The 105,156-nt window shown below is 34.8% G+C and overlaps 17 protein-coding genes and 1 long non-coding RNA gene across 19 annotated transcripts; 12 read left to right on the top strand and 6 right to left on the bottom strand.

Moving 5' to 3' along the window:
- Window positions 1–14,137: 14,137 nt before the first annotated feature.
- On the top strand, window positions 14,138–17,487 carry LOC141706711 (uncharacterized). Its single transcript, XM_074509512.1, has 2 exons — window positions 14,138–14,370; window positions 17,263–17,487. The coding sequence occupies exons 1-2, from the start codon at window positions 14,203–14,205 to the stop codon at window positions 17,308–17,310; spliced, it is 216 nt and encodes a 71-aa protein (XP_074365613.1). The 5' UTR covers window positions 14,138–14,202; the 3' UTR covers window positions 17,311–17,487.
- On the top strand, window positions 14,381–16,899 carry LOC141706712 (uncharacterized). Its single transcript, XR_012568879.1, has 2 exons — window positions 14,381–15,744; window positions 16,466–16,899. It is a non-coding gene; the product is annotated as an uncharacterized LOC141706712 (long non-coding RNA).
- Window positions 17,488–18,471: 984 nt separating the features above from the next.
- Window positions 18,472–20,138, bottom strand: LOC141706710 (phospholipase A2-alpha-like). Its single transcript, XM_074509511.1, has 4 exons — window positions 19,757–20,138; window positions 19,369–19,411; window positions 18,946–19,071; window positions 18,472–18,848 (listed from the first exon to the last, which is right to left on the bottom strand). Exons 1-4 carry the CDS (start codon window positions 19,880–19,882, stop codon window positions 18,673–18,675), a joined length of 471 nt encoding a protein of 156 aa, XP_074365612.1. The 5' UTR covers window positions 19,883–20,138; the 3' UTR covers window positions 18,472–18,672.
- Window positions 20,139–30,676: 10,538 nt separating this feature from the next.
- On the top strand, window positions 30,677–33,914 carry LOC141684242 (F-box/kelch-repeat protein At1g57790-like). The gene is made up of 4 exons (XM_074489115.1): window positions 30,677–31,025; window positions 31,518–31,984; window positions 32,090–32,192; window positions 33,844–33,914. Exons 1-4 carry the CDS (start codon window positions 30,677–30,679, stop codon window positions 33,912–33,914), a joined length of 990 nt encoding a protein of 329 aa, XP_074345216.1.
- A 3,147-nt stretch (window positions 33,915–37,061) lies between these two features.
- Window positions 37,062–38,297, top strand: LOC141684232 (F-box/kelch-repeat protein At1g57790-like). Its single transcript, XM_074489105.1, has one exon. The coding sequence runs from the start codon at window positions 37,062–37,064 to the stop codon at window positions 38,295–38,297; it is 1,236 nt and encodes a 411-aa protein (XP_074345206.1).
- A 1,676-nt stretch (window positions 38,298–39,973) lies between these two features.
- Window positions 39,974–43,692, top strand: LOC141684222 (uncharacterized). Its single transcript, XM_074489094.1, has 7 exons — window positions 39,974–39,987; window positions 40,913–41,063; window positions 41,814–42,714; window positions 42,799–42,947; window positions 43,031–43,255; window positions 43,310–43,470; window positions 43,563–43,692. Exons 1-7 carry the CDS (start codon window positions 39,974–39,976, stop codon window positions 43,690–43,692), a joined length of 1,731 nt encoding a protein of 576 aa, XP_074345195.1.
- Window positions 43,693–46,682: 2,990 nt separating this feature from the next.
- Window positions 46,683–51,469, top strand: LOC141706708 (zinc finger CCCH domain-containing protein 31-like). The gene is made up of 3 exons (XM_074509508.1): window positions 46,683–46,956; window positions 47,983–48,043; window positions 50,425–51,469. Exons 1-3 carry the CDS (start codon window positions 46,872–46,874, stop codon window positions 51,275–51,277), a joined length of 999 nt encoding a protein of 332 aa, XP_074365609.1. The 5' UTR covers window positions 46,683–46,871; the 3' UTR covers window positions 51,278–51,469.
- A 134-nt stretch (window positions 51,470–51,603) lies between these two features.
- On the bottom strand, window positions 51,604–52,977 carry LOC141706709 (uncharacterized). Its single transcript, XM_074509510.1, has 2 exons — window positions 52,620–52,977; window positions 51,604–52,153 (listed from the first exon to the last, which is right to left on the bottom strand). Exons 1-2 carry the CDS (start codon window positions 52,725–52,727, stop codon window positions 51,716–51,718), a joined length of 546 nt encoding a protein of 181 aa, XP_074365611.1. The 5' UTR covers window positions 52,728–52,977; the 3' UTR covers window positions 51,604–51,715.
- Window positions 52,978–54,381: 1,404 nt separating this feature from the next.
- On the top strand, window positions 54,382–55,395 carry LOC141684215 (xanthotoxol synthase-like). Its single transcript, XM_074489084.1, has 2 exons — window positions 54,382–55,269; window positions 55,390–55,395. The coding sequence occupies exons 1-2, from the start codon at window positions 54,382–54,384 to the stop codon at window positions 55,393–55,395; spliced, it is 894 nt and encodes a 297-aa protein (XP_074345185.1).
- A 332-nt stretch (window positions 55,396–55,727) lies between these two features.
- Window positions 55,728–56,451, top strand: LOC141705571 (strychnine-11-hydroxylase-like). The gene has a single exon (XM_074508476.1). The coding sequence runs from the start codon at window positions 55,772–55,774 to the stop codon at window positions 56,372–56,374; it is 603 nt and encodes a 200-aa protein (XP_074364577.1). The 5' UTR covers window positions 55,728–55,771; the 3' UTR covers window positions 56,375–56,451.
- A 5,067-nt stretch (window positions 56,452–61,518) lies between these two features.
- Window positions 61,519–65,014, top strand: LOC141706707 (omega-6 fatty acid desaturase, endoplasmic reticulum isozyme 2-like). Its single transcript, XM_074509507.1, has 2 exons — window positions 61,519–61,615; window positions 63,708–65,014. Exons 1-2 carry the CDS (start codon window positions 61,544–61,546, stop codon window positions 64,869–64,871), a joined length of 1,236 nt encoding a protein of 411 aa, XP_074365608.1. The 5' UTR covers window positions 61,519–61,543; the 3' UTR covers window positions 64,872–65,014.
- Window positions 65,015–69,466: 4,452 nt separating this feature from the next.
- Window positions 69,467–74,210, bottom strand: LOC141684206 (uncharacterized). The gene is made up of 7 exons (XM_074489070.1): window positions 73,074–74,210; window positions 72,397–72,942; window positions 71,985–72,153; window positions 70,680–71,180; window positions 70,356–70,502; window positions 69,981–70,061; window positions 69,467–69,486 (listed from the first exon to the last, which is right to left on the bottom strand). Exons 1-7 carry the CDS (start codon window positions 74,208–74,210, stop codon window positions 69,467–69,469), a joined length of 2,601 nt encoding a protein of 866 aa, XP_074345171.1.
- A 4,248-nt stretch (window positions 74,211–78,458) lies between these two features.
- On the top strand, window positions 78,459–83,061 carry LOC141706706 (putative protein phosphatase 2C 43). The gene is made up of 4 exons (XM_074509506.1): window positions 78,459–79,124; window positions 81,598–81,962; window positions 82,208–82,444; window positions 82,534–83,061. The coding sequence occupies exons 1-4, from the start codon at window positions 78,809–78,811 to the stop codon at window positions 82,804–82,806; spliced, it is 1,191 nt and encodes a 396-aa protein (XP_074365607.1). The 5' UTR covers window positions 78,459–78,808; the 3' UTR covers window positions 82,807–83,061.
- A 175-nt stretch (window positions 83,062–83,236) lies between these two features.
- LOC141706704 (actin-like) lies at window positions 83,237–86,328 on the bottom strand. Of its 2 annotated transcripts, none has more exons than XM_074509504.1 (5): window positions 86,081–86,328; window positions 85,174–85,246; window positions 84,580–84,973; window positions 83,734–84,347; window positions 83,237–83,557 (listed from the first exon to the last, which is right to left on the bottom strand). In XM_074509504.1, the coding sequence occupies exons 2-5, from the start codon at window positions 85,231–85,233 to the stop codon at window positions 83,492–83,494; spliced, it is 1,134 nt and encodes a 377-aa protein (XP_074365605.1). In that variant the 5' UTR covers window positions 85,234–85,246; window positions 86,081–86,328; the 3' UTR covers window positions 83,237–83,491. The 2 variants fall into 2 exon arrangements, with proteins under 2 accessions (XP_074365605.1, XP_074365606.1); XM_074509505.1 differs by having other exon boundaries at window positions 85,174–85,241; window positions 86,081–86,142.
- Window positions 86,329–87,203: 875 nt separating this feature from the next.
- LOC141706702 (protein NCA1) lies at window positions 87,204–91,665 on the bottom strand. Its single transcript, XM_074509502.1, has 8 exons — window positions 91,494–91,665; window positions 90,339–90,608; window positions 89,996–90,224; window positions 89,708–89,853; window positions 89,418–89,505; window positions 89,086–89,232; window positions 87,624–87,773; window positions 87,204–87,547 (listed from the first exon to the last, which is right to left on the bottom strand). The coding sequence occupies exons 2-8, from the start codon at window positions 90,593–90,595 to the stop codon at window positions 87,482–87,484; spliced, it is 1,083 nt and encodes a 360-aa protein (XP_074365603.1). The 5' UTR covers window positions 90,596–90,608; window positions 91,494–91,665; the 3' UTR covers window positions 87,204–87,481.
- A 3,047-nt stretch (window positions 91,666–94,712) lies between these two features.
- On the top strand, window positions 94,713–96,585 carry LOC141706703 (peroxidase 15-like). Its single transcript, XM_074509503.1, has 4 exons — window positions 94,713–95,034; window positions 95,217–95,408; window positions 95,510–95,675; window positions 96,077–96,585. The coding sequence occupies exons 1-4, from the start codon at window positions 94,822–94,824 to the stop codon at window positions 96,493–96,495; spliced, it is 990 nt and encodes a 329-aa protein (XP_074365604.1). The 5' UTR covers window positions 94,713–94,821; the 3' UTR covers window positions 96,496–96,585.
- A 1,525-nt stretch (window positions 96,586–98,110) lies between these two features.
- LOC141684203 (peroxidase 15-like) lies at window positions 98,111–99,547 on the top strand. Its single transcript, XM_074489060.1, has 3 exons — window positions 98,111–98,524; window positions 98,649–98,814; window positions 99,041–99,547. Exons 1-3 carry the CDS (start codon window positions 98,111–98,113, stop codon window positions 99,445–99,447), a joined length of 987 nt encoding a protein of 328 aa, XP_074345161.1. The 3' UTR covers window positions 99,448–99,547.
- A 1,453-nt stretch (window positions 99,548–101,000) lies between these two features.
- On the bottom strand, window positions 101,001–104,136 carry LOC141706701 (protein trichome birefringence-like). Its single transcript, XM_074509501.1, has 5 exons — window positions 103,108–104,136; window positions 102,503–102,695; window positions 102,159–102,352; window positions 101,879–102,037; window positions 101,001–101,661 (listed from the first exon to the last, which is right to left on the bottom strand). Exons 1-5 carry the CDS (start codon window positions 103,914–103,916, stop codon window positions 101,310–101,312), a joined length of 1,707 nt encoding a protein of 568 aa, XP_074365602.1. The 5' UTR covers window positions 103,917–104,136; the 3' UTR covers window positions 101,001–101,309.
- Between the last annotated feature and the right edge of the window lie 1,020 nt (window positions 104,137–105,156).

Genomic DNA, 105,156 nt, shown 5'->3' with positions numbered 1-105,156 from the left:
CTAATAATACTCTTCATATTACAAGCTTCCACCTGTTATACACGGAAAAAGAAATAGCAAACGTCTACCAAGAGTAAATGAGATTTTTTTGGGCTCTTCTAGCAATGCTGCACCCATAAATGAAGCAAGCTTCTTCGTTTCGTCTAATAATGTCGCTCAACCCTAATGCACACATAATATATATATATATATATATGTTAGGAATATATGTGCATTAGTTTGATGATATGTTTAACAAAACACTTAAGTAGAAATTCAGTGTCTGTAGCCTCAACGGATAAGACCACTTTGGCTATCCGTTGATGGTGTAGCTTTACTTAGAAATAAGTCTAGTGTTGTAGCATATTTCAGTCTCTGTATTTAAGATGTAATTCTTAGAAGTTGAGAGAAACTATGAGTCATGTTGACTACTAGAAGATATGCAGATAGGAAGGCCAATTGTAAATATTTCATGCCTTGTAATTTTGTATAAATGATGTGGTATCAACGGATGACTTAAAGACCTTCAACGGATGAGAAGCTAAGCTTCAACGGATGTCTCTAAAGCTTCAACGGATAACATCCTTCAACGGATGAGTGCATCAACGGATGAAAGCTTCAACGGATGTTCTGTTGATTAACCGTTGATAAGTGGTAGTTGTACCTACAAACAGAGGCACGTGGGTGAACAGAGATAACTGAAATGTGGCAGCCTAATTTCAGGAACATCAGAAAAAGCAGCCGTTCTACTCTAGTATAAAGAGACATTAAGTCAACAAAGTACTGGAGTGAACTGGAGAAGAAACAAGTGGAGATCTTACTTTATTATTTTATTATATCCTTGTCTTCACTTGTAAACTTGGTAATATATAAACCAAGTAGTAGCTAGTAATTAGATAAGAATTTTTCCAGAGCTGTTTAGAAAAATCTTGAGAGAAAAATTATCTAGTTTGTACTAGGATGCAGCTGTGATCAAATTCTTAGATCACAGAATTTCTGAAATACCATCTCTGGTGGAACAACAAATCCACCAGAAAAGTTTTTAAAGGTTTATTGTGTTCTTTACATTTGTATTTGAATATATATCTGTCTGTATCAGCTTAAAGCAATTCACACACTTGTTCATCTTGAACACACAGTCTTTATAAACTGCTCAAAACTTGAAAAAGTTTTGAGATTTACATTCAACCCCCCTTCTGTAAATCTCATTGTTAGTTCTCTAGAAATAACAATTGGTATCAGAGCAGGCTCTTGACAAACAAAGAGTTTAAAGATCTTGGAATCTAACAAAGATGAGTAAGAAGGATATTGGAGTAAAAATCCCAGTTCTTGACAGAGACAGTTATCACCACTGGAAGGTGAAAATGCACCTTCATCTACTCTCCCAAGATGAAGGTTATGTAAACTGTATTGAGAATGGTCCTCACATTCCCCACAAAGTAGCCACAGTTGCTACGGCCACAATTGCTGTTGGTCAATCCATTCCAAAACCTAGAGCAGAATGGACAATGGAAGACACAGAAGAAGTCCACAAGGATAAGAAGGCTATGAACATTTTGTTTAATGGTCTTGACAAGGATATGTTTGATAATGTGATAAATTGCTCAACTGCCAAAGAGGTTTGGGACACAGTTCAGCTGCTGTGTGAAGGTACAGAACAAGTAAAGAGAACAAGATGCAGCTTCTCATTCAACAGTATGAGTATTTTCATTTTGAAGAAAATGAATCTTTAAATGACACATTTAACAGATTCCAAAAGCTGTTGAATGGATTGAAGCTGTATGGTAGAGTGTACCAGGTGAAGGATTCAAATCTTAAATTCTTAAGATCCTTGCCAAAGGAATGGAAACCCATGACTGTCTCCTTAAGAAACTTTCAGGATTATAAGGACTTCACTCTTGAAAGATTATATGGAATCTTGAAGACTTATGAACTAGAGTTGGAACAGGATGAGGTATTGGAGAAGGGGAGAAAGAAAGGAAGTTCAGTTGCATTGGTAGCTGAAAATGAGAGGGAATGCAGACAAGAAACTGTGAGATCTACATCAAACTCCAAAGATGGTACAAGATATCAGGAATCAAGCAAAGGAAAAGAGCAAGTTGCTGAGAATGAAGACAACTCCAGTCAAGATGACTCTGATAGTGTTGATGAGCATCTTGCATTTCTGTCCAGGAGATTTGCAAAGATGAAGTTTAAGAAAAACACTAGAGCCACTAAACCTCATAAGAACATGGTGGACAAATCAAAGTTCAAGTGTTTCAATTGTGGTATAAGTGGACACTTTGCAAGTGAGTGCAGAAAGCCAACCTCTGAAAAGAAGAAATTTGACCAAGTAGATTACAAGAAGAAATATTTTGATCTGCTCAAGCAAAAGGAAAGGGCTTTCATTACTCAAGAAAAAGATTGGGCAGCTGATGGAGAGGAAGAGAATGAAGATGTGGAGTATATCAACTTAGCTCTCATGGCTGATTCTGAGGAAAATGAAGTTAGTTCATCAAGCAATCAGGTAACAACTCAGGTAATCACTACTGATGTAACACAACTTACTAAAGAAGAGTGCAATGATGCTTTTAATGACATGTCTACTGAATTGTATCATTTGCGTGTGTCTCTTAAATCTCTTGCTAAAGAAAATAGTAGGATTAAAGAGAACAATCTGTTTTTAAGTAATAGAAATGCTATGTTAGAAGATAAGTTGATTGACCTAGAGAAAACCAAGCTGCATTGTATATCTGTTGAGAATGAACTAGCTGAATCTATTAAGAAAGTAGAAATACTTTCTAATCAATTAAAGAGAGAGCAAGAGGTGATTAAAGCCTGGAAAACATCTAGGGATGTTAGTGCTCAAATTGCCAAGGTCCAAGGAATTGAATCATTCTGTGAAACTGCCTGGGATAAAAACAAAAAGAAACTGGAATTAATTGATGGGCTGTCAACGGATGTGGAATCAACGGATGATGAAGGTTATCCGTTGAAGGAAGAAAATGAGCATCCGTTGAAGGTTCCTCAATTAAAACAGGCAGATGTTTCTATTAGTGAAAATCTAAAGAAACTCAACAAAAAGTTTGGTTCAACTTCCAAGAACTTTGTTAAAGAAGAAGCAAGCACATCCAAAGATGTCAGTAAGGTGAATATAGGGCACATGACCTTAGAACAGTTAAATAATAGGCTCAAGATGGTTGAGGATAAAAAGGAAACTAAAAGAAAATCTAACAGAAATGGGAAGGTAGGTGTTAACAAACATAACAATTACACACCTGATAGGTATGCTCCTAGAAAAAGCTGTGTGCATTGTAGTAGTGTTAATCATCTATCTGCTAATTGCAAATCTATTAAGAAAACCCCCATAACTGTACCCTCTTCCATGCCTAACATGTCTGCATCATCTCTACATGCTATGCCTACTATGTCTCAACAGAATCCTTATGCACATTTTGCAAACATGCCATATTTTAACAATCCTTATCTTGCTGCATTTAGTATGCCTCAAATGCCATACAATATGCCTATGTGGAATAACATGTATGCACAATCCATGCCTTATCATATTCCAAATGTGCTAAATGATTATGTGACTAACCCTACACCTCAACCAACTACATCTAAGACCAAGGTTGACTCAAAGTTACCTAAGTCTAGAGATGCAGGAGGAATGAAGTCTAGGAGAAAGGCTAACAAGAATGGACCCAAGGAAACTTGGGTACCAAAATCAAATTGATTGATTTTATGGTGTGCAGGGAAATAGAAGAAATCTATGGTACTTGGACAGTGGCTGTTCAAGACACATGACAGGAGATTTCTCCCTGCTCACAGAGTTTAAGGAAAGAGCTGGCCCTAGCATAACCTTTGGAGATGACAGCAAAGGGTTTACTATGGGATATGGCTTGATTTCAACAAGGAATGTCATCATTGATGAAGTTGCATTAGTTGATGGTCTCAAACATAACTTACTGAGCATCAGTCAACTATGTGATAAAGGGAATACAGTTTCCTTCAATTCTGAAGCCTGTGTTGTCACTAGTAAGAAAGACAACAAAGTGGTTCTAACTGGAGTTAGAAAAGGAAATGTGTACTTAGCTGACTTCAACTCTGCAAATGCAGAATCTATTACTTGTCTCTTCAGCAAAGCAAGTTCAGTTGAGAGTTGGCTATGGCACAAGAAGCTATCCCATTTGAATTTCAAGAAAATGAATGATCTAGTCAAAAAGGACCTAGTAAGAGGAATTCCTCTTGTTGAATTCTCAAGGGATGGTTTGTGTGATGCTTGTCAGAAAGGCAAACAAAGGAAAGCATCATTCAAAAAGAAACTTGAAACAACAATTGATGAACCATTACAGCTGCTACATATGGATTTCTTTGGACCAGTCAATGTATTGTCAATTGCAAGAAAAAGATATTGCTTAGTGATTGTAGATGATTTCTCAAAGTTTTCATGGGTCTATTTTCTTGGATCAAAGAATGAAGCAAGTGAAATCATTATCAATCACATCAGGCAAGTCAATAATCATCCTGACCTGAAGGTTAGGAATATCAGGAGTGACAATGGAACTGAGTTCAAGAATTTATCAATGAGGCTGTTCTGTGAAGAAAATGGAATCATGCATGAGTTCTCAGCTCCAAGAACACCTCAGCAAAATGGGGTAGTTGAAAGAAAGAACAGATCTTTAATTGAGGCTGCCAGAACAATGCTTGAAGAATCAAAGTTACCAACATATTTCTGGGCTGAAGCTGTTAATTGTGCCTGTTTCACTCAAAATATCTCTTTGATCAATCAAGCTAAAGGCATGACTCCTTATCAGTTGTTCAAGAGAAGAAAACCAACTCTAAACTTTCTTCATGTCTTTTGATGTAAATGCTTTATACTAAGGAATCAATCTGACCATAAAGGGAAGTTTGATGCAAAGGCTGATGAAGGGATATTTGTTGGTTATTCAGCTGGAAAATCTTATAGGGTCTACAATCTAAGAACCAACATTGTTATGGAATCTGTGCATGTTGTGTTTGATGATAAAAAGATTGATGGACTAACAGATGAGGGACAATATGAGAGACTCAGATTTGACAACATTGAGATATATTGTGATGATAGTGAAGAGGAGACTGATGGAGATAACACTTCAAAAGGAATTCAAAACATGCCCTTAGATAATGCACAAAATACTGCATCCGTTGAAAGTCAGAATTCTGCATCCGTTGATAGAGGCAATGCAGTATCCGTTGAAAGACATGGTGTATCATCCGTTGAAGTACTAAATGAAGCATCCGTTGATCATAGTTTATCAACGGATAATCGATTTACATCATCAGTTGATAGAACTCCAAGTTCCCTGCAAAGGACCAACAACTCAGGGGGAGTTTCAACTAGTCAACACTCTATCTCACATCATGACAATACTGAGGCCACCTCATCTAGAGCACATCTTCCACTTCAAAGGAAATGGACCAAGAATCATCCCTTTGAACTGATCATTGGTGATGCATCATCTAAAGTGCAAACAAGAAGAGCTACTCAAGATGAATGTCTGTATAGTAGTTTTCTATCTCAGGAGGAACCTAAGAAAGTGGAAGAAGCCTTATTGGATCCAGATTGGATATTAGCTATGCAGGAAGAGCTAAACCAATTTGAGAGAAACCAAGTTTGGAAGCTGGTACCCAAACCAAAGAACAAGAGTCCTATTGACACAAAATGGGTATTCAGAAACAAGATGGATAAAAATGGCATTATCATAAGGAATAAAGCCAGATTGGTTGCTAAAGGCTATTCTCAGCAAGAGGGAATAGATTTTGATGAGACATATGCTCCTGTTGCAAGACTTGAAGCCATCAGAATTTTTCTAGCCTATGCAGCTCATGCCAATTTCAAAGTCTATCAAATGGATGTCAAGAGTGCATTTCTAAATGGGAAATTAGAGGAAGAAGTCTATGTAAGTCAACCTCCAGGATTTGAAGATCCAAATTTTCCAGACTATGTATATTATCTGTTGAAAGCACTCTATGGACTGAAGCAAGCACCTAGAGCCTGGTATGAAACCTTATCAAAATTTCTTTTGGAGAATCACTTCACTAGAGGTACTGTTGATAAAACTCTCTTCTTTAGGAATGTTAATGGCTCTAGTATACTTGTTCAAATTTATGTAGACGACATAATATTTGGTTCTAAAGATGATAAACTTTGTAAAAAGTTTGCTAAGCTAATGCAAAGTAATTATGAAATGAGCCTTATGGGAGAACTAACCTATTTTCTTGGTTTACAAATTAAACAAGTTAGTAATGGAATTTTCATTAGTCAAACTAAATATATTCATGATCTTTTAAAGAAGTTTGACTTAATGGAATGTTCATCTGCAAAAACTCCCATGGCCACTGCCACCAAACTTGAATTAAATAAGACTGAAAGGTCTGTGGACATTACAAGTTATAGAGGCATGGTTGGTTCACTTTTATATTTAACTGCTAGCAGACCAGATATAATGTTTGCTACATGTCTGTGTGCTAGATTTCAAGCTGATCCTAGGGAGTCTCACTTAATAGCTATCAAAAGGATTTTCAGATATCTCAAGGGTACACCAAATTTAGGTATTTGGTATCCTAGAGAATCTGGCTTTGATCTAATTGGTTATTCAGATGCAGACTATGCAGGTTGCAAAATAGACAGGAAAAGTACAACAGGCTCCTGCCAATTCCTGGGAAACAAGCTTGTATCATGGTTTAGCAAAAAGCAAAATTCAGTCTCTACTTCTACAGCTGAGGCTGAATACATTGCTGCTGGAAGTTGCTGCTCTCAAGTGTTATGGATGAGAAATCAACTCCTTGACTATGGACTTCATGTTGATAGAATTCCTATCTTTTGTGACAACACAAGTGCCATAGCCATAACAGAGAATCATGTACAGCACTCAAGAACCAAGCACATTGATATCAAGTACCACTTCATTAGGGAGCATGTCATGAATGGTACAGTGGAACTACATTTTGTTCCAAGTGAACAACAAATTGCAGACATATTTACCAAGCCACTTGATGAATCAACATTCACAAGATTAGTAAGTGAGCTAGGTATGCTTAATTACTCTTAAAATTCATGTCCTTATTGCAATTTGAATTGAAGCCTGAAATATATTAGTTGCTAGAACAAATTTGACTTTTAACAAAGTTTATACCATCAACGGATGTTTCCTATCCGTTGAAAGTCAAAATTGCTCTATCAACGGATATTCATTATCCGTTGAAAGACAAATACATTTCTGGAATTTTTATCCGTCAACGGATAAAACTGAAGTACCTTTCAACGGATGACAATTTGCCTTATCCGTTGAAATGTCACATCAGTCGATTCAGGTGTTTCACAGCCGTTGATTCTATTTTCTTAACCGTTGATACTCATACATACATCTGTATGTATTGGTTTTAAAGGTAGTTGTTAGAATACTTACAGTTTATTCTTAAACGGCTGAAATTCACTAACATATACTTATTGATTAATCTTTTACTAATTTTTTTTTTTTTTTGAAAGCATATAAGCCCTTCTGATTTTTCATTTTTACTTTACGCTTTCTTAAAATTTCAAGCATTTACCATTTTCTCTCTGCAAAACCTTCAAGTTATTCTCTGCAATTTCTACTCACAACAATGGCACCAGTCGTGAAAATTATGTCTCAATCTGGGTTCATCTATGAGAAGAACAATTTCATAGCTTTGGTAGAAAAGAATGAAGCCCATTCAGACTATCACAAAATGATGGACTTCATCAAAAACTGTAAACTTAGCTATGCAATGCTGGAAGCCCCAACGATTTACTGTGAAGTAGTTGAGGAGATTTGGACAACTGCTGAGTTCAACTCCATAGATATGACTATCTCCTTCACTCTCAAAGGTAAAAATCACTGTATTAACTGTGATGATTTACAAGCATGTTTTAAATTACCTGAGAACAATGCCATGACACCACACACTGATAATGATGTATCCAGCATGTTAGATTCCATAGGTTATTCTCTTAACTCTGCTAGTTTAGGGAGTATTAGAAGAAAAGGCCTTAGGAAAGAATGGAGTTTTCTTGGGGATGCCTTTATAAAGGTTTTCTCTGGGAAAATTAGTAATTTTGATGCCATAACTTCATCTCTTGTTAATATGCTCTATATGCTTGTTTCTGATAGGTATTTTAACCTTAACAACTATGTGATGCTAGAATTGGGTACTAGATTAGGTAACAAAGCTAATAGACCTAATAACATCTATTATGCTAGATTCTTTATGTTATTGGCTAACCATGTTGCTGAAGGTTTGGTCATAATCAATGAGAATAATAAACTCAAGTGCTGGGCACAAGAGAAAAGAGTTCTTGCAGATTTATTGAGAATGGATCTCAACAGCAGTGTGCCATTGGTATATTTACCAATCATGAATGCACCTCAGGTAGGTGAGGTAATTGCTTCTATAACTCCTACTTCTTCCAACCCCTCTATTTCTTTATCTTCTAGTGTGGCCATGAAATCTGTGACAATGCCCCAACAGATTTCTACCAAGGTCACCAAAACTAAACTTTCAAAATCAAAGACAAAGAAAACCACCTCTGTTGTTTCTCAAAAGACAACAGTTGTAACACCAACCATTAACCCTGAGGGGAGTGAACAGGGTGTGAGTGGTGAGGGGAGGGGTGAACATCAAAGAAACCCCCAGGATAAGGAAGGAGAGTTAAGTGCTTCCCAAGCTAGCCAAGCCACAGTTTCTCAAAAAGATGTGGTGGTTGAAAAGGTATCTAGCACATCCCTAGTTGCATCCTCCCAAAAGGATGTTACTATTGAAAATAGTTCCCAACCAGGAACACAGAACAAACGAGGGAGGGACACTGAAGCCAAACACTCACCAACAAAAGCTTTTATTATAAGAAAGAAGGCTAGAACCCAATCTTCTACACAGGGTGCTGCACACACTGCACAGATACATCCATCTGTATCTATGCCTTCTCAAACTCAGTTTGATGTGGCTCCAATAAATGTGGAATCACAGCCCCATTCTCTCACAATAATCACACATCAATCACCAAACACTTCATCACCATCTCTGGATGTGGATATGTTATTCCCATCAATTCCTGATTCTCCCTCTTTACAACTCAGGGAGGAGCCCCACTCAAATACAGGTGATCATCATCTCTTAGATGATTTGTTGGATCACCCGCAAATTCTTTCAGATATAATTGAAGGATCTGTGTCACCACATCTCAAATCAATCTACACAGATTCAACAGTTATATCACTTTCAATTTCAACTTCTTTTCCTTCTTCAACGGATATCACTCATCCGTTGACAAGTGGTTGCTCTTCAACGGATAAGCTTAACAGCAGTTATCCGTTGATAACATCAGTTTCACCTTCAACGGATATTCCACATCCGTTGATAGTCTCTCCACACATAACTGAATCAATTCCAAGTGTAGAAGACATGAATACTGTGCAATCACTCTTAGGATTGAGGGAAGGGAGTGAAAATTTGAGTGAGAGGCTGGGTTGCTCCCAGGCAAAAGGAGAGATTGAGAGCTCAAAAATGCATGCTATTTCTTCCAGCATGGCAAAAGTAAGTGAGAGGAGTACCACCTTAGTAGGTGAAGGTGAGGGAGTGAGTTGTGTGAGCCAGGGGGAGCCCCTGATGCAAGAAAATAGAGAAAAAGAGAGAAAGGCAGGTACAGTAGATATAAGGGTGGAACCAGCCATTGCTAGTGAGTCAATGATTGTGGATGATGCTGAAAAGGAAAGACAATTTCAGCAACATTACAAAGCTGTAATTGATAACATTTCCTTGGATGCTGACACTTTTACTCATCCTGTGTCAGCCTATCAAATGTTGGCTGCTCAGGGCAATGAGGAGGCAAAAAAGACACTACATCTAGTACACACAACAGAATCTCTTCAAAGGGATAAAGCTGCTATTAACAAGATGCCTTCTACAGCTGGTGAGCCATCTGAGGAATTTGGAGTAAATTCTGATGATGATGACTCTGTTTCTTTTGATGGAAGCATGAACTTAGGGGGAGATGAAGGCCCTAGTTCAATTCCAAATCTACCTGAATGGGCTTTGACAAAGGAGTATAGATCAGGGGAATTCAATGTCTCCTTAGTCAAACAAATCAACACTATTCAACAGGCCATTTAGAACACTTCACATGCAAGTATCAAGGCTATCCTTCAAGCTCACCTGGACTCACTGCATCTCATGAAGTTACAGCAAGTAAAGCAGAATCTGAGTATGGATGATCTCAGGAAGGATATTGCTGACTTGAAATCCTACAGTTCTGAAAAATTGGATTCAGTCATGCCCTATGGTACATTGCAGGACTTGGTTTTGAGATTGAAAAAGGAATCAGTTACTGAGAAAAGGCTGGCCAAGTTGGAAGACAGAGTTCAAGTTATTGAAGATTCTGTGGCCACCATTCTTCACAACCAACAATCTCAAACCAGTCTCCTAATGCAGCTGGCAAAAGCACAAGGCTTGACCCCTCTCCTTGATGATAACAAAAAGGGGGAGAGTAAAAGGGAAGGGGAAGGAGAGCCATCTACAAAAATCAAAATATCTAAAGTGCTAGTTCCTGCCATCACTACTTCTCCAATCATTCAAATCAAAGAAAAGCCTGATGGAATTGATTTGATTCAGCTAGCAGCAGCTGAAATTCGAGTGAAAGAGCAAAGGAGGAGAATTGATGAAAGGTTGCAACTGTTGTTTGGCTCTACACAAGATAAATCAACATCTGTGAAATATAGCACAAATATTGAACCAATCAACATGGAGCTCAAGCCAGTAGGGAGACATAAGGATGGAGAAGCTTCTTCCAAAGAACTACAAGCTATAATTCTCAAGCCCAATAAAAGATCCAATAAGGACTCTACAAAGAATCCTTTAAAAGAAGTGGACTTTCCTCCTCCAAAAGCTGATGAGAACAAGCTTTTAGGTAGGAGTATTGCTTATCTCAAAGAGACCATGGATGAGGCTGTAAGGAGAAATAGGGCTATTATCTCTAGAGAGGGAAAGAGCATATGTGTGATGCAAGGACATCCCAAATTCTCAATAGCCAAGAAGGAAGAAGTCAAGCAACTAAAGGCTGACAAAAGAGCACAAGCAAAGCTTGAACAACAGCTAAAGTCAAGTCAAGTTGAAGAAGAGAAAGGAATTGAAGTCAGGGGTGAAGACAAGATTGTAAACCTAGATGAGGTTTTTGGGAGTATATTTGGTGAGAGTATGGAAGAAAGAGAGGAATGGCAGAAGGGAAACAGAAGAAAGGCCAAGGCACATAGAAGGAGTGAAGATAATACTGAAGTAACCAAATCTATATCTAAACCACTACCTTCCATACCTGAACCTCTTGTTGCTAATCCCACTATAAACATCCATGGTGAACCAATCATTCCAAAAGAGGAACCTATTGATTGGGACACCATCAAATTGCCTACCTTTCTAACCACTCTTCCACTACCAAAGAAACAGAAAAGAAAACCCAAATCTACACCTCCCATAACCTCTAAGAAATTCACTCAAAAACAAAAGCCTAAGCCTAAGCCATCCATTTCTAAAGATGATTATGTTCACATCTGTGACATAAAAGAAATTTCAGACATTGAACTCTATCTGGATGAGCTGGAGGATGTAAGAGGAATAGCTGCTTACAGACAGCTACCAGAGAGATTAGTGTTCAGATACAAAGGAGCTGGGGAAAGAACATGGCCTCTGCACAGGATTCTGAATGAAGGCTACTCTACCTTGATTAGAGTCTTTTCAGCTATACAAAAGGATTCTGGCTTTACCAGAACTGCCAAGACTGAAATTCTCAACAAGATTGCCAATATAAGGAAAACTTGGAGGGAGCCCAATGCTTTACCCAGGACTTTACTCATTCAAGAAAGGGGAATTACAATTCACAAATCACCTCATTGGTTGATGGAATTTAGAGATGATAAAGGAGTCAGAAGATTTTTCAGACTTGAAGACCAACTCAAGATTGCCAGCAATGAAACTCTCAAGGAAATGCAATCTAAGTTGGATATCAGTGTTGAAGATGAAGCTGAATTCTTCAGACAACTCCAACTCCAAATTGAGGAAAATGACAAAGGGCTAGGAAAGAAAACCAGGGAACAAAGAAGAAAAAGATGATTTGCTCAGGCTAAAGGAGTATCCTTGGAAATACTGTAAATCTTCAATTTCCTCCTAGTACATACATTTTTGCAGCATTTTCAAATTTCTACTTAGTTTCAATTCATATATCTGTTAAGTGTTTTGTTATCATCAAGTTAACCCTGAATTTATGCCTACAATTCTTATAGACATAAATAGGGGGAGATTGTTAGGAATATATGTGCATTAGTTTGATGATATGTTTAATAAAACACTTAAGTAGAAATTCAGTGTCTGTAGCCTCAACGGATAAGACCACTTTGGCTATCCGTTGATGGTGTAGCTTTACTTAGAAATAAGTCTAGTGTTGTAGCATATTTCAGTCTCTGTATTTAAGATGTAATTCTTAGAAGTTGAGAGAAACTATGAGTCATGTTGACTACTAGAAGATATGCAGATAGGAAGGCCAATTGTAAATATTTCATGCCTTGTAATTTTGTATAAATGAAGTGGTATCAACGGATGACTTAAAGACCTTCAACGGATGAGAAGCTAAGCTTCAACGGATAACATCCTTCAACGGATGAGTGCATCAACGGATGAAAGCTTCAACGGATGTTCTGTTGATTAACCGTTGATAAGTGGTAGTTGTACCTACAAACAGAGGCACGTGGGTGAACAGAGATAACTGAAATGTGGCAGCCTAATTTCAGGAACATCAGAAAAAGCAGCCGTTCTACTCTAGTATAAAGAGACATTAAGTCAACAAAGTACTGGAGTGAACTGGAGAAGAAACAAGTGGAGATCTTACTTTATTATTTTATTATATCCTTGTCTTCACTTGTAAACTTGGTAATATATAAACCAAGTAGTAGCTAGTAATTAGATAAGAATTTTTCTAGAGCTGTTTAGAAAAATCTTGAGAGAAAAATTATCTAGTTTGTACTAGGGATGCAGCTGTGATCAAATTCTTAGATCACAGAATTTCTGAAATACCATCTCTGGTGGAACAACAAATCCACCAGAAAAGTTTTTAAAGGTTTATTGTGTTCTTTACATTTGTGTTTGAATATATATCTGTCTGTATCAGCTTAAAGCAATTCACACACTTGTTCATCTTGAACACACAGTCTTTATAAACTGCTCAAAACTTGAAAAAGTTTTGAGATTTACATTCAACCCCCCTTCTGTAAATCTCATTGTTAGTTCTCTAGAAATAACAATATATATATAAAGATATTAGATATCATTGACGGATCCCTCACTGTGGCATGACATTCCAAACACCTCTCCATTTTGTACAAAACTATACGACACAGTTTGGACACATGCTATTACTCTCAAAACCTACTATTGATGAAAACCAAATTTCAGAAGCATATTTTCAATTAAAACTCCATTAAAGTCTCTCATAGATCTTAGAGACATCGATTTTCGGTTTAACAATACTCTGTTTTTCTTGAATTTTTCATAGTATGTAGTGATTTATTTCATATGCAATAAGTGCGTTATGTGTTACTAATCGACCGTAAAAAAGACGCTTTGCTTGTCCGAAATAATTGCGTTCAAACATGATTTCAACATATTAGTCGTTACTGTAGACATCACATGCATAACAATATTACAAAGGAGAGTTCGTCTCAACTCACTTTGTCATATGTTACAGATTTTTGGCCTTTGAATGTTAATAAATTAACGTACGATTAACAACTAATGGAAATGGTCCACTAAAAAAGAAATTTTTACAAAATTGCACTAAATCAGTCCCCACAATTGACTAATATGTTTGACAAAATGCTATAAAATCTAAAAATATAATTAAGTGTAATGGTTTGTCAGTTATAATTTTAATTAATTTTTTAAATAATTCAAATACTATATTATTAATAAATAACATATTCGTAGAATAAATAAATTTGCGAGACGAGTCAAATAAAACATATTAATTTAGTGTCAAAATTTTATGAGTTAATATTTTTCCGGATCGAATTTGTGTCAAACTTACGACCCGACCCGACTGTGACCCTGTTTAGAGTAGTAGACAAGCTATTTAGAACTGAGAGGAGCCCAGGCAAGCAAAAATCTTCGTCACAAGTGAGTTTGAATCGGGGAGTAGTGAAAATGGGAGGAGGAATGGAAGCAAACAAGAACAAATGGATTGAAGAATGGGGTTCTGCTCGTGAGAATTTGGAGCATAATTTCCGCTGGACTCGCCGTAACTTTGCTCTCGTTGGTATCTTCGGCATCGCCCTCCCTGTCCTTGTCTACAAGGGCATCGTCAAAGAATTTGTAATCTCTCTCTCTCTCTCTCTCTCTCTCTCTCTCTCTCTCTCTCTCTCTCTCTCTCTCTCTCTCTCTCTCTCTCTCTCTCTTTCTCTCTCTCTCTCCCTCTCCCTCTCCCTCTCTCTCTCCCCCCTCTCTCCCTCCCTCTCTCTCTCTCTCTCTCTCCCCCTCTCCCCCCCGCTCTCTCTCCCTCTCTCTCCCTCTCCCTCTCTCTCTTATTTGGCTATAATTAGATCAACATTTCTTATGTTGACCTACTTTAATTGGGGTCTCCTCCATGAATCTGATGCATTTCTACCTTGTATACTTGTTTACTTTCAATACCCTTACTATTTCACCCTTTTACAAATTCGATTAAGCTTTTCTGCCTCTTTCACCCTCCTAATTTTTTATTATTCTAGAGATTTCCAATTTCTTAATTTTTTATTTAATTATGATTTTCAGTTTCATTGTTTGGTCTAATTGTTCCAATGGTTTGCCAATTGGTAGTAGGAGTTAAGGATACAGATTACTAAGTGTCGCATTTATCCCTTTCTACCTCAATTTTTTGCCTACAGACTAGTTTACATCAATATAGATACCACCCCCCTTCCAAGTTATAAACATTTTAAATGCTTGAGCTTCACCTACGGTAGTTTAATCTAAATAATATACTAGGGCTCAACAGCTCTTTAGTAAATTTGATACTAAACACTGCTGCCTAGCACAGTAGCACTACTAATTCCACATAGAATTCTTTTCTAGTCTTTCTTACTGTTATTCTTTAATATGAATTTGAATAGAGAAAAAGAAAATAAACCAGCCTCAGTTTTAAAGGAATGTTCTTGTACCTAATAGCAAGTCCTTGTGCCTACTTTTGTGAAACTATAATTTCGTATGCCTCACCCCCATTTAGAAACCACTTTTCAGTTCATATTTGCTGTGGTCTTTGACGATTGAATCATTACGGATGCCCTCGTTATGGTCAATTACTGGTAGTAAGAGTTGGCACTCAGAATTCCTTTAATGAGAGTGTTCTGTGCATTACATTTCCAATAATAATGTCTTTTACCAGTCTCTTTCTTAGAGCATCTTTGTTGTTGTACCTATGTTGAAATTTCACATTGACATTCGGGACTAAATACTTGCTCATTTACCTTATGTGGAATGTCCACTTAAAGAACTATGAGCATTATATTTGAGACATTTGCTGTTCTTTTTCTTTGTTGACACGGGTAATCTTAAAAAGATTAAACTACCTTAGGTGAAGCTCTAAACTTCACCAAGGGGATGTGAGTGGACAAGGGGATGCATCTGTATTTCGATATAGTTTGTAGTACATAATGCTTAGTATAGCTGTCGGGTGGTTGCCTTATACGTTATACAGAGATTACACGTAGAGTTCTTTGCTAGGAAGCATGAGTTCGGGTGCGGGGATGCGCGGTGCGGGGATACAGGAATTCGGCAAATTTAAAAATATGGGGATTCGAGTGCGGGGGGATACGACAAATATTAAAATATTAAAATATATTTTTATCTAATATTATATTTTATAATTATATATCATATAATTGAAATTGCATTTTAAATAAAAATAAATATAAATTTGTAAACTTTTCATAAAACTAACCAATACTCAGCACATATAACAATTGATAAATAAGAATAAGTAGCAGTCAATTACACTACCAATTACACTACCAGACCAAGTGGGTTTAAGTTTCAAACACTCAAAACAACAAAAAGCCCAGCCCATCTATACATACACGATACACACAGACTACCCCAAACCAATTGACTCGGAATTCAAGTAGGAGATGAAGAGAACAGACTCAACGGTGAAGGGACGGCGACGTTAGAGCTCAATCATCTCTCCTCTCAAACTTCTCTCTCATCTCAAACCTCAGATTAGGCTCCGGTAAGTGAAAGTCAACAAAAAAAATTACGGTCTCTGCCCTTCCCGCACCCCCTTCCCGCACCCCCAACGAATCGAGTCAGTTAAATATGGGGACACGCCGGGTGGCGCACCCCGTACGTATGCAGCCGCACCCCCGCGCACCCCCGCACCGGAACGTATCTAGTGCGCAGTACGCGGGGGTAGTGCCGCACCCCTGCTTTCCAGGTTCTTTGCATGAGCCATATTCTAGTCTTTCTTACTGATATTCTTTAATATGGACTTGAATAGAGAAATTAAAGATAATGAACCGGCCTCAGCTTTAAAGGGATTTTTTGGTACATAATAGCATGTAATGTGCCTACTTTTGTGAAACTGTAATTTCCTATGCTGCACCCCAATTTAGAAATCACTCTTCAGTTCATATTTGCTGAGGTCTTTGACGATTGAATCATTACGGATGCCCACTTCGTGGTCAATTGCTGGTTTTATAGTTGGCACTCAAAATCACTTTAATGAGAGTGTTCTATGCATTACATTTCCAATAACAATGTCTTTTACCAGTTTGTGTGTTAGTGCATCTTTTTAGTTGTACCTATGTTGAATTTCCAAATTGACATTCTGGAATAATACTTGTTCATTTACCTTACTGGGAGTGTCCACGTAAGTACTATGAGCATTATATGTGAGACATTTGTTTTTTTTTTTCTGTTGACACAGTTAGTTTTTGCCCACTTTGATGTAACTAAGTGTCTGAAACTAACCAGTACATTTTCTGCTATTATTTCAACCTGAGAACAATTCACATGATGTTTTATAATTTCTGCTCAGACATCTAAACCCTACAGTAGGAATATCAATGTTACAGGGCACCTTATTGCTTAATCAATATTTGTAAACATATCGGTAGAGCACTTTTATCTTCTCGAGATTAACTTGATGAAGTTTTTAATTTGGTTAAAGTGTGACATTAAAATCCTTTTTATGCAACTTGGTATTGACATTCTAGCATTTCATTGTTACAGCATATGCAAGACGAGGATGCAGGGAGGCCCTACAGGAAGTTCATTTGAGTGTAATGTACTTTTATTCAATAATTGTTGGCACATTTAAACAGGCTTTCTCCCTGACCAACAAACATGTTTATCTCTTACTTGAGGCTTGTCCACCTTCGCACTTATGTTGGATGTCATTTATAATTTGATTGTTGATTGTGAATTTATGATCTAGTTTTTACTTTTTGACATCAATTTTGTTTTGGTGGAAGATAGTATGAACTTTCCTTCCATAAGTACTCGCCAGAGCCCTGTGGTGCTTGTTATATATTGTTTAACCTTGTAATGCTTTTATAGGATTGATACTTCAAGCACTGTTTCAGCTTGAATTGATGCTGCAACTGTTTGACGGGCAATGTGAAAAGTAGTAATTTTCATTTTACTCGTTAAACATTTTGCAATTAATCAAAAGAAAATAAACCGCTCGAATCATGTTGTCTAGGCAGTAGGTGAGATGGCAAGAGATAACAAAGTCATGTTCTCTATGGAGTTTGTTTTAATAGTGCGAGTGCCTGAGATCTCTTCGAGCCAGATGGCCTTTGTACCCCTACAATACTTGTATTCGATTCTTTCTCCTTGGTACAGTAGTATGTTAGAATTATGATATACCTTGCTTCTGATATGCAAAAAAATGTGTTAAGGTTCAGTAGCTATTAGCAGGTTCAATTGAGAATAATGTGTTGCCTATACATTACATTACACTTTTAGAGATGCCGATAAAGATATTTATTAACAATCAAGTTTCTTTTTCATATGATAAATATTAGTAGCAATCCAGTTGTGATACTCAGGAATCAAGAAAGTGATTAGGTTTTTTTCCCTTCTGGCAAAGGATTCCATGTTAACTTTCATTTGTCTTTTTCATTCGGGTTACCAAGTACAAAAATATCTTTCCTTCTTCAAGACTTCAAAGACACTGCACCTCAAGGTCAGGTCCCCAACAATGTTATCTCCTCTACAAAATTATATTAAACCACTTGAGTTGTCGCAGCTTGAGCCTTTGCTCATCATATTTCTGGAGAAATTGAGCAATTGTGCTCCTTATCCCTGTTACTTTGGTTAAATTTACGAGTTCTCGTATGATCTGACACAGATAGATCCTCCACTTGAGGTAAATGAACAAGAACAAACTAAGATAACACAGGAACTACATATGCAGATTATATAAGAGCAACAAACTGAAAGAACTCTTTTTCCTTCAATTTGTTTTGCAATTATGGATTTGCCTGTAGAAAAGAAACCATACATGCAATACCAGATGATATCATCCCTTTTCCTGTGTCACAAAGACTGATCATTGAGCTTTGTATTGATCTCTGTAACAACATTATACTAACACAGATCGAGCTAAACGAATACGTTTCCATTTATACAGAATGATTAAGGTTTAGGAAGGCGTCCTGCAGCAAGCAGTGCAGCATCCATACTAACAGTAATGACTTTGATTACTTCTTCTGTTTTGCAGGTATTCCCCGGAAATGATTTGCCTTTAGCTTTCTTGAAGTTCCCTACGCAGTTGAGTAAGTTCTGATTGCACTCCTCGTTTAGATAATCATCTGCACATCAAGCATTACCATTTCATAGTCGTAGTTAGTTTATGATTATGATTATTCACGAGACCAAAATTAGATTTTTTTATCGAAGAACACATACTCTGTTTAGATAGAATGCAGGCATCATGGTTCATACAACAGGCATCAAGTCCATCACATGGCTTCTCTCCAGGACATCCCCCATATAGAAGCCCACAGTACTTGCCATATCTTAGTAATGGGGCCACTACAATAATACTAGTGCAATTTTATCAGACTTCACAAACTACAATATTATCAGACTCCACACACACTCACACGTTTTGATAAAAATAATGTGTGTTAGGAGATAAGATTAATATATCTAAGTAAGTTGATCAGTGTTTGTCAGTACTTGTTGACCTTGTGTATGACAACCTTTCTTTGTGCTAATCTCAGTTTTAGCACTTCTATAATCTTTACCAATTATTGATTTCAGACACACACATTTGCACTTCATATTCACACACAATCACACAACTGGAAATGAAAACAAAGTACATACCACTGCAGAAGGTTGATTCACAAGTTTTACTGCATTGTTTACCCTGCAAAAGTACATACATCAGACATATAAAGTGGCGGAATCAAGATTCTGTACATATCAGACATATAAAGTAGCGGAATCAAGATTCTGAAAGAAAGTCGGGGTTAGTAATATAGTATGCAGCTAAATTATGGAATAGGCTACCCACAACCGATGTTCAAGAAAGATAACGATTTGGTACACATTAGTTTGACTTGACTTGTATTTATAAAAGTCTCAAATACTCTTATTCTTATCGATGTGGGATATTACAGTAGCCCCTTGGTTCCGCCAATGCACACATGAACATACTTGCAGGGAGGAATAGAGAAGGGGTATGAAAGGAGGAGCAAGGAGAGTTAATTACCAGAGAGAGACCGACGTTAGCATGAAGGCCGAGGTTAAGGGTGTGAACTTGAGCAACATTGAAACTGAGCAAAAACATTAGCAGGGCGCGGAGAAAGTAAAAGCATGGTGATTTACAAGGTGCCATGAAATGGAATGAAATAACAATGATGCTGCAAAACAGAAGCTATGTTTTGCTTAAAAACTAGTAAGTCGGGTTGACAGAAAACGATTGTTGCAGCATATCATACTACACCGCGTCTAAGTGTTTATATAGAGAGGTGTCTAGCTGTAGAAAACATAACTTGGTGGGTTAGGAAAACGAGTAGGCAATGTATAGAAAAACGCATGTAACAATCAGCTGAGGCGGCACTGGGAAAGAAGAAAAAGGGGGGGGGGGGATTATAATGTGCTACTGCTGCATTAATTTGCAAGTTGTAGAGTGGGTTTTGTCATGTAACGTTCCCGTGACAAATTTGTATTTTTCTTTTTTCTGCTTTCAGTTCTCACACTCCTTAGTTCTTACCCTCCCTAGGCCCAAGGCTAGGCTGGATATTTATTTGGGTCCATCCGGGGCGGATCTTATAAGAGACATCGAGAGACACGTGTATCCCTTAAAATCAAATTTTATAGTTTTTCATCATTAAATTTTTTGAAAATATATGAAATTACTCCCATAAAATTCAAAATTATAAGAGTGTCATTCCAAAATATATTTGGTGTCCCCATAAAATATAATTCTAGATCCGCCCCTGGTCCATCCGTTATATCGAGTGGCGTATTCAGAGCCCGATCTTTGGGGTATAAATGTTACGCATGCAAATTCAATTTTTTTGTCATTTTTACTAAATTTTTCGATTTTTTTATATTTAAATGTTGAAAATTAGTATTTCAATTATTAAATCTGTAATTTATGATAAATGAAAGATTTACTAATATTATAATAGCACTTTAACTTAAACTTTTTTGGTGAAGGTATTTATAATATATATATATATATATATTTATACCTTAAATTTTTAATAAAAATTATTAATTTTTAGTTTGATGGGACACGTGTCCTCGTTGGTGTCGGTCATATCACACCCATTTTATTAGGTATATATATATGTACATTACATATATTGGGTCTTGTTTTGATGTCTTAATCAGTTTTATATCAGGAATTGTTTGTTTGGTTCATAAATATCTTCGTTTTTTACACTATGTTAGATTAGATGAGGGGCCCCACTGGTTGACATATAACAGTTTCTTGTTTAGCCTCATCTAGTGTACTGTTCCAAATCAGAGATGGAATTTATTCCAATTGTTTATATTTTAAAATAAGTGTCCGACACGCATTGTAAGTTGTATAAAAAGTATAGTTATATAACTTATTTTTATAATTTTTTTTTTTGAATAAAAATTGAATGTTTTAATTTTTATTCAAAAAAACAAAATTGTAAAAAAAATTTACAGAACTATATTTTATATGCACCTTAAAATGCGTGTCAGACACTCTCTAAAAAATGTAAACAATTAAAAGGGACGGAGGGAATACTATTTAGCGAATTGAATTAGCTATTTTTACTAACAAGTTAAGTTTATTATTTCGACTTATGGGTTGAGTTTAGCTTATTGAATGAAACTGTTAAGTAAATACATTATCAATATTCTCATTTTAAAAAATTTTGAGAAAATTATTGTAACTAACTTTTTCAATTCTCTATCTGCCGAATATTAATATTAATGTATTTATAACAACAGATCTTTCTGAACTTTTAAAGACGGCCTTAGTTCATTTTGATTATATTATTTTCAAGATCAGTAAAAATGTTCAAATTAATTAACCAGCTCAATGCTTGGCTTATTTGGTTAAAGAGAGGATAACTATTGTCTTGATCGCAAGTTTGAATCCGCACGGGAGGAGATGATTATGCCTCCCGAATTAGAGTTTGTCGTTTAAATACGGTTTATCTTGATTCACGTAATTTGCAGGCTAAAGCGTGAGACCGTAGGATTTATCCAGCACGCACCCAAAGGGGTAGCTGGTAACGGCTACGGGTTACCTGCGAAAAAAATCTCGGGTTCGAGTAAACTACATCTGTAAGCGTTGTAAATTACTAAACCCAATTGTTGGGCCGAATGCCTACAAGGAAGAAGAAGCCCAAAGATTGGGCTTTGTGGCGCAGTATTTTTCAATCGCAAACAATTGTGAGACAAGGGAGTAGGCGAAGAATTGGGAACGGAGAGGATACAGACGTTTGGGAAGTTCCTTGGTTGCCATGTGTACATAATGGATACGTTCACATCAGTTTTACATTATTAATACAGCTTGCTTTCGACTCCATCCACTCCTTTCACACTTCTTCCCTTAAATCTGGTCTGCAAGTGAACAACTTCTGAAGCTCTTTAGCTACTATTCTGCAGTTTTCTTCAAAATTTTCATTGGTCACTTGATTTGTTAAGTTTAAGCCCCTCTTTAACGGACGTGCTGCACCTTTGATCATTTTTTCTTTGTCGTCATCTGTATTGTTTAAACACATAGTTACTAATAAAATTACTGAATAGTCGAAAGTTGTTCCTGCGGGTGCTCCTTCCTCTCTCGACGAGGACAGTTGTTCTTGTATGAACGGGAAAGAATGACAACATTCTCTCGTGATCCAACTTTCACGTTATTTTATTTAAAATCTTGAATATCACTGCATGTAAAACATTACAAAATGTTTTATTATACGAAATATATTTAGTTTGCGGAACATTATTTCAAATCGCAGAATATACACATTATACTTATTAAACTTAAATGATTTTCAACAATTTTAATAAATGAATGATATTCGTAAAACATAATTCACAAAATAATATATTTCGTAGTGTTTTGATTGCGGAACATAAGTGGTCTCCGAGATCTCCGATAAAAATGTGATATCCATAAAATTTTTCTCATAAATATAATTCTAATAATTTTGATTTTAACAATTTCAATTTTAAAATTGGTATCACAAAACCGGACCATGCAAGCCCATGAGTGAAAGACAAATTTAGCCTATTTTTACACAAAATTAACAAAAATGACCAATTTCTGAAAAGTTTGTCAACTTTAGGATACCCAAATGTGACTGGAGTAAGTTTATACAAATTGGATACCCAAATGTAGGCAGTTGTGGCGCGTCTTCATGCGCACAAATAAGTGCAATGATTCTAATGCATCGAAGTTGTTCATAATTCACTCTAAAGAAAAGTACTTCGAGGAAAATGGATTTCAGGTCCTGATGGAGACTAGATTCACAAATTATCCTTTTATTGGGGTGGAGGTTGTACCGAGTGAAATTGCAATAAGAGGGAAGAAATTGTCCTCTATTTTAGAAGCAAATATTGAGCTACTTCATGCTAGGGATTTGGATGATGCTAAAGGAGGACTGGTTAGTTCGTTACATAGATATAACGATTTTCTTTATGCATATCTATATATTGTATTCTTGTTGACAGTGTTTTTCCCCGTTCAGGAGAAATTTAAAGTCTGCAAACTCTTGTTGTCCTAAATCTTTTCCATTGAACAGTGAAAGTGAGAAAGAAGACAAATGAATAGTTTACGCCCCGTTTTGGTAATTCCCTGTTTTTATTTTTTTATGCAATTTCAAATATGCTTGTCATAGTATATATTGAAATTTTAATATAAATTATGAAACAAAACTATTGTTTTTACAAATGTTTTAGACTAAACTAGTTGGCTCATAAAGTCTCATGTGCACATATAGATGCTAGTATCTTCCATGTAACACCTAATTAGTCTCCACACCTTGCCTGCTGGTTCAAAAGTTTAAAAGGATCATAAATTAAACCTTATGCAATAATCCATAGTCGGGCAGGGCCTATAACAGTTAATTTTCCATTTGCGTCATGGTGTTAATCTGCTAAATTTCGGGGGTTATGTTATTAACAAGAATGGGTTTAAGTGATAATAAAATTATAGTGATTTCTTATCTGTTTATAGATAAACTATAGAAATATTGTCTGATAGAGAAAAAAGGTTCACGGGTTTTCTGATTTTGATTGAACTTGACTATTATACAAAATTAATCGAGTCATAAAAACAAGTTATACTTTTTTGATTACGTAATTTCTCTAATTGATTATGGGCAAAAAAACGTGATTATGAAAGGGAAAATGCTAGATTCCTCAAAACATTCTTCAAATGTTGATGTGGCAGTGTATAGATGAATCGGTTCATGTATAAAACATTCTTCGAATGTTGTGAGTATATTTGACAGTGAGTTTATCAAGTGGCGTGAAGATGAAGCTATTCGCAGTTGCAAACATGATGACTTGGGAACCCTTTTGTGCAGGCCATGTCGTGATTTTCTGATCTCAAATGATTGCACGAAGGTACTTTCATAGGCTATGATATGTACACAATCTGTAATTTCGATTTAGGTCAAGTTTAAAATAATATGCTTATTTTTTTGTTTCGTAGCCCGAACATTATAAGAATTACAAAAGATACTAATAAGAATTTAGGACCCTTCTCTCCATTGATTTACAAGTTACATTCATCCAATGTACCTTACACAAATTGTAAGAAAGCTAAAGTATATTTGTTCTGCTAATAAATAAATTAAAAATACGTGTGAAATTCATAAATGGGCTTTCAAGCGAGGGGGTGTTGGAATAATAATATAAGACTGTAAGACCATGTAAAGAGTTTCATCTAACACGTTGAGGTTTAAGAGCGATTGATTTCTTAACAAGAAACCGATGACTGAATTGAGCTGAAATCAATATAACGGGGAAATGTTACTATTCCTACCACAAGTAAAGATACAACTAACTCGTTGGAATCTGGTTTCCCAGATAGTGTCGTGGTTTGAACTATAAACAGTACCATGTGTGTTTTTTCATCAAGTAGATCAAGAATCATCAGTAATCTGACCTGATACCGAGGAGTGAAGACTTGATATCGATCAATTGTACAAAGTTATTTTCTCTTGACAGAACTTTTTTGAGGGATCTGTACAAAATGTAGATGATTTGCAAAGGAAATAGTAGCGCCGCATGACTTATCAATGCTTCCAAATTTGAACAATAGGGTATTATATTACATACATTGAAAATCCAGAACCTGGTATAAAACTAGAGTACTACATGAAAACAGCCATTCAGACTATACAAATATTGGAGTACAATAACAGTGCTATCCAAATCTACACAAGTTGACAAAAAAGTACTACATGAGTAATGTTGTTGTTCCTTCAAGGGCCGGCCTTTAGATATCGGCAAACATCTCTCCAACATGCTGGCCCTTCTCAAAGTATTTCTCTTGCAATTGACCAGCTCTGTAATTTCAATGTAGTGACTTGCTTCTTCAGATTAGTCTTGTTTATGCTGCTACTACTTTTTTTATTGTGTGTACATTTGTTTTTGGTCTACGGTACTGAAGGGGAGGTAGTTCTTTTTGATCTACCTATTGATGTTAGACCTGATAATTTTTAACACGACACGAACACAACACGAAAATTTAGTGTTTGTGTTTGTATTTTGAGTACACGACACGAGATACACGACTGAGATATTGTGTCGGTTTTGTGTTTACCCTTTGGGTACACGACACGAAGTACACGAAGTAAATATATTTTTAGTTAATTTTTAATATTTATTAGAAATATTAATATCTAAATTAAATAAATGTAAATATAAATATGTATAATTATAATGAAAACTTTAAAAATAATGCATAACTTTATAATGTTGTAAGTATAAATGATTTAAATGTATATATTTCATATAATTTTGTATATATTTTAACTAAAAAATCAATATTTCCATTTATTTATTTAATTATTTATATTAATATTAATATTCAATTTTACACGAAACACGACACGAGAACAACACGAAACGGAGATACACGAACACGAAAGTACAAGACCCCTAAATGGGTCGGTTTTGTGTTTGACCTTTGAGTACACGACACGAAAAGGTACACGACACGGAGGAATTGTCAGGTCTAATAGATGTTCATCTTGGTTATTATTGCTGTCTTTTTTGTCGGAACCGCTCCCTTGTAAAGCTAAAGAGTCTGGAAGTAGCCTCCAAAGAAAGAACTTGGTGCCATAGCTCGAGATAGGAAGCAAGAAGGTTTATGATGTTAAATAATCTGTCTTCTGAAACCGATTCTTCAAGCTCATGATTATGAGTTCGTAGACAGGTCTATTTATTCAATAAAAGCCCAACTGAACTCGAAACATATACATTAACATGGCCTTAAACCTCGAAAGGGACTATTTTTCACTTCTTAGTATTTTAGTTCTTTTATATTATTTCTACTAGGCACAATATGACAAATAAAATGCAGAATAATTTGAGAAGTTAATAATTTGACATATAAATATTTTGACGGATGAAGAAAGAAATATATATAAAGAAAACCAACCTTTTGTGTATTCATAGCATTTTTTAGTGTATAGTTAGATTATATACTAACTTATTTCTTTTACATTGCCTCTTAGGTTGAGCACATCTGAGGTATGAAGCGCAAAGCTGAGTCTGGTAAATCGAGCTGACTGATTACCAGCAAATGGAGAGGCAGCTTCTTCTCAGCAGTAATAATTTTTCCATTGTCCCGGAAACTAGTCTTGTTCTTGCACTTGGAAGCAGTCGAATTTCTAAAACTGAGATCAACTTTCGCTTGTCTTTAGCTTAACAACATTCCGTTCTGCACATATCATGTATCAGTTCCAGCAATCATGGCGCAAAGAAACAGAGAATTGGATACAATAGTTAGTATTTTAAACAATGTTTATTTCATAGCAGCTTTAATATACATCTGTTTGCAAGGATTAACGCTTACTTATCCTACGCTTCTGTGCTGAGTCAAGTACCACAGATTCTAATACTCTGTACTTTTCCGATCTCAACTTGAACTTAGACTCAGTAATCTAAATTCAATTCCAGGAATAAGATTTTTATTTGTTCTGCCATTCCAATTCCAATTCTGAATCCTAATTCTATTAGCGGTTATTATAATTTGCACTATGTTTCTCCTAATTTAATTCTAACTTGAACCTGACTCATATATATAAACTCAGGTGAACAATAGAATACAAATTAAATAACCAAAATTATTGCCTGCTGCTTAGATGGAGAAGAGTTGCAGAAAAGGTGAAGAAGATGAGAGAAACGATGATAATAATAATAATGACACGAAGAACAAAACAACGTTGTCAAGTAATAGTCCAGCAGAAGCGGCAGTAACATGGTCAGAACTTGCATTGGATACACTTGGAGAAATCAAGAAGAGACTTTTTTGGGTGGATCATGTTCGTTTCAGTAGTGTTTGCAAGAGCTGGATGGCGGCTCAGCATAATAGAAGAGCCGGTGATATATTTCCTTGGTTGTTGCTTCTTGGTCACGACGATGAATGCAGGCTCTCATACTACATGTTAGAACCATCAGGCTCCGGTGTAAAACTGGTTTTCTCCCATAATTTAGTTATTAGTCAGACTTCTGCAGCATCTCTTTTTCAAATTCCTTACCATATTACTTATCAGAATAGATGGCTACTTATATCTACTGATGACAAACAATGTTCGTACTCATAATTCTCATTATTCTCTCTTGCAACTCATAAAGTTATTCAACTCCCTCGGTTAAACTGGCTTGTAGCCCGGACAAGTTTAAAATTTCTGACAGCTGTTTCCACCAACCCGACTGCTACAGACTGTGTCTTTTTAGCGTTGCATATAACTAATAAGCTAATATCAACACAAATATGTACATTAGCTCCAATATCAATCAACTACTCATGTGACAAATAAGTGGAAAGTAGTACAGGGTTGTAGGTAACGTACCCGTCATCGGTACCAAAGGCAACAACCTCACCAACGACCATGTTAGCTACAGGCCCACTTGTGGTTCCAAGTCCAAGCACAGTATTTGCTTGAGCTATCACAACAGCTTTCTTACTTGGACAGTCCTTGCTCCAATGACCAGCCTGTCCACAAGACCAACATGGTTTGTTCGCCTTTGGTTTCTTAGCCTTGTTCTTGTCAGGTTTAGTGTTAGCCTTCTTAGTGACTACCTTTCTTTTATGTCCTACAATCACTACATTCACCTTCGAGCTCCCATGTTCCACAGACATCATATGTCCCTGTTTGGACCTGTGTTGCTCCTGCACAAAGATGTCCAACATCAAGTTAGTCCATGTGATCTCTCCTTTCTGTCTTTTCAGGGAGAGAGCAAACTCTTCCCAAGATTTAGGGAGCTTTTCAATCACATACATCACTCCAAACTTCTCAGGAAAGACCATATCGGACTCACCCAAAGCATGAACCAACATCTCAAACTCATGAACCTGTTCAGTCATGGATTTCCCATCCACCAACTTGAAATCAAGAAACCTAGTCACATAATACTTCTCAAGACCTTAAGAATCAGTATTATGGGTTTGGTCCAGCTTATCCCATAAGACTTTAGCAGTATAGGCATATGATGAATAAACATCGAACAAGGTGTTCTCCAAGGCTGCCAAAATGGTTGCCCTGGCCACCCATCCTTCTCAGCCCATAAAGCATAAACCTTAACAGATTCAGCTTTCTCTTGATCCAACCCAGGAGGATCATACTGTACCACTAACCATAGACCCTTAACCGTTAACCAGAGCTTCATTTTTTTTTCTGCCAACGAGAAAAAGAAGCTCCACCACTGAATTTATTAGGCATACCCGATAAATCAATTGGCTGGGGAAACGATACGTGGTCCGGTCAATGGTAATAGTACCACCAGAACCAGTCTCAACAGTTTTAGGAACATCACCAGTTTCGTTAACCATCTTGGTAATTACCTATATATAACAATAATCTCTTCAAGATTGTTGGATATAATTCTAAATAGAACTAACACTAAGCGCAATAATGGGACAGTTATATATAACAAATTAACAAGAACAAGCAAATTCAACCAAGTAACGAAACAAACACGAAGGCACAAACAATATATAATTAGAGACCGAATTGACAAGAAATTAGAGAAAATCGCTTAGCTCTATGAAGCTTTATCAGAATTAGAGAATCAACTGAGTCGCCAAGCCCTTTAGAAGACTTGACTGTTCTTGAAGAGATTATTGCCCCACTTACGCTGTGATGGGTTGCCGTAATATCACTTCCAGGATAAAACAGCTCAGAGCGATCTGTTCACAGATACGAGAAGGCTCAACAACGATCAACACCTCAATTCACCAAGAAAATCAATGAATATATGTATGTATATGTGGGAGAGAGCCAGAGAGATGATGTTCTAGGGTTTCTTTCGATTTTCCCCAATCTATCTCACTCTCAGATTTTCACACACTTCAACTTTTGCTCTTCTCTACAAAAGTAACGTATGTAATCTGATCTATTATATATTGTATACAAGTCTAATTATTATTATTATTATTAAAATAATAATGATCCTCACTCAAATATTAATATATAATATACTAATTTATACAAACCATGTTTATATAGTTTTAGCAATTGGCTTCCAGTTCAGGCCTTGAGCATAAGCCTCAGGCCCTAAACAAACCAAAACTTTTCAGCACCTCAGGACCTGAACATCTAGCTTCAGGCCCTGAACATTGCAGAAACGTTTTGAGCATGCCATCAGGTCCTGAGCTTCCAACCTCAGGTCCTGAACATTGCAGAAACTTATTTCAGCACATCATCAGGCCCTGAACCTCTAGCCTCAGGTCCTGAACATTACATAAATTTCACACTATGCTTCTCAGCTAAAACCGAAACAACTCTTATACAAATAAGTTTTCTTGCTCTTATTTCTACATGGATTTCACTAAGAAATGTCTTAGATCCAAATATGAAAGTTTATGTCCTTATAGCAAGGAACAACCTCCACTTGTTATTAACCGGAAATTACATCAAGAAGACATATTACATGTGTCCTCAAATTTCCATTTTCTAACAAATAAATCCTGCAATAAACCAAAATTTGTTCGGGCCACGATGAAGAAGAGGTGCAGAAAAGCAGAAGAAGACGAGAGGAACGATAATAACAACAACAACAACAAAAACAATACGAAGAAGAAAACTACAGTGTCAACTAGTCCAGCAGAAGCTGCAACAACAGTCAGAGCTTCCATTAGATGCACTTGGAGAAATTAAAAAGAAACTTTTTTGGGGGGATCATGCTCGATTTACTGACATGTATGCAAAACTTCTTCGACTAACAAACAAGGCTAAACTGTTGAAGTTCTGAACTTCTTTGATTGATCAGTAGAGAAGTACACCACAACATGACATAAGGTGTCCGGAGAGTTGGTTTCTTTGAATTTATTTGCAATCACTAAAGTATGCGATCCAATTAATGTCTCATTTTAACGCCATAAGGTTTCCGGAGAGTTGGTTTCTTAACATGACACCGATTCAGGAGGGTCAAAGTTCTTTCAACCTTTTTTTTCGAATTGCCTGTCTTCATTGTCGACTCCTACTAGCTGGGTACCAGTTATCAATTCGGTCCAAAATCAGACCGAATCGAATTGATCGAAAAATCGAATTATCATCTTTCTTGGACCGAACCGGACCGAAATTATATTATGGACTGGACCGAACCAAACCGAAATAATTTGGTTTTGCTCAGCCTTGTAAGAGATTGCCATTCTCCGAGAAACAAACAGAGCAGGTCCTGTCTTTCTGGATTATATCTGCTTGCTGAAATTCTACTAAAATCATAAAAATCATAAAATCATAATGTACATTTGTTTAGATAAAAGGATAAAAGTTTAACAGTTAATTACCAGTTTTAGAAACAATCGAATACAATTAATATATATTATACAATCCAATTAGAGTTTAGATAAAAACAATTAAGACATCAGACCCGTGAGCAAAACCTATAAAGATACGCATAATTGAGACGCTGAGAACAAGATTCTAATAAATCCTGCAATAAACCAAAATTTGTTCGTGTTATGAAGAAGAGGTGCAGAGAAGCAGAAGAACACGAGAGAAACGATAATAACAACAACAACAACAACAACACGAAGAAGAAAACTACATTGTCAATTAGTCCAGCAGAAGCTGCAGCAACATGGTCAGAGCTTCCATTGGATGCACTTGGAGAAATTAAAAAGAAACTTTTTTGGGGGGATCATGTTCGATTTAGCAGCGTTTGCAAGACCTGGCTGTCGGCTCAGCTTGCAAAAAGAGCTAGTGATGTATTACCTTGGTTGTTACTTCTCGATCGCGAAAATCTCAGCAGGGTCTCATACTACATGTATGAACCATCAGCCTCTCATCCGGATCCAGTTATCTCCCAAGGTCTTTACATTAGTCAGATTTTCGATGGATCTTTTTTCCGATTTCCTTACAGAATTACTCCCTCCGTCCCTCCCAAATGTTTACATTTGGGTGGGGCGCGGAGTTTAAGAAAAATGATAAAGTAGTGGAAAAAAGTTGAAAAAGTGGGTAAAATAGTGGGACCGATTAATATTATATGTATAAAGTGGGTATAGTGGAGGAAAGTAGTGGATGTAGTTAATTTAAAAATTATAAAAACTTTACTATTTTTGGAAAATTTTGAAATGTAAACAATTGGAAGGGACATCCCAAAAAGGAAAGTGTAAACAAATGGGAGGGACAGAGGGAGTACTTATCTCCATGGCTGCATATTTATATCTTCGTATAACCAAGAATGTACTTGCTCATCCTTTGCATTATTAGTTGTTGCAACCCAAAAATTTGTGAAACTTCCTCGGATAAATCATCCCGTAGTATCTCCTACCTGCAGAATTTCAAAATTGTTCACTGCAGTTTCCACCAATCCGACTTCTCCTGATTGTGTCTTTTTAGCTTTGCACATAACTAATGCTCCGTACGTTTGGTCCATCAGTACTTTCCGACATGGTGATACACGGTGGACTACTACATTACCTTTTGGTGGTTGGTATAATATTCCTGATGTTCCGTGTGTTGAGGACGTTGTGTTCATTCGCGGAGTTTTCTATTTTCTCTTTTTAGGTGGACGACTTGGATCCTATGACATTGCTACTATGCAACTGAAACTTGAGTTTCCTAATTTGCAGGATATTAATAAATTTGATAAATTCTTTCTGTTAGACGAGGAGCTCATTGTTACATATTTTGATGAAGAAGCTTCTTATTGCATCAGAAGGTTGGATTGGTCGGACAAAGTTTGGGTTCCCGTAGAAAGTTTAAAAGATCGATCTTTGTTTCTTAGCAAGCACTCCGTCTTTGTGGATATAATAAATTGTTATGGGGTAACGCCTAACAAGATATATATGCACAGAGGTAGGAACTGCTATGTTTACTCCTTAGAGAACGGCAAACTGTGGAACTTTACATCGTCGGGGCTTATGAACTAGGATGGTATAAATTATGATCCAGAATCTTTTAAAGGGGAAACAGCAGCAGGAAACAAGAAAATTTCTATATGGGTTGAACCTCCTGATCATCTGCAACAACAGGGTACAACCCTGGATTTCGTTTAAAGAATTTGCATTTGGATTTCATTTGAAATCCAATACGTTCAAGTATTGGTACAAATTGGAGAATTTGAAATGACAGCTCTATTCATGTCATTTGAAAGAAGTTTGCATGTTCCCAAACACAATGTAATATCCCATATTTTTAAATATTATTATTATAATTATTTGGAATTATTTATGTGAATTTTATGTGAATTTTGGTGAATTATCTGGTAATTGGAATTGATGTTTGGGTGTTTATATGTGATATTATTTGAGTGTTTGAATTATTATATGTCCAGAATAAAATATAGATAATTGTGATATTTTTCTGGTAATTTTGGACTTTTAGATGATTTTATAATAATTTATGAATTATTAATTATTTTCTGAATAATTACCAAAATTATTTTATAAAGCCGGGAATCGTCCGACTTCAACTGTTTTTGCGTTTTTATAACTCGAAACTCTTCCGAAAACTCCTTCCTAACCTAATCTGGTAATTCCGGACATTTTCCGTGTTTTGACTTTTTCAATCCGGATTACGGTTTGACCCGTGCGCGGCCCGGCGCAATATTTTCGATACGATAGTTATTTCGGTAATCAATAAAACCCGTATTCTCGAGAGACGGGATATTTTTACGTTATTTTCGTATAAGGTGTTTTATAAAAAGCCCGATTTTGATAATTATCCAATTCCGGTATTTAATTGTATCGTTTTAAAGTTACTTAGCGGCTAAGTAATCTATTTTTGGATCATTTTGTAGTTACTTAGTGGTTAAGCAACTAATTTAACGATCCAAAACGATCCAGAACGATCCAATATTCCATAAATATAAATAGCCTATTTATTATTTCGTTTATTCCGTTTATTCATTTGCAACCAGTTAAAACACCGTAAATACAGAGAAAAACCCGAGAAACCGAAACGTTCCCGAGAATCAAACACACGAACGAAGGCGTTATCGAACTCCGATCCGGGCGTGCAGCATATCAAAACGAAGCTCTCGAAATCTTCTTTCTGAATGAATCATCAGTTTCTTTCCAGAAATCATGGTAATTTTCTTATTTAATTATTTATATTCGAATTATTTGATAATTAAATTATGAAAATTTGTTCTTGATGTTGTTGATGTGATTTGATGCTTCCATGTTGTAGAGCATGTTTTTCTGGTCGATTTGGTATATTATACTTCAAAAATAGAGTTCAATATTATATAGAAATTAAGGTCTGATTTTCTGAAAATTTCTTGAATATGTGTTCTTGGTGTTCTTGGAGAATTCTGAAAATCAAAGTTAATTTTGAAGGTGTTATTGAACACCAAATCACAAGTATGAATATCCGTTGTGAAGCTCTCAATCTGTTCTATCTGATTTGAGCATCAAAATCAATTGAAGTTTGGTAATTTTCAAATTCGTAATTTTAGGGTTTATACCCGAATTTGGGGTTTTATTTCTGCTAAACCTGGGTTGGATTGAATTGTGTAAAATCGGTGTTTGGCCGGAAAACCGGGCTTCAACGGCGGCGAGTTTTCCGTTGGCTTTTCCAGTCGATTCGTCAATGGATTGAATGATTAGTTGTAGCAGATGAATTCCTGCAGGGTTGTAGAAGATTTTCCCGTGTTTTTGACTGGGTTTTGGTTCACTGTTAGGCTTGCCAGAAAGCTTGGTGGCCGCCGTTAATGGCGGCCGGCCACCGGAGCAGAACTGGGGAAGACGATGACAAACTTCAGTTTAGCCATCGTTCTTTCATCCTTTTTACAAACCAGCCCCTGGCTTTTTCAGAAGATTTAAAAATTGGATTTCTGTTTTTATTATTTACAAAAATTGTATTATCTTTTTATAATTACTTTCAGAAAATGTTTATATTTATTTTAAATTCCAAAAATCAATATTTTTAATTCTGAAAATCATTTTTTTTAAAATAAATCTTAATTATTTAGTTAATTAATTTTAGTTAATAATTAATTATTTAATTAGTCAATTAATTTAAATATTAATTGATTAATTAATTTAATTAGTTATTAATTAATTTAATTGATTATTTAATTAGATTTAATTATTTAAAATTGATTTAAAAATTCCGAAAAATAGTTCGAGCTTTAAAATATTATTTTGAATTATTTTCCAGGCTCAATAATTCTTATAAAATTATTTTCGGGTGTTCGAGCCCTATTATTTAATTATTAAATGATTCGGAGATTGTTTTTATTCCGAAAAATGTTCAAAAATTCATAATAAATCAACCGTTCGTCCGTTTAATACGAAACGAACGCGTATAGACTCAGAAAAATATTTTGCTTTCAATAAAAATACTTTCGAGACCCAAATCATTTTGTTTCGAAAGGTTACTTATTTTACAAGTCATTCTAAGTCGATTATTGATCAATAAATCATATTTTTGGACCCGATTTCAGTTTTAAACGTACCGAGTCGACCCTTTTGACGAACTGAGTCATATGTGATATGAATTATGTGATACGTGGATTATGTGCTTACGTGCTATGTGAATTATGTGCATATGTGGGTCAAGATTCCTGTGTTTGGCTGATATATTTATATGTGGGCTATCGTATGGGTAGTCGATAGGCTTTTGACGCGCAGTTCGTCAAGTGATTATCGATTAGACAATTAAAGTTCTATATTTTAATTATAGATGCGGAACTCTCGAGTTAATCGGGACAAGATGTTGGATAAAGAGTGAAATGGAATGGTATTGGGTGTCTGGCTTCTAGCAATCGCAGAAGCAGCATATCAGTCAAGTGTTGAAAAGAAGGACGGTGATGCTTTGAGACAGAATGTCAGAATAGATGCGTGTTTGCGAGTGTGACTAACTGCTAAAAACCCAAAGGCAAGTACCCCTGACTTCACTTATCATTCAAGTGACGTTTATTTCGAATTTCATTATGCAATTATTTCTATCATCACTTAATGTTCAAGTGATATTTATTTTGAATCGTATCATGCAAGTATTGCTTTTCCTATTCTCAGTTTAGAATTGATAAATGTTTTACCTATCGCTAAATTAAATGATTCTGTTTACACAAGTACCCTCTGCTATTCTATGTTCAGAAGAGTCAAGTGATTTTACTTATCCAATTATCGGATTTACAAATGTTTTGGATTTTGAGAAAAGTGATTTGGTTGTGAATATTCCTACCAAAGAATTGGGGGAATAAAATTATTTCGGGTGTCGGTTATTATGACCCCATTTCAATAAAAGGTTTTAAGATTGGATCATAATTGCGTAAGTGACCGGGACGGACGGTCCAGCGGAGGGCTATTTTTAAGTGCCATATGAAATATTATGACACCATTTTGCCACAGGCTAGTTATGCCTTTTTGTTTGAGTACTCGTGTTTTTGGGGTCACGTTTCTATGAATCATGACCTTGTGCTATCACACGGGCTGATCAGCATGTGATAGTACGTCCGTCGGAGAATGATCCCAATCTAAATTATCATATCATTTTTGATATTCATAGAATAAATGATTTATCAACTGATTCTGTTTTGGATTAAAAGTACTGATTCTGTTTGGATTAAAGTTATTCTTTCTTAGCACTCAGTTTCGGGAAAATTACAGTGTTTATAAATGAATTCGAGGTTCAGAGTGTTGCTGCAGCATTTGTTGCTCAGTGATATTTAGAATCTTGAATGAATTGGGATTTTCTTAATTATTCAACCCGTCCTTATCAGGCTGGTTTAGCAGGCTAAGTCTATTGGAACTTAGTCGATAATGATGGATACTGAATAGTTAGGAATTTCTTGAACGTTAATAAGTCTTAATTTCAAGAGTTCGGTTTTGAGTAAAGTTTATGATTCATTCCATGATCATTGTTTCATGTTATTGTGGTTTACGATATTTCCGTAAACACTGTTTTTACGAGTTTTATTCTCGTCAAGATTCAAAGTATTGCTGAAGCATGTCGCTCAAGAATATCAAAATGGTTTTGAATACAATCAAGGAATCAATTCTGGGGTTCCTCAACTAAAATTTTATGATTCAACAACTATGATTTTAAAAATGTTTTGCTCTAATGCAGATGTCGGTTTTATATCAAACGACCCTATATTTACTGTAATGAACTTGCTGAGCATTTCTTTCGCTCATACTTGCCTGTTTTTAAATTTAACCTCCAGTGAGGATTAGCTTGCGCTGTTTAGCTGCGTAATTTGAGGAAGCAAAGAAGAAGCTCTTAGAAGGTGGTTGGTCCAGGGTTTGCGGACTAGTGTAAGTTTTATTGTATAAAGTTGTTTATATTATATTGTATTATAGTTGTATATTTTATTTGGGCCTAGTATACTTCATTTCGAAGTTATACTAGTGGGTTTAGTTTTGAGTTGGAATTTATTGAAAAGAAATGTAAAAGAAAGTGAGAAAAATTCATTTGTGGAATTTGGATATATTGTTTCTAGAACTGTAACCTTAAAAGATCTTGGAGTAGTTAGGGGTTATTTATGATAATTATCTTCTGCTGTCATTTATTAATTGATTAAACAGGTTATTTTGGATTGAGGTTTCATCGTGACGACCAAATTCCCCGACCCCGGATTTGGGGGCGTTACACACAATATTATAACAGAAATTTATCGGTTTTCATAAAATTAAAATCCAAATTTAGATACATTCAAAATTGGATCGAATTTTGAATTTCAGATTGTTATTGATTCGATACACCTAAAATCCATAATATAAATCAAAACTGTTTCGGATTTGAAAAGTAACCAAATCCAACATTGAAATCCAATCGGATTATTATTTCATCCATAATCTAAGCCTATAAAAGTATCGCATTGTTCCATATAAACTCACTCTGAGAATAGGGTTTTAATAAATCCTGCAATCAAATAAGTTGCTGCCTGCGAAGATGAACAAGAGGTGCAGAAAAGGAGAAGAAGATGAAAGAAACGAAATTATTAATAACAATAACACGAAGAAAACTAAATTGTTAAGTAATACTGCAACAGAAGCGCGCGCAGCAGCATGGTCAGAGCTTTCATTGGATATACTTGGAGAAATTAAAAAGAGACTTTATCTGTTGGATCATGTTCGTTTCAGTAGTGTTTGCAAGAGCTGGCTTGCGGCTCAGCACGCGAAAAGAGCCTGTGATGTATTGCCCTGGTTGTTGCTTCTTGACACCAATCGTCGCAAGGTCTCATACTACATGTATCAACCATTAGCTTTCCATTCCAACCCTGTGTTCTCCCACGATTTTTATATTAGTCGGATTTTAGATGTATCTTTTCTCCGATTTCCTTACTATATCACTTATCACCATGGATGGCTTCTTATATTTGCCCAAAACAATACCTACTCATACTTTCTGGTATTCTCTCTGGCGACCAATAAGGTTATTCAACTTCCTCCTTTAAACTGCGGAGATCATAAGCTGTTCGCAGCTGTTTCCACCAACCCGAGTTCTCCTGATTGTGTGTTTTTAGCTTTTCGTATACTTGATCATAACAAGTGGCACATTAGTACTTTTCGACATGGTGATGAACACTGGACTAGTACAGTATTCATGGGCTGGTTTGATATTCCTGATCTTCCGAGGGTTAAGGATGCTGTGTTTATTCGCGGAGTTTTCTATTTTCTCTTCTCGAATGGAAGAATTGGATCTTATGAAGATGCTGCTGTGGATTTAAAAGTTCGCTATTATTCACACAACATGAGTAACCTGCAGGATATAAATCGTAAATTCCATAAATTGTTTGTGCTGGATCAGGAACTCGTTGTTACATATTACGATGAAAATCCTCATAAGCTATGCATTAGAAGGTTTGATTGGTCCGAGAAGAATTGGTTTCCGCTAAAAAGCTTGGGAGATCGATCCGTGTTTCTTAGCAAGCATTCCGTTGTTGTGGATGCGATAAATAGCTATGGAGTATCGGCCAACAAGATCTATATCCTGAGTGATAAGAATTGCTCAGTTTACTCCTTGGAAAATGGCGAATTGCTCAACTGTACTTCATCATCAGGACTTAGAAACTGGCTTGGTGTAAAATATTATCCAGAATTATCCATACGGGAATCAGTAGTAGTCGATAAAATTTGCGTATGGGTTGAACCTCCTAAACTTCTTGTGGACTCGCAGGCCAACTGAGAGATGGCACAGCAAGGGACATATATAAGTTCTTGAAGTATAAGATAGACGATGTTGCGGTGACGTTTTACCAAAATATTCATAGTCCCTTCAGGTATGCATTGGATAAACCTACGGGCTCACGCAATAGCCTGCAAACTACGTTCTGTGCTCGTACTTTTTGTTGTTGACTCTGCGAACTAAAAAAGTCGTACGATTCCTCCATTTCACCATCCTCAAGTTTACAGGGCAAGTAATTGTGAGATGTTTACAGTTGTTGCTACTAAGTAATCTGCTTTATCAGAATAGCCGAGTCTGGTCTTCAACTCAGAGCATATTTCATGGTTTTCGATGGTCCTATGTAATTACAAAATTGCTGCAGTTATAATATTCATGTGTTAGTTTGATCTTGACAAATTTGCTGGCTCGTAGGAGCCTGTTTTTGGTATGCTTTTATAATGTTCATAGAATTTCTTTGCTTAGTTTAATGAATTTGGTTAATTTTGATTTTTTTTGGTTAAGCTGCATTTTGTTATTTTTTAGCTGAGTAGGTTGAATTGCACTGTTACACTGTGCAATCAGTCTTATTTGTTATAAACAGGCTAAAAGGTAAAAAAAATGGCAAATGAATAATGATATGTAAATGCATTTCAGAAACCAACGACCATGGAATGTCCCAGTTACGAGTGCATATGGGTTGACGAAACCAATAAAATCGATCCAACCCGATCCTATTTTCGGCCGTTTAAATCGAACCGTTACAACCCGATATGAAGTTAGGTTATAAATACGTCAACCCGACTTTAATTGTGTCAAGTGCTAAAATTATCCTAACCCGGCCAACCCGACCCATGTGCACCTCTATACCTTATCTTAAGAGCATATGCACCCATGAAATATATTGATCCATCAATTCAATGAGTTGATTACTATTCATGACGAATCAACTATTTTTGTTGATTTTTATGGACCTATAAAATTCCATCAATTCATCGGTTATCAAGTAAAAAATTATATTTTACATCATAAATTTAAATTCATCAACCATTTTTGAATAATTTTTTTTATTGAATTTAAAAGCATTGAACATAATTAAATTAAAAAACATAATACATAGTTGGATGAAAGAGCAAAGTACATAGTTGAATGAAAAAAACAGTAAACATAGCTAAATCTAATCATAATAATCATTATCAAAGTGAGGAACGTAAGCACCATCACTAGTAGTTTCATTCACTTCTTCTTCGTATTAGGAGTCATTTGGCTAGTATCCATTGTCATATGATCTTCGTTTGCTCCCTTCATTCTTCAATAACAATTCATTTTGCCAATCTTGCTTCTTTTCGTTATTCTAGAACATCAAGTCTTACTTGTCTTACTTCCTTACGTTTTTCAAGTTCTAATATCTCCCTCGATATTTGAAGGGTTTTCTCGTCTCTTTTGATGTTGGCCTCCGAAAGCTGTTTTTGGTTACATTGCATATTATTAAAAATAGCTATAGGCATCTCATTTTATCATACCTTGTTTTCCTTTCTTTTTGTCTTGCTTTGATGCCTTCACGCCCATGGATCTAATTAGACTAGAAGGACCTTCTGTTTCTCGATTAGACTCTGGAGTAGTGAAACCTTCTTCATCAACAAAATCATCACTATTCAAATTAACTAGTGATTTCATTTGTGTTGGAAAGTTTCGCTGAAATGGCGGAGACGTGGTGAGAACGTCTACAAATTGAGGATGTGCTGAAACTGCTTCATAACATTCTCATTTGTCGAATGTCTTATTCATGTCCGTGAAATATAATCCTTGAGTTTGAGTTATCTATTTTTTTTACAAATTACGCTTATTAATTTAAATATCAAAATAAAGATAATATATTAAAAAAAATTATAAGAAAAATCACCTCATCTATCAAATTGGCACCGCTTGTACTATGCCTTTTAGCTTGATTTTTTGCACAAATCCATTTCTTTAGCGATCTTTTCAGTGGTGTCCAATGTGAGTCGAGAGCAGCTTTGGAACGAGGTTCGGCATGAGAATTTTCGGGAGTGTCACACCAATTTCGACCATAATCTTCATGAATTCGCCCCCACAAATTATTTTTATTTGAGTATCGACCCGTAATTGAATCAATAGATTGTCGAGTCCAAAAAATACATAATTGTAACTCTTCGGATGGAAGCCAATTAATACCCATTTCTTGAAATATATATGATCACAAAAAATACGAAAAATATGGAAGCAAATACGAGTATGAAAAAAATTGTGTTACAAATAAAATTTGAGGGCTGATATTCATTAGCAAAAAAATATGACCGTTATTACCTAAAATTATAGTTGTTGGAGAAAAAATATAGTTGTTATGCATGATACGAAGTAAAGAACAAAGTAAACAAAATTGGTTAATTTTTGTGGGGTTCATTGATTGATGTACATGGGCAACTCCATTGTAAATTCATGGAATAATTGATGAATTGAGGGATGAGGAGTAATTGATGGAGTTAAAAAATAAGGGGTGCATACTACTTTATCAAAAAAATGGAAAGAGCCCATGAATCAACTATTTTTTTCATGGGTGCATATGCTCTAACAAATCAAAATATCATATTTTAAATCTGTTCATTGGTTATGCTTAATAGTATTACAGTAGGAAGCAGGGGTGCGCCACCCCCTGGAGCACTGCGCACTAAAAGCTTCGGGGGTGCGGGTGCGTTCGTGGGTGCGCGCATGGGTGCACACTGGGTGCGCCACGCGGCGTATCCTCGTATTTGGGAGCCGGGATTCGCAGGGGTGCGGGAAGGGTATGTTACGTAATTTTTTTTAATATTAGGTCCATAAAATCACGTAAACTTACGTGTAGTTCATGAGGAGCAGCCCTAATTAGGTGAGGCCAGAGAGGAGAGGCAACCGCGACTATCTTCACTGTCACAACTCCGGCATAAGCAGGCGGCATAGGCAGGCGGCAAAGGAAGGTATATAATTATATGTATAGGTTGTTTGTTGTATGTATAGGCTGTAGTCGTGTAGTGGGTAGCCTGTGTTGTATGTATGTGTATGTACTGTCTATGTATATTATATAAGTATATAAATTATAAAGTATAAACTGTGTTTGACTGTTTTCTGTTTTGTTTTATTTGTGTGTAAGTGTGACACATTGCTGTTGTGTAAACTAGAAGTCTAGATAGAAAGCAAACAAGTTAAATTAATATAATACCATTATAGTGCTGTGTATCCAGGCGAGGTGGTTGATTTGTGAGTGTCCACGTGACTACTAGCTGCTACCAACACAAGACCCCTATTACTTTCTCAATTAGATTTGTTAATTCAGTTTTTCTTTATTTCTTTATTAATTAATAATATTATACTATTTTTTTTGTATATATAATATATTGTTTTGTTTTGTTTGTACGATTGTGTAAACAGTAAATAAGATTGACTGTGTGTAACGTGTATTGTTTGGCAATTTGTTTTTTTTTTGTTTTTTTAATTATAGCTCTAGGCTGGTGAATCAGTGATCATTTTTTACTTCAATTTTTTCAGGTCATGGAGTTTAATTCATCCACAAATTCGGCTACAAGTACTGGAGTTTCTCTAAGCCAACAATCTGGAGATGTTGATACATTATGGAAACATGTTACAAAAGTTGCAAAAATAAAAGAAAGAGGTGGAAATACAAAAATCAGATGCAATTTTTGTAACAATGAATTTACGGGTTCTTATTCAAGGGTAAAAGTACATTTGCTAAAAATTAAAGAGCAAGGAGTTGCAGTTTGTGCAAAAGTCACTTCCGAACATTTAAAAGAATTTCAAAGGGAGTTGACGGAGGTCGAAGAAAGAAGGAGACCAATATATATTCCGCTACCTCCTTCAACTCAAACTCAATCTTGTAATGCTTGGGGACCAATTGAGAAAAGGGAACCTATAGAAACAAAAAAAGGGTTGCATCCAAACAATCCAATCAAAAAAGCATATAAAATGGAGATGCGAGCACTATTGAATAGTGAGATTGCAAGGGGCTTTTATTCCGGGGGTTTGCCTTTTCATTATGCTAGAAATCCACATCACATCAAATCATACAATATGGCTTCCGAGTTCAATCTTGTTGGGTATGTTCCTCCAACTTACAATGCTTTACGCACTACCTTGTTACAAAAGGAGAGAGCACATGTTGAAAGATTGTTAGATCCCATCAAGATAACATGGAAGGAAAGAGGTGTAACTATAGTTTCCAATGGATGGAGTGACACTCAAAGAAGGCCTTTGATAAATTTTATGGCGGTCACTGAACTTGGTCCTATGTTCATAAAAGCAGTCAACTGTGAAGGAAATGTGAAAGATAAATTTTTCATGGCGGACTTAATCAAGGAGGTCATCATGCAAGTGGGAGCTCAACATGTGGTTCAAGTCATAACTGATAATACTCCTGTTTGCAAGGCGGCAGGTACTATAACAAATAGTCAAATAATTTGTTCATTTTTTGATATGTTGTTTTGTATGTTTATTTATGTTGCTTATGTTTTTTTAGGCATGCTTGTTGAGGCTCAGTTTTCTCACATCTTCTGGACTCCGTGTGTAGTACACACTCTCAACTTGGCATTGAAGAATATTTGTGATCCTAGTAATATTCAGTCTAATAAAGATGCTTTCATTGAATGTCATTGGATTAAAGAAGTGGTCGATAGAGCACTAATGATTAAGAATTTCATTCTAATCACAATATGGTGGCAACAATGTTCAACAATATTGAACCTTTAAAGCTTCTAGGAGTTGCTGAAACAAGATTTACATCAATGATCATTATGCTCAAAAGACTTAAACTTCTGAAACATGCTTTAGAGAGGTTGGTGCTTAGTGAGGAGTGGAGCACTTATCGTGAGTATGATCAAGCCAAAGCCTCCCTCATAAGGACGACAATTCTTGATGAACTATGGTGGGATCAAGTTGATTACATTCTTGAGTTTACAGATCCTATATATGTTATGGTTCGTTTTGCAGACACGGGCAGGCCTTCACTTCACTTGATATATGATATGTAGGATGAAATGATTGAAAAAGTGAAGAGCATCATATATAGGCACGAGAAGAAAGAACATTTTGAGAAGCCCCCATTTTATGATGTAGTTTATATCATTCTCATTGATAGATGGACTAAGAGTTCTTCACCACTTCACTGCTTAGCTCATTCGCTCAATCCAAGGTAAACTCACAACTTTTAAATATTATGCAAATGCAACACTCACAACTTTAACACTTTGATTTTACTAATTTTATTTCTCACCTTATTTGTAGGTATTATAGTGACGCATGGCTAAATCGAGCTCAAGGCCACCAACCTCCTCATCTAGATGTTGAGTTATCCGTGGAACGAAACAAATGCATAAGAAGATATTTTTTGGATGGGAGACAAGAAAAGCTATGAATGCGGAACTTGCTAGATTTTCAGGACAGATGGATATCTTTGGTAGTGCTGATTCTATAGAGGATAGAGGCACCGAGGATCCCAAGATGTGGTGGCTTATTCATGGAGTTTCGGCTCCAAATCTTCAAAAAATAGCTTTGAAGTTATTAGGACAACCGTGTTCTTCTTCTTGTTGTGAAAGAAATTGGAGCACTTACTCTTTTATTCACTCGGTTAAAAGGAATAAGATTCTACCATCACAGGCAGAAGACTTGGTTTATGTCCATACCAATCTTATACTCCTTTCAAGAAAGAGTGAACTACATACGAAAGGAGAGACAAAGTTGTGGGATATTGGAGGTGATCGATTTGATCCACTTGATGGTGCTGAAGAGCATGAGATAGCTACTCTTTCACTTGATGAGCCGGAGATGGAGGCTATGATCATTGAAGATGACCGAATTTCTTTAGTTATTTGTCTTTTAATTATTAATGACTGCTATTCGAGATGTTGAACTTGTTTATTTGACAACTTTATTTAATCAAAATGCAACTTTTGAATCATAGATATCTCTGTAATATTATATATAATATATATTATTTTATTTTTTTTGCCGTATCCCCCCGCACCTGAATCCCCATTTTTTTATTTTTGCTGAATTCATGTATCCCCGCACCGCGCACCCGCACCCTTACTTCCTAGGTATTACAATATGGTTGTTTCTAAAAGTATTCTAACATCAGATGTATACATCAAATTATAACATCAAACCCAAATGTATACCAAACCCAAAAAGCAATTACAGGCCAGCCCGAAAAATTTAGCGATTTAATATACATTAGTTGTTGACTTTTATTTATAAAAAGTCTCAAATACTTTTTTTCTTGTCGATGTGGATAATCATAAACAACTCCGCTTATACGATCAACGTTCTCGTCGCTATTACACACATACGGAACCCGAGCAATGCCTTTATACTTTTGGCCAGGTAAAATCTTTGATACCATTTATAACATCCATGCTCACAATGAAATGCGTGTCGGACTCCACAACTCACCACAAGTATACTCGAAAAAGCTAGCAATTTTTCATATATTGGTTGTTGACTTGTATCTATAAATGTCTCAAATATTCTTATTTTTATCGATATTGGATGTTACAAAATTGTCAAATATCTAGAGATTATAAGGCTGCTAGTGTAGTTTATTTTCAATGAATATTAATATACCAAAAATCTAAAGACGACGGAACTATTAGAGCAAAAAACTAATATTCCCAGATTTTCTTATCGGGTTTGATAACCCGAACAATCTCTGCACAACAAGCATTTAGTTTATGAAACACCAATTTGGGGATTTTAAAGTCCTTTTCAAGACGTAGCTATAACACAGAACCTCGAGATGATTCCTGATTTAGGAAGGTCACGACTTTCTTTGCTACCAACATGTGCGCCTTTCGTAATCAGGATAGTCAGCTGAAAGGTCATAATTGACCTGCAACAAATCAAATTTGAAAAAAAGTTCTCTTAACTATTTTAGAGTAATCGGTAACACACTGACCTTTGTTTCCTTGAACTTCTTCAGTGCTTCTTCTTTATGTTCCCAGCCTCTATGAACTTTACTTGTGAGAACAAATTTGCTTGTAAGATACAACCTTGCTCCACTTTCATCCTGCGAGGGGCCTGTGCGAAAAATCTATTTAGCAATTCTTGCGACGTAGTTGTTCGTCAATAAGATATCGGCAACTTAAGTTTCGAAAAGATCATTTGTCCAAATGCAACGGTAATGAAAAAAGTTACTAATATTATATATATATATATATATATATATATATATATATACTAGCCTAAAAATCGTGGAATGCACATATTATTTTTAATATTATATTATTTTTGAATTTAATTTTAAGTAAAAAATTTAAGTTCTGAAATTTAATTATTAAAAATTTAATAATATGATTTGATAATAATTTTAAATATATACGTGTATAATTTGGTGATATTTTAGGTTTAAAAAATAAGACTTATTGAAAGATATAATTTTTATTGATATTTATTGGTGTGTTTATAAAATATAATTAAAAGATAAATTTTAACTCACATTAATAATATATGATTTTTTTTATACTGACCACATCCAACTAATTACATTAATTTGTTTAATATTAGCGTAAAACAATACTATACATTATTTTTTTTAGCCTCAAACCCGTTATAGATTATATTTTTTGGGCCGAGTCTATATATTATAAATTGTTGAATAACTCTTTCTTAAGCTTCGGTATTCATATTTTAGTATGAATATGATTTTTAATATATAAATTTGACCCAATAGATTATCAATTTTAGGTTTGGTATTCATATTAAGTTTGTAAAATATCCATATACTTATTATAACCAATTTTAATTATAGAAACTTTGCAATACAACTTTAAATATGAATTGTGTTACTTACGGTAAGTTTTTAATACAAATTGGAAATAACTTTAAATATTGGAAAATTCATTTATAAAAATGATCTCATAAAATATATAACATATAAAATACCATATATAACGAAGGTAGTTTTCAAATAAATTTATCATAATATATAAATAAAACACGCTTATTATATAGATAACTTAATTTTTCGAAATCATATTATTCAATTTTATTTATAAAATTTATTAATTAATTTATTTTTATTAAATAATTTCTAAGATACCCGTGCGCAAAGCACAGACTATAATCTAATTTATATAAATTTGAGTTGGATTGATGGATTGAGTTATTTATAACAACCGAATTAAACCCGCCTCGTTCAAATCCGACTCACTAAACGATAAGTTACCCGAATCTGATTCGTGAAGATAACAAGTCGGATATGGACTTTTATCTGGTTTAAAGCCGACTCGACTCGTTTAATTCAAATCCGCACTCGAACTCGTTTAAGTCAAACCGGACATGGCTCGAACCCAACATCCCGACCCGCTAACTTATCTCTAGTCGGATCCCCAGCTTCTTTAATCCCTCTCTCCGTCTCCGTGTATACGTGTGCATATAAATACACACACGCCCGTAGTCTATATCTGATTCTCTACATAAAACCCAAACAATACTAATCGAATAATCGATACCTACAGATCTCCCCCAAAAAACGTTAGGGTTTACTTCAGATTTTCAATTACTACACAATTACACAACTAAAAGAGTAAAGAACTGATGGATTTTCGCAAGAGAGGTGGACCTGATACCATTGGCAATGGTGCTTTCAAGAAATCAAAGCTAGGTTTCTTTGGCTCTCCTGGTAATTTTACACCCCCTTCCTCAATTACAAATTTCTCCCTCTCTCTCTCTCTCTCTCTCTCTCTCTCTCTCTCTCCCTCTCTCTCTCTCTTATCTCTCTCTCATGTGCATAGATTTATACCCACTACTGGGCTAGCACCAGGGGCAAACACAAATCTTGAAATTCATATCTAATTGATTCATATTTTATTTGATTGCTTAGTTCGCCACGAAAGTTCGAATCTTGCTACATACATTCATATCTTGTGTAGTGTAGTACTAATTGATTTCTAACTAATCTATTCGTATGTTGTGCTAATTAATTTGTAACTAATCTATTTGTATGTTATGCTAATGATTTTGTAAATTGTAACTACTCTATTTGTATGTTACTTAATTGCTCAGTTGTTTGCCAAAGTTCGAATCTTGCCAACTACATTCATATCTTGTGTACGTTAGTGCTAATGAATAGTATGTAATCCATTTGTATGTTATGTGATAGCTCAGTTGGTAAGGAAAGTTTGAATCTTGTTACTACATTCATATGTTAACTCCTAGCTCAGCCCTTCAGCTACAAGGGAAAACTTGTATATTAAGGTTTAAAAAAGTTTCAAATCTGCTGAAGCTGTAATCTTTCCCATGAGTTAAACTTTTTTTTCCCCTCGTACTATCCCCATTAGATGCATATAGCGGGTCTTCCCTTAAGTATGCTATGAATTATGATTACGATATATGATAATCTATTACTAATCTCTGTATGCTATTATAACAATATAATAACTACTCCCTCGGCCATACTAATTTGAAGTCAAATAGTGGAATTATTAAACATCTTATGTTTTCTTAAGATTATTTTAAGAATTCAAGTTACTAAGCAAATTTTCGGAATCGAAGATGTCGTACATTGATTAATGTATAAATTTAAAAGTTAAATTATAGTAAAGTGTTCTTTGTTTTTTGGAACTAACACGCTGAGTAATTGTCAAACATGATAAAACAAATGTCGAAACTCTTTAACTAATAAAAGCTTATTGATGTTTTGTAACAGAACTGGACTCCTTATCAAGTGGTATAGGAAGCAAAATGAAGCCCTGTACGAAATTTTTCAGGTTCAAATCTTTAACTATATAATATTATGATGCAACATTCTGTTTATTATATTAGTAATTACAAACTTCTCCATATTCTTTGTAGTGAGAAACATATCATTAGAATTTTAGAACTAGAGTCAACCTGTCAACTTGGTGATGTTGTTTCATTAATATACTGCATTAGTAACAACATAGAATACGGTGGCTCCTTTTCTATATAGTACTATAGTAGTAGAGAAATCCATAACGTTGACAAATTAACTCCGCAAAGTTTAATAAATATTTACCAATTTCGGACAGAAGTCTACACATTAGGTAGAAGTACTTCATGTTGTAAAAATTCAGTCTTTTAGAACTGTACTTTGGTCATCGCGCAAATTTTAAAACATTAAGTTTTCAGCTTTAAAAAAGGAATGACTCTAACCTAGCGGGAGTAGTTCACTGATGGATGGAGAGGTTTGTATTGTTTACAACTTCCAGATAGTTTGAGGATGTAGGAAACACATTGAAAGATGTCAACAAAAGCAAAGAACAGTAAAAGCCAAGAATTTATTAAGGGCTGTTAAATTAGTAGAGAAATAATATAACATTCAAAGCACTATTTCTAATAGGTACATATCTAAACTCAACTGTAATAAACAAATGTAGTAGACTGACTCAAAGAGTCAGGTAATGTGATTTCTTGTTTGCTGCAGCCTCCCGTTGCAATATTATAATTGGTTTCTGTTATTTGGTGGCACAATTGGATAAATGCTCTACAGGGGCGAAATAGGGATTAACTGTAGTACTGAGTGCTTGCTATTACTTCTGTTCCTAAAGCAGTATGTAAGCGTATATTACCGTCTTTTCTTTCCCTGATATTGGAAATTGCTTTGCACTTTAAAAGCTAAAACCTGTGTTGGCTTGAAGGAGGTAGAAGGGATGAATAACATCATTAACAGTTGTCACTTATTTCCTTAAAAGCAGGGATTCTTCGGTCATCCAATGAATCCCTGTGTCCCCACGCCCCCCGTATCGATACTTGGATTCTTAGGGATACCCGGGTGCTCCAGAATCATAACTAATATTCATTTTTTTTTCACAATTTGTTCTATAACATTAATGACTTTGATTTAAAATTTTAAATTCTTGTGTTCCAGATGCTTATATCATGTATTTGATTCAATTTGCATAAAATTAATAATTTTGTTGGTGGATTTTGCATTTATAACATTAAGCATATTAGCATGGACTCGGATACGGCGACACGGGATTCGGGTACGGGGACACGGGGATTCGCCAAACCTCGAAGAGTCTTGGACACGGGACTCGGCAAATAAAATAATAAATAAATATTCTTGATAAGAGGAGTACATGTAAAATATATAGGATTTTCATTCATCAATCATAATTCATAAATTCTAAACAAGTGGAAAACTAACATAAATTCAGTCAGCATTCTCAACATTTGGGTGTGTGTGTGTATGGGTGTGTGTATAACTATATATATGGGTGGGTATGGCTGTGATGGTAATGAATTTGGTTCTTAACAGTGTTAAAGAGATGGGTTTGGATGTTTCAGTCTGTAAGTATCTTTTGTGTATATATAGATGCTGCTTTTAAAACTAGGTTAGAAAAAGAATGGGCTGAGCTTTTTGTAATTGGGTTGGGGCTTTTTCTAGTTGGGACGAGTCACAGAAGTGTCCACCCGAGTCCACGGCGAGTCCGACAATATTTTTGTACCGACTCTCTAGCTGGCGAGTCCAATACGTACTCAGCCGAGTCGGGAAAGTCGGACTCGCATACGGCAGCCAAAACAAAGAGTCCGTGCTTCCTAGAGTATATATTTATGATATATCATGGACTTGATTCAATTTGCATAAAATTATTAGTTTTGTCAGTGGATTTTGCATTCATTACATTAAATATATATTTATGATACTATTGTATGTACCGTACCCCGCACAGCCGCATCCCCATTATTTTATTTGCTGAATCCATGTATCCCCGCTGCAGGGGCCCCGCACTACGCATCCGCATCCCCACACCCATATCCTTGCTTTTTAGCTTATTACTTATTAGACATCATAGATTAACCTTTTTTAAGTATCAATGTTCAAGTGCACTTATTGAAGGACTTTTTTTTAAAAGTTTTGGATGTCAGAGAAGAATATGTTTCACTTTTCTAGTGCTACTGTAAATTTAAAAGAAGCTAGTTATTTTTGTGCTGGGCATGGATTGTTTGGGAGGGCATGTGATTGACTTGTCTCTTGGTCTTGGTACATGTTAACCCTCCTGTGGGCTCTATCCTGCCCGCATATGTTTTTGAAAAATGTGTTAGTGGATACAGTAAGATTATACGTGATTGCAATCCGTTGTTACTCATTAGTTGTCATCTTACTGAGGTTCATTTTGTACAGCAAGGCTGGTTGTCCATTTGGTGAAGGTTGCCACTTCCTCCACCATTATCCAGGTGGCTATAATGCTGTTGCTAAGCTGATGAAACTTGAACCAATTCCCGCGCCGCAGACAGATGTGAATGGCTCCTCTTCAGCTGTTAAGTCGCGTTTGTGCAACAAATTCAACACTGCTGAAGGTTGTAAGTTTGGTGACAAATGTCATTTCGCACATGGTGAGTGGGAGCTTGGAAAGCCCATTCCTCACTCTAGTGAAGATTCTCTTGACATTGGAGCAATTCCAAGCAGATTTGGTGGCAGAATCGAACAACTCCCAACTGTCCCTGCATCTGGAGCAATTCCAGGCAGATTTGGAGGCAGATTTGAACAATCTTTAATTACCCCTGCATTTGGAGCTATTTCAGGCAGATTTGGTGGCAGAATTGAACCGGCCCCAGTTTCCCCTGCATCTACTTTTGGTGCCTCGGCTACTGCAAAAATCAGTGTTGATGCTTCCCACGCTGGAGCTATTATTGGAAAAGGAGGGATGAATTCGAAGCAGATCTGTAGGGAAACAGGGGTTAAACTTGCTATCCGAGATCACGCAACTGATTCAAATCTCAAGAACATCGAACTTGAGGGTACATTTGAACAAATCAATCAAGCAAGTCTTATGGTCAAGAAACTAATTCAAAGCATTAGCTTAACAGCAGACCCAGCAAAATCATCATCTGGCATTCATGCCTCACCAGCACCTCGAGCAGCTAGCAACTTCAAGACAAAGCTGTGCGAAAATCTTGCAAAAGGCTCCTGCACCTTTGGGGAAAGGTGTCACTTTGCACATGGGGAGGCTGATCTCAGGAAACCAGGGGTATAATGGTAAATCTTTTGGATGCGTTTGTGCCTAGTATAGATTTTCTCTGTTTTGGCATATTGAATGAAAATCTGTTGAGAGGTTCCTTGATCATATGTACTAGCAGGAACAGAAAAACTGGTTTTAGTACTTGAATTTCATCCTTAGATTCTTGGAATTTGTTTAGATCTTTTCTATACTATTTTTTCCTCCCAAGTGCCATTTTGTGCTCTTTCTTTGTTATATGTGTATGTGTTCGACAATGCAATTGCATTTGAAGAGCCAATATGGCTCAGTAGTTGAGCTCTTGTCAGAGGTCAATAATTCGACGTCTGGTGAGTGCGTGTTAATTAATTAACAGAAAAACTACATTTGAAGAACAGAAAGAAATACATTATTAGTTCACACAACCAGATATCACACTAACAAGTTAAATTCACAATGTAAACCCTACCATTACTTCTATTTCATGCCAAAATGTGTGCCAGACCCGGTGTTGGTGTCAGTCCTGAACCCGCTTCCAACGCCATCAGGCTCGACTACTGGCGCAGGCATCCCGGTGTGGGTCGGGTTAGTATCAACCACCTCACTTCCACCTACATTTGCATTTCCAGTACTGTTAATATCAGAAGCATTCCCAGCAGATCCAACCTTTCCGGTCACAAAACTATCAGGAGCAGGAGCTGCAACAGCCGCAGGCTGCTGCGTGAAGGATCCGATTGTGTCGAACTCTCCACCGTCTGTAAACCCCGGATTGGCTGAACCTGTGGGAGTAGCAGCGGCGACCGCGTTCTGAGCATAGGCTTTACATTTTCGCAGCTCCGCTAAATCAATCTTCTCTTCCTTTCGAAGAGAAGCCATGTCTTTCTCGACTGCATCACTTGTTGACATTCTCTCCTTCTGTAATAATCCCAATCACACCCATTAATCAACATTAGACGACATTTGGAAACTTGAATTTCATTTCAAACGAGGGATTTCAAATGGGTTGTCATTTCAAATTCTCATATTTAAACTAATATTTGAATATCTTGAATTTCAAATAAAATTCAAATTCGCAAACAGCTTATTTGACCAAATCCAGAATTTCAAAAGAAATCTAGTTTCCCAAACGGCCATTACCAAATTCATATAATAACCAACACAAAAAATCGACTCAAAGATACATAAAAAATCATATTAATTTTTTTTTCTCCAGATAAACATACTCTCACATCCGTCCCGTTTTTGACAAAAATTTCGAACCCTCAACATACAGAGAGATAGAAAAATATCTCTACGCCAAAAGATTAAATTTTATTCGATAAATTTGATATCGAATAATTTGTACATACATATATAAAAAAAAGGGTAGAAAGTACGCAACCTTTTCTTCGACAACGGCCTTAGTTTTGTCCAATCCAGATTTGGCCGATGCGGCGATGTTCGCCGCCGCTTCCATAACCGAAGACATTGCACCCCGTCCACCCTGCATATGTAACGTGATTCTCGTGATCCTGGTAAGCCCGATTCCTAAAATATCCGAATAACATTCGATCCGTATGTCTTGTCCGTAAATAAGACGTTAAATTTGCATGATATATAAAAATTTGAAGGATATATGTAATAATGTTAGATTCAAGAACTCAATCATTTGGAGAATTTGATTAAGTTGTGTTGTGTAGGGGGAAGCGGTGCCACGTGTAAGTGTCAGTGCTACGTGCAAGGATCTGATAGATTTTTATTTGCTTCTGACACGTTGCTAATATTGAGAAAAAAAAAAGTAAAGAAAGGTGCAGTTTTTTCAAGAATCCCTGCAACTTGAAACATGGTTACTTAGTTTACAAAAACAAAAACAGGTACTTGTGTCTCGTAGGTGGGGTAACTGTCACGAAACTTCCGAAAATATGCTCAAATAACATATCATTTATCGATTAAATATAATAAAATTTAAAATATAATAATTATACTAACATAGAGTGAATTTAAAAATAAAATTAAACTTTATTGATATTAACAACCAAATATTAACAGAATACTCATTGATATTGATAAATTTTTGGATATTCAAATATATGTAAATACTTTATAATGATATTTTTGGTAATATAAAAAATAGTAAAAAAACATGACAAATATTGAAGAGGCATACCTCACTAATTAACGTTATTGCATGCCTGTGCCGCTATTACATGCATCCCACGTTACTAGCAACGGTGGACAGAGATTACGGAATTCTGAACAAAGTGTTTCACCACATATCGGATACGCATGTTCTCCACCATTTGATCTCTAGCATCCCACATTACCATGAGGCCACCGAAGCAATCAAGCCGGTGTTGGGAGATTATTATCATTATGACGGGACTCCATTTTACAAGGCAATGTGGAGAGAAGCAAAGGAATGTTTATATGTTGAAGCTGGCATAAAAATGAGCTTTGAGATAATGATACTAGTTTGAATCAAATTTGTACGTTTTAGTATCAATTCCCTGGACCAGCAGAATTAATCATGTGGTTAAACTCATGAAGAGAATTCAAATAATGTCTTAATAGTAAATTTTGCATTCCACTCCAATTTATTTGACACCCCGATAAGGTTTTTCAATTTTTATAAAATATTAACAAGGATGTCAAACCCCGTCATGACACATGACATTGACACCAAGTACACCAACTACTTTATCAATTGGGCTACGAAGTACATTATTATGGATTTTTTTTGCTAAATCTTATTATGGTTTCTTTAATTAATAAAGAGTAAGAAGTTATAATCTTTAAGATCTTAAAAAGCATTTTTGAAATTTTTAAAAGAATATATATTCTATCTGATTTTGTTAAAATATCATATAAAATCTACCATTTTTGAAGGATATGGCGAGTTTTTAATTGCAAAGATTTAATACTGCAAATTCATTATAATAATTTATAATCTCGACCGAATATCAGATATCTATTGGTATCTAAAATTCGAATTTAATATATCTATATTTTTAAAATCCATTTTTGTGTGAAAATCTTGATAGAATATACCCCAAATAACTTTAAAATATCATACAAAGCTCACAATTTCAAGTTATTTAGAACTATAAATATGGGATTACAAGACTATTACCACAAGCCCAAACACATTCTCGAATATCAAAAAAATGGAAGTACTTGTTCTTCTTGCAATCTCTCTTCCTCTGATCATTCTTCTCATAAGCAGAAACTACTATGTCCGAAAGCCGAATCGCCGGCCACCAGGTCCCGGTGGCCTCCCATTGATCGGCAACATGCACCAGTTTGACACGTTAAACACTCACATTTACTTCCACAAACTTGCACAAAGTTTCGGCCCTCTCATGTCCTTGCAGCTAGGCTCTGTTGAAGCCCTAGTCATCTCGTCTCGAGACGCAGCCAAAGAAGTTTTCAAGTACCATGATCTTTGTTTTTCTGGTAGGCCAGACTTAGCTAGCACAAAGAAGCTAACTTACAACAATCAAGACATTGTTTTTTCGCCGTACAACGAGTACTGGAGGAACATGAAAAAAATATTCACTCTGAATTTATCTAGTTCGAAAAGGTCTCAGTCTTTTCGACCTATTCGTGAACAAGAAGTTGCAGAAATGGTTAAAACGATACGCGATGAAGCTACTGCTGGTTCCAATGTCGTAAATTTAAGCGAAACTCTTATGAATCTGACAAGCTCGATAATACTTAGAATTACTTTCGGTGGAAGATATGATGGTGATAGTAACAGTCATATAAGTAAAAAGCTTCATTGGCTACTTGATGAGCTTAAGGCCAATGTTTCGACTTTCTTCCTTGCAGATTATTTTCCTGTAATAGGCCGATTTGTCGATAGGCTTAGCGGTGCAATGTCACAGTCGGAGAAGAGATTTAATGTAATTGATGCCTTCAGTCAACAGCTCATTGATGAGTATCTTCATACATCTGCTGCATCAACCGATGACTGCAAGATTCTGGACATCTTGCTTGAGATGAAAAGGGATTTATCGAACTTTACTCTCGATCACGTTAAAGCAATATTGATGGTAAACAAAATCCTCTCAATAAAAGGGATTTATCGAATTTTAATGATTCTTTGCATCCTTCATTGTATAAAAATTATATGTTTGTTTGTTTGGTGTATTGACATATGTATTGACGGAAAGTGTTGAATAGTATAAGATTATAGGCTTAATGACATTTTCGGCCTCAAAGTTTGCACGAGTCTACTCATAAAATCCTGAAGTTTAAAAGCGTACTTTTTCAGCCCTTGGGTATCCAAAATGTGTTTTTTTATAACTTTGGACCACGAAAAAAACCGGGTGAAAACCGGCCGGTCTAAGGGTAAAAAGTTACGTTTTCAGTACCTAAGGAGCAAATAGGTACGGTAATGAACTATATGGGCTGATGGGTATATTGGCGCAAAGTTTGAGGTTTAAAAGGTCATTAAGTCAAAGATTCTGTTGGAATTTTACTCTTATACCTTAAGGTTTTAGATGCACCGATTACTTAACAAATATATTGGTTTCCCTATATTATGTGCAGGATATGTTGATTGCAGGATCCGATACAAGTGCAGCAGCTGTAATTTGGGCAATGACATTAATGATGAAGAATCCAACAACGATGAAGAAAGCACAACAAGAGGTTAGAGATTTATTCGGAAACAAAGGATTTGTCGACGAACACGACGTCCAAAAGCTTGTTTATGTGAAAGCAGTAGTGAAGGAGTCCATGAGATTGCACCCTCCTGTTCCACTTCTGCTTCGAGAAACCATCGACAAATGTGTGATAAGTGGCTACAAAATTGAAGCTAAAACACGCGTCTACGTGAACACATATGCTATAGGAAGGGATCCCGAGGCTTGGGAAGATCCCGACGAGTTTTCACCTGAACGATTCATGAACTGTAACATCGACATTCGAGGGCAGGATCATGAGCTGATGCCATTTGGAACGGGGCGGAGAATATGTCCAGGGATTTCTATGGGATTGGCTACTACAGAGCTAGTGCTGGCAAATCTTCTGTACTCATTTAACTGGGAATTTCCTGCTGGTATAACAAGTGAAGACATTGACATGGATACCTTGCCTGGTACAACTATACACAAGAAGACTCCCCTTTGTTTGGTCCCGAAATTTATTAATTAAGCGAAACCTCTTTTAAGTGATATTTTATGGTTTGGTTTCGGCGGTTTGATTTCACCCATTTCGTACTTTTAGTACTATAGAACTACAAAATGATGTAATATTTCATTTTCTTCATTAAATCTTGTTACTTCAGTTTCTCTTTACAAAATCTTCTTTAAATAAGCCTTTGAAATTAGAATTTCTTATCATTTCATTCACGATAAACAACGTATTTAACCAATTTTTATAACATACTAGAACATAGATACGACTTAATCCACTTCAAATTTCAAAACTCGTTTTTTCTTCATTTTCAAGTCGTTCTCTACTGTTATCATTTCAAAAAAATTGCCCCTCCACGAGGATATCCCCTGCGATGGCTTGTATTATTTGCCCTGCCCGAGTGGCCCTGAACTGTGGGTTGGAGAAACATTGAAACTTGAGAACGCGAATAAATGCACCATCTTCTTTGCTTGTAACAATAAAACTACCAGTCATGTTTCAATGCTCCTGGTCCTCAGCATTTCTCAACAGCTTCCCGAGGGACAAGATTTACCAGCAATGTTTCAATGCTCCTGGTCTGCATCAATATTTCAATGCACCTGATCTTCAGCATTGTCTCATTGTGGTAGGTCATCTGCAATGAAATAATACGGGGCACTCGATGATTACTACAATCAATCGGGGTTGTGTACCAAAACCTATATATATATATAAGTACAATTCAAATTTGTATTGACGCTAAGTGTTGTATCACTAATCAATCACATTTTTAATACATCAAATACATAAAACATTTTTAATCACATTTTTAACATACAAACAAATTGAATAATTATGAACAAATCAATCATTTATACATATTTAGAGAATGTCCATGCATCACACTGGCTAAAGTTTGTGTTATGTATAAGTAATCGACCTCCAAAATATCTTGTTATTATTTTTTTAATCGTACAAAGTGAGTTATATACCATTCTATTTTTCATGTGTTATTTTTTTTGAAATGTATGGTAGAAAATGAATACAGACACATAAATTTTTTTTGGCTTATAGCATTTTTTTCACACATCACAATCCCATGTCATTATACGAAATCTTGAAATAACACCCTTAATTTATACTTAATAAAAATTTAGAGCAAGTCCAACAATATCCTACTAAATGCCTTATAAATATAATAAAATATAATGTTTTGATGATTTAAAACATGATTTTTGCATATTATCTCCAACAATATGTCTTATAATGGTGCCCTGTTATTAATATAATATTATATTTGAATTATAATCGGAGGGAAAGAAAATATGAGAGGAAAGAGATATGTAAAAAAAGAGAAAAAAAATATTTTTTATTGATATAAATTAAATAAAGCATGCCTCTTAATTATAATTTGTCTTTTTCGGTATGCCTGAGTTTAATTTAGGTACAAATATTAAATATCCATGAACCCATGAAGTCAATATAACTTCAGTTTCTTTCTAGTACAAAATTTTGATATTCACGAAAGTTATTTATCCTTTTACTGTAGATAGAGGCCTGATAAGGTTGGGCCAAATGTGCATAATTTAATTCCACAATTGAAAAGCTAAATAACTCGTAATGGGCCATTACTATATTTTATCAATCCAGCCCAGTAGTTTAATTACCGCCGCCTTAAATAAAAGACGAAGGCCTCGTTTGTTTTGTCAACTTTTACGATAAGTTTTAAGGTAATTAAAATATAAGTGTTTGGTTTATTGATATGTAACTAGAGATTACGTAGTTAATTTTGGTTAAGTAATTAATATTTTTATATTAAATAGCTATGTAATTTGTGATAACCGTGATGAAACTCGGTAACTATCTTCCCGTGTTTTGTGGTAACTACAAAAACCCCGTAACTTGTAGTTCCGTTGCCCAGTTTAAAATACAACGAACCAAACAGTGTAACTGATTTTGAATCCAATGAACTTTAAGTTACGTATTTGAGTTACATCGAAACAAACGAGACCCAGATAGCTATATTTTTTTAATTTTCTGAAATTGATCACTTTTAGCATTTACTCCCTCTGTTTCATCTTATTGGTCTCTTAACTTTTCTGCATATATCTCAAGATAAATTGTCCGCTTAATAAAAATTAAGTTGTATATTTTTATTAAAAAATTAAAAATTATTTTTTAACTATTCAATCTAAACAATTTCAAACGAGTCAAGCGACTATTAAAAATAAATAAACGGAGTATCCGAAAAGAGGTTATGAGCAATCATTTTGTTTGACATAAATTTAGGTGGGCAAAGTAGATTTGGAGCTCCCTGCAAACTACCACCTACCATTTGGTTTTATTAAATTAAAATGCAGTTGTAAGCTAATCTTAAATTCTTAATGCTGCTTTCGGCTCATATCTGTTTTTCTCCCTTCTTAATTGTGTTATAATTGCATACACATTTATCCGTAAAAAAAACGTTGAGCAACACAACCGTTTGTTCTCGAATATCTAGATTCTTTTCAATAGCTTCGATTATTTTTTTATTAACCCGAAATATATTTTTATATTCAACTATTTTGCAAAAATATTTAAAAAATAATAATTCCATGTATAAATTGATATATTAAATATTATAAAAAAATATTTAATTATTATTTCAATTAATCACCGATTTCCGAATTCTCCTGCGAGCTCCAAACCTACTACCTAAAGTATACTCTCTCAGTCGCACTGAATTTTTTACGTTACTTTTCGACACGCTTTACAATACTGGTTTAAAATATACTTTCATAATATTTTTTTTTTAAAAAAATTCTGAAAAAAAGTTTCATGTTTAAACTTTAATTCATAAAAAAAAAATATTATGAAACTATACTTTATTGAAGCCTCGAAATACGTGCAAACAGTGTACGGAAAGAACTCACTGGACGAAGGGAGTACAACGTTAATTCCAAAGAGGTTTTTTTATGTCCAGAGCAATAAAGTAAAAAATGACCAAATTATTCTTGCATTAATTTTTATCAAAAATTTTTTTATTATGAATGTAAGGGCAGTTTTGTCTTTTTACCATTTTTAATCTTGAAATAAGAAAAATTCTTTGAAAATAACATTTGATATTTGACATTTCAATTTTCTACACATTCTTAATGAGTGTTGAAAAGACTTGAAACAAATATAACATATTTCCATGGAGCCGCCCACCACCTTTTTCGTATTATGCTAACTATGAAGTATGAAGTTTCAATTCCGAGCAGCCCACGGCCCACAAACTGACTGTCAAGTAGCCGTCGAAATAATGTATATAGTAAATATCTAGGCGGAGCATTCGATCGGACCGAATCGAATAGACCGAAAAATTAAATTATTATTTTTTTTGGACCTAATCAGATCAAAGTTGTATTATAGATCGGACCGAACTGAAACCAAAATTATTCGGTTCAGTCCGATTTTAAACCGGACGGACCGAAATTATTTCTTTCTATAATCTATAATATGGCTGCCTCCGTCTCAAAAAATAATTGTATTAAACATTAAACCAAAATTATAAAATCTAAAATATAATTTAAATAATGTGATATGTAGAGTTTCAAAAATGTCTAAATACAATTACAAATTAAAAATAGTATTATAAATTTTAAGATTTATGTAAAATGTAGATAATATAAAATTATAGTATTTATCATTTGGTTTATTCGGTCTATCCGGTCCGGACTGAATTATTTTTAAAGAAAGCGGCCCGAACAGAATTTTATTACGGAATAGACAGAATTTTTGAAAAAATTAGAACAGAACTGAACCGAATTAACACGGTTCGGTTTTTCAGTTTTGATTCAATTTAATTCAGCCCTATAAATATCTCCGAAGATGAGTGTTCAAACTTCAAAATGTTTTTTCTTATAAATTTTTCTATATTAAATACGTATCATTTATTCAAAATAGTGATCCTAAATATATTTTCAAATAACATGGCCTGCTTTTACTCGTAACTTATTTGTACGTATGATAGGTACACATCGTTAATGAGAGAACAATCATTCTCAACATTTTAAAATGATTTTGGGTATACTTTTGCAAACTATAACAATTCTTTTTTTTATCGTAGAAAATCTGCAGTCATTATATTTTTGGAGTGTAATGAATAAATTTCACGGATTCACGCAATAGCCTTAAAATCATGTAAATCAAATTATTCACACTTAAACGACATATTCTGGCTCACAGGATAATCATAAATTTTCTTTCATGAGATTCGAACCCGTGACCAAGAGAATAGTTATCTCCTCTATAACAATTCTCTTATTTTTATGTTAGGGGTTTTAAAATTTATCTCAAAATTATTGTTGAATTACTTCTAATATGTTTTAATTGATATAACTCGTACTTATATTCCCGACTTATCTACGAAAAACTAAGTAATTAGTTCACGTATCAAATAACTGTTTCGGTAACGGACTTGATTCTAACATTTATATATTTTTGTTGATTTTATAGTTTCGTTCAAATATTATTTTGGCGATCTTGTAAATTCGTGGCGTATTTTTATGTGTTTACACGTTACTCGCTAAATAAAAAATATTAAGTATTAATATATTCTTGTGAAATTTATAGATGAGGATGCTTTTTTAATTATTAAAGGAGACAATAATAGTATTCTTAGGATATTATATATATATCTCATAAAAAGTATCTTTCAAATATGTATTTTAAATTCGTATATTTATTTTTTAAATGACATTGTATTGTTCATCCCGAAATTTATCGGGATTTTTTTTTATTTACAAAGCATATATACTCCCTCCGTCTCATTCATTATAATCACATTTCATATTCTATCGGTCCAAAATTAATATCCATTTTTAGTTGATATGGTAATTTAAATATTAATTATATTAATATTTCTAGTTAAATAATATGATTGAATAAAAGATGAAAATTTGATTGATAATAAAATAAATGAGACAGATGGAGTAAATCTATTTACTAAAAATATTAAATAATAATACTACTCCCTCCGTCCCAAAATGAACTTCCTATATTGACTTTCGGTACTGTTCACGATAAGCGATTGACTACTAATTTACGTCTAATCTATAATATCAAACATAGTCATGAGTAATCTCGTTGGATTCGTATTTATCAATACTTTAATACAGTGAAATTTTTATATTTAATACTAATACAAATTTAATTGATTTGCGAAGCTTCCAGCACTATATATACATGCAACTGATGTACATAGACGACACACGTCCATCAACACCAAGAGCCAAGTGCTTCTCCTCTCCTCCTCAGGTACTCATAATCCCCAGTATACATACATAAACACACAATTACACACACATTCTTTAATTTCTGATTTCTGTTGTTTCTTTAATTCGCTTTTGTGGTAACTATAATTCGATCTAATTCATGCAAATGTATGTTATTTTAACTAATTAACCTTGTACATGTTTGTAGATTTGTTTTCATTGATATGTACTAATCATGGGTTTTGCACATTTCCCTCTTTTTTTATCTTGTTTTTTTGTCCTTTCATGTTGTATTTGATATTGTTTTTTGTACTGTTTTGATTTTGAATGAAAAGCGGGGTTGCAAAATGCAATAACCTCGCTTACTTTTTTAATTGTGTTCATCAATGGATTATATCAGTCATGGGGGGGGGGGGGGTGTAAGGTGCTTTTTTATTCGTAAATCTGAAATCTTTTGATGTTGTTGGAGCAAGTCCATTGCAATGCTAAAGTTAGTTTCATTTCTATAATTCGGGATCAAATGTTTAAAAACTCAACTCCAAAGGGTTGTTTTTATTTGAAATCAATGATGCATATATGCATATAGTCACATCATCAACTATAAATGAAATGCGAATTAGTGTGTTTGAAATTAAATTTAGGGGGGAGATGAAATTCTTTGATTGCAAAATGTGACTACTATTGAAGTTGAAGTTTTATTTTGGCATAAAAATTAGTACCAAATTTTAACAATGACTACAACCATTTTGCATCGAGCCTATAAATTGTAGATTGTATAGTATTATTCATAATCTTTGCAGTTTATTTGCATTGTTTTCCTCTCTTTTTTCGATAATTTAACAATGATTTCACCAATCTTATCCCTAACAAGGTTCGGAGTCTCGACTGCTCTGCTTTGTACTTAAGTTGCTTATTGCCATATTCTACTGTAGTACGAAAGTATGCATGTGTGTCCATATCTCACTCAGTCCCTCTGTATGTGTTCAGACTAGAGAGATAAGCTAAGAATATTTATTTCTTAGTATGAGATCAAAAGAACTGCTTTTCATATTTATTTCTTAGTATGGACTTTCGGTATGACCTGTACCAAAGTTTGTGGTTCTAAGAATGGTGTTAGGTGTTGATATCAATACCAACTATACTACCCCAATGATTTAGAAATATTTGACCCTAATTATGTGATTGTATCATTGTAGACTTTGTAGTAATGTACAGGATCAGATGCCCTACTTATTTAACAAGTCACATGGTGACATGGGTATCCCAGTCTGGTCATTGTACAAACCTGGGTAGTTTGAGAATGGAGTCATCACTTGTTTCTAATCTAAATGAATTGAATTTGTACTATTTTTTATAGATTTTTGAGGAAAATTTATTTATAAAATTATTACCCTCGCCGTTTTTCTATTCATGCAAATTTAAGATAAATGCTTGGTTCTACTTGATACTAATTTTCTTCCTGATCCTCGTCTAACAAATTTGCATCTCTCAGTTTCTTGATGAATACTTGTATTTCATATTACTGTTAGGTTGTTTATCTTCTATATATTAAAGTTTTTTCATTGATGAATTTAGTAACAAGCTTTGGCCAACTTTGAAAGCTTTGGCCAAATTTGATATCTATAAATTAAATATCTTCCTGTATTGTCCATTCAGTAAATGTTCCCCCCTGAATGATACATGTGCCTAATACTATTAGGCAAAATGTTTATATCTCTTCTATATATTGTTGAAGATCGAACTTGCAGCAGGATAACTTGTTGGTTGATTGCTGAGGCTTGAAAATTAGGTGGTTGGTTAAATAGGTAGTATCTAAAGTTTGATGTTCGTGCGTTATCTATATTCCCACTAAAAGAGGAAGAACTCTATCTTTTTTAATGGATCATTTAGTGATAAAGTTAACCAAAGAAACAAGATCATAAGCAGAGCAAATATCATGTCACACTAATTTTAATTAACTAATCAGCTAATTAGTGTTTTTTTCCTTTTAATTTAAAAATGTTGAATAAAACTTGTTGCACAACAGTTGCCTTATATACAAGTTTCCATAATATAGCTCAGGTTTTTACTTCATTGAGTTCTCGCTGACAATTTGAGCAAAGTGATTTTGCTCACCATTATGATCTCTTCTGCAGGACATCTGGAAAATGGGTGCAGGTGGTCAAATGCCTGTTGACGCAAAGAATAAGAAATCAGAAGAGGAAATTCTCCAACGTGTTCCTGTCTCAAAACCTCCATTTACTGTTGGGGACATCAAGAAAGCAGTACCACCACATTGTTTCAAACGCTCCGTTCTTCGCTCTTTCTCTTATGTTGTTTATGACCTGACCATTGCTTCTATCCTTTACTATCTTGCAACAAATTACATCCAACTCTTACCTTACCCTTTATCATATGTGGCTTGGGCAATTTATGGTTTTGTTCAAGGATGTTTTTTAACTGGAATCTGGGTCATAGCCCATGAATGTGGCCATCATGCCTTCAGCGATTATCAATGGCTTGACGACACTGTTGGCCTTGTCCTCCACTCTTCTCTCCTTGTCCCTTACTTTTCCTGGAAGTACAGTCATCGTCGTCATCATTCCAACACTGGTTCCCTTGAGCGCGATGAGGTTTTTGTGCCCAAACACAGATATGAACTCAAATCTTTTGCCAAATACCTTAACAACCCACCTGGGCGAGTCCTTACACTTCTAGTAACACTAACTTTGGGGTGGCCGATGTACCTCTTGTTTAATGTTTCAGGACGACATTATGAAAGGTTTGCATGTCACTATGATCCTCAGAGTCCTATTTACTCAGATCGCGAGCGAGCTCAAATCCTTGTTTCTGATGCTGGTGTTCTTGCTGTAACTTATGGTTTATACCGCCTGGCTGCAGCAAAAGGTCTCGCTTGGGTGCTGTGTGTTTATGGAGGTCCGTTATTAGTAGTAAACGGCTTCCTGGTGCTTATCACCTTCTTGCAGCACACTCACCCTGCATTGCCACATTACAGTTCATCCGAGTGGGACTGGTTAAGGGGTGCTTTGGCCACGGTCGATAGAGATTATGGAATACTAAACAAGATTATGCACAACATCACCGACACTCATGTGGCCCATCATTTGTTCTCAACAATGCCACATTATCATGCCATGGAGGCCACGAAGGTGATCAAACCTATACTGGGAGATTATTATAGGCTTGACGAGACTCCAGTTTTCAGAGCTATGTGGAGAGAAGCAAAGGAATGTATCTACGTGGAACCGGATGAGAGTGGCAAGTACAAAGGTGTATTTTGGTACAACAATAAGCTCTAGATTAATTTCAAGTAACCAAAAAGACCTTGATCAAGATCTATATATGTATGTGATTGCTTTGTACTGTGAACCTAGCTCCTTGCAAAAGGCTAAACTAATATAAATAAGTTTTTCAAATGAGTATAACAAGATGTGTTGGTGAATATTATTATTACCGTCCCTTATTCTTTAGTATAGCTTATTAGGTAAAAAGTAGTATATACTCTTAAATAGGGGCGGACGAAAATCGGACCCATGGCCTTTTATCATCCCTCATCTTAATTTGTAGAATTAAGATTAAATACGGCATTTCTTGGATTCTGTTTTGGGTTCTAAAAGTAAGATCACATGCACATATATATTCATACATATACATGTACATGAACACAATTCAATAGGAGATTAAACAGAAGCATACGTGCTTCTCCTCTCACTCAGGTACTCTCAATCCCTCCTCTATACTGTACTATTGGTTCTGTTATTTCTTCTCCAGTCACCTTTTGTGATAACAATATCTCAATCTTTTTCATAATCACTCTTGTGTTTGCCTGTTAATTTGTTTTTTATGTTAGGGCCATATGTTAAATTTAATTTTCAATTTTGTGAGTCAATGTAATGTATAATGCTTTTGAGATGGACAAACTGGAAGGTGCTTCTTGAATGGTCAATTTGAAGTCTTTTCTTTAGTTAAAATTTTCAAGTTAAGGTATAAATTGCATAATGTGGATACGTTTTGTATGTTCTATGTCTAGTTTTATGCACTTTAGTTTCATTCTATTTAATCTTACTTTCTCATTCTGTACTCTTGTATATGTTAATTTCCACATTCACTTCATCCATGCTAATTGCCTGTACAGAGTACACTGGTGCTTAATTTCTACTTAAATAGCTTGTTCTGCTCTGGTTTAAGTGTATATGTGTGAGTTGTATGTGTTTACATGCATGTATTTTTATCGTGAGTTTCCGAGATTAAATGAGTTATTTGTTCTATATTCCGAGATCATATTCTGAGCTTGCCAGCTATTGATGTAATATACTTGTAATTATTATATATTTTAGCATGTCGAAATTGCTCTTGTTTGGTGAATTGACATAGTTTCAGCCACCTTTAATTATCTGAAACTTGTATTTTACTATTTTATCACGTTAATTTGTTAATTAGCATCCTATATAAATGGTCAAAACTTCTAAGAGAAATAAATCATTTCTCTTCCAAGGCATGCTATCGTACTGGTAAACGTGCATCTGGTTGATAGTTCAGGTTTAGAAGTAACTTCTGGACTCCTATTGGTCATTGTTAGAATCTAAAGACTTAAGTCTATAAGTGTTCAGTATCCCGCAAACACATTTAGATCATAATTATATGAAATCATTTACTAGATAGAATAATATTAACTTGAGGTCCTTCAGAAGCTAAAGATTCTATTAAAAAAGTTCAGGTCTCTACTTTATTGACTTCTGGATTGGTTATGAAATTCGTAGGCTCAACAGAATTAGTTAAAGGCAACTGTTCACAAATGAGACAGTCTCTTTTGTCTTAGCAAATGAGACAGACTATATCTAAATGAGACAGATACTATATATTCAGCAGAATGTAAATTGCAGAAATATAAACATGCAATGCTGGAAATATGTTAATGCAAGAACACCAAATCTTTTCACTTGGTTCGGTCCCTATACCTAGTCTATGGCCTACATCCAAGTCCCCATGCCAACTAGCACAGAGAATGTATTATATCCACTTAAATAAAGTACTTACAAACTTTCCTTAATTACAATCTTGGCCGTGAATGAAAGAACCCTTTCCCTAGCACACAACTACCTAGCACACAGCTACTTGGCCTTGATCTTGTAATCAATATTCCCACAACCCGGGACAAGTGATACAATACACCTTTCTTTCAAATACAAAGATAATAATGTGAAAGATTACAACTCGACTATAAACTCTTAATTAACTGGATAATCAATGAATGTAATTAAGAGGATGTTTTTCTCAGAAAGATATAAGATGGAAAGTGCAGAGAGTTGTATGTCTCTGAAAAACATCAAGTCGGTTTATATAGAAAACATGTAACGGATATAATGTATTTCAAACTCTTTTAAAGATAATAAAAGATAAGATTAGGTTTGAAATATTTGAATGTATAAAACAAGTAATCTGTTAGTATTGTTTCTTGAAAGAGATAAACCTGAGAGAGATAAGGAATTTGAAATATGTTAGGTTTATCTAAGATAGAGTTTGTTTTGAAAAGATAAGTCAAAGGTTATCCAGTTAACTAAGTTAACATTAAACAAAACTCTAATACTTATCTAACTAACTAACAATCTGATTTGCTGTAGACTTTTTCAATGCATCATCAGAAATCACGGATTAACATTCTCCCCCTTTTATGATGATGCCAAGGGTAAAGAAGTGTTATGCTCCCCCTATCAAAAACACTTTAATCTCATGTTGCAATATGTTAGATAGAAACAGTGTATATATGCAACAATCAGTTGATAATCATGAGAATATGCAAATGAAACATATGACTAATCAAATGAGACAGGTAAACAAATGGGACAGCAAATAAGATTAAAAACCACGCACTCAACAGTACTTAAAGTTATAAAACCTTAAATATTTAATCCAGCACATAAACCAGTGTTATCCAACCAAAATCATCCAATCATCCAGATAAATAAACCAAGAAGCAATCGTCTTAAATTAAACAAACAAACACATTAAAAATTCTCCCCCTCAACATCATAAAAGGCGGGTAAAGAAACTAGTCAGAATCATCAACATCGACAGGAGCAGATTCTCGAGTCTTTCGCTTTCCCTTGTTGTGGTAAACTGGAGAAGCACCATACTCAGAGAACAGTTTGTCTAACTTGCCTTCATCTGGAGCTTTCCCATCCCTCTTGCGAAGCCATTCCAGAATATACGAATGATATTCAGCACGAGTCATCCCAAAAGCTTCAAGTGGAGGAACTGCAGGCAGGGGCAAAGGGGAAGTAATCTCGGCCAGAGTCATATCACCAAGCCAGTCCTTTTTCTGGTGCCATGGCATGCTACGGGTAGAGACCTGCTGAGATATGTACTTGGTTTATGTACCAAGTTTATAGAAGAGCTTGACAAATTCTTCCTCCCACGCCTTGGCAGTGGTAACCATCCCCTCATGAAGCACACCAAATTCAAAATCTATAGCCCTACTCACCTTCTTATCATGGACATGTAAAATCTCCAACTTAGCATTTATTGATTCAAGAGAAGCAGTAACAAATTTATTAAACATCTCATAGGAGGCACGCATCATACTGACTTGTGAAGTCAGGGATGCCAAGGACTCGATAGAAGCAAATTGAGTTTTAAGAGACTCCAAGAGATGGTTGTTTTCAGAAACTTTTGACAACAACGATTTCAATAAAACAGAGTCCTCTTGATCAGGATCAGACATATAGTGAGGAGACTCAGGAAACGAACCAAACGACTTATGACCCTCACCAAAAATAAGAACACCAGACTCAATAATCTCAATATTATTAGCAGACAGGACAGACAGATCAAACATAGTAGACACTGGCTCAGTGCTATCATCATCAGAAATAATAGAAAAATGTCTAAAGATCTTTGTCAACAAAGCAGGAAAGGACAAGTTCATAGACTCATGAGACGCACAATGACTCATGTATTTGATAATCAACGAAGCAATATCACAAGGAGTTTTAGTCATGAAAACCGAAATTAAAACAACATCTTGATAAGTTACACGGTCACGACCGCTCTTTCGAGGCAAAAGATTTGTATGAAACAATTTAAAAAGCAATAAAGCAAGTGGAGTAAGATCATGTACCATAGGCTTAAGAGAGGTACCGATAAAGTTCTCACCAAGAATCACTTTCAGTTGTTCTTCATACTGTAATCCTAGAAACTCCATGAATGCTGCATGCGTGGTATACGGACAGACACCGGAGCACGAGATACCACAAACTCGAGACAACATATTAGCATTGAACACAATCGGAACACCTTGAACCTCAGAATAAACCATATCCTCCTTCATCATTGAGAAATTAGAGTAAAATTCCCGAACCAAAGAAGGGTAAATAACATCTGGTGGGGATAAAAGAGGTTCACAACCGAGAGCGGAGAATAAATCAACAACACCCACTCGCTGAAGCAGAGCAAGATCACAAATTCGTTCTTTAAGAATGGGTTTTGACACGATTTTAGGCTGAGAAGATTTTTCGGGTGACATTGGAGTAGAGGTATCAGGATTAGTTCTTTGGCGTTTAAGAGAAGAAGATGATGGGTTAGGGGTTTTAGCGGGTTTAGATTTAGATCGAGTATGAGGGGTCGACATTGTTGAAGAAGAAGAAAAACGTTTGGAAAGAGGAAAAGAAAATGAAGTTGAGATTAAATAAGACAAGAGAAGAATATGAAGAGTTAGAAGTGAGATAGAAGTAGCAAGGTGGAGTGTATCTCGAAAAACGAGGAGACACACAGAGATTGAGAAGAAACAGATGGAGTAGTCAAATCAAAGTTAAAGACTTGAAGGAAAAATGCATGTAACTCGGTTTAGTTCCAAAGTTCAAGAGTCCCATCAAATAATTACATATAAAATATAGAATTAAGACTGAAACACGCAAACTAATTAAACCAAACACGACAATTAATTCACAAAAATTCATCAATAAATTCCATAGATAAATCAACATTAAATTAATCAATTAATTATACACTCGATTATACAATTTCAGTCATAAAGATGAATTATGCAAATAATTGACACAAATAAGCTAAATAGAATGCATGCAGGGATGTAAAAATGAATTAATGAGAAATAGTGCACATACCAAGTTCACGTCTCATAAGACAAAAACGGTCTTCACCTAAAGGTTTGGTAAAAATATCTGCTCTTTGCTTATCAGTTAAGATATAAATTAACTCAATATTACCTTTTGAGACATTATCTCGCAGAAAATGGTGACGAACATCAATATGTTTAGTACGAGAATGCATAACAGGATTTTTAGAAATATTAATAGCAGAGGTATTATCACAATAAATTGGAATATTTGTATAAGAAATACCAAAATCCTGCAATGTTTGTTGCATCCACAAAATTTGAGCACAGCAACTACCAGCTGCAATGTATTCTCCTTCAGCAGTAGAAAGAGCTACAGATGTTTGCTTTTTACTGTGCCATGCAACCAAACAATCACCTAAATATTCACACGCACCACTTGTACTTTTTCTATTAACCTGTGACCCTGCATAGTCAGCATCTGAAAAACCAATTAAGTTAAAAGAAGTAGAACTAGGATAAAATATTCCAAGATCTCTAGTTCCCTTAAGATACTTAAAAATCCGTTTAACTGCATTCAGATGAGATTCTTTCGGTTGAGATTGAAAACGAGCACAAAGACAAACACAATACATAATATCAGGACGAGAAGCAGTTAAATATAATAACGAGCCGATCATACCTCGATATTTAGTAATGTCTACAGGTATACCTTGTTCATCTTTAGTGAGCTTGACAGATGTACTCATCGGAGTAGCTTTAGCAGAAATATTTTCTAATGCAAATCTCTTAAGCAAATCATTCACATACTTACTTTGATGTATGAAAATACCTGCAGCAGATTGGTTAATTTGCAAGCCTAGAAAATATTGCAATTCACCCATTAAACTCATATCAAATTCTTTATACATGCAGTTAGAAAACCACTTACACAAAGATTCATCAGTTGATCCAAACACAATATCATCTACATAAACCTGTACTAATAGAAAATGATGGCGTTTATGAAAAATAAAAAGAGTTGGATCGAGTGTACCACGAGTGAAGCCATTCTTTAGCAAAAACTGACTGAGACGCTCATACCAACATCGAGGGGACTGTCTCAATCCATAAACAGACTTTTTGAGCTTGTAGACATAGTGTGGATATTTTTCATGAATGAAACCTGGAGGCTGCTTCAAATAAACTTCTTCCTTAAGATGACCATTTAAAAATGCGCTTTTAACATCCATTTGGTAAAGCTTGAATCCTTTGTGAGCTGCAAATGCCATTAGAATTCGAATAGCTTTGAGACGTGCTACAGGGGCATATGTCTCGTCGAAATCAATTCCTTCCTGTTGGTTGTATCCCTGAGCCACCAAGCGAGCTTTATTCCGAATAATGTTACCATCTTCATCCTTCTTGTTCTTGAAAACCCAACGAGTACCGATGACTTTTGCATTAGAAGGAGGAGAGACAAGTTCCCAGACTTGACAACGTTCAAACTGGTTCAATTCTTCTTGCATGGCAACCGACCAACATTCATTTGCAACAGCTTCTTGAGCATTTTTCGGTTCAAATTCAGCAACAAAAGCACAGAATGCACATAAGTTATGAAGTCTGCTTCGCGTAGAAATCCCTTGATCTAAATCAGTAAGAAGATTATCTGGTGGATGATTCTTCACAGTCCTAGAAGATTTAGGAAGTTGAATATTACTCATCTCTTCCTCATTAGAATTGTCTGCCTGGAAATGAATCGGAGTTGTCTCATTCAAAAGAGACTGCCTCATTTCCGCTTGTGAAGATTTATCCAGAGGAGTAACAGAATTCACATTTGAAACACTATCGGGAGTCTTTGGAGAGCCAGAAGATTCATCTGAAGCTTGAGTAGATCCTAAAGAATTATCAGAAGACTGAGATGGACCTGGAGAGTCTTGACTGCTTGATTTGTCAAAATGAGACTGACTCTTTTCAGAATGAGACTGTCTCATTTGGGAATGAGACGATAGATCCGCAACATCTTCTTCAATTTGAGATATCTTCAAGGCAGATTCATTAAATATAATGTTGATAGATTCTTCAACTTTGAGCTTGATAGAATTATAAACTCTATAGGCCTTGCTTGTAGTAGAATATCCCAAGAAAATTCCTTCCGTAGACTTAGCATCAAATTTTCCTCTAGTGTTCTGTGTATCTAAGATAAAACATTTTGAACCAAATACTCGAAAATAACTGATGTTAGGCGTTTTATTCTTAAGCAATTCATAAGGAATTTTAAGCAAAATAGGACGAATAAGTACTCTATTTAATACATAACAGGAAGTGTTTACCGCTTCTGCCCAGAATTTACGTGGCAGATTACTTTCATGAAGAAGAGTACGAGCAGTTTCCTGTAGAGTTCTGTTCTTGCGTTCAACAACTCCGTTTTGTTGAGGTGTACGTGGGGCAGAGAATTCATGAGTAATGCCTCTAGATTTGCAGAAAGACACGAAATCTTTCTCGAATTCTCCTCCATGATCACTACGAATAGTCTTGAGCTTTAAGGAATACTTAGTCTCAAGGTTAGTAATAAGATCTTTGAATTCACTAAAAGCTTCATCTTTAGTACGCAAGAATAACACCCAAGTAAAACGAGAGTAATCATCTACTATAACAAAAGCATAATTCTTACCTCCCAAACTTACATATCTTTCTGGACCAAAAAGATCTAGATGTAACAACTGCAGAGGAACAAAAGTTGATACTTTATTCTTCGCAGTAAAGGAAGTTTTCACCTGTTTTCCAAGCTGGCAAGCTGAACATGGTTCTGACTTCTTGTATTTCAGCTTTGGTAAACCTCGAACTAACTCATGTGAAGATATCTTTCGAAGTAGATCCATATGAACATGACCAAGACGCCTATGCCACAGATTATGTTGTTCTTGAACGGTAGCTAGACAGGTTTCTTCTTGCTGCTCCTCAAAATCTAACACAAAGATGTTTCCCTTTCTTTTGGCCACTAAAGCAAACTCGTTAGCTTTATTACCGATATAGCAAACATCTTTATCAAACTTAACACTATGACCAGCATCAGTTAACCGACTTACGCTAATAAGATTATATTTAAGACCATCAACTAAACGAACATTGTTAATAGCAAACTTGTCGTTACCTATGGTACCTTTACCTACAATACGTACGGTAGTGGAATCTCCAAGAGTAACTAAGCCTCCCTCTTTAGCGATTAATGAGAGAAACTTTGATTTATCTCCAGTCATGTGACGAGAGCAACCGCTATCAACAATCCACTTGTTTCGAGGAACATGGACTTTAAAACAAACCTGCAAAAGATCATTTATCTCTTAGGTACCCATGTGACTTTGGGTCCTTGAATGTTAGTATCATAAATCTTATACAAATGCCTGTCAGATTTCTTAATCCACATTTGAACAATATTAACAGATTTATGTACAGATTTAGATCTAGTTGCTGAGTTAGTATCGTTGCCCTTAATACCACATAACCGAGATGCAGAATTGGTGTGACCAGATTTGCCACAGTCTTGACATTTTTCATAAGGCATCTTGAATTTCATAGGAGTTCTTTTGTAGCCACTTTGAAAAACCTTCTTCTTGTTGGCTGATCCATACCCCAAACCTTCTTTGTCAAGAGAAGATTTCTGTTGGGCAAGTAAAGCATTCAAGGTTCCTTCTCCATGAAAACATTTGGCTAGATCAGTTTCCAGCTGGGCAACCTTTTGCTTGAGTTCAGGAACTATAGAATCAGAAGATGCATTTGCTTCAGCAGAAAAAGTTTCCTTCTTTAATGCATCAAGACACACATCTTTCATCTCGATCTCATTTTTGAGGTAGTTGACTTCTTCTTTCAGCTTAGAGACCTTCTCAGATAGTAGCTTATTTTCTTCTACTAAGGATTCATCTTTGATGGAATCATCAACCTCATTAAGAACCTCACTCAATGCTTGTTTAAGATAAGCATTATTTTCTTTTAACTTTTTATTTTGAGCCTGCAAGGTTAGTACATCCTGAGATATATATGAATTTCTATTAACTTGAACAGTATGTACCTCATCATTGTCACTAGAGTCAGATTCAAGTCCAGCAAAGCATAGTTGAGCTAATTCATCGTCTGAGTCAATTTCCACTTCAGAATCATCATCACTCCATGTGAGTAAAGCTTTCTTTTTGGCTTTGAGCTTGTAGCAGTCCTTCTTGAAGTGACCTTTCTTTCCACACTCAAAGCATGCATCCTTGTTTTGATTATTTTTGCCTTCCTTGTTTGAACTAGGTCTGAATTCTTTCTTTGGAAATGAAGACTTCATGGGTCGTTTAGATGTATTCTTTTTGGCCAGAAATTTGTGGAACTTCTTAGTGAGAAGTGCAATCTCCTCATCAGAATCTTCAGAAGAATCACCTGCATCTGCATTAAGAGCCAGAGTTTTCTTGCGAGGAGCTTCATCTTCTTCATCATATCTGCGTAGTTGGTTCTCGAATTCTTCCAATTCACTGAACAGTGTTAGAGTATCCATAGTCGAAAGTAGTGTCGAATCCTGCAGAATTGTAACCTTTGGAGCAAATTTCTTTGGCATTGCTCTGAGGATTTTCCTATTAATCTCAGATTGAGGAATGATCCTTTCCAGAAGTGAGATGGAGTTCATTAATGTCAGAAACCTCCCTTGAGCATCTCGAACGCTTTCATCTCTTTCCAACCTGAAACCTTCATAGTCACTCATTAGCATACTTAATTTTACTTCACGTACCTTAGACGTGCCTTCGTGGCTGACTTTGATCGTATCCCAAATCTGCTTGGCAGTAGTACATGCTGAAACTTTTCTTAATTCTGTAGCTACCATGCCATTGAGAAGTGAGTTCATCGCTTTAGCATTGGAGTTCATTGCATTCACTTCTTCAGGAGAAAGATCCTTGAGAGATTTTGGCTTCCCTTCTTTCATGGGAATTGTAAAACCATTTTCTACAGCATCCCATTCGAATGCATCACGCTAGAGAAAGATCTTCATCCGAAACTTCCAATCATTGTAGTTTTCAGCACCATGAAGCAGTGGTGGATAATTGTTTGAATACCTATCTGGTTGAGCCATGGATCGCTAACAAAATAAACACTAAAAAGAGAATTAAATGCACCTGCTCTGATACCAAATGAAATTCGTAGGCTCAACAGAATTAGTTAAAGGCAACTGTTCACAAATGAGACAGTCTCTTTTGTCTTAGCAAATGAGACAGGCTGTATCTAAATGAGACAGATACTATATATTCAGCAGAATGTAAATTGCAGAAATATAAACATGCAATGCTGAAAATATGTTAATGCAAGAACACCAAATCTTTTCACTTGGTTCGGCCCATATACCTAGTCTATGGCCTACATCCAAGTCCCCATGCCAACTAGCATAGAGAATGTATTATATCTACTTAAATAAAGTACTTACAAACTTTCCTTGATTACAATCTTGGCCCTGAATGAAAGAACCCTTTTCCTAGCACACAGCTACCTAGCACACAGCTACTTGGCCTTGATCTTGTAATCAATATTCCCACAACCCGGGACAAGTGATACAATACACCTTTTTTTCAAATACAAAGATAATAATGTGAAAGATTACAACTCGACTATAAACTCTTAATTAACTGGATAATCAATGAATGTAATTAAGAGGATGTTTTTCTCAGAAAGATATAAGATGGAAAGTGCAGAGAGTTGTATGTCTCTGGAAAACATCAAGTCGGTTTATATAGAAAACATGTAACGGATATAATGTATTTCAAACTCTTTTAAAGATAATAAAAGATAAGATTAGGTTTGAAATATTTGAATGTATAAAACAAGTAATCCGTTAGTATTGTTTCTTGAAAGAGATAAACCTGAGAGAGATAAGGAATTTGAAATATGTTAGGTTTATCTAAGATAGATAGAGTTTGTTTTGAAAAGATAAGTCAAAGGTTATCCAGTTAACTAAGTTAACATTAAACAAAACTCTAATACTTAAACAAAACTCTAATACTTATCTAACTAACTAACAATCTGATTTGCTGTAGACTTCTTCAATGCATCATCAGAAATCACGGATTAACAGGTTAGCCTTTTGAGCAAATGTTATAATGCTCACATCGATGTTTCTGCAGGAAGTCTAGAGAATGTGTGCAGATTTTAGGATTTCCGTTGACCTCACCCCATGGATAAGAAGTCACAAGAGGAAGCCCTCCAACAAGTTCCAGTCTCAAAACCTACGTTTACTGTTGGGGACATCAAGAAGGCCATACGATACCACCACATTGTTTTAACGATCCCTTCTTCACTCTTTCTCTTGTGTTGTTTATGACCTGACCATTGCATATATCCTTCACTTTATTGCAACAAATTACATTCAAGATTCAACTCTTACCTCACACTTTTAACTTATTTGGCTTGGGCAATTTCTGGTTTTATTAAACGTTGTCTTTTAACTGGTCATAGCCCATGAATGCGGCCATCATGCCTTTGGCGATTATCAATGCCTTGATGACACTGACGGCCCTGTCCTCCACTCTTCTCTCTTTATCCCTTACTGTTCCTGGAAGTACAGTCATCATCGCCATCATGAGCGTGCTCAAATCCTTGTATCTGATGTGGTGTTCTTGGTGTCACTTATGGTTTTATACCGCCTGGTTGCAGCAAGAGATAGCTTGGGTGCTGTGTGTTTATGGGGGTCCTTTACTAGTCTGTAAACTTAATTTTTGTTCTTATCACATATCTGCAACACACTCACCCTGCATTACCACATTATCATTCATCCAAGTGGGATTGGTTAAGGGGTGCCCTGGCAACCGTGCACAACCGTTTTCAACAATGCCACATTATCATGCAACGTAGGCCACAAAGCGATAAGGCCAACACTAAGAGATTACTATAGGCTTGATGAGACTCCAGTTGTCGAGGCTATGAGGCGAGAAGCGGAGGAATGGCATCTATGTGGAGCCAGATGAGAGCAGCAAGCACAAAGGTGTCTTCTGAGACAGCAATATGCTCTAACCTGATGTTGAAGAATTCGATTTTAGTACCAGTTTAAGGTCTTTATGTATTTCCCATTTACAGAGTCTAGCTTGTTTTGGTTGGTTTGTATTGTGAATCCCTAAATCTAAAAGTTTGTTATATTTCCAAATCCTACTTGCTAAGTGTGGGAATATAAGGGCATTTGATATGGGTTTTTGGTAAGTTTGTTATCACAAAAAAAACATTGCACCAGTAAAAGCATTCTAATGATTGGTCTCTATGTGTGCCCAAGGGCACACAATAAAAACTAAATTTTATGAGTTTGGTGCATTTTTATTGGTGGAGTTGTTATAAATGTAGGGGACCAATCAAAATACACCAAACTCACGAGAGTTAGTGTCTATTGTGTGCGTTTGGACACACATTAGAAAACCCGTTTAACGATCAGTAATGGTTGTCCTCAAGGGGCAAAGAGTAAGACCATTGTCTGATACCAAATCATATTGAAGAAAGTGTTAGGTATTCGGAATTCATTTTCAAAAATATTTTTGAAATTTTTACGTATAACATGAAACACTATTAGATATTTAAACTTGTTTTCAAAATCTTTACCGAATGATATGACGTGACAAATGTGAACGCAACTATATTTGCACACTGGTCTCGTCTCATTATCACGAAAATTAATAAGTACGCACCTTACTCACGTGAGAACTGTTAATGAAAATGTAACGTTTATCTGCCTAGTATGATGTAACTCACGTGCATGCACTACTAAAATAAAAACATGTTAAATAAAATTTATATTTTATTACAAAATGCTTTAAATTGTTAAAATTAAGTTTTCATTTTGTATAAAAAAATCTACAACTTTATAAAACTATTTAATAATGATTATTTATTTTAATTTTTAATTCTGCATATGCAAGTGGTGTAGGATAGACAAGTTACAAGTTTGTAACGCTAGATGCCACTGTCATGAATTACATGTTTATTTTTTTTATAGGGGATAAGAAGTACATGTAAAATAAAAAGTATTAATAAAATTACAAAATAAAGTTCTTATAAGAAAAGAATATTCTAGATAAAATAATTATAAAACATTTAGATAGTAAAAAAATATTTTATAATCATAAAATGTCCCAAACCTCGCCCATGGGACCGAATGCAAAATCTATTAATATTGTCATTTAATATGCGTATTTGTTATATAAATATTTATTCAAGAAATATATAAAAATTAATACATGTATTTCAAACTTTTCAAAAAAAAAATACCATCGTTTTTTAGTACCAAAAGCCCATTTTCTCCCTACAAAATTCAAAATGCTCAAAATCGCTTAAAATCGTCCAAAATTTCCGCTAGATACATAATTATGTGATGCGCATGCAATAATCAAAATACACATCTTTATATTTTTCAATTCTAGTGAAAACGTACACGCATTGCAACCATGCGTATTCAAGTTTTATCTTCATATATTTCTTTTGCAAATATTAAAAACCTAGAATACGTATTTGTGACATGCGTACGTGACCCGAAATTAAGATATTGTATGCATTTTCTCCGGAAAAATCACAGTTATATGCAGCACATATATGGAAGTGTGGTGTAAAATATGAACTTATAAAAGTTGTACGTGTTTCCGAGTTAAAGCAAAGTTCCGGGGAGACTCTATATTCTTGATAATCTTATTGGAGAAGAATAATCTATGTATAGTAAAGGGGATATATGTTGATGGTGATATCACGCCCGTTCGTCAGTTTTTGTACTCTTACACACTCCTTCATATTAATCCTCTCCCGCTTCAAAACTTCTATCATCCAACAACTCTCTCTCTCTCTCTCTCTCTCTCCCTCTTTCTAATATCTCTCTCTCTCTCTCCCTCTGTCTAATCTCTCTCTCTCTCCCTCTGTCTAATCTCTCTCTCTCTCCCTCTCTCTCTCTCTCCCTCTTCATTCATTTCTCATACATTGCTCCCTCCCTTGAAATTCTTGATCACAATTTCAAAAAAATCTTTAATTTCTCCTCGTAATCATTTTAGTTCCAAGTTCTTGAAATTCCGGGGCTTAATATAAATTTCTGAGGTTTTTTTCAATTGATTTTTGTCTATTTCATTGCTTGTTATCTAGTGGGGAGTTGTAGAGTTTTAGTGTTCTTCTTCAAAAAAAATTGTTATCACAGGCAGAGAATGCAAGATGTTCTCTTGTTTCGAAAAGTTTGTGAATGCTCTTTCGGATCCGGTGAGGAATTTATTTAACAAAGATGAGGGCAGAAGAATTACTAGAAATATGAATATGAATGCTAGTGATGACCCTCTTCTATGGTACAAAGATCTCGAAAAGCACTATTATGGCGATTTCTCGTTTGCAACGGTACAAGGGAATGCGAACATGGAGGATCACAGTCAAGTTGAGACCGGAAAGAATGCTACATTTGCCGGAGTTTATGATGGTCATGGTGGCTCCACAGCTTCCAAGTACATTCGAGATCATTTGTTTGCACATCTTATGAGTGAGTCCTTTTTATTTAATTTTTTTTGTTGCGAAAAATTCCGTCAAGTTCATACTTCCGGAAGTTATATGATTACGTAGTGTATTTTTAAGTTAAGGGCCCGAGTTGTAATTATCTGTTTGGGAAATGTTATTTCCAGAACAAATTTTTAATTTTCAGAGCAGATGAGTTACGAAAAGACGAAATTACCCTTATACTCCTCTTTTCCTTTTATTATTTCCTTTTGTTGTTATTGTAAATGCATGGGGGCAGTTTTGTCATTTCATACTTTAAATGCTCCGGAAATAAAAAATCGGCACTGGAAATAGCATTTCCCTGTTTGATAAAGTTCTGCAATTATTATTTGTCTTTACATATCTTTTGTCTTGTTTCTTAAATTTTAGTAACAGACATTAATTGACTGTAAATTTGACCATAAAACAGTGCTGTTATTCTTCATTTCTGTATTTTCCTTTTGGTTGATATCATGATATGTATGTTAGATTCAGGAAACTGTAGCTTGAGCACTTGTCTTATATGCAATCTTGTGTACTTATCAATTTTATTACTTCTTGTATGTTAGTGATAACTGAACATAGGAGTATAATTGAAAATGGGGCCGGTAAGGGGTGTTGGAAAAAAACTTCAGAGAAAAAGAAACCTACATTTTTGCAGAGAACTTGTACTGCTATATTTCTTGTTTTCTTTTCCTCCTGTAAAACTCAAAGTAAACTAGCCATTATATAGGCTTTACAAACATATTAAAACTAAATACTACTAAAACTAACCACTACTAATTAATGGGTAAATTACATGTCCATAATTTACTCCATAACTCCACTAGCCCACTACTAAACAATTCTAAAATAATATTTTTCTCTAATAATTAATCTATTGCTAAATATCAAATAATTAAATAAACAAATAATTAATAACTAAATTTAAGATTATTCCAACATTCACCCCCATAATCTTAAATTTACGAAGCACTTTCTCTTCGCCTGTGATGCACTTCTCACCACCATCAATTTTGATGCACTATCTCATCAAAAACACTTTGGAGCACTTTCTCTCCAAAAATACTTTGAAACACTTTCTCTCCACAACTCTAAAGGAGTGGTTCTCCCTCGATCAATTGTGCCATCCTTTCTTCATCATTCTGAAATCTACAATTCTTTGTCAGATGCCCATATTTTTTGCATTTGTAATATTGTGGCTTTCCTTTGTAGCAGCAGTCTTTTCCTTCATGTCCCATCTTATGACAATGGTTGCATTGAACTTTGTTACATGTACCTTTTGAGGATGAAGCTTTAGCTAATAGCAGTCCCTCATTTTTTCTTCCAATTTCTTCCTCCCTCATTGATCTCCTTTGGATAATGGAATAGAGACGGAGAAATTGTTTGATGCCATGGAAAATATTAAGGATAATATATATATATATATGTATATATATGTATATGTGTATTTTTAGAAGAGTTTTATAAGCCCTGGATCATATGGCTCTGATGCCAATGTTGGAAAAAAACTTCAGAGAAAAAGAAACCTACATTTTTGCAGAGAACTTGTACTGCTATATTTCTTGTTTTCTTTTCCTCCTGTAAAACTCAAAGTAAACTAGCCATTATATAGGCTTTACAAACATATTAAAACTAAATACTACTAAAACTAACCACTACTAATTAATGGGTAAATTACATGTCCATAATTTACTCCATAACTCCACTAGCCCACTACTAAACAATTCTAAAATAATATTTTTCTCTAATAATTAATCTATTGCTAAATATCAAATAATTAAATAAACAAATAATTAATAACTAAATTTAAGATTATTCCAACAAGGGGCAAGCGATTCTCGTGTTTAATGATTATATTTTTTCTTTATCTTGTTTGTACTTGTTACTTTATTTAGCTGGATTATTAGGGATAATTCCCAGCAACTGTATTTTATATTATTCCATTTCTTATCAGGGGTAATTTATGTTATCTTTTCCTTTGCTTGCAGTGTAGTTCAGTACAAGTCATTTAATCTTTGAACTTGAGTAATATTTCTTATATTCTGGATAAATCAATGTTCAAATTGTTCTTTATATTTTGGTGATCTGCACTGAGGAAGATTGTAAATGTTATCTGAGATTTTATGTGAATATTAATATCGCCTAGTTCTTTTTATTAATTTGTTTCCTGGCTACAAATAATCGCCTGCCTCAGTAGAAGACCATAGTTCTATTTCTATAACTTAAACAGGAGTGCATAGATCATGTGTCAAGTAGAGAACTTTAGGGAACAAGGCAATTTGATTTTCAGTAACTTATAGCTTATTTGATTCGAGACTATAAGGAAGAGGTATCTACATGTATGAGCTATTCTGATGCACGGTTTTATTTGTGGTTGTCGGTCCAGTGTGCCAGATTCCAGCGTTATACCTTCAATTATGTATATGTAGTTTTTCAACCGTTTTGCTTCAACTCATTTGAACTTTGTGAACTCCCAGGTTATATTAAGGAGAATGGAACAATGTCAGAAACCAATCTCAAGAATGCGTTTGCTGCAACTGAAAATGGATTTCTCTCTCTTGTAGAAGTGGCATTCCAAGAAGAACCACTAGTGGCAGCAATTGGATCCTGTTGTTTGGTTGGAGTTATTTGGAATGAAAAAATATATATTGCTAATCTTGGTGATTCTCGAGCTGTTAAGGGTTATCTTCGTGGATCTAATGAAATCGTAGCACAACAGCTGACTGAGGATCATAATGTTAGTAGGAAGGAGATCAGAGAAGAACTGAAGTCAATGCATCCTGATGATTCCAACATAGTTTATAGGAAACGAGGTGCCTGGCGTATTAAAGGAATAATTCAGGTTCTTTCTTATATTCTATTTTATATGAGTAGTACATATTTATTCTTTTATGAGTTAACAAGAAGTAGGCTTGAGATTCTGCAGAATATGAGGCATCTAATTTCTGTAAACTGCCGAAGTTTCATATTGATCCCTCTCATCATATATACTCCCGCATATTTTAAGTATTTTGTAAATTTTGCTGAAATAATACGAGATTTTGCATGTCTAACAAAATTTGGACCAATTATCTCGATGCCATTTAGGTATCTAGGGCCATAGGTGATGCATACTTGAAGAAGCCTGAATATACACTTGATCAAACATCCTTGCGGTTCCGCCTTCCTGAACCTATTCGCCAGGCAGTGCTAAGAGCCGATCCATCTATGTACTTGACAGATTTACAACCCAGTGACAAATTTCTAATATTTGCATCTGATGGACTTTGGGAACATGTGACAAATCAGGGCGCTGTTGAGATTGTCAGCAATTATCCCAGAGAAGTAAGTTCTTTCCTATAACATCGTTTGATCATCTAAAGTCCTTACCTTTTTGAGCTTTATGATCTGTTCTGAGCTGTGTATAATCTCAGGGTATTGCCAGAAGACTTCTTGAATCAGCTTTAAGTGAAGCAGCTAGGAAATTTGAAATAACTTACGATGAACTCAAGAAATTTGGTAAGGGGAGAAGGCGTATGTTTCATGATGATATCACAGTTGTTGTGATCTTTATAGACAATGAGTTGCTGAAGAACAAGGCTGATGTGCCTGCGATGTCTGTACTGGGGTGTGTTGACAACATTGGACCATCAATGTTCAGTATTCTGCAAGACACAAATCCAAATGAAAGTGAACCTGTTGATTGAAGCAACTCCCAAGTTAGGAGCACTGCCATTATGGACCAAGCAAAAGTACATTCTGCAAACTTGTCATGCTTTAGTTTTTTGAAGATAATTTCTTTAGTCTCTTTTAATGTTTTAGTTCAATCAATTACAACTGTAAAGTAATATCAACCTCCTAGTAATGTGATATGGATACAAGCTGCGAGAATTTGTGCAGTTGGACTTAAGCTACAGTGTTAAGTGTTGTAAAAATCAAATATTGATAATCAGAAATTTATGCAGGCACCATAGTATGTTGATTCTTTGCATTCTTGCTTGATTTATGATATGATATGGTATTGGTATATAGTGCAGGAATAGATTTCAGACCTTATATGGTTATGTCTGTAATGTCAGTATTTTCCTCCATAACTCTATCAAAAAACCAAGTTAAACACAGCAAGGAAGATTACCATTACATTAAAGTAGATAATAAGATTAAAAATATAGTATGAAATTCACTGGATAATCAGAATTAACAATCTTCTACAAATAATTATTGACGGAAATTTGAATCTTTGTATGATCCTGCCTCCGATGGTAGGCGAAGAGATGGAGTGGATCAGAAACATATAAAACTGAAAAACAACAGAAAATAAGCCAGTGCTTTAAAGATTTTATCAGAAGCTTTTCCACATCTGCAACCACCACTTCTGTTAGCTTCAAGTACTTAGAAGCATTTCCTGTGAACAATTGATGGCCCAGATTCATCATACTCTGCCTTTGCAATCCACATCTGCATTTAATATAATCCCAATATTAGTGAAATTTCTATCTCGAGCACTTGTTGCAGTTTGAAAACTATGAATTGGTAGATTCTGATTCTTAAAATAGTATGAACTAGAAATATAAGATATATTTTTTAAGGAGTTCAGTAAATGTGTTTCATAATACAAAGGTTGACATCAGAACCTGCTGAAATGTGCTGAGAGATGCCAAGATAGAGCCTCCAATCCACACACTGTACTTCCTCTCTGGTGGTGCCACCACCTTAATCTTCATGCTACTTGGTGCCAATGCTGTGATTTCCTTGCTCATTCTGTCAGCAATTCCAGGGAACATGGTCGTTCCACCACTGAGAACAATGTTTCCATAAAGTTCCTTCCTAATATCCACGTCACACTTCATGATAGAATTGTATGTGGTTTCGTGTATTCCTGCAGCTTCCATTCCAATCATCGATGGCTGGAAGAGGACTTCTGGACAACGGAATCGTTCAGCACCAATGGTTATCACCTGTCCGTCAGGAAGTTCAAAACTCTTCTCCACAGCTGAGCTGGTTTTTGATGTTTCTAGCTCTTGTTCATAATCAAGAGCAATGTAGGCCAGCTTCTCTTTCATGTCTCTTACAATTTCACGCTCTGCTGTTGTGGTGAACGAGTAACCACGTTCAGTCAGTATCTTCATGAGAGCATCTGTGAGGTCACGACCTGCCAGATCAAGACGCAGAATTGCATGGGGGAGGGAATAGCCTTCGTAGATAGGTACTGTATGGCTAACACCATCACCAGAGTCCAGAACAATACCTATTAAGAAAGTAAAATATATCAGCTGATGGAGAAGAATAGGTGGATGTAATAAGAATGAAGCAAATTTCACACTAGAATTTTGCAATAACTTTGTCTAGACTACTGGAAGAAGATAATTGTAGAATGTGTACACTGCTGTGAAAGATCACTTCAACCCTTGTGAAAACTTGTTTTAAACAATGTTTAATAAACATTACACGAAATCTTTGAAAGTTCAAGAACTGCTCACCAGTAGTACGGCCACTGGCATAAAGAGAAAGAACTGCCTGGATCGCAACATACATTGCAGGAGTATTAAATGTTTCAAACATAATCTGAGTCATTTTTTCGCGATTGGCTTTAGGGTTGAGAGGAGCTTCTGTAAGGAGAACTGGATGCTCTTCTGGAGCCACACGCAGCTCATTATAGAACGTGTGATGCCAAATCTTCTCCATGTCATCCCAATTGCTAACAATTCCATGCTCAATCGGGTATTTTAAAGTCAAGATACCTCTCTTTGATTGAGCTTCGTCCCCAACATAGGCATCTTTTTGGCCCATACCAACCATCACACCAGTGTGTCGAGGACGACCCACAATACTAGGGAAGACAGCTCTTGGAGCATCATCTCCTGCAAATCCAGCCTGATAACGTCGAAATCAACACATCAGTTAGTATTTCTCCAAACCATCACTACTGGAAAAACGTCAATAGACATCGGTTCTGGGCTGATGTTAAAAATTCTGAAAACCGATGTCTAAGTACGTGGGTGATGTCTAGGTGTAGTGCATTGTAACAGAAACAAAGAACTTCTATACAATACTAATGAGTGTTTAAGACTTGCCTTGACCATTCCTGTTCCATTATCGCATACGAGAGGTTGAATATCCTCTGCTTCTGCCATTTTCTAGTCTGTACTGCAGAAACACCATTTATAATTGATATTAACGTATATGATTTTACTGTGCAAAGAAAATTATCCACAGCCAACTTGGCTGGGATACACCAGCCGCAAAGTCGCAATGTTTCATTGTGGCAGGTAAGTGCTACCGCGACGAAACATTACGTCAGCTGTATCCCATCGAACAATTGCCGGGAACAGCCCCCTACTGTGCAATCATGGATGTATAGACATTTCAACATTTTTTTTATCATGGTCAGTTTCATACATTTAAAACATTTCAATATCTAAAACACAAAAATACAGCTTGCAGATCGAAACAAATTCAATCTTCGAAAAACAATAATTTAAACATTTTGCAAGCACACGGGAACAAAAGAAGCGGGATCAAGGTCATTGATCCCTTCCCGTGTACTTAAAAATCTAATTCATTGAAAATTATATAACATCCTAACATAACCAATCACATGTATACATTGGGATCAAAATGCAAATGCTTCATAACCGAAACAATTATCATAAGATCTTTACATGCTATCACTCTAAAATTATTAAAACTTTACAAGATGTCAAAATCCATGATCAAAATGTCATGAATAAGAATGTTACGACTGCATAATATATTTTTCGTCAAATAGGGATTGCTATTCAACGACCTATTGAGGCGCAACTTATTGCCTGTCTACCCATACACTTGTACACACTTTTTCGATAAATGAATAAGTAACGTTTTCTTATAAGTCAAAATGCACGAGCAACTATTCACATAATGATAGAAAGAAACACACGATAAAAAAAATCCGAAATGCATGATCAATACGAAAACAAGAAAATGCATCGAACAACGTACCGCAATACGAAAATCCTAACCGAAAAGATGAAAGGTAAGAGGAAGGAAGGAGAAGGAGATGGATGAAGAAATAAGAAATGAGGGGGATGAAAAAGAAGAGTGAATGCTCTCTTATTGAGCTTGAAAACCGAAAGGTACGCTACATCCTATAAAAATTAAATGTTTCTCATATTTTCTCCTCCTCCCCTTAATTTCCTATTATTAAAGACCGTTTCTTATGGGCTTATTCATTCTCTGTTTCCCTCCTTTTCTATGTACCAGAATGTTTCCTAAACACACACACAACACACACTTATACTAGCTTTAATTTTGTTAAATTTTCATTTCAAAAAATTACATAATGTTTGTAAATCAAAGGATTTTTATAAATAATGTTTATGAGTTTTTTGATATTTGGTTAAATAATGATTTGGTTTTTCAGAAAACTTATGAAATATTTTTTTTCACTCGGTAACTTAATTACACTCTATATAATTAATTTCTGACTTTTCTTTTGAAAAACTTGCAAGTGATACTTAGAAATCCTATTCACAATTTTTACAATAAGGTGTACAATTTAATAATATTTTTAATTTACATTTAATATTATTTAAAAAGGGCTCTTTTTAAAAAAATTATAATTCTGCCATTAAAAATACATTATGTAATTAGATAAGTCACCTAAGTACGTGGTTAATAATATTTTTCTCATTAAAAAAAATATTTATGAATAATATTTATAGAACGATAATTTTGCACCAAGTCAACAATTCTTTTACATGTTTATTTTTGCTTCAGTTAAATCTCGATAAATGAATACCTTTAAGACCGAAATATTTTATTCAATAATCAAGATTATTCAGTAATTGAGATCAAAAATATATGTCTCTCTATTATGATAAGACCGAAAAAAATATTTATTTATCGAAACTATTAATTTATCGGGAGAAGTTATCAACTATGACATCTATTAAAAGAAGTGAAGGGATACATGTGCTGTATTTAATAACGTTGATGAATTATTATTATGTTTTTTTGTTTAGATTTATGATGTTTAGTAACTTGTAACAAGAAAAATATGAGATCTTTATATTATTAAGAGGTTTTAATGGTGTTTACCAGGTGTAACACCTACTTAAGAACAGATCAAAAAACAACCCTGCATTACCATGATATAGTGTTCTCCACACTTATTTAACAAAGCATACAGTTTACACACAGTGGCTCCTTTTAGCACATAAAAGAAACCTTGACCGGAGGGGATTACAGTAACCTAACAAAACTAGTTTCTATCACCTATATTGTGCAATGCACATGTGAACTCCGTAAGTTTATAAACTTTACTACATATAACAAGCTTGTAAAACTCCAACTTAGAGATTCTTTTATTTAATTTAACTTTATAATGGAACAAACAAGATCTCACGAAGTTGAATTGGTTTGTTTCTTGACAACTTCTTTGTTCAGGAAGTCCAGTACAGAGAGCCGCTGCGCGTGGAAACAAAATGTCAGCCAAAAAGCCCCTTCAAAGTTGGATTATATCGTGCAAAAGAAAAATACTTACTTTTTGTTCGAGGCCACCTTCTTCAGGATTCAATTTCAAAGATTCCAGTAATTTAATACCTTCTTGAAATTCATCAATAGCAGCATTCTCATTTCCAAGATTTCTATCAACATCAGCAACTTTGGCAAGAGAAACAGCCACATCTATACTCTGGAGTTCAGAAGGAAAAGGAGTTTTAGCTCATTTTCTACATTACATCTAGAAAATATATAACACATGCTACATAATAGATATTACAGGTGATATATTTACAAAAGTCAAGTAAACAATAGGCAAAAAAATTGCGATGAATGATATCAACTCTTATATCTGTATACGAAAGCAAATTTGCACATGCAGTAATCAAATTTGCACGTACGTGAATCCGAGACCCTCCTATACTGTGGTTGTACAAGCTAAGAACGATGACATAATAATCAAAAGTGCATAGGAATATCATGTTTTGGACATACTGCTACAAGCTGCCAAATTTCTGATCCCAATGAAAATTTTAAGGTCATGATAGTTTAATGGCATTACAAAGTGGAACAAGAAAATAATTTTCAGTTACATTTATTTTGATGTAATTATTCAGGAATAAAGTTGATTTTAATTTAATTACATAAGATATGTAGATTACTAGAAAAATTCTAGGTAGGTAGTTAAGTAATAAAAAAGATTTATTTCCTTTATTTTATTATGGTAGCATATTGGTTTTGGAAAATAAGTATTGGTGAATATGAGTGTTTCTTTTCATCAGGAATTTAGTTACCAAGTAATAAGGGTTCAACATAAACTCTTGTAAATTGTAATACATATTAATCATTAAAATTAAGTGTAATTCGTTAACAAACATATTTTATAAATTAATTATACGTGTCTCTATCAATTTTCTGCGGAGTAGGGTTTTATCCCCGGTTTCCAACCATTTTCTTAACCTCGTCCTGCATCACATTATTATCATGCCACAACCCACAACTTGCACGCAGGATATTCAATTCTGAGCAGACAGCTTATTAGTAAAGATGGAGCAAATGCAAGATTCTTGCTTCTATTGTTCAAAAAAAAGAATGTGCTGATAATATAGGTCTAGCCAGAAGTCTTTAAGGATGGAGTTAAGTTGGTGTTATCATGTAAATACACACACACACACACACACACATATTTATAGTAAAACTAGATACAATGTACACATAAAAAATTTATGTATACAAACTTGAACACTTAAATATATAAACTCACATTCGCTAATGATACAAAAAGGATTTACTATTGAAATTTAAATATAAATTAGTTTATAAATCATATATAATAAATTCACTAAATATAAACTTAAGAAATTATTATGTAACAACAACTTTCAGTACAAATACAAATATGATTTACTAGTTTGAAGGTTTGTAGGATAATCATAGTATGTAACTATGTATCTGAACCAACCCCTATATATATTTATATAGCCAAGAGACAAAAGTGTGCTAACCTGAGAAGGAACACTGGAGGGATGCTTCATAGCATTTCGGCGCATGTCCAAAGCTTGAAGATAGTATGATCGCGCAGCTTCTAAGTCCTCCGCGTAATACTTTAAATCTCCAATTTTATTTAATGAAATAGAGAGTGTATGTTTGATCTGCATCAACAAAAAAATAAGCAGGCACTCTAAGGGTTAAAAAAGGAGGTTCTGAATCAACTGCTTCACTGTAACAAGCTTTTAGACAAGTATAGCTAAAACTTGGGTCAAGAAATATGAATAAATAATACATGCAAACAGTATAGTTAGTATGAAGAATATGACAAAAGTGTCCAAGGATTTACCTCCAAATCATCTGCTGACACTTTAGATAGGAAGTTCACACTCTCTTCAAAATGACCGACAGCAGAACTAGCATCTCCTGTAGCTCGACTGCATCGTACATAATATATTTACAATTAGTCTTCACTACTAAGTTTTTACAAGTAATTTGCTCACGGATTAAATATATCACGCAGAAAGCATGTAGCTTAGTCGTATATTTCTCACAGGCAGAGGCCCTTTTTGGCAGAGCAGCCATACAAAACAGTAATCATGAAAAATAAAAGAATGGATACAAGGAAATAGCACAGACCAGCAATCCCCAAGCATGCCCAGAACTGCTCCTAGTTGTGAGCACAACTCTGATGTGTTCCCCAATCTTCCTAACTGCTCTCGAATGTCTTCCGCACATAAATTAAGTCTAGATTTAGCACTTTCTACATTATTAGCGCGAAATGCCTACATGAAAAACAAAATAACACAGACAAAGCAAACCAAATTAGTGTATTATTAATTAGTGAACCCACAATCTAGAAGCCTGCGACAATCAAATATAAAACAAGACTGGTAAAAAAAAAGTGGGGACATGTTACAAACTGACCCTCATTGCATGTTGAACCAGAAAAGTGCCCCTTTCTAGGGACACATCCTCGTATATCACTGTCTTCTTTTCACCTACTACTTCATTTCCTTCAGTATCAACTTGTCGTTTGATCCTTGCATGACCTTCGATGAAGCGATCAACAACACTCTGAAGATTTGTGTCAGCTTCGGTACTCTCGATGTCAGCACCACACAGAGGACAATCATTAAAACGTGATATACAAGCTCTGTATTTTCAAATTGTGGAGAAATATATTAGCAGAAATTGGGGAAAAAGTTAGAAGCAGGATGTAATTTGCTAATATCATAAAAATACAGATGAAGAAAACAAAGAACTTTACTTGCAGTAAACATGTGAACAAGGAACGCATTTGCTACACTCAAAAAGGAGTGCTTTGCATATCATGCAGCTAAAGGGTCCAATCTTGAAGGATTCAGAATCATATCCCAAAGGGCATTTGGGAGAAATGGTGGCAGATTCAGTAGACTCCGGCTTAGATTTAGCCTCACACGCTGGATGCTGCTTATTTCCACTAGGTTTCTTCAAAGATCCATCATCAGGGCGAGCGACTTTCGCAAAAGGACAGACAGGCTTCATCTTTGTCAACACGCTGTAAATGAATAACCATATAAAATAGTAACCTTTTTTAGTACACTATTACAAAAAACTTACTTGGAGCAAAGAGGCATAAATCAGGAAAAACCAAAAAAAATGCTGATATCGGTAACATATTAATACGCAATCAAATACAGCTACAACTCCTATTTCTTGAAAAACAACAAACTCTGATTTGAATAACGGAAGTACAGTTTTATGTATATACTTTCAAGTTAAAAGCAACTGCAAATGATCAAAGAAAACTTTGTAGTAATCATTAGCAAATTGTAAAAAATGCAGGGAGCTAATGGCACTCTAATTATGCGCACAATAGTTAAAGTTACGATTTTGAAACCATATTAATCCTGGATAAGGCCAGGCATCAATAACACACACACATACACATACAATTTACATACACTAATCTAACCGGCAAAATGAGATCACATGACAAATAAAAACCAATCAAGATCATATATATGACAATTAGTATAAAAACACAACCTAGGTCTATCATTAATCAAACAACTGAAAAAGAAACCATTTTTCAAGCTGATCAATTACAAATATAAAGTGAACCTCAATTCTTGATAAAAACATACATAAATACATACATACATACATACATACATACATACATACATACATACATACATATACAACCACACAATAATTGAGATATCTAAACACCATTTAAATGCAATTATTGATAAAAACAAAAGGGTGAGATTGTAACAATTAAAGATCAAATCTTGATTAAGAAATAACCCTTTTCAATTTCACATCAAAAGATTAATGACCCTAATTAACAATATCAATACTTCAAATCTGACTTTCAAGAATAAATAATAATAAAAATAATAAAAAAACAATAAGATGATAAAAAAATGAAACAAACCTTGAAAGAGCAGCAATTGTTGTGGTTTGTGTGTGTTATTTCAGTGTGTGTAAGTACGTAATTTGGATTGAAATAAAAGGTTGTGTTGGGGAGTTCTTGTCTCTTGGAGGAGAGGATAATAATAAAATGATGAGAAAACAAGACTTGACTACCTTTTTTTCCTTTCTTTTTTGTGATAAGGTTTTAATTTAAAGTATAACAAATATCTGAGAATTTGAAATCAATGAAAAGTACAAGTAAATAGGTGAAAATTGAAAAACTTCTCAATCATCTTTATATTAGAGATGATGATTTTTTTAAATAAAAAAGTTGTTGCTCGGGTCCTTTCACAATTGGGTCGGAATAGTGTTAACGAACTGGTCGTTTTAAAATTTAAGTTGATAGACACTTTCAATTTTACTAGTTTATAGCCCGTGTTTTGCACACAGGGTATTTTAAAAATTATTTAATAAAATAAATAAATAAATTTATAATTAAAATTGAATAATATAATTTTGAAAATTTAAGCTATCTATATAATAAGTGTATTACATCTGCATATTATGATAAATTTATTTAGGAATTACTTTCGTTATATAAGTTATTTTTATACTATATATTTTATGAAATTATTTTTATAAATAGATTTGTCAAAATTTAAAGTTTATTTCAAATTTGTATTAAAAACTTACCATAAATAACATAATTCATATTTAAAATTGTATTGCAAAATTTCTATAATTAAAATGGGTCATAATAAATATATGGATCTTTTATAAACCTAATATGTATATCAACCCTAAAAATGGATAGTCCACTGGATTAAATTAAAGTTAAAAATTATATCCGAACCAAAATATGGATACCAAACCTTAGGAAAGAGTTATCCAGCAATTTATAATATATAGATAATATTATTATTTTGATAATATTTTCTCTAACTTGTATCAAAGAAGAATCTAATAAGGGATACGGGTCTCTCATAAAATAAAATTTTACTTTTTTATTATTTAAATTTTTAAAATTATATTAAAGTGCTACCGAAAATTTAAAAATATAAAAATATATCCACAAAATATAGACCGTGTTTCTCCGGAGTTTGAACCCGGGATCCGCCTCTGTTTGGACTCCATTATGGGGCGTCCATCGTTGGGGCAATAATTTATCTTTTGTGTTAAATCTGAATTTCTCATCAACCTAAATTCTGATACTATGTTAACAAATTATTCGTTCTATAATAGTTGGAAATTATCTTTTGTTCATTAAAATAAATTTCACTTTATGTTTGATTGAAACTATTAGAGAGCAAATTCTTCTCAAGTTTTAACTCATACCATATATACTTATATTTTTATTTTCTACATTTATAATTTCATTTGAAAAAAGGAAAGAATAAAATATAGGAAAATATTAAATTCAGGACAGTATTTTAAATTACGGAGCAAAAGACTATAAAAAGACTAAAATGCCCTGGATGCAAATCTAACAATCTTAGGAAAAAATTAATGTGAGGATAATTTAATTTTTTTACTACGCTTTTGTTCCGAAACTTACAAAATTGGATTTAACATTTCACAAAATTTACCTAGTTATAGTTGGGTTGGTCTAAAAAACTAAGCGGGCCTTTCTATAGAGAAATGAGCCGTAAAATGGGCCCAACTCAAATGTTTTACATCAGATCTGGGCCGCAGCTGCACATTTTTATCAATCATAAAAAAGAGGCCATTAGCCATGTCCTAATAAGCTCAGCCCATATCTTGTGATTTTCTAAATAATGATGTTGATTTATTTTCTGGTTTAGTTTAATGGGTATTTATAAATTAGAAAAAAGACAAAAATAACACTTTTTTGGTACGAAGTGACAAGAATACCCATTTTTAATATTTTGACCATTTTTACTGATCAAATACCCATTCTCAGATTGGTTGTCTCAAAAAATTTTATTTTCTGATTTTCTTGTGTAAAAATGCATTTTTCAAAGAAATTCAAAAAATAATTTGGTTGAAATACCCGGTCTGAAAATGGGTATTCGGACATATATCTAGTCTGAAAAAGCGTATCTCATATACCCAGTTTCAGAAAGCGTATTTCAACTATAAAAAAATAAAATATTATGTTAAATACCCGGGCTGAGATGATATATTTCAAATACCTAATACGAAAAAGTGTATTTCGTTCATATTTTTGACCGCATTTCCCAAATGTGATATTATTGACCATCACCCTGTAAATTATGAAAACAATGTGGAGTTCTAGATGATCAACTCCTGGTGAAGCTCAGATATTTTAGTTAACAGAAACATTGTGTATAAATGAAGATCACATTTTATTCACAATAATGAACTTGTCCTTGTTTTTCAAACTCAGACATTTTACAACTTACACATATTTTATACTCCTAAAATTGCAACTCACAGAATTATTCTACTCCATGTGGTTGTTTATGTTAGTATCACCATCATGTGTAGTTAGAAATTTAGACTTCCCAAGTTTGGCCCATCAATCATTTGGTATTATATAAGTTACACTCTTATTGTTGAAATTAGAATTTCGAAAAAATTATGAGGATTAAAACAATTATCACTACTATTTGAATGTTTTACCCAGTTGGTTGAGATCGGGACTTCGTCGGCTTGCCACTCTAGTGTTAATTCCATGAGCAAACTGGTTTGAACACCTGGTTATCAAAAAAGGTTACTTTTAATTTTTTTTTTTAATAATTTATTATTTGATTTTGAATTGGGGTATGCTATTATAGTGTGTACATACTTTCCTTTTTAGTTTAAAGATGGTGATTTGCAGAAAATACTTCCGACCACTACTTTTGACCGATAATTTTTTACGAAATAGATAAGTCTCATGTGAAGAAAATCATGCGCCAAGTTATTGTCTCGCTTACTTTTATATATCATTGTTTATCATTTTTTATTTAGGACACGCATATTTGTGCACACACAAGTCGGTGTTCTTTTGAGGAAATAGTTTCTTCATTATTTGGAATGAGAGTAAGGCTGCGTACGCTATAAGTGGTATTATTGGATATGACGATGACGATGATGAAATAAGATTTGTTATGCTTGCCCTTCTTTCAAATCTTAAAATGGTTTGCAGAAAATAAACATGATATGTTATCCTCGAACTAAGTGTTAAAATTTGCACACAGTTGTAGAAATATCATCTATTCATATATAAAAATATGTGCCAATTTTTACTTGTATATAAAGACTGTTCTAACTCTCGTGTACTAATAATCTCACACTAAGACTTCCACACATGCAAGTTTGTGTAGAAACTTATGCAAAATCCTCTGCTTCCTGCACAATTAGCAAATTAACTAGTTAGCAATAACATGTTTGTGTATCAGTTTTCTTGCTTTACTATATTAACCATTTTTATAGCATTAGTTCATGTATCAAATGCTCAGTTGAACACCTGCTATTACTCCTCAAGCTGCCCTAATGTCTCTAAAATTGTTAGTGGTGTTCTTGAGGAGGCTTTACAATCCGATCCTCGTATCGCTGCCAGCCTTATTCGCCTCCATTTCCATGATTGCTTTGTCAATGTAAGTTTGTATATTATTAGTTGTAGCGTATAAGTCAATCTATTGTCTCGTTAAATTACCCGTTCTTCTAAAACCTTAAAATGTTAGAAGCAGAACAGACGTGTATGTTGTCTGTTGCAACTTGTGATATTAGGGAGTTTTTTGTAATTGTCTAACCAGTTTTTTTCCTTCTTCTGAGCCAGGGTTGTGATGGATCGCTTTTGTTAGACAACAGCTCATCCATCAAAACAGAAAAAGATTCGATATCAAATGCAAACTCGACTAGAGGATTCGATGTAGTTGATAATATGAAATCCGCGCTTGAGAAATCATGCCCTGGTGTTGTTTCTTGTGCTGATATTCTTGCTATTGCTTCTGAAGCTGCTGTCTCAATGGTATATAAACATATCTATTTTGCATTCAACATTTTATGTACCTCACATCTTCAGCTTTGCACAAGATTTGTAATTAATATGATAATAATCGGTGTTTACAGTCAGGCGGTCCTTCGTGGGAGGTACCACTAGGAAGAAGGGATAGCAAAAAAGCCAACCGGACAAAAGCAGATTCCTGCATTCCTAGAGGATCTGATAACCTTGGCAACATCACTTTGAAATTTTTAAATGTTGGCCTTGATTTAGTTGATGTCGTCGCCTTATCAGGTAAACTCAACATTTTTTTTGCTATTTTGGGCTATTTTGATTCCAAAATATAAGAGTACTTCCAAAACCTGAGACGACAAGAGCCAAGTCCTTACTGTTAAGTAACCAGTTCATTTAAACCTTGTAGAGGAAGGCCCGAATATGATCGAACCTGAGTCCCTCCCTAAATCGAGTTCTGATATCATGTTAAGTAAACAGTCCATCTAAAACCTTAAGGTGGTTAAGGAATGCCCGAACAGAATCTTATACTTTCTAACCCTTACTAATTGAGCTATCTGATCGCACTCTAATCGACGTTAAATGATTCAAAGAACTAACTCAAATTTAAACAACTTGGTTATCTGGTAACATTTGATAGTTCCTTCCAACAGAGCTAATTTCATGATTGATTGCTCAATTAGGTGCTCATACATTTGGAAGTGCACAATGCAGAGTTGTCAGAGGCCGGCTCTACAATTTCAGTGGCACTGGACAGCCTGATCCAACCATAAGCACAAGCTACCTGAGAACTCTACGAAGAAAATGCCCGCGAACTGGCAACGGTTTAGGATTGGCAAATCTTGATCCAGTGACAAATTATACATTTGACAATCAGTATTTCACCAATCTGCAGAACCATATGGGGCTTCTTTCTTCAGATCAGGAATTGTTTTCGACAACTAATGCTTCCACAATCGATATCGTTAACACGTACAGCAAGAATCAAGCTACATTTTTCGAAAACTTTGTGAAGTCGATGATTAAGATGGGAAATATTAGTCCTTTGACAGGGAAAAAAGGACAGGTTAGATTAAATTGTAGGAAAGTGAACAAGAAATGAGTAAGTTTACATAGACTACTTGAAGTGTTTTACTAGCTATCAGTGGGGAGATGGTCAAAGAATAATAAAAGAACTGATATTTTTACCCTTTTCTTGAACTTAAATTTTCTTAGAGAAACTAAAAATTAAAGTTTACCTATTGATACTCTTTTTTATTATTAAACTCCAGAAGTGGGTTCTAGTGTTTTAACTTGCGATGCAATGCAGATCTGTGACAAAATGTCGAACTTCTTATTCGAGCAAGATGAAAAATGTCTGTCATAATTGGCTCAATTACGACGATTTCACTAAAAAAAGTCGTAAATGCCCTGATTTGCTATAGTACAAGCCGTGAAAATAACATGCATCAATTCGCCTAAATAAATACTCAACTTAATCACCTTTTTATTTGATATTTTTTTTATTCTTTTAAAAAACTCAACAGCTTCCAAGACTAAAGTTTGTCAAAACCAAATGGCATAAAACTAAGTTGTTATCTCTATAAACATGCTTAAGCATTTTTGCTTAGTATGCTTCATTTTCTTTGAATGATTTTCTAAATACTACTTACTAATAATTCACAGTTATAAAAGAATTTGATTATGTAACATGGGATGTATGTTTTGCTTCATAAAAACGCCTGCAACCAAATTCCATAACTGCATTTCAGAAGTACATGATGAAAATTTTAAATTGTGTTTGGCTGTAGGCAAAGAGATGAACAGATTTTAGACAACTTATCCCTGTGAAAAACATGCAACTGATAGAGTTGTTAGTTGTTATGAGCATTTGTATTGTTTTATCGGTTTTTATAGTGTGTGTCCAATGAGCATACACAACAACTAGACCATGAGCATTACTTATAAATTTCTGCGCTCAACATGCGTTCACGATCACAAACCCTTGTTTTATATTAGAAAAGCAATGCCATTCACGAAAGTTTAAATTAAGATTAAATTATATTAACAATTGCCTATTAATAGGACCAAGCTCTGTTATAGAAATCGACCGATTTTTTAAAAATCGCCGATAAATCATCCGATTTTAAAAAAATCGTCCGATAAATCGCAAATCGGTAGCTCAACCGAATAATTCCGATTTCCGAAATCTCCAATATCAATCATTTCTACTGTGTTAATTACAGTATTATCCGTTCTATACATCTTAGTATAATCTTGAGGGCTTTGATAATTTCTTAATATACAGTGAAAATAGGCTTCAATGCATTTGAAAACAAAAAAAAAGACCATTTTTTCTAAGTTAATAAGCAAGCACATTTTCGATGAAACAGGAAAATACCAAGTATCAAAATACCAAATTTTAAATTGTAATTTAATTACATTCACCGAACTTGCCACTCAGAATGAAGAAATATATACAATGAAACCTATTTATATATCATGAAAAGGTTGCAGAAAATAAACATGATACATCATAGACTAGCTAATTGTTAAAATTTGTACACAGTTGTAGAAATCAGAGGCATTCATATATTATTCATGAATGAATAATGCGCATTTTACAAACTCAATAGATTAAGAATACAAAACTGACTGTTAACTTTTTTCTAAGGCATGCATGCAAGTGTATAAATTGAACCTCTGCACAAGCAAATTTCATCAACAAAGCAGTAAAAATGTTTCTGTATAGTTTTTCTTGTTTAACAGTACTATTGATTCTTTTGATAGTATTTAGTCAAGAATCAAAAGCTCAACTAAGCCCTGGTTATTACTCCACAACATGTCCTAATGTAGCTGGAATTATCAAATTTGTTCTTGTGGAGGCTATGCAATCTGCTCCTCAAGCTCGTATCGGACCGGCCCTTCTTCGTCTTCATTTCCATGATTGCTTTGTGCGGGGTTGTGATGGTTCGCTTTTGTTAGATGACAGCCCTTCCATTCAGTCAGAGAAAGACGCGATTTCAAATGCACAATCGGCTAGAGGATTTAAAGTAGTTGATAATATGAAAGCTGCAGTTGAGAGATCTTGCCCTGGTGTTGTTTCTTGTGCTGATATTCTTGCTATTGCTGCTGAAGCTGCTGTTTCAATGGTATTACAAGAAACAGTTTTCCATCTCGATAATTAACATGTGTTTTCTTTTTTACACTGTTACTGTACTTGTAACACCCCAGTCCCACGTCGAAGAGATTATAATTTATATGATGTATATGTAGGGGGGTGGACCTTCATGGAATGTACAACTAGGGAGAAGAGATAGAAGAATCGCAAATGCCACTAAAGCGAATATGCGTATCCCGAGAGGTTCTGATAGCTTGCCTGTCATAATTTCAAAATTTGCAGTTTTTGGCCTTACTATAACTGACGTTGTTGCTTTATCAGGTATGCTTTCATCGCAACTTTTATCTAATTCAGTTGTTCATTTTAAGCTTTTTGAGTTCGATGACCTATCTGTAACGTTGGTTGGTCTACAGGATGATAAATGTTTAGTCATGCTTAGCCATTGTCCCTTAACATGCATAACTATCTGCAAATTGTGATTATAGGACCATGCTATCTTATTTCAATTACACATCTCATATCTTCTTGCTTGATTTTGCAATTACAGGTGCACATACGTTTGGAAGAGGACGATGCTTAATTATCAGGGATCGTCTCTACAATTTCAGGGGAACTGGAAAGCCTGATCCGACACTAAGCCTGGTGCGCCTTAAAGCTCTTCGGCAGACATGTAGTGTCAATGGAGCATTCGCAAATCTTGATCCAATTACACCTAACAGATTTGACAATCAGTATTACACTGGTCTACAGAACAATAAGGGGCTGTTCTCTTCAGATCAGCAATTGTTCTCGAGAAACATGGCTTCTTCAGTTGCGCTTGTTAACAGATTTAGCAATAACCAAACTGCATTTTTCCTGAACTTTGTGAAGTCGATGATTAAGATGGGAAATATTATGCCTTTAACAGGAAATATGGGAGAGATCAGACAAAATTGCAGGAGAGTGAATCAATAGTACATTTTAACGCAGTCATCCAGACTAGTTCAGCCTGATTAATACTCCGGAGAGGCATGCATGGGTGTTACGCGAGTATTCAAATTTCTGCAAACGACGAATAAAATCCTGTTTTGCATAATGTAATTTGTCGAACTTTGTATTGATTAAGAGAGCTTCTCTCTTTTGCTTTTATTAGGCTTCGAAAATGTACTTCAACTAAAACATGTCAGAAGATGAGTAAATTATGGAGGGGTGACCGCATTTTACACCAATTTTCAGAATAATAGCCAAAATTTTAAATTCTCACAATAGTGGCCAATTTTTACTTTCGCCCTTCAAAAAAATGGTTGTCGCCAACACTCGTTAAGTCTTCACCGTTAAATAATATATTTAAAGCGTAAATTACAAAATGATGGTTAAATTTTTATAATTTGTTGAAATGTTTTTTCTCCTTTTAAAACAATGGATTCGTCAGAATGCTATCCGGACTCGCACCTTTATTGTCACTAAAAACATATGATATCGCTAAACAAATAAATAAAAACACAACTCAAATAATTATCAGTTTTTTCGCTTCTTCTAATTCAATCAAGTGCTCGAATCCATATTTTTTCAACCTCCTCACACAAGAACACAAGAGCACGAATAAAAAAGTTTAGCAAATATAGAGAAGAGTATTCACCTATTGAAAAACTTATAACCAAAGTTATAGTGATTTGTTAATCAACATCCGGTGTTAGGATAGAACTCTTTCAAACTCTTCTACAATATGTCATTATTTTGAAAATTTAATCCTTATTGGGATGTATCTTCCAATTGTTTAAATTTCAAAATTTTCCATAATTTTTAAAATAACTATATCCACTACTTCTCTCCACTATACTCACTAATATTAATCGGTGCCCAACTCAAATGTAAACATTTGGGAAAGACTTAACGGAAGTTGATGTCAACCATTTTTTTGAAAGGCGCAACTCTTACAAATACAGGTAATGATCTGCGTATATTTTACCCTCTTCATATCGTAATCTAGTAACACAATATATTGATCACATTTATATTTTTCAGATTATTCTTCTGCGGTTCTTTTCACCATTATTCGTATTAAATGTCACCGATAAGGGTTGTGGTTACCAGAACCCTTGTAGTTAGATGTCCAAAATTTAAAGCAAAATGGACCAAGGCCATTAAAGGTGTGTGTCTGAGACTCTGAGTACTCGTTTTCACCAAGACTCCACTTCAATTTCAAGCCCCAGGCCCCAAGTCATGTGTTAAAACTTAAAAGTAACACATTGTTGACATAATGTGTCAAACTTTTCATGTGAGAAAAGAGATCAAAGTTTTTTCATCAAGTGCAGGAAGAATGTGTTAGTGCAAAAACAACAAGCTGTGAGTCTTGATCTCATTTCTAACTGCTAATATTGACCCAAGGGTAGCCTAAATTCTAACTGCTATATTGACCAATGATATTAAATTATATCCATTAGGATATATTGGAATTTGGTTAAAGATTTTCCACATCTTAGCATGCTTATACTACAAAATGAAAGAAACATGATTATCACACAAAAGTAGCCTGCTGCAAATACTAGATTAGCACAGTAATCACAGTCATTAGTTTAATCTCATCGGTTATAACACATAATTGAAAAAGAGTAATGCTACGTCCACATTAACGTATATCATTTTGAAACGAAAAAACAACTTTTAGGGACAGTTCTTGTTCTGTCACTATTCTGCAATGTTTGGACAATATCTATGGTGCATATCTTTTCTGTATATTTTGGTTTTAGAACTTGAAAAAAAACACCTATTTACTGGAGGGAGGGGGAGAAATGTGAAGTTTACTGTACATAACAAACTTTTATGTCCATGCTTGTTTACCTATGTTGTTGCTGCTGCATCTGGTATTGTTTTCTCAACAATTCTGCATATAAAATCTCATTCCATAAATCTGGTACCCCAGGAAGACACCAATGGCTGCAGTCTTGAAATTGCAAGGTCAATTCTTTCTCCTTCGACGACATGTGTTTCTTCCTATACATTGATGGATGACCATCTTTTCGGTAATCTGTCAATCTTGTTATATTCAAATAAGATACTGGGGTCTTGGCATTCCGCAGTACTTTCTCCACAACTTTCATCATTGTTGGATACTGTGTAAGATATGTGTCGTTCTTTATCGGTTCAGATTGGTGATCACATTGTCCACCTGAATTCCATTGCCCTCCGCTGCACATACAAAAATCTCAGAGTTATTGAAGTAGTAAAACAATGTCATTATGTTGCAAATGGGATCCTTTGTGAATGAATCAATTTTAAAACATGTATGGTAAAGAGTTCGTCTGGGAATTCTTGTCTGTCGTTAATTTCTTCTTTTCAATATTTGACAGTGTATGAAATGAACATACAAACACTGTAAAATGACACTGATTTTGTCGATCATTACCTAAAATGAGAAGCAGAGTATCCCCTGAAGAAAACCAGGGATTTCGTAGCATTTACATTAGCATCCACCCATCTGGACCATGTGGTTAAGGCTTTCCGAAAGGCCTCCAGAACATTTAGTTCAGGATAAACATGTGATCCTTCTTGGTAATAGTCTTTCCTGCAAAATACAGTCTCAATTGATCATCTCCTAAAATTTGCGGTCAATATTTATTACCTATTTTACACATTGGATGAGATCATGACACCACATTTTCACATAAGTGTAGATCTAGCTTTACCCTTCAGATGTTTTTGGATGTGTCCACCAGTGTCCAGTGTTAAAAATCAGAACGTCTGCACTTTTGTATTTGTCGGCTAACATCCACATTTTGTCTAGCCGGAGTGTTTCATGCTTTGATCCATTTTGTTCTCGCACTTGCCCTTCTTGAACCAAAAAAGGCGATACAAAGAACTCTACAGAGCAACCATAGTCCTGATAATAACGAGAAAGTTTCAGATACTTCAGCAAAGAATTATTCAGTTATTCAATATCTTAGCTTAAATATGGATAAAATGGCACCTGATGCTACAATGTACAACAATTCACATTAACAAGAAAAGGCCAATCTACCAAAGAACTGACCTCGAATATAAAGGAGAAAGAAAGACCGGATCTGAACTGTTGGTTGCCGGTTGCTTCATAGACCTTGCTTTGATCTTTTACGGAGTTTCTGAGGATACATACTAAAGATTCCCACATGTTTCTGTTGAGTGAATCGCCAACAAAAACCAATCGCTTTCCTCTCAACATTTCCAGCATATGTCTTCCATCTAACCTATGAGCAGATACAATTTTTTAATCAGCATTCTTGTTCAGTAAAATGTAATCTAGCTAATTGCCAGAAAAATCTTGCTTTGTAAGAACCCCTATAATATTGTCTTGTGGCTAGCATTATCTACAGATCACCATGTGCGAATTTTAATTAATCATTTCTAAATAGTTTATCGGTTTTTCTATTGTGTGCCCGTGAGAACATGATAAACGCGAAAAGTCCCGAGTCCGAATAAGAAAAGTAGAAAACACAACCGAAACAACTGATATTATTATTTTGAGCTCAACACTGTAGCTTCAGACAAAGACATGCTCAAACTAGAGAACTAAAAATTCAAATTAGAACAGAACACAAGAAAGATCACAAAAACAAGAAAATTATTAAACATGTCAAAGGTTAAAATTTGATCACAAACCTTGGTAAACTACAACCCTTTGGCTTCCATTTGTACTGTTGGAATTCTTGATCAGGCCTACTATTGAGAAAACAATTAAATTGTTCATCAATAAGTGAACAAGAACCAGGCTTATACAGTGGATATGAATCATCTTTCACCCACTCTCCATCAAAAAAATCACAATTCATCAGCTGCTCCATCATTTTCTGAGTTTTCGATTTCGATGTTGAATTGTCCTTTGTCTGTTTCTTTGACAAAGAAGATGTTAAATTTTTAACCATCCCTTTTTCTGCAATCCGTTTATCTCCATTGGTAGCAGTATGTTCTTCTTGTGATGAATTCACAGCTTTGTTTTGCTCCTTTGGATCACTTGGCCTCAAGTCTTTGCTCTGAGTCTGATTTTGAGCCTTGATTTTTGTGACATTTGACTTCAAAACACCATCTTTATAATGCATGTTTTTATTCTGACTCTGATTCTTCACTTTTGGAGACTCAACTATGGTAATATCTGAAGTAAAGAATCCAAGTTGATCATTAAATTCAGGGTTCAGATTCTTCTGAGGTAAAGAAAAAGTATCTCTGGCATTTTGATAAGTACAAGTGATACCATAAAAGATATTTGTGAAGAAAACTTTAGAAGAAGAAGAATAGTTTGGAGAGATGGGATTAAAGGCCAAGACAAGACTGAAAAGAATGAAAAAGAAAAGAAAGGTATAAGATATAAACACAGATTTTTTGGTTCTTGGAAGAGAAAAACGATACTTGAGGTCTTTTAATGGAGTTCCTCCATTCTTAGTAGGTGAATATTTCTTTGTTGCATCTCCCATTTGAATATTAGAAAATATTGTTTCTGCAGATACACCACCAGTCACCACCACCTTGTGTCAACTAACATGGAGAGAGAGAGAGAGACAAGGAGGGAGGAAATTTGCAGGGGGGGAGAGAGAGAGAGAGAGAGAGAGAGAGAGAGAGAGAGAGAGAGAGAGAGAGAGATGACTGAATGAGGAAAATAGCAGTTTTAGTAGAAGTAACAGGAATGACGTTTATATCATTCCATGAAAAGCTTTCTACTGATGGCAAATGGCAATAGGCAATAGCAGTAACTGATAAGTGTGTTGAATGTACTTCCTAATATATAAATATTTCCTAAAACAATATTAGAAATAAATAGTTATTTATAATACATATGTAATACTTCATTAAATATTCTACTAATTTTAAAAGTACGAAAATGATAAAAAGGTTAAAATGTAGAGAGAATAATCATAATATAAAGAAATATATAGGGAACAATATTTTATAGAATGTAGTTTCCTCTTGTTGGATCAACATGATTAAAAATGGTTATCCAAAAAGGGTTAGTTTTTGTTTACATTATTATTATATATAACGAGTAAAGTTTTATTAAGACTAACTTTTTGTTGGACACTAATTATGTTCTGAAAGTAAAATTTTGCATAAAAACATAGCAAAACCTATTATTTTTAGAATCATGTTCAATATTTTATATTAAATCTTGAATATCATATATATATATATTACATGTATAACATTACAAAATATTTTATTTTACGATATCTATACTATATTATAATAACCGGAATGAGGTATAATTTGGTATACTTTTTTTGGTTGGTTTGGTTATCCCCATTTATAACCGTCAGATCTTTTTAATCAAGTGATCAGGACCGTTAGTTTCAAATACTAAAAGAATACGCACTACTCAAGCTCCCAGGTTCGAACCCCGCTAACAACAAATATTTATATTATTATTTATACACTACGAAAACTCTCGGGTTCGAACTCCGCCAACAAAAAATATTTATATTATTATTTATACGCTAACCAAGATTTAGGTTCGAATTCCGACAACAAATATTTATATTGTTATTCATAAATATACTAATAAGGTAATGATCCAAAATGAAATTTATTATAATTTTAAATAATATAAAAATATTAATTGAAGACCCGTGCATCGCACGAGTTGTAAAGCTAGTATATTTTTTTTTGCTAAATTATTATTATTTATTTTTTTGCTAAATAAAAGCTAATATATTTAGTTTG

This window comes from Apium graveolens, chromosome 2 (genome assembly GCF_009905375.1).
Source record: "Apium graveolens cultivar Ventura chromosome 2, ASM990537v1, whole genome shotgun sequence".
NCBI classification, from domain to species: domain Eukaryota; kingdom Viridiplantae; phylum Streptophyta; class Magnoliopsida; order Apiales; family Apiaceae; genus Apium; species Apium graveolens.
The sequence above is the reverse complement of the archived record's forward strand: the minus strand, read 5'-3'. Positions and strand labels throughout refer to the sequence as shown.

Coding starts and splice junctions, on each gene's coding strand:
- LOC141705571 (XM_074508476.1), top strand. CDS start 55,772: ATGTTGATTGCAGGATCCGATACAAGTGCAGCAGCTGTAATTTGGGCA.
- LOC141684215 (XM_074489084.1), top strand. CDS start 54,382: ATGGAAGTACTTGTTCTTCTTGCAATCTCTCTTCCTCTGATCATTCTT.
- LOC141706707 (XM_074509507.1), top strand. CDS start 61,544: ATGCAACTGATGTACATAGACGACACACGTCCATCAACACCAAGAGCC. Junction 61,616..63,707: donor GCTTCTCCTCTCCTCCTCAG/GTACTCATAATC, acceptor TCTCTTCTGCAG/GACATCTGGAAAATGGGTGC.
- LOC141706706 (XM_074509506.1), top strand. CDS start 78,809: ATGTTCTCTTGTTTCGAAAAGTTTGTGAATGCTCTTTCGGATCCGGTG. Junction 79,125..81,597: donor TTTGTTTGCACATCTTATGA/GTGAGTCCTTTT, acceptor GTGAACTCCCAG/GTTATATTAAGGAGAATGGA. Junction 81,963..82,207: donor GTATTAAAGGAATAATTCAG/GTTCTTTCTTAT, acceptor GATGCCATTTAG/GTATCTAGGGCCATAGGTGA.
- LOC141706701 (XM_074509501.1), bottom strand. CDS start 103,916: ATGGGAGATGCAACAAAGAAATATTCACCTACTAAGAATGGAGGAACT. Junction 102,353..102,502: donor CTTTCTCCTTTATATTCGAG/GTCAGTTCTTTG, acceptor CGTTATTATCAG/GACTATGGTTGCTCTGTAGA. Junction 102,038..102,158: donor CATCCAAAAACATCTGAAGG/GTAAAGCTAGAT, acceptor TGTATTTTGCAG/GAAAGACTATTACCAAGAAG.
- LOC141706704 (XM_074509504.1), bottom strand. CDS start 85,233: ATGGCAGAAGCAGAGGATATTCAACCTCTCGTATGCGATAATGGAACA. Junction 84,974..85,173: donor ATGGAACAGGAATGGTCAAG/GCAAGTCTTAAA, acceptor CGACGTTATCAG/GCTGGATTTGCAGGAGATGA. Junction 84,348..84,579: donor TGCCAGTGGCCGTACTACTG/GTGAGCAGTTCT, acceptor CTTTCTTAATAG/GTATTGTTCTGGACTCTGGT.
- LOC141684203 (XM_074489060.1), top strand. CDS start 98,111: ATGTTTCTGTATAGTTTTTCTTGTTTAACAGTACTATTGATTCTTTTG. Junction 98,525..98,648: donor CTGAAGCTGCTGTTTCAATG/GTATTACAAGAA, acceptor ATGTATATGTAG/GGGGGTGGACCTTCATGGAA. Junction 98,815..99,040: donor TGACGTTGTTGCTTTATCAG/GTATGCTTTCAT, acceptor TTGCAATTACAG/GTGCACATACGTTTGGAAGA.
- LOC141684222 (XM_074489094.1), top strand. Junction 42,715..42,798: donor TCCTGTTTGCAAGGCGGCAG/GTACTATAACAA, acceptor ATGTTTTTTTAG/GCATGCTTGTTGAGGCTCAG. Junction 42,948..43,030: donor GTCATTGGATTAAAGAAGTG/GTCGATAGAGCA, acceptor GAACCTTTAAAG/CTTCTAGGAGTTGCTGAAAC.
- LOC141684232 (XM_074489105.1), top strand. CDS start 37,062: ATGAACAAGAGGTGCAGAAAAGGAGAAGAAGATGAAAGAAACGAAATT.
- LOC141706709 (XM_074509510.1), bottom strand. CDS start 52,727: ATGCAGGGTGGACGGGGTGCAATGTCTTCGGTTATGGAAGCGGCGGCG. Junction 52,154..52,619: donor AGGCCGTTGTCGAAGAAAAG/GTTGCGTACTTT, acceptor GGATTATTACAG/AAGGAGAGAATGTCAACAAG.
- LOC141706702 (XM_074509502.1), bottom strand. CDS start 90,595: ATGAAGCCTGTCTGTCCTTTTGCGAAAGTCGCTCGCCCTGATGATGGA. Junction 89,854..89,995: donor TGGTTCAACATGCAATGAGG/GTCAGTTTGTAA, acceptor TTTTTCATGTAG/GCATTTCGCGCTAATAATGT. Junction 87,774..89,085: donor CCTCCAGTGTTCCTTCTCAG/GTTAGCACACTT, acceptor TCTGAACTCCAG/AGTATAGATGTGGCTGTTTC.
- LOC141706703 (XM_074509503.1), top strand. CDS start 94,822: ATGTTTGTGTATCAGTTTTCTTGCTTTACTATATTAACCATTTTTATA. Junction 95,035..95,216: donor TCCATGATTGCTTTGTCAAT/GTAAGTTTGTAT, acceptor CTTCTGAGCCAG/GGTTGTGATGGATCGCTTTT. Junction 95,676..96,076: donor TGATGTCGTCGCCTTATCAG/GTAAACTCAACA, acceptor TTGCTCAATTAG/GTGCTCATACATTTGGAAGT.
- LOC141706710 (XM_074509511.1), bottom strand. CDS start 19,882: ATGGCACCTTGTAAATCACCATGCTTTTACTTTCTCCGCGCCCTGCTA. Junction 19,072..19,368: donor TGAATCAACCTTCTGCAGTG/GTATGTACTTTG, acceptor GTATTATTGTAG/TGGCCCCATTACTAAGATAT. Junction 18,849..18,945: donor CTGCATTCTATCTAAACAGA/GTATGTGTTCTT, acceptor CTTGATGTGCAG/ATGATTATCTAAACGAGGAG.
- LOC141706711 (XM_074509512.1), top strand. CDS start 14,203: ATGGGAGGAGGAATGGAAGCAAACAAGAACAAATGGATTGAAGAATGG. Junction 14,371..17,262: donor AGGGCATCGTCAAAGAATTT/GTAATCTCTCTC, acceptor TCATTGTTACAG/CATATGCAAGACGAGGATGC.
- LOC141706708 (XM_074509508.1), top strand. CDS start 46,872: ATGGATTTTCGCAAGAGAGGTGGACCTGATACCATTGGCAATGGTGCT. Junction 46,957..47,982: donor AGGTTTCTTTGGCTCTCCTG/GTAATTTTACAC, acceptor GTTTTGTAACAG/AACTGGACTCCTTATCAAGT. Junction 48,044..50,424: donor CCCTGTACGAAATTTTTCAG/GTTCAAATCTTT, acceptor CATTTTGTACAG/CAAGGCTGGTTGTCCATTTG.
- LOC141684206 (XM_074489070.1), bottom strand. CDS start 74,210: ATGCCAAAGAAATTTGCTCCAAAGGTTACAATTCTGCAGGATTCGACA. Junction 72,154..72,396: donor CTTGCCAGCTTGGAAAACAG/GTGAAAACTTCC, acceptor TTAAAGCTCAAG/ACTATTCGTAGTGATCATGG. Junction 70,062..70,355: donor GCTCACTAAAGATGAACAAG/GTATACCTGTAG, acceptor GTGAATATTTAG/GTGATTGTTTGGTTGCATGG.
- LOC141684242 (XM_074489115.1), top strand. CDS start 30,677: ATGAAGAAGAGGTGCAGAGAAGCAGAAGAACACGAGAGAAACGATAAT. Junction 31,026..31,517: donor GGATCCAGTTATCTCCCAAG/GTCTTTACATTA, acceptor TGTTCACTGCAG/TTTCCACCAATCCGACTTCT. Junction 31,985..32,089: donor ATATAATAAATTGTTATGGG/GTAACGCCTAAC, acceptor CTTATGAACTAG/GATGGTATAAATTATGATCC.